The 144,179-nt window shown below is 40.3% G+C and overlaps 2 protein-coding genes across 5 annotated transcripts; one reads left to right on the top strand and one right to left on the bottom strand.

Annotated features, from left to right (window-relative positions):
- Positions 1 to 48,489: 48,489 nt before the first annotated feature.
- Positions 48,490 to 100,971, bottom strand: LOC311297504 (hydroperoxide isomerase ALOXE3-like). 2 transcript variants are annotated; one of them, XM_084419824.1, is made up of 16 exons: positions 100,865 to 100,971; positions 100,699 to 100,730; positions 100,425 to 100,575; positions 98,864 to 99,068; positions 78,935 to 79,016; positions 78,691 to 78,813; positions 77,538 to 77,641; positions 77,270 to 77,439; positions 77,014 to 77,157; positions 76,451 to 76,654; positions 66,368 to 66,454; positions 62,286 to 62,455; positions 55,384 to 55,505; positions 54,836 to 54,936; positions 49,076 to 49,246; positions 48,490 to 48,751 (listed from the first exon to the last, which is right to left on the bottom strand). In XM_084419824.1, exons 3-16 carry the CDS (start codon positions 100,566 to 100,568, stop codon positions 48,572 to 48,574), a joined length of 2,007 nt encoding a protein of 668 aa, XP_084275950.1. In that variant the 5' UTR covers positions 100,569 to 100,575; positions 100,699 to 100,730; positions 100,865 to 100,971; the 3' UTR covers positions 48,490 to 48,571. The 2 variants fall into 2 exon arrangements, with proteins under 2 accessions (XP_084275950.1, XP_084275949.1); XM_084419823.1 differs by having other exon boundaries at positions 100,699 to 100,757; positions 100,865 to 100,964.
- A 1,319-nt stretch (positions 100,972 to 102,290) lies between these two features.
- LOC311296507 (uncharacterized protein C14orf93-like) lies at positions 102,291 to 108,714 on the top strand. 3 transcript variants are annotated; one of them, XM_084418330.1, is made up of 5 exons: positions 102,291 to 103,207; positions 103,300 to 103,374; positions 105,756 to 105,873; positions 105,999 to 106,018; positions 108,313 to 108,714. In XM_084418330.1, the coding sequence occupies exons 1-5, from the start codon at positions 103,059 to 103,061 to the stop codon at positions 108,599 to 108,601; spliced, it is 651 nt and encodes a 216-aa protein (XP_084274456.1). In that variant the 5' UTR covers positions 102,291 to 103,058; the 3' UTR covers positions 108,602 to 108,714. The 3 variants fall into 3 exon arrangements, with proteins under 3 accessions (XP_084274456.1, XP_084274457.1, XP_084274458.1); XM_084418331.1 differs by lacking the exons at positions 102,291 to 103,207; positions 103,300 to 103,374 and adding exons at positions 103,402 to 103,607; positions 103,695 to 103,786; XM_084418332.1 differs by lacking the exons at positions 102,291 to 103,207; positions 103,300 to 103,374 and adding an exon at positions 103,637 to 103,786.
- Positions 108,715 to 144,179: the final 35,465 nt, after the last annotated feature.

Here is a 144,179-nt window from a genome sequence, read left to right as displayed (position 1 = left end):
GCTTTCCAACGTTTCAGAGAGAGCACCAATGACGAATGATGCGTGCATACTCAAGGAGCGCACACACCCAATAACGGCAGTCACAGCAGTAGTGCGAGATCCACACGAGGGACGGAACAGCTGGCTCGCACTTAACGAGAGGAAATGGCAATCACGCAATCAAGAGCTTACTCTCTAATGTCCACACCTAATGCCGGGAGCAGCCACAGTAACGTCATTGGGGCGCGCCAATGACGTCAACAAATGACGTTGACCTCAAGCACAAGTCTGTCGCACTTTATATCCCCATGGGGACAGCTAATTGGCTTACGATCCACCTATAATTATAAGGGAAAGTAAAGGGCTTTCCCACCACATAATGGAAATTTAACGTTAGTTGGAATTGCCCCCTTCTTCAGTAGCAAACGCTGAGCGAAACCTGCTTGATATTGTCCCAGGTTAGAAAAACTGTCAGAGCAAACTAAAAACTGTGAATTAAAATGGTGAGGTATCCTGTTGTAAACATCAACCATGTCTGTTGACAGTACTGTTCTGTGGGAAGGGAATGAAAAGTTCTCAAATCCGCAGCACAGCCTGGAACATTACATTTATATCCATGATCTGACATTTCCCCTATTGTCTTTGCTTGCTTCTTCACAATACCTGCAGAACTTGTGCTGATTCGGCTGTGCAGGTCCACGTTAACACTGCCTGGCCTAGAACATGGGCTGTAGAGATGCGCGGATGGGCTATTATTTCATCCGCAACCGCATCACAAAACTCATCATCCATCCGCCATCCATCCACACCAACGTTTTTGACCAATTTTCAAAACCGCACCCACCCGCCATCCGCTGATTGGTGTATACATATATTTTTCATTTGATTGGTTCAACCGCCCGCCACCCGCCCGAATTTAATTCAAATATAATTTTTCGTCATGTCATCCGCCCGATCCACCTCTAAATCCCGCATCTCTAATGGGCTGGTATATGACAATATTGGCGGTGTAAATATTAATGATCCCGACTGCAACGTCACAGTCGGTGTTATGTTGGGATTCGCTCGTTTTACATAGATTTACATATAGTATGAAGGAGGAAACAATGGAGTTTGAGGCTCACGGTATGTCAGTTCCATGTACAGAACTCTTATTATTCAACTATGCCAAGATAAATACAGTTCCCTTTCGTAAAGGGAACTCCCGCTGCATCGATACTCGATACTTTGGGGAATGCCCTCGGCATGACGCGTCTGAAGTCTGTAATGGAACTATTCCAATCTTGATTGGTGCTGTGTCTTTCGTCACTCGTGACGTTGCAAGTGACGGTGATCCGGAAGCTATAAAAGGACAACGGAACATAGCCGCGTCAGCTTTTTGTCTTCAGCAAGCGTTCTGTGTGACTGTATTGTCTTATTTGATGTTGTCTGTCTATCTCAATATATATGGCGAATATAGAGAAACGACTCAGGCGGTGTGCGTCCCCTTGCCCATGCTATTTGAGCGAGGATGACACGCACTCGTTCTGTGTTGTTTGTCTGGGAGTGGAGCATGCACGGGCAGTGCTCGAGGGCGCTGTCTGTGCAAACTGTTTTCAGCTATCTATGAAAAAGCTCCGCTCCCGTTTGAGCTTGTTCGATCAATTAGATCAGGCTCGCGTTCCCAGTGCATCAGGTCCCGCGTCTGTTGAGGCAGCGCGCCGCTTGTATGCATGGGATTCGCACGTGGGGCTGGCATATAATACTGAGACGGTTGCGACCCTTTCTCAGTGTTTATTAACCAGCTCCACTGGTCTCGCGCACGGTTCGGAAGCCCGCGCTGCGGCTTCTTCCGACCGTGTTAAAGACACAGCGTTTGATTTATCTGGCTCCGAGGAGTTCGATATTATCAACACTGAATCACGTGGATATGGGGATTCGCCACCCCATATTCCCGTTATTGAGGAGTTGCTGGAGGTTGTGACCAGGGCAGTGGTTAAATTAAATGTTGAATGGCCATATAATAAGCAGGAAGCGACTAAGAAAAATAAAATGGATGAGCGCTTCCTGCAGACCCAGTCACAATCTTTGTGTCAGAGCCTTCCCTTTTTCACTGATCTCCATACTGAGGTATCGAGATCGTGGAAAAATCCATGTTCATCTCAATTATTTTCCCCCCATGTATATATTTACTCATCCATTAGGGAATCTAATGAGAATGGTTATGAGGTGATGCCTCGGGTTGAGGAATATTTTGCGAAATATTTTCTCCCCGACATTGCGTCACCCCTGATAGCTCAGACACTTCCCTCCAAATCTCGTACATCGAATTTGTTAGGGTTAGGGTTAGGATATATGGCGGTGGGTCGAGCCGGTGCATGCCTACACACGATGGGGTTATTACAGGCATACCAGGCTGACCTCCTCAAAGAGGTGGATGATAACTGGGAGGTCTCACTCAACGGTATTACTGAATTTCGTAGAGTAGCTGACTTATCTCTCCGTATTATTAAAGAGACGGCCCGTGCTATTGGCCGTTCTATGGCAGCACTAGTCGTCTCAAAGAGACATTTATGGCTTAATCGCTTGGGGATCGGGGAAAAAGACAGGGCTTTCCTTCTCGATGCTCCCCTTTCACCTTCTGGCCTCTTTGGCGACGCGGCAAGAACCGTTGTCGAGAGGCTTCAGGAGGCAGAGCGACAATCAGCTATCCCCAGTTGTCAGTCCAGGTCTCATGGGGTTGCTGCCAGGGGGCAGCCTCATGGGACAGCCGCCAGTTCCTCATATTTTGAGAAGGTTTCCTCTCGTGCCCCCCCGTATAAGGCTTGGGGCCAGAAGAAACATTCTCGCATGAAGCCCTCTATATCGAAGACAGGTCTGAGGACTGTCTCTCGGGTTAAGTTGGCTTCAACTAAGAGGTCTTGTCGTAACACGCAGACCCTTATGGCCGTTCCCCCAGGAGAGCGAGTACAGGAGTCTCGCCCCCTTATACAGCCCTTAGGAAATCGATGTTTACTTCCCGCCGCCGATGGCGCTTCGGGACACATCGGCTTCCAGCGAACACAAATCGCAGTATCTGCGATACGTTGCGGCCCTGTCGAGTTCGCCGCCTCTCAGGAGGTCTGTAGAGAGCATATTTCGGTTAGTTCCTGCCAGTTAGCTGCTTCAGGTCACCGAAGCCATTTGGAAATTTATAGTCGAGGCCAGTCTCGAGGGACTGGTCCCCATAATGGCATATTTAGACACCCCGAGGGGTCTTCAAAATATAGCCTAGGGGGTCCTGCTTACAGTGGAGCTAATATACAAATATTATCTACTAAGGGTGGTTCACATGTCGGCCAGCCCCGAGCAGGGTCGGTTCTTGGAACAGGAAGTCTAGTCTCTCTTAACACAGGAAACCTCAAGGTGGGCTCTTCCTTGGTTACGGGAGCCCGGGTTCTACAGCCGGTACTTCATAGTTCCTGTGAGGGAAGGGGAGTTAGGCCTTGTTTCGGATCTTATGGTACTGGATCAACCTCCGAGGGGGTTCAGATTCAAGATTCCGACTGTCAGTCAGACCAGCTCCGAGGACTGGTCTGTCGTGATAGATCCACAAGCTCCTTAACTCCTCATTCCCTTCTAACCCCATCACAGGAAGTTTCCGAGATCCGCTTTTGGGGGAAAAGCACATCAGTTCTGGATTCTTCCATTCGGCCTAGTATTGTATCCCCACACCTCCTCGGAATGCATGGTCACTGTCCTAGCTCCATGGAGTCTTTAAGGCATCCTCATTCCCGTCCATTGACTACTAGAGCAGACGGTTCAAAACCGAGGTGTTGTTCTGAGTCTCGTGAGGTGCTCGGGAATATGGCTCAGAGTCTAGGAAAAATCACCAGTGCCTCTTCAGAGAAACCGATTCCTCGGGGCGGTGTAGGTTATAGTCACGATGCAGGCACAATTGTCTCCAGCTCGGACATTCACCTTCCTGACCATAGTCGTGAATATCAAGCTAGGCCAGGCCACCACTATATGACCTTATCAAAGAGCGGGCTCGCTGGCAGCAGTGTTCAACATACTATTCTTTGGCCTGCTGTACGTGGGGGCCCTGTAGTAGTGGCTCAGGACCAATGGGTTTTTCCCGAGAGGGAACCCACTCCGCTTGACCAGAGTTACGCGCACATGCCCTCGTTTTCTGATCATGGGGAGAAAGTTATGGTTTCTGCTCCTAGAACCTGTGTTGGAAACACAGGGTCTGAGGAAGCTTCAGACAGGCCATCAGGTTCTATTTTTGACAGACACTACGTCGGTGGTCTCTCTGATCAAAGAGGAGGCAGTCATCCTGTCGAGGCAGGGGCTGCAGCCTGGGGATTTCAAACTCCACCCCAAGTTGGCTTTAGCCGGGATGGAGGTCGGTGTGTCGGAGGTGGTCCTGTTTCCCCTTCATGCGGACGGCCACCTTCTGCGCCACCTCTCCCGTGCTCTTCCAGCTCTGCTGGGTCTGGATATCATGATACAGACATGGTTGAGGCCATGTCTGCGTATATTTTCCCCGATTGTTCTGCCCCCGAGGGTTCTAGAGTACAAGAGGGTTCGGCAGTACGGGATCAGCTTACTCTTAGTAGCCCCGTACTGACTGGCCCAAATATGGCTTCCAAACATCTGGGCCCTTCTGGCAGGCCTTCCGCGGTAAATCCGGATCAGGATGGTCCTCCCTCCTCAGTCCGAGGTCGTGATATTTCACCCTTGGCTGTAGCCCAAGAAGCTGCTGGATTGGCCCCTGAGGGGGACCAATTCATAAATTCTGGTCTCTCAACCGAGGTTGTTGAGACCATTCTAAACTCTAGAGCCCCCTCCACGAGGAAACTTTATGCATTTAAATGGAAAATTTTCATTTTATGGTGCAGAGAACGTCAGTTGGACCCAGTTAACTGCCCAGTGGCTTCAGTACTGGAGTTCCTCCAGAATCGTTTCTCTGACGGGCTCTCCCCGTCCACGCTTAGGGTCTATGTGGCGGCTATATCAGCCTTCCACACGCCTTTAAGGGTGGGCATGCTGGGGACACACCCACTCATAATTTGTTTCCTTCGTGGAGCCAGGAGGATGAGGCCTGCCATCCAGCCTAGGGTCCCCACGTGGGACCTGGCAGTGGTCCTCGAAGGGTTATCCCTGGCACCCTTCGAACCCCTTGATAAGGTGTCTGAGAAATTTTTATCCTTTAAGGTAGCCTTCCTGCTCGCTATTACTTCCCTGAAACGAGTTGGCGACCTGCAGGCGCTATCTGTGGCTCCCTCTTGCCTCGAGTTCTCCCCTGGCAGAGTGAGAGCCATTCTCCACCCTAGACCTGGCTACGTGCCTAAGGTGCCCACGAATGTGGCACGGTCTATAATTCTTCCGGCCTTTCATCCTCCACCGCATGTGTCGGCTGATCAAGCTAAATTACACTTGTTATGCCCGGTCCGAGCTCTTGAGGCCTATGTACATAGGACCTCGGGCTGGAGGAAGTCGGACCAGCTGTTTGTGTGTTTTGGGTTATCCAAGAAGGGCTCCCCGGTCTCCAAACAGACTATGAGCAAGTGGATAGTAGAGGCTATTTCTTCAGCTTACGAGGTGCGCAATCTGCCTTCACCTCTCCTGATAAAAGCTCACTCAACCAGAGGAGTGGCATCCTCTAGAGCCTTGCTAGCAGGGGTTTCTCTTCAAGAGGTCTGTGATGCCGCTGGCTGGGCCTCCCCACACACCTTCATCAAACATTACAGTCTGGATCTGCCCTCTACACCAGGTTCACAAGTTCTCATGTCTTGAGTGTGCCAGATTGCTTCACACCAGGGCAGGGTCTCTCAGTGTGGCGGCGTGGTTATTCGTTCCCCAAAGTATCGAGTATCGATGCAGCGGGAGTTCCCTTTACGAAAGGGAACGTCTCGGGTTACGTATGTAACCCTCGTTCCCTGAGTAGGGAACGAGACGCTGCATCCCTCGGCCACACTTTTCGCGCTCCTGAGAACGACTTGCTTCGACCCTTTAAAAGCTGACGTGGCTATGTTCCGTTGTCCTTTTATAGCTTCCGGATCACCGTCACATGCAACGTCACGAGTGACGAAAGACACAGCACCAATCAAGATTGGAATAGTTCCATTACAGACTTCAGACGCGTCATGCCGAGGGCATTCCCCAAAGTATCGAGTATCGACGCAGCGTCTCGTTCCCTACTCAGGGAACGAGGGTTACATACGTAACCCGAGACGTTTTCCATTCTGTGGCACCTTTAATATTGGTGAAAAGCTAATTCATGTTCAAGTATTGTGAACATTAGACTTTATCACAGTACGGTACACTTGAGGAACAATCAAACAGCATCTTAGCTTAACCCTCTGGGGACCAAAAACGCGCCCGCGCGTTTTGCTCGTTTATTTTTTTAGCAATGAAAAATAAACACAAAATGCTCTGTTAATTTTGATCTTTCATTTTCGTGTAATACATCAATCGATCCTGTTCAGTTTCTATTTTTTTTCTGTATACTCACAATAAAAATAAAGTGTTTTGCTTTTTGACAAATAAAGAAAAACTAACATGATGCTATTTCTGCCTTCTCTCTGTCAGTAAACTCCCATTTGAAACGTGTTCGAAAATGATCTATAACTCCGCGAAAATTCAGTCAAACAGGGAAACAGACCCACGGGCATAAAGCTTGAGATCGCAGCTTTTAAATGAAGTAATTTATATAAAAAACAAATATTATCAGCTTCTGTAATCTGTATAAAAAGAGAGCGACTCCAGTCGAGCTCATTACGAGATGATTCACAGTAATTTGACCACGCCCCGGAGAGCGCGCGCTATTCAAACGCAAATTCTGAGAACCATTTCAGTCTGTGAAACGCCCACATCAACTGTAAACAAAGAGGCATAATATAGCCTACCTTATGGAGAAAATTTTCCGTGCTGATATGAGGAGCAGATCCCGCTGAGGAGTGAGGTAGGCTAAGTTATCCTTTCTCAAGTGTTAATGTGGAATAACGTTATGGAATAACGTTAGTGTAGGCCTATGTAAACAAAAAGATGAATCGCGTTTCTATAATATGAATCGCGTTTCTGTGAGATGAATGAAGGGTACATATTTGTAAAGACTGTTTAGCCTAAATATGAATCGCGTTTCTGTGAGATGAATGAAGGGTACATATTTGTAAAGACTGTTTAGCCTAAATATGAATCGCGCGTCTGTGTGTGAAAGAATAAACTGCTTTGCTAGAGCCTACTGAGATGAGTAAAAATCGACTGAAATATGTTGAAATAAAATGTATTTGTATAAGCAACGTATTAAACTGCAAATTAACATTTATAGGCTATGCCCTAATATTTCATAAAAACAACGTTACAGTCAGGCGAAGTATGAAAGACAATATTTTGTTGACTAGATTTGGGTACAGTTTTTACTGTAGAATATACTGTCACATCAAATAAGCTTTTCTGCTCATATATATAAAATACTATTTTGTCAAAAATAAAGTCATAGACTAAGATGTTCCAATGTTGGCTATATTCAAACTAATGAATACATATGATAAAATGTAGGCCTATAATCTTTTTTTTTTTTTTTTTACAAAGAAAGAGTACTTTTTTTGCAGAAATATTGCTGAAATTGTCATTATTGTTGTAATTGTAACCTTTTTAATAAAATAGCAAAACATATTTACAAGATAGATGTAAGCAAAATCTTAAATGGTCAATATAAGTCTTCTTCTAAATATATAGGCTATTTTGTCCTTGCATTGTGGCTCAGTCAGTGTCACACCTGATTATGCAGAGTCATTATGCAGAGTGGGTGGGACTGGGTAATCTAAGGTGTAAACTACTCCTCCCCCTCGCATATTGGCTTTCCAAGCAAAACCTGTTTTACACCATTTAAATCAATGTATTTTTTTTTTGTGAACGATAAAGCAAGACTATTTTCACATAATTTTGAAGCTAGAACTCGAAGAGAAAACATCCATTAGTCAAAAGTCTTGTGGGCACATATTTTGTATGAGTTTTGTGGTCTTATTTCAGCAACTTTCATTTTTATTTTTTTAAATAACCACGCATAAACATTATTCTCTTAAAAATACAAACATCTACATACATGTTGCTCGCATATTATGGTAGGCCTGTTTGTGCTATATAGAGTGAATTTACACCTTTGCCATTAACATGTTTATAAATAACTGAAAAAAGCACAAATGTCAGAGCATGTCAGAACATCTCAAGGGCCCCAAAAACAGCTTGGTCCCCAGAGGGTTAATGGTAAATAATGACAGTAATGAACACTTTCATCCACTTGTTGATAGTGAACACAAAAGTGATGTGATGCATATATTTTAACATATGATGATTTAGAAGATTATAATAGCTAAAATAATAAACAATACAGTTTTCATGCATTCTTTAAAGTGTCAGTCATGAAGGATTTATCTTGAAGCACTTCTTCTGAGTCTCGTAATTGATTTGGTTTCTTCCATTAGAAAACATTTCCCTATTGAGTGGATGCGAGTGATTTTTTTTCCTCAATTTTCAAAAGCTTGTTAGTAAGAGACTCAGTATGATTGCACATTTCCTCATTTCCCATCAGCATTAATTCATTATGAATGATGCCACAAACCACCTCTAATATTACACAAATGTTTACTGTTTCCTACTGAAAGTATCTGCACAATATCTGTGACTATCTGTGAGTTGTTTATGCTTATGTGGACTTAAATCCTGACTAGCATGAATTTAGTCGTTGATTTTGAAACAGATTGAACCAGATCACTACAGGTGCACCTCAGTATAAAAGAGCGCCTGTAGTGACGTCATCCACTTCTTTGTCTTGTTACAGGCTCAGACCTGTTGCCATGTTCTTTCGTACTACTACTACACACCACCAGAGGCGCTATGGTACTCTAGTGGATGGTATATACCCAGGTGGGTAGTAGAGCTAGGCAGATTTGTTGGGCAGAGGAAGCATGGCTTGCCTGCTGTGTTACCACAAACCGCTTTGAGTCCTGATTGGGAAACTTTGGTTTTAAGCTCAAACAACGACTCTTTATTGCTACTACTAGTGATGGCCAAACGAGGCTTCCTGAACCACTGAGACCTCGCAGCCCATTGCTTCACCCAAAGGTTCATTACTCGAAGCTTCATTCAGCATTGCTCACTAGTGACACCTAGCTACTGTGCAAAGAAATAGCAGACAAATAAATTAATCCTGAGCCAATGACCTGAGCAGACATTTCGTCCCCTTGGAATTATAAGGTTCTATCTGACATTTTTGTCAAAATTGAGTTATTCACATATTCTTATTCTGTGACAACTTATTTACATTATGTGATGTTTTTTTTTAAGTTGTGTACATTTTGGGACTTTTTATTGAAAAAACAAAAAGGTTCTATCTACAAAGTCGAACTCTAACTTGGCTCTAAAAGGTTCTATCTGCGCGAGCCAATCAGCACTTCGAATACACAGAAGAGGACCAATCAGGATCAACTTTATTGTCGTGTTGCCGGCTTTTTCCTTGAAGACAGGAAAGATCGCAGACACACAGTAGCTGTGTCCCAATGTGAAGGCTGCATCCTCCGAAGGCCGTATTTGAAGGCCGATTGCGTCACAGCGGCGCGACGAAGGACGTCCCAATTCAAAGGCTGCATCCTTGGAAGGTCGCATTTGAAGGCCGATTGCGTCACCGCGGCGCGATGAAGGCTGTCCCAATTCAGTTCTGCATCCTCCGAAGGCCGTATTCGAAGGCCGGTTGCGTCATCGCGACGCGACGAAGGCTACCCTGATTCAAAAGCGACGCCAAATGCGCCCTTCGTTTCCCCGTGAAAGGAAGGATACATAAATGGACACTTAGCGGCCTATTCTACCCTATTCTACCCCATAAGTCATTGCGCGCCGTTGACGACAGCATTTATTTATTTATTTTTAAAGGCGGCCGAGACTAGAGATCGGTGGTGGACAGCAAATTCACATTTAAATGTAAGTATTATGTTTTCATTTACTCAAATAGCTAGCGAAACCAGAGTTAGTTTATTATAAACTTCATCTTAACTCCTTCGTCACCATTGCGTGGCTTCATTTTCAGGTAGTTTTAGGCAAAACTTGTGGTAATAACGTTATTAGTTTAACGACCTATTTGTAATATTTGCACTAGTCTATCTCATTTGTGTATTATAAGAAATATCACTCACCCTATAAAGCCCACAACAATAAGAAAAGCAGTAGATAAGGGAATGGGGTTTCACTTGTATGTGTTTTTGTAGTGCTGTCATGCAAGCTATGTGTTTTTAACCAAATTTGAGTATACAGAAATATTAAGTATATTTTGCATATATGTACATGTCTTGATGTGTCATATTTTGCAGTGTTAACAATGCACTTAAGATTGCACCCCTGTGTTAAATACCCTTTTCTGCTTTTTTAGAACAATTCAGGGAAAAATGGGTCTGGGGAATGTAACTCCCATACCTGTATATATTATTTTGTGCCTGTATGGGAGTTACATTCCCCAGACCCATTTTTATATATTTTATATATATATAAGAAAATTAATACACACGTCTTTGCTGAAATGTATTGTGCTGTTGTTGTTAACAAGCCATGGTTAATTTGCTCTGCCTTAGGATTGCATGTGTCCTGGGACAGGAGAGGGAGTGAGTGGGAAACCCACTGCTGAAACTTGGCCCTGGTCTGTCCTCATGGATGAGGTGTTGGGGCAGAGGCATTGCCTCTCAATCCCTGAGGACAGACCAGGGCCGAGTTCAGCAGTGTGTGACCAAGAAGAGGAGGAGCCAGGGGCAACACCAGCATCAGGGGCAGCACCAGCATCAGCACCAGCACCACGAAGAAGGCGAGACAGAGAGGACGAGTTTTTGGACTTGATTAGAGAAGACATGGGACTGCAGAGGCGAGGAGAGCACTGGAGAGGATAGAAAGGATGGACAGGCTGTTTTCTCTTCTTGAAAGAATTATTGAGAAATATATATATTCTTGTTTAACTTTTTTTCACCTACAGTATATTTTTTAAAAGGAAAAAAAAAATCTGTACATTTATTTATTTTTATGCAACTTTAAATGTGTAAATAAAAGAGAATTCATTGCTCTGGACATACTTTATTTTTGTAATGACAGTCATCATTTCTACATGAAACAAATTCTTCTATACCTTTTTTTCCCCCAACTATTTACAACATCTCAAAATCAACAAACATTTAAATTTACAGTACATAAAATAAGAAAAATGATGTAGACTTTTATTCAGCTGAGTTGGAGACACTGGTGTGCTGCTGGACCGGGATGGGCTCCACAATAGAGACCCTGGTAAGGCCTCCTGCTGGTGGGACATCATCTGGGATGCTCTCCAGAGTGTTTGACTGCATATTTTCACTATCCACTAAGTTGTCTACCAACAGGTTTGCAGAGCTGACTCATGGAATAAATATTGAGATACTTTATTACACTACTTTTAATAACCACTAATACCACATTGGGGAAAAACTACTATAGTCATATATTTTAAACCTTAGTTAAGCAATTTCTTTTATTTTTTTTATTTTTTTATTATCTTGCATACTCTAATGTGCTTAAGGCATCAAGAGTAAAAGTAAAGGTATTCTGGAGGAAAAAAACCTTGTCAGGGTTTTTATGATGGTTCTGCTTTTATATTACTGCATGTTGCATTTTACTTTTGAATATTTTCAAGGTTGATACATTTAAACTATATACTTTTGTGTAGTTTAATGTAAAACAATGCATCATATTGTAAAATAACAATTTTGTAGTGTTGCTGTCCTGTGTGGGAAAATCACTTAGAGTATTAACGAAGTATGTAGTTCCTTACATACCACCACTGGTTATTTTGAAAATTAAAGTAACAAAATGTAGGCCTATTGTCACAATATTAACAGACTGTTGCTAACTACAGCTCCGTCACATATCAAAGTGTGCATCTGAAGCGCTCGGACCGGTTTAGATTGCTCTTGTTGCCTAGCAACAGTGACTGACAGCTGTCGATGAAGAGCGGGAGTAACATTCGCACTGGACTTTTTATATTCAGCTGGGTTTTATATTCAAATGGGGTTAAAAACCTGTGTAAATATATTTACCATGGTCCATTTATGTGCATAATAAAAAGAATACACTAGCCTACAAAATCGCATCAAGGTAAGATATAAATGAACATTTGAATCTTCGGCTAAGCCGAAAGTATGACCTGAAACATCCTTAATACCATGTCCTCCAGTAAAATATAAAACATAAAAATGACAATAGCCAATTCTGGCTCCATAGCTGTTTACTCAATTATATCAAATGAATTATCAGGGTGGCAGCATACTCTCGCACCGTTGCTCGGCGCCTGGAGCGGTAATCGGGAACACCTGGCTGTGCAATTAGGAAATCCTACGGAGGCTACACGGTGCGTCCTTCGGAGGACGCATAGGCTGCATCCTTGAAGTCTTCAGTCCTTCGAAGGATGCAGCCTTCACATTGGGACACAGCTAATATCTGTGAGGATTATGGCATGCAACGCAAAGTTTTTAAGAAACCTCAAGATCGACAATTTTATTGAAGATCTTGTCAAGGACAGCAGCCCGAATTCCAGGCAAGTTCAGTCTTTTTTTTTTTTTTTTTTTTTAGGTCTTGCTGAGGAGATTGTTTTCATAGTTAGACACCACACTAGCCAGCAGCGCTAGCTTCATAGTTTCCTGATATTAAGAGGCAAGCACTAAGATCAAAATAGTGCGGTTACAGTAAGTTATGTGAAAATGTGAACATGTGAAAGATCGTTAAAGAAGTTACCTCAGTATTAAAATGATTTCAGAATGATTGTAGCCTGTAGCTACTCAATGGTATACCATGCTAAAAAAAGTTTTTTGTGTGTGTGTCTATTTTTGTAATGAACCTGACATACCCAGGAGTGGAAAAAGTAATGCTAAAAACAACAGCAGGAGAACGAGAAAGAGAGCACCAGGCAAAGAAAATATGAAAAAAGCATCATCAGAATGGGAGAGAAACTGAGGCAGAAGAGGGAAGGAGCAATGTTGTAAAGGAGCAATGTAAAATCAGACTTTTAGAGACAGAGGGAGAAACAAGCAGTCCCGTAATACCAAGACAGAGAACAACAGAGAGAGGAAAGGTAAGAATCAGTCAGTCAGAGTTGGTTAGTTTTGAGCTTCAGAGGTAGTGAGCTAATGATAAGAAACTTTTCTGAATTTATTGCATGCCTATTTTTTACATTGTGTATTTAAATATTATGTTTAAATATGTATTTTTTCAAATGTATTTTTTTTCTCCAGGCAGGTGACAAGGTAGATGCAGAAGGGCCTAGGGTCTTACCTGACAAACCAGTGGAGCCAGTGACCGCACCAGTGGAGCCATTTCAATTTCCACTGATTATTAAACTTTATGAATTAAAGTCTGTTTTCTTGCAGTTTTTAAAGTCTTAAAATGTCGTAATTTTTACAATATTAAGCCTTAAAAGGTCAAATAGTCAACAATTTAATTGATGGGGTCTTAATTACAACAATAAACGTTAGCATGTTATTTCAGCCATACTGATGTCTAGAGAGAAAGCCATTTTACCTGGCCCACTTTAGGTGGAATAAAGTCCTGCTCAGATGTATTACAGTAGCTGCTTTCTGTCTAAACAAAAGAAAGATTAAAGTAACAATTTCTGCAATAATGTGTTTAATTACCCACCAAATTGGTACAAAAAATTAACATCTGCACTGGACAAAATATTTAGACCTACCTTGCTTAATTTGAAATGTCCTAAATACATGGAAGTGCTAAAAATATGAAATAAATGTCATAGAAAGGATAAAATTTTACTTTCTAACACATGTTGAGACATTGTTATAACATTAATTTTATAATTAATGTTCAAATAATGTTTTGGCAGATAGAACCTTATAATTCTAACCGAAAAGTGTTTTTTTTTAGAATTAGAAGGTTCTATCTGCATTTGACCCATTCCAAAAATCCCCATTTACAAATTTGAGAGGATTTTGATATTGTATATTTAGAATACATTTAGGGTCCCTGTTATTTTCATGTTTGAAAGAAACTTGTTCCCCATATAAATTTTCCTATATGTAATGCAAAAACTTTGAAGCTCAATATCTCAAAACTGCTCAGAACGCAGATAGAACCGTATAATTCCAAGGGGACGATTTGTCCATTGCCTGGGTATAAAATAAAATATGTATCTTTCTCTGTCTGACTTTACTTGTGCAGAGACAACTGTCACACACACAGTTAATTAGTTATTCATAAATTGTTTGGATAGTGACAATATGAATAACCAATGTGAGACTGTGTGTTGAATGCAGTGCTTATGGAGGAGGGAGTGTAATAAACTGCAACAGAATAGCAGGGCTCTCAAGTTTTGAAGACAGGCAAGAGTGACATCCCCAAATATTTGATGGCACCAGGGCCACTTTTACTAAAACGTGTCACATTCACCGTCTGTCATCGTCCTGTCTTCACTACAGTTCCCAGAATCCTTCTTGTTTCCACACCTGAACTCACTCCCTCATTACCCACCTGTTCATCATCATCATCATCATCATCATTTGCATCACCTGTCTTGTGTTCATCTGTCTGTGTATTTAGTTCTCCCTGTTCTTCTTTCAGTTGTCGGTCAATGTTTGTGGTAATGTTTGTGTGAGCACTCTTTTGTCTGTGCACGCACACTGTTTCGTATATATTCTTCAGTTTAAATAAATATTGAGTATTTTGGATCTTTTGCCTGGAACTTCATCTTCTTCAACCTTGAGATGTTACAAAACGGTTATAAATTGTGAATGGAAAGAGATTTTTTTTTTTTTTTTTGCTAAACTTGGGATACATCTTCCTGAGCTCAATCTGAGATCACTTGAAAAAAATCGCAACAATTGGCCACTTGGTGGCACTATAAAATGGTTATAACTTGTGAGCGGAAAGAGATATTTGCGCAAAACTTGGGACACATGTTCATGAGCTCATTCTGAGGTCACGTGAAAAAAAAAATCGTGACAATTGGCCACTTGGTGGCGCTATAACAGTGAAAAAAATCATGAAAATAGCTATAAGCGCACCCAACCGTTAGTCTACTGAAAATTGGCACGCAGTGTCTTTGTCCAGGGTGCCATGATAGTCTATGAGAACATTGGTGTATCTAAAAAAACTCAGTATACGTCATTGGCACAATGCCTTGAAGGAGCCTTAGAAGTTTCAAGCCAATGTTTTTTCACAGGAGTGACCTCCTAAGACTCCTGAATCCTTGCCGAGTCCAACAATACCAAACATGCCAGGTTTCACCTTATGGTTTTTGTAAGTGTCATTTAGAGCTTTAAAAAATTGTGTTTATCTTCAAAGCCGTTAGTCCAATCAAGACAACAAAAAACAAAACAAAGGAAATTTAAAAACATAGGTAAATAGCTAAACAATAACGCCAAAATGTTAAAATTATGATAGGAACTGACAAAAAAATGAATTAAATCCAATCAATTTCACCCATAGATCATTTTGATGCTCTCACATGTTTGAAACAAACAATGATGGATTGTGATGAAATTTGTTTTGAATTGGGACTGGCGAATCCCCGTCCATACTGTCATTGACCATTCGCAAAGACCCGCCCACTTTACTTACTGTTGCTATGTCTGACAAGCGACGCCACTCTCACACCACACCAAGTTCTCACGCAGTGAAAAATACATTGCAGATCAGAGAGGAGACTGCGTGCTGACAGACAAGTACTTTTGATATGAAACAAATGGCGCTTTTCCACTACACAGTACCAGCTCGCCTCGGCTCGGCTCGGCTCGACTCGACTCGGCTTTGTTTGGTTTTCCACTGTGTAAAAGTTGTACCTGTACCTGCTTCCAGGTACTTTTTTTTGTACCACCTCCGGCGAGGTTCTAAGCGAGCTGATGCGATACTAAAATGTGACGTGAAAACACGGCAGACTGCTGATTGGTCAGAGAGAATCGTCACTATTCACGCGCCAGACGGAGTATCCTGAATAAAAAACAGCAAAAACATCCAAAAACAGCATACACTCGATTTCCTCCATTGTCCTGTGTGTGTGGCAGCGGAAGTATCTCGCGTAGAAGATTAAGTCACGGCAGTTTCCTGCGGCGTCGCTATGACGACCAGGTACTGTTGTGGAGGTACTATCTGCAATGGAAAACGGAGCTCGAGCCGAGTCGAGTCAAGTTGAGCTGGTACTGGTAATGGAAAAGTGCCAAAAGTCTCACCTTTCAAATGTAGTCATTTTTTAGAGACATTTAAACAATAAATACCGTTTTGTGACTCTTTAATATGTCTGACAGATCGCTGTAGACTCAAGGCTCAGTTAAAGCTGCTCGTGAACCGATCATCTCTTCCTTCTACTTAATTTATAGCATTAAAATAAACATGAATGAACATAAAAGGAATGTTGTTTTAAAGTGCTAAGACGTCAGTACACTTTGTTTTTCAAATTTAAATCCTCCAATGTTAATCTACTAACTCTCCTGACTGCTTTGTGGGACAAAATGGCGGATTATGATTAGTCAGATCGCCTGTCAATCAAACTCCCTGCAAAGGGTCAATTGAGAATGCCCGTGCGCACAATCCTGATCTAATCGACAACTTTGCAGTTGCACATAGGAAAGCCCGGAAAATCCCGCTATAATGTAAGAAAGCATCTTTTTTACATATTTGGACCTAGGCCTAACAATGTTATGGTGCGCTGTCACCAGTGTTTTTTTTTGTGTGTTTTTTTGGTGAGCGTAGGCTCCTCCTGATTTTGTTAGTCATCTCATCTCTTATATGCTGTGTATGATCATATCCTGCCCTATTCATGGTAGACTACTCGCGGACATTGCGTCATCAATGTCATCAATTACGTCATCAAGGGGCCCGCCTTGATAATCCTACTTAAGGGCCCGTTGTTGGCTCGTTACGCCACTGGATATAATTGGAGTCCAATATAATTGGAGTAAATCCACTCTTTCCGTGGAGGACGTTGAAGATATCTACCTATTCGGAACCATGATAACAGGTTTTCTGCTGTTTGGATTAGGCATTGCCCTGGTTTATCGAGGAATTAAGAAGACGGTGACAGCTGTCCAAAGCCCCACAAGGCTGCCCGTTATGATTGAAGCAGTGGGCAGAGCTGTTGGCACTCAGACTGTGACTATGAACCACAATATGGATAACATCATGGAGAAGCTCACAGCTTTGCAAAGGCAAATGGATCGTTTTGGAGACCCAAACGGACCAGGAGCTGTGTAAATTGGAATGCGGCTACTCATCCCAAGACCAAACAACCACAATCTTATCTGCTTTTGGACCCCCTCTATCAGCACTGGCCTTGGCCGAGGCCGCTGCTGGAACAACAACTCCCTCTGGAGAGAGCACTGCAAAGAGACGCTCTTGCGTTCCTTCCCCGACTCCACACTGACACCTGCTGTTTGTTGACTCTGTCTGGGACCTGATCAAGGTTGTCTCCATGGCAACTGCTGTGTTTCGCTATGACATCCTGCGGACTGAGGCACCTAGATTGGGATGCCAGGCGTAGCGACTCTTCAGGCCTACACATACACCTAAATTGCATTTCGTTGCCTTGTACCTGTACTTGTGTAATGACAATAAATTGAATCTAATCTAATCTAAATTGTCTAAACTCCTTTTCAAAATTACATATTTACAACAAATTTGACACATATATATATAGGCACACTTTGAGTACTACTAATAAAAGTGGTGGAGATCAGGCAAGACTGTAAGAAGACTCAGGCAAAAAGGTGCTATAACTGTAAAAACGCTTTAAAACCATATATTTCCTATGGTAAACTGCCTGTATTGGCTGTATATTGACTTTTTCATCTATGATGGCAGGTGTTAAATGCTTGCTAAATAAAACGTAATGTCTTTTGATGCTTGTGTGCTTAAAGGCCTTAAAGGCCTTAACTGCTTGAACCCCGATAAATGCTGCTTGCAGCTTTAATTATTAGTGTTTTTATTGTTAATATTAATAATTGCTCAGACTTGCAGAAGAAAATATTTGACACATGACAATGACAGTTTAACCAAATACAAAGCGTTTATTCAATTTCCATTTATTCAATTTTTGTGTGTGTGTATGTGAGTGAGAGAGAGAGAGAGAAAGGAGAAAGAGAGAGAGAGAGAGAGAGAGAGAGAGAGAGAGAGAGAGAGAGAGAGAGAGAGAGAGAGAGAGAGAGAGATTATGACTGGTGTTGTTTATTGTAAGTGTTTGTTGCCTTTTTGGACTCCTTTATCATTTGTGGTGTTGGCTCCCATTTGAAACAGTTCGGCTCAAGCCCAGCCATTTTCAGGGTCATGATTGAGGACAATGTCCTGTAAGCTCCAATCACCGGCCCAAAGATGGTGTCCAGTGTCTTGGTTCGAAGGGAATTCAGCGTGTATGTCTTTTCGGGCGCTTCTGGAAAAATCACTTTAATTTATTAAACAGTTGATTTCCAATTTTAACCCTCTGGGGTCTGAGCTGTTTTCTGGGCCCTGGAGGTGTTCTGACATGCTCTGACATTTGTGGTTTTTTCTGTTACTTGTGACATTTTCATGGCTAAAGTCTGATTACACTGTATTCAGCACAAACTCTGCTACAATAATATATCAACAGCATGTATGTAAAAGTTTGTAGTTTTGAGATAATGACATTTATGCGTGGTTTGTGAAAATACAAAAATAAATTCTCACTGAAATAAGGTCATAAAACCCATACTGATTATTTCTTCACAAGACTTTTGAAAATTGTATGACGTAGCCTAGAATATTTGCTCTAAAACTATGTGAAAATCACCCTGACTGCTCATTCAGAGAAGACAATATATTGATTTAAAAATTTTACGACGTGTTTTGTGTGAGAAAGCAATATGCGAAGGGGCGGATCATCTCATTAATATGTAAGCTTTCCACACCTGAGAAAGACAAAGACACTCCCTAATGGCCCTATTAGGAGCTTATCAGGGCCCACTGGCCTTACAATTCACTCCATGCTTTACACCGAACATACTCTGACATATAGGGATGCCCTCAATGCTGCCCGTTCAAACTATTACTCATTACTCATAACGTCCTCCATGACCAGGCCTAAAACCCTTTTCAGGACTGTGGACAAACTCCTCAAACCACCTGTCACTGCCTGTCCTAAGACCCCTGAGCAGTGTCAGGCTTTCTTACACTTCTTTGATGACAAAATTAGCCAAATTTACCACCGCTTCAACCACAATGCTATCTCTCTCTCTTCATCTCCCCCCTCTCTGGGTCCTAAGCTCTCCCATTTCACCGCTATTGACTCCCTCACTATCACTGACATTATTAATAAATCAAACTCTTCATCGTGTCAGCTTGACCCTGCCCCCACCCCTCTACTTAAAGCCTGCAACACATCCTTATCTGAACCCATTGCACTGATTGTAAATACCTGCCTGAACTCTGGTGTTGTGCCTGCTGCCCTCAAGACTGCTGCAGTCACACCCATTCTCAAAAAACCGGACTGCGACCCAACATCACTATCAAACTACCGTCCTATCTCCAACCTCCCCTTTCTGGCCAAGGTAATGGAAAGAGTGGTGGCTTCTCAACTTCACACTTTTCTTAATCACCATGACCTGTACGAGTCTTTTCAATCTTTTTTTATTTTTTTTTAATTTTTTAATTTATTTATTTATTCGGGACAGTGCACATTAATGGACAATCAAACATTTCTGTAGACTGTAAATGAGCCAGGTTATAGCATAAATGCTAATTTTCACCTGTAGTCCCGAGGCAGGAAAATAACATTATACAAGATAATACAACATAAAAGAATGACAGTACAATATCAAGCACAAAACACATTAGCACACAATCAGGCAGATTACGTTATATCAATACAATTATTTAAAATGAGTACATAATTGTGAAATTTTTATAAATTGTTTAAGATGCTTTTTGAATGTGCAGTAAGTGGGACATTCTCTAGTAATTGTTGGAATGCTATTCCAAAAATGACCCCCTTTGACAGATAAAACAGTTTGACCAAAGTTAGTTTTTCTATGTGGGATTTCTATGTCTCCTCTAAATGAAGCTCTGGTACAACGACCTCTGTCAGACCTTGGTTTGATAAATAGAGATAGTGAAGGTGGGGCTAATCCATGAAAAACTTTATAAATTAAACAGCTATATTTAAAATTAATAAAATTTTCAAAATTAAGCAAATTATATTTTTCTAAAATATTACACTGATGGTATGACAGAGGTTTTTGATCAAGTATTTTTATAGATTTTTTAAATAACTTTTCTATGGGTTTTAAATTTGTGTTTCCAGTAAGTGACCAGGTAGTGATGCAATAATCTATGTGCGAAAATATCATTGAATGTAAGAACATTTTAGCGGAATTAATTGTCTTTAACTGGTCTAATTTGTTTAAAATTATGTAGATTGAATTTAATTCTGTTCGCTGTAAGTTTGATGTGTTTTTTAAATGAAAGCGTTGAGTCCAGTGTTACCCCGAGGTACTTGAACTCCTCTACAATATCAAGTTCCACTTCCCCCAGGAACACATTGGACCGCTCTAGTTTTATGGGTTTTTTTGTAAAGAACATAGCAACAGTTTTCTTTTTGTTCAGTAGTAGGCAAGATTTAAGCAGCCATTGCTGTATATTCTCCAATGCTGATGTGAGAATATATGATGCTTCCTGTGTGCTTTTAGCAGATGTAAAAATGACCGCATCATCAGCATACATTTGAAAATGGACTTTTTCACAAATGTTTGGCAGGTCATTTATATAAACAGAGAACAATACTGGTCCCAAAATTGAACCTTGTGGGACCCCTGCTGAACATTCAAGGTGAGGTGACTTAGTGCTACCAACACTCACAGATTGTCTTCTGTTGGACAAGTAAGATTGAAACCAAACTAAAGCATCTTCTGCAAAGTTGAAGTGAGTCAGTTTAGACAGAAGGGCTCGATGATCTACAGTATCGAACGCCTTCTTTAAATCCAAAAAGACTGCACCAACACATGTGGTTTTATCAAGCAACGATTTCACTGTTTCTATAAAGACACAGTTTGCCGTCTCAGTGGAGTGATTTTTGCGAAACCCAAATTGCATGGGATGCAGAAGAGAAGGACCACGGCTGAGATGGTTATTCAGCAGCTTGGCGATCCACTTTTCTGCAACCTTAGATACGACAGGGAGGATGCTGATGGGGCGATAATTTGAAATATTTGTTTTGTCGCCTGATTTAAAAATTGGTGAGACTATAGCCACCTTCCATCCTGATGGAACAACTGCCATTTTAATTGATAGATTGATCAAATGTGTTATTGGGCACACTAGCGCATCCCTGTGTAATTTTAAAAAATGTGTGTCAAGGCCATATGCATCTTTGGCCTTTGAGGGTTTCATAGACTTAATAATGTTAGATACTTCCACATCAGTTATCTGCTCTAACCTAAAAACCGGCTGTCCAGGATCAATAGGCTTACGAGCTATCTCTGAGGAACTAAACATTTGTGTTATTTCATTGACCGAATTAATAAAGAAATTATTAAATTCAGTTGCTAATTCTTTTGGATTATTTATAAGCTTGCTGTTAACTTTTATTTCCAATCTATCATTATCTATTTTATTTTGCTTTCCAGTTAGTTTATTAATATTTTGCCATATTAGTTTACCATTGCCATTAGCACTTTTAATAACATCCATGAAGAAATTTGCCTTGGCTTTACGTAAGGTATGAGTTGTTTTATTTCTCATTGAAGTAAATCTTTGCCTATCAGTAGTAAGACCAGATTTTAAGAACACTTTAAGTAATATATCTCTTTCTTTAATAAGTATTTTGCATTGATTATTAAGCCAGGGTAAATAATTTCCCTTTTTTTTACCTTTTCCTCTTTTTATAAAAGGTTCCATAACATCCGCAATTTTAGCATTAAGCATCTGGGAATTGTTTTCAATATCATTATCAGAAAACAATTCAGACCAATTTACTTCATTTAGAAGAATATTAAGATTTTGATGCAGATGTTTTGGGATAAAATTAAAATGGTTATTACATTTAAATGAGTTAAATCGCTTTTTACTTAATTTTCGGGAGACAAATACAATATTATGGTCAGAAAGCCCGGTAATGAGGTTGTATGTTTTACCAATCCTCTCAGCATGATTTGTGAATAACAGATCTATTAGAGTTTCTGAGTGGCTTGTTATTCTGGTTGGTGTTTTTATCATTTGTGTTAAATTAAAATAGTCAGTAATTTGTTTAAGAGTTGTTCGTTCCCTCTTTACATTCCAGTTAATATTAAAATCACCCATTAAAATAATTTCCTTGGTTTTATCACAGTGATTGAGGACAAGTTTAAGTTGTTCATAAAAATAGTTTTTCGCTGTGGGCTTTCTATATATACACACTATAACAAAAGACATTGTTGCAGAAAGTGATATGTCAACACCTACACATTCCAATACAACTTCATTTGGCCATTCAATCATTGTGCATTTCAGAGTATTTCTAACATACATTATTACTCCCCCACCCCTCCCGTTTTTTCTGTCCTTTCTAAATACATTATACCCGGGCATATTTACAATAGCCTCAGGGGAAGAATGGGTTAACCACGTCTCTGAAAGTCCTAAAAAGTCAATATTGGAACTGCACAGCAAATGTTCCAGTTGTTCACGTTTTGGTTTCATACTGCGTATATTCAAGTGTCCGCCAAATAGTCCCTTTACTTTCGATAACGGATCCCAAACTACCTTTGCCTGATTTAATGTGCGAAAAATTTTATTAGTTCTGTGACGTTTGAAGACTGGATTCCTAATTTGTTTTGTTGGAGGAGTCTGTTGATTAACATTGCAAGAGTCAGCGACAGTTGTTTGTGTTAGCAAAGTCACATGCTCACCAGTGCACGCGCCCGCGTCCATCCTGCAGAGCTGCCTCTCCGGTGATTGCGCCGCCACTCGCACGATCCCCGCCGAGCCCACGGAGTTTCCCAGTCCAACAGAACACTCCACACACGGCAAAACAGCCCGTCCAAGGCCGCGCACCTCCCCACACACCGCACCACCAGCCAACGACACGCCCGCGCCAAACCAGGAAGAAGCACCGGCAGGGCCATGAGCGCCCAACAGCCCAAGGCATGGGAGCTCCACAGGCCTCAGCCCAGAAGTCGGGAACCCCACAGGGCCCACAGCCCCCAAAGGTGGGTCAAACAGGCGATTTGACAGTGACCAAGTGGTAGTACATTGATGGCCACTATGTGTTGGCTGTGTTATTTCTTCTGTAGTTTCAATGGTGTTGATCAGTGGCATTGGGCCTGGGTTAACTTCAATGTCTCCAGCCAGAAGTAGCACAATCACCAATTGAGTAGCACTCACGTTAATGTTGTTTGATTGAGATCTCGCACACGCCTTAGATGAAGTTTTAGGATGAACATTTTTGAGGAATTTGGAATATAGAAGATGATAGCTCTTGCCGTTTTGCGTGTACATGCAATTTTGGTTCTCTTGCAGACCGAGGTGCTTAACAGACACAATTAGAAGTGTAACAATATACAAAATTGTTATCCAATTCTGTAAAAAGCGTTCAGATGGCTGCATTAGATAGTCCGGAGATTTTAGAAAAGAGCGCACAGCTCCTGCCAAACTGTGCTTGCTCCTAGCCGCCATCTTTTTTTCAAAATGCTGCTCAGATCCTCAGACGTTGTCACCCGGAAGCTGATGCGCAGGGGAAGAGATCAGTGTGAATTCAAAAGGCCGGAGTTCAAGGCCGAATTCAATCTGGCTTCCGTTCATGTCACAGTACAGAGACTGCTCTTCTACGCATAGTTAATGACCTCCTCCTGTCTGCTGACTCTGGTTCACTTAACATTCTCATCCTCCTTGACCTTAGTGCTGCTTTCGATACCATCAACCACAATGTTCTAATTGCCCGTCTGTCTGCTATTGGTGTTTCTGGCACAGCACTCACTTGGTTTCAGTCTTACCTCTCCAACAGAAAGCAATTTGTAACATTGGGTTCACATCAGTCTTCCAAGTCCCCTGTCACTCGTGGTGTTCCCCAGGGTTCTGTACTTGGGCCCCTACTTTTTCTCATATACATCCTCCCTATTGGGCAGATCATACGCAGCCACGGTCTTAACTTCCACTGTTATGCAGATGACATCCAACTCTATCTTACCACTCCCTCTCCCTCTGACCCACCACCATGCTCCCTCACTGACTGCCTTTCTGACTTAAAATTATGGATGCAAAACAATTTTCTCAAACTCAACACAGATAAAACCGAAATTCTCCTGATCGGCCCTAAAAGCATCCTCTCCAAATCTCCCAGCTTCACTCTCAACATTGATGGTTCACCTGTTCACTCTACCCCTGTTGTTAAAAACCTTGGCATTCTGCTTGACTCCTCCCTTAGCTTTGATCCTCATATCAAATCACTCACTAAGACTGCCTTCTTTCACCTCCGCAACATTGCTCGCCTCCAACCCTTCCTCTCTGTTAGTGATGCTCAGATTTTGGTTAACTCCTTTATTATGTCCCGTCTAGACTACTGCAACTCACTTTTCCTTGGTCTCCCTGCTAAATCACTTCAAAGGCTACAATATATTCAAAACTCAGCAGCCAGGCTCCTCACCCATACCAGACGATCAGCACATATCACCCCTATTCTCCACCAACTCCACTGGCTACCGGTTCCGTCCCGGATCAAATACAAAGTATTACTACTCACCTTCAAAGCACTCCACAACCTTGCTCCCCCCTACATCCGTGACCTCCTGATCCCTTACACTCCTTCCCGCTCACTCAGATCCTCTGACCAAAATCTCTTGGCTATCCCCCGCTCCAGACTCTCCACCCTGGGTGGCAGGTCCTTCAGTGCCTTGGCCCCCAAACTCTGGAACCGCCTCCCACAACCTCTTCGAGACTGTACTTCTCTTTCCCTCTTTAAAGCACATCTCAAGACCTTTTTGTTTAACGATCACTTCTCCACACCTAACTCATAACTTCATATAGATAACTTGTCTTGTTGTATTTTTTGGTTGTTGTTGTTGTGTTTCCTTGCCTTCCTACTATGTAAAGCGACCTTGGGTTTGAGAAAGGCGCTATATAAAATAAACTTATTATTATTATTATTTATCATTCTGACCAACCTTGCACAAAGAATGAGGAGATTTAAAAAAGAATGGCTTTTAAAATTGTTTGGATTTATTTACAACATAATCCAAAGATACACAACAAAAAAGCACTTATTGATAACAATGATCCAAAGAAAGAGACCTTTGTGCCTGTTGAGGCAAAAACAAGTAAATAACAAAATAGCATCAGGCATAAGAGACATCAGGATTCAAATTGTCCTTAAAAGATATTTATTCTTGCAAGAATGTTCCCAGTCCATCCACAGTCCAGCTGCAGGTGGAGTGAGACTCAGAGCAGAGGTTGGCCAGCATTTTTATAGTGTTATCTCTTGTCACCCTTCACAGCACAAGGAACAAAAGGGACCCCCCTTGACCCCTCTTGACCCCTCCCCAGCACGGGAATCTCCTTACCTCTGAAATCTCACACACACACACCCTGCAGCTGTATCAATATCATAAAAGAAACTCAAAATACAGCCAAAGAACGCATGGCATTCGTTTGTTAAATCGTTGAAAATAAAATACAAAGAAAAGATGAATTTTTCCACAACATTTCCTCCTCTTTATCATTCTCTGATAAAACAACATAGAAAAAAATTCACTCTTGTTTTCTAATCAAACCATTATACTATTAAATCTTTAAGAATAGAATTAATTCAAGTCTTAATTCAAGAACAGTTATACCCTTCATGTATATCAATACTAAGCCCTAATTTGATTCAATCAAATAAAATCGCAAAACTTTTCTTCAACCATTAATTGGTCAACATTTTCTCCAGATATGTTGATCATCTCGTTGCCTCATGGACGTTCCATCTTCACCAATATGACACTTTGTGTGCCGTTGAAATGGTCTTTTTCCAACGTTGGCAGGAGAGGTATGTTCTAGCGCATATCCTTGATCTTCCACTTTATTCTTCGTTGTGGCGTATGAGGTTGATGTTGGTTGGTATAGTTTAGGTCAGATGCTCGGACCCAGGTCTAACATCCTTCAATCATTTTCAAATCCTTACAAGATTTTCCCTTAGATCACGATCGCACCCCCACTGGAATGAGTCATTTACTGTCTACTGTCACCTGCGAATGGAGGCCTTAAGTGATTTTGTTAGTGAGCGCGTGTCTTGTCGTCCCTTTGGTGTGACCTGTGAAATTTTCAACCTGAAACATATCACCGGATAATTTCTTGCTCATTGAATAGCACTCAGGGTCCTTGTCCCCTGAAAAAAACATTCAACCCACGTTGCTCATGTTAACAAAACGATACAGAATCAGTTCTGTTTGGTTCAATCCATCCTGACATCCTGCAAAATGAAAATTTTAAGTTAGGCATTACACAGGGTTAGGCACTGTTTCTTCACTTTGCTCATGCCATGCGCAAAAGTCTGCATCTTCTGTAAAGAAAAACAAATGTTGAGGTTATTGTCACATAGTTTTCTTTTGTCTGCTGTGCTGCCACATCTGCTCCGGCGTTTCCTGTCAAAACAATTCTTGTTATTAGCACACTTAAAATACAAACAATACACACAATTAAACCCAATGTCCTCCCAACATTTATCTTCCCACCTGTGCGATGGCTTTCAGCAAATGTGAACCCCTTAGTAAACCAGATCTAGCTGGTTAATACAAATAAAGTTCTTCAAATAAACCCCTCCTGGACTTTACTGTCCTCATATACCGATGAGGTCAAAGCTAGATAACCTCTCAGCCTGCTGTGAAGACAATGGGTTTAGCCCTCCCCCCCTGGATTTACTGTTTTTCCCACCTGTGAGGCCGAAATGTCTTTGTTTGTGGCCTGAATACAAATTATCCATACTAAAAGTTCAAGGACTCATCTGACCACTTGTTTTACTGTGCGTTCTCTTGTTCCCGCCATGAGCATATTCATCCTCCTCTTGATGCCCAACACCCATCTCGTGCATAAATCTAACATAATAAAATTCTCTTATTTTTATCAGACGCTTTTATCCAAAGCGACTTACATTTCAAGGTACACATTTACATTCTTATCAATTCTTGCTTTCCCTCGGAAATTGAACCCATGACTTTGGCGTTACAAGCGCTAACGCTCTACTGTTTGAGCTATAGAAAACTGCAATATTTGTTCATATTTATTTGGTAACATTTGTTTGGATAAAGTTTGCTAACCCAAACGTTGTCCTTCAGCCAAATTTCCCATCTTTCTCTGCCTCTGAAATAAAAATATTACTTAAAGCCACAATTTCATCTTCTTATCAAATTGTTTTAAGGCAATGGCCCCTAAACCCTATTGTTTGGTCTCTTAATCAGCTGTCATCTACGAACATTCTCCAGGTCATCAATTGGTCAGGTCAGGTCGTGTACACTTTGTCAACGTCACTACACTTCGTCAACGTCAGTCGAATAACAATCTTCCCCTTTTTACAATACATAACTGTTAAGGGCTCTCTGGATAATCTGATATTTACTTAGCCTACTGTACGTGTTTGTTGCTGTCAAATTTATAACTTTTTCTCAACACATGACTGACGGCTATCTACGACTTCACAATTCTAATTTATCAATACTTAAACCTGTCCAGAAAGTAATTCAAATCTACTGCACATCATGAATGACCAAAATAATAATTAATAGACAGAGCTCGATGATCAATCAACTTAAAGCTCATCCTGTTCTGTGTTGCCTTCTCATCAGATTGACTCACAATCCTCAGCTTTGTGAAATTTCAATTTCAAAATTTCAAATTTGTCATTCGCCTTAACCCATCTATAATGCTAAAACACTTTTTCCAGAGGTTAATGACAAATTTATACACACTATTCAGACAGAACAGTTGTCCTAAACTAACACATACTGTACAAAACATGAATTCACACTCACACTCTTCCCTGACTATGAACCGCTCATATTTCTTATTAATATTTTTTATCTAAAAGGATTCAAATTTTAAATGACATTTTAACCTTACATTTTCCTGTATCTTTTATCTAATGTTTTTATGGCCTCTTAACCAGTTTCAAAGCATGTCTGTTCATTATCCATCTGATTTTAGAAAAGTCAGCTGGATTGTTTTGGTTCATTATCTTATTTTGCTCCAGCTTTCTTTGGCTGACTGATAACAGAAGAACAGACAGAGTACCATCCCAAGCAGTCTCTTTCTCTCTCACTATAAGCAAATAATCTTTTCAACAGCCTCCTAGGACTGTAACTAAAATAATCATAGTCATATTCAATCGTTCTATGATCTTTTCTAAGGTTATCTTTAGTTTAAATACTCAATTTACCTAACCTTTGTTTTCCAGAAAATTCTCTTGAGTCATCTTTAGCCACCACCATGTCTTATAGTGGTCCTTTGTCATGTCTAAATGATCTACAGGAGTCAGAACTGACACATTAGTTCAGCATCAACACAAATCTCTGTGTTTTCCTTGCTCATCAGGCAACTAACATTACAACTTTTTTTTTTTTTTTTTTTTTTTTTTTTTTTTTTTTAAACTGTCTCCACAACAGATAACCACTAGTTCAATGGTCTCTGCTGGCTCCTGAATGCCCATTCAGATCAGCTCTTAACCTATAATTGTCTTTTCTTCAGGGTGTTGTCCCCTGGCATAGTTGCAGACACTTGTCAGAAAAACAAGCCATTCAATCAACGCGGTTTCTGGTGAGTGGTATATAGAGGAACTCACATTTTCTGGGTCAGACGGCCGTAACTTCTTACAGCTCATCTCGCCTCTCAATGGTTTGCTGATGCTGCTGGCCTCACAGTCACCGCTCAACTCTAATACCTTTCTCACATAAAAACACCTCCATCAGGAAATGCCCAGTGTTTTTGCGTGACCCTTCTGTCTTAGGTTGTCCTTTTGGCCTAAAAGATCGTACCCGTCGTTGAAGTAATCACTCGTACACACTGGTAACCGCTTTTTCCCATCACAGAATCTGTGACCGTTTTCTTCAACATAATCTGTTGTTTTCTGGAGCTTAGGAAAAGGCGCATTCAAGAGTCATCAGAGCCATTCGGACCTAATAGTGTTCACAGGGAGACAGGTTAATAACAACAGTATTTAATCACTTAAATTCATTAATCATCTTAAAGGTAGCAACCTGCTTAGATTATGGTCAGTGAATTTAGATCACAATCGTACATTCAGTGTACTGTTACTTCTGTAGCCGGAGCCATCAGCCCTGTTTTATGGTGGAGGCTAAAATCAGACAAAGAAGCGGTCCTAAAATAAACTAGTCAAAAATGTCACTTCTATCATTTAAGGTCTGCATTATTATTTTAAAGACTTCTTTAAAATCATTCAGTTTTACTTTTAAAACATTTACAAATTGTCCTCTAAATTTGTCAAATCTGAACTGCCTGTAGCATGATTTGTTTTAGCTCTTCCGCATCTATGAATCTGTTCAACTGAAACACTGTGCTTTACACAGCCTCAGACAACAGTTTTCAGCTGACATTGAATGAGAGAGAGACTCTTGAGGCATCAGGACTGGTACACTGCATTCTCATAAACCTTTAACTTCAGACTTTATCTGCCATCTTTTCTTTAACTGTAGCCCATCTTAAGGCATCTTTTCCATAAATTACATGTATTGTAATTTAGACATTACAAATATCCACTCCGAATGAGTCTCTGTTGCACTGAAACTGTGGCAGTTTCAGTTACAGCACATGCCAGATTTAGATAAGCAAACCTGTTTTGGCCAAATCACAATCTTATCTTTTAAAATCAACATTAACAAGCCTTTGTTTAATCAAATGCCTTTTACACATTTTACATTTAGCAACTGTTAATCCTGTAACACTGCTTCTGTTTATTTTATCTTAAAGAAATAATACTAATTAATCTAGTTCTTAATAACAATTTCATTTCAATTTTACTTCAATGTTTTCTCTAGGAGTTTATCAATCTGCTTCTATGATTCAACTTTTGAGGCTGCTCCCTGCTTGTGATACATTTTTTTTGATTATCATTATAAATTATTCATTAGATTTGTCTCTCCATATCATCTAAAACCTTATCAAAGCATTTCATTCAAAACACAATCATCCTTTTAGTGACCGGTACTTTTAAAATATTTTGCAACTCATTTAGTCTTATCTGTAATTTTATGTCAACCAGTACTTTTTATAGCTCTTTCCTTTCAAAAGGAATTCCTTACACTTAAATCTTTCAATCTTCTTACAACTTTCAAAAGTTCCAACTATCAACTTTATTTCTCCCTCATTTACTTTTACAGTCATACAGTGCGCATACAGTCACTGAATGACCCAGCTGACTGCAATAAAACACTCTCTGTTATTCTGCCTTTTATCTTTCTAACAGCTTCACCCTATTTTGCACTTCTGAAACATTGTGTTGTATTCAGGAAATGCAAACAGAGCCACTGATAAGTTCTCTGCATTCTCCCCCACTGTCCCAGCTGCAAATTCAATTACAATAGCCGAATCACAATCTTCATCATATTAACACTGATCTACTTTCTAACTCATATTAACACAGACTTTTCTTTACATTTGTGTTAGTTTGGCACTTTCTTTGTTTGGAGCCAGTCAAGTTACTATTTATCTTTCTAATTACAATCAAACTTTTACTAAACATCATCTGCAAATCTCTTCAGAGCGTGAGCAGAACTGCTTACAGCATTTGCTCTCTTTTGTATCAGGACTATTCAGTTACTCTTCATACAGTATAAAGAAATTTAGCATGTCATTAATTTCATTAACACTGGTTTGATAGCTTATTCAAATGATTAGTATGCAGATTCAACTTAATATTATCATTATTCAGTCCCACTTATCTCTACTGTTCCACAGAAACCACAAGATTCTCTAAATCTTCTCAGTCTCTAAATTACACAGACAGCTATCTTAGCCGCTTGCACCTTCAACTCTTGTTACAAAAGTATGGCAATCTATTCTTCAATACCCTTGTTTTCATAACATTAATACAATAAAGCATTCACATCGTCATTATTGGCAGAACATTAATTTTCATAAGCGACACGGAAAATCTAAATATTCTAAACGGGTTTCACAAAGTTTCTGATTAACTTTGGTCACACGTGTCTAGGGAAATTATCTCCAACCCATAATTTCCTTTATAAAACAATATATTTTCCTTAAATGGCTTAATATCAACAAAATATCCAATCTCTGGACATTTTCTAATTTGATATTATCATCAACAACACTGATTACAAAACAAGTATACATTTAACATTCAGAAGCTGGTTTGAACAAGCAAGCGCTGTTGCTGTACTCCCAGCATAGCTGGACCCTTTAGGTTCAAAAGACAATCGTTTTACTTAATGAAACATTCCTTATCCTTATAAACATATCAATCCCTGTTAATCATACTCAACGCCCCATTTCCATCTAAAACTCACCTTTCGTACCATTTCAACTTAATTTGACTTAATAGTTCCATGAACTCTATCGTTCCCTACATGTCAGTTCCTTCTGCATCTGCTCTTTTATCTTTTATCTGCTTCTTTCCCATCCAACAATTCACTGTCCGTTCACAGGTTTACACTCATGAACAAACTTCAACAACCCTTTCTGACTAGTAACGGATAAGTTAGCATTTCAGAAAACCCTGTAGGCTACCTTTGTACAATCTCATATGCTCATTATTCACAACACTGCTCAAATCATCAGTCATAACTTTGCTCAAAGTTTCATCAGCCACACATAAAGATTTCCAACCGTTTTTTTTTTTTTTTTTTTTTTTTTATTGCAGGTATAGCAGAAAGTAAATCAGCGTATGCATTCGTGTGTGCGTCCTTTACACACATGTTTAACACACACATAACAACCATTCTGTTTTCCCTCGTTCTTTTCTATTGATTCTTTTACGACATTGAGTCTTATCTTACTCAAGGTTCCCACCTCGGGGAAATACATTTACATTTACCACCATCATTATTTCTCCTTTGACAGAAAATTGGTGTATAAAAATGATCTACTTTACTGTTAGATGACCCCATTTTGGCTGAGTTCCTCTTTTCTGGATTTCACAATTCGACACGTGTCTTACAGAATCTGTCAAACGTCTTCGACAGACCCGATCTTTTACTCCGAGATCGGACGGACCTCTGCTTGTTTACGTTCCACTCAAAGTTTTCTCACGTGCGCTTATTCGCTCGCTCAATTCTTTTTACTTGATTAATTCAACCTGGTCTTGTAATTACGTTCCACTCAAAGTTCCCCCACGTGCGCTTATTCGCTTGACTCAATTCAATGTGGTAAAACTTCGAGTAGAGCACAATCACCCAGAAACTTCTTTTTTACTTGATTAATTCAACCTGGTCTTGTAACTACGTTCCACTCAAAGTTCCCCCACGTGCGCTTATTCGCTTGACTCAATTCAATGTGGTAAAACTTCGAGTAGAGCACAATCACCCAGAAACTTCTTAATCCTGTAACTTTCTCTAAGGTTTACATAAATTTCGAGTAGAACGTAATCATCTCAGCAGCTGTGATTTCTCTGAATCACCAGTGGATCCCCTGTCCACTAACGAGCTAAGTGAGGCAGAAACTGGTCTGCTTTGTCAGATCGATTTCTCCCCATAAAATTTGTGATTAACTCACCTTTCGCTCGTACCAAAAAGCAAAACTCAGCCAATATGGTTCACGTTCACTCACAATTATCAAAATAATTTAACTGTCTCTTACCCGAGATGCTTTTACTGCCTCCGAGTTCTTTCTGAATCCAGTGGGTTCCTCCTGGCCCTGATAGCAGTTTTGGCTCTTCTCTCTCAATTCGGCGAGGTAAGACTAAAGCCTTTTGTGCTTTAGGGTGATCAGTCCGTCAATACGCTTTCTCAGGGCCAGAAGAAACCTCATGGTTCGCACTTCTGACACCAACTTGTTGAGGCAAAAACAAGTAAATAACAAAATAGCATCAGGCATAAGAGACATCAGGATTCAAATTGTCCTTAAAAGATATTTATTCTTGCAAGAATGTTCCCAGTCCATCCACAGTCCAGCTGCAGGTGGAGTGAGACTCAGAGCAGAGGTTGGCCAGCATTTTTATAGTGTTATCTCTTGTCACCCTTCACAGCACAAGGAACAAAAGGGACCCCCCTTGACCCCTCTTGACCCCTCCCCAGCACGGGAATCTCCTTACCTCTGAAATCTCACACACACACACCCTGCAGCTGTATCAATATCATAAAAGAAACTCAAAATACAGCCAAAGAACGCATGGCATTCGTTTGTTAAATCGTTGAAAATAAAATACAAAGAAAAGATGAATTTTTCCACAACATGCCATTCCTAAAAACATTGTACATACCTTTCATTTCCAAGGTGTTTGATTTTCACTTTACCATGTTCATGTACAGAGACATGTACTGTGAATGTTGAAGTGAGCAGGACTCAGTGGCATCTGGGCCCTGAAAAAAAACAAAAAAGTGAACATACTGATATCAAGAGAAAGGCCGGCACAATTTTAGGAATACATTTTAGATTTTTCTGGTTAAAATTGCTTTTTAAAATTCACAGAATGCACACACACACTCACACAAATGTTTCCAACAATATATTATATAATGAACACCAGGTTTGTTGTGCCTTGTAGGTATAGGCTATGCGCAGTGCTGCAAAAAATAATAACAATATAGCAGCCTATATACATTTTCAAAAAGATTTCAGTAACAACTAAGCTAGAGAAAAATATATTGATTATCATGTTACTTCAAATGTTTCCATTCGTTATGATGATATGAAATGAGATAATAGTAAAAACATGAAGCCGTTTGGAGCGTTTTGCTTTTCCAAAATATGATGCATTCAAACGCGATCGCGATCAAAATATGATGCATTCAAACGCGATCGCGCTCAAATATCAAACATTATGGTTAGGCCTACCAAGGCTACCATATACATATCTACGTTTGAGCAGATATCCACAAACACAGTAACAGTAAACACGAATCTAAATATTATAATATTCACCATATATCTAGCAACAGTTCAACTGCAATGTGAAATTTATGCAACGATAACAAACTAATATGTAAGAATTTCTTACCTTATCTTTCTTGTCTTCAAATCGCGTTCTTCTTCTGGGGTAAAGCCAATGTAAGCTCACGTCTTTCAAACTCGACGAAAAGCAGAGACTGATGAAGTGTTTTGTTTTTGAGGTAATGAGCGCGTTCGCGTTCCATGTGGAGATTTGCATGTGAATCTCTTTTGCGCGAGTGGGCGTGTTCAAATTAAAAGTAATTAGGAAGCGTTTGAGAAGCTGGACATCTTGTTGGTTTTATACAAATTACTTAAACAGAGAATATTTGTTTTCAGTTTGAATCCGATCATTTAAAAGTACACACTTAAATGTTTATAAAGGTATATGGCTCATAAATGTGTGACAAGTATTCGCTGAGTTTTGTTTCAGTTTATAGACGTGCTCAAGAAAAAAAAGTTCACCGCGACAGAGAGGCAGAACGCACACCCTGTTTATTTTCTTTATTTTTCAAAAGCACAATGTTTTGATTTGATTGTAAGTGGACACATACAAAAGTAGAAATATCACAGATTCTTTTTTTATATTTCTTTTTTCTGTATGACCATAAATGACGGAGTAATTTAAATTTAAAGTGCTACAATGTAAAAAAAATCCAGCAAAACGCGGGGGCGCGTTTGCCGACCTCAGAGGGTTAATTCTGACTCCATGAATAATTTAATCTGACTCCAAATTTAAGTGACTCTGTTTTTTTAAAATTTTCTATTTTAACAGCTGATCCTCGGATTAGTTGTGATTTAATTTAGACCAAAGATTATTCTGGGCATCAATTTCAAATATTCGTTCATTACGGACCTAGTGTCACTTTGAGACGTCACGTTGCGAATGTGCGCTCACGATCACAAACTAGCCAGTCCTGAAATATTCAGAGGATGCAGTGCAATTATTTTACCCTACGCAGCCGCTCACTACAGACCCATAGGTGTAATTTTTTATAATAGTTGCAGAGTACAACATGTTAAGTCAGGGAATAGTCAGAAATCAGAAGGTCTTCCTAAGATGTGCCCCATGGTCCATTCAAAGTGCCTTCAGTTTGATCTATCCTGGACAAAGATTTGCGGAAACACCAGACTACTCTGTTAATCTACTGGAAAGAATGATTTCAGAAGAATGCAGAATAAATCAAGGTTAACATTTATTTTTGCCAGGCAGAATTAAGCATCAAATAAAAAGAATAAAAAAGAATACATAATACACAACTGATCAGCATATAATAGAGACATCATTCAAAATGCAATATCAAAAATAGTTTCAAAGAGTCAGCATACCTGGCAATAGAGACACACAGCAACAGTGTGGGAAGTTCTGTTTACAGATGCTTCCTTGAGTGGTTTGCCAATTCCCTTTAAATACCCAAGTGGAACAAAAGAACAATATAACATCTAGCACCCAACTATTTATTCAGCTTTTGCTGGACCCTTTCTCGTGCCCAAAGTGGTCACGCCTGAGTTTGGGGGATAAACACAAATGGTTATCTATTATCTTTATTGGGGCATCTTCCCACATCAGAAGAACAGGCATTGTTTTCTTTTTTCTGACTGCTCTGCTGCTGCGGGAATGAAACTTCTTTACCATTCGCACCAGAAGTATTTATTTTGACCTCTCATAAAACAACTGGAGACAGTAGGTGTGTGTGTGTGTGTTTTGCATGACTGTGACCTGGAGGGGAGAAGATAGTGTGAGGGGTCAGGAACTCAGCATGGGGGGAAGAGACGAGATTGAAGAAGTTGTGTTGTGCTCTCTGTCCCATAGATCTCTTCTTCAGATTAGTGAGTTTTATTGTTTTATTGCAGGTTAGAATTCTTGAATTCAGTCTTAGTAAAAGTCCATCCTTACAGTCCCGTCCAGAGACAAGCTGTTTCGTGCTGAGGTTTTGTTCAAACCAACCATCGAAAATACCCTCTCGGCATCAGCATTAGAATGTGGAAGGACTAAAACCAAGGCTGCGATCTTTGATAGCCTCCCAAATTGGTTCAAGCCAGTCACCTTTGAAAAAAGGAACCAGGGGCCTCTATTTCTCAAATGTTTTCCCTTCATCGTAATTACTAATGAGCAAGTCATGTTGTGTGCAAAATATTTCTTACCTTGTTCTTTGTTGTGGACATTCTTCCCCAAAACTCCTCAACATCGAAGACTGTTGGGTCCTGGGGCAAGGCAATGTCCATGAGTTGGTACTCCATAAACTCCTCACTTACTTGGTCTTGTTCCTTTGGGTCATGAAAAGTAAGGAGTTCCTAAAATCTTAAAAAGAGCACATGTGTACAAGACTGATTAGAATACAGTGAGAGACAGATTTATTTTGTGATCATGACCATTAAACTTAAAAATATATAATCAGTATGTGAAAACCCTTGCCTGTCTACAAAGTATAGGGCATCTTCAACCCCACACTCAGGTCTCAGCTGCACATCAATAAATCTTGCATGCTTCAGGAGAGCATCTTTCAACGGGAGTTTATCCATGGCATACTCCACAGCTCTGACCAAAAAGGCCAGTGCTGCCTGCTGGGATTGTTGAGCCTTCTGTGATGTGACCTCTCCAGCCTCAAGGAGCCTGTTGAGCGTAGCTCTGGTGGTGAAACCCACATTGAGTTTTTCTCCTATCAGTGAGACAGAAGACATAGAGAAAGCTAGTCAAATACAGGCATCTTATAGGATATCTCTGGGTTATACAAGTTTCAAGTTTATTGTCATATACACATAAATAACATTTATCAGTCATGAAATTTGTTGTGCTTAAAGTAATCTCAACTTTACAGATTTTTTTAAAAATAGAAAATAGATAAATAGAAGAGGTAAAATAAAAAAGGATTAATTTAAGTTGAAGGATTAATTCTAAAAAGTGACAAGGGTGCCATTTAGGAGAGTGAAGATGGTCGAGTATAGTTCAGCATCCTGATGGCTTGAGGATAGACGCTGTCTCTGAATCTACTAGTGCTGTTTCTGATGCTCTTATATCTTCTACCAAATGGCAGAGGGGTGAGTATATTGTGACTGGGATACCATACTTTTTAAAATTTTGTATCCATATTCCATCATCAGAAAGACCACTCAATCCATAGAAAAGGTGTATTTCACTAGCAAGGACCACGCCACAACTGCACGGAATTAGCTATTAGCTTTGTGGATGAATAAGGGTCGAAGGAAATGGGGAAAGATGTAAACGACGGATCTCCGTCTGGCTGATCAGGGAGTCTGACCCGGGAGACTCAGAGTGGGGGCTTCGTCTCGGTAGGCAGTAAGCTGAGTTACTTGAAGACCCCCCTGGATGCAGCCTGTGGAATTAAAATTGAGATGTTAGAGATTGGAGGAGAGAGGATTGGGGTCGGGGGGAAGTGGGATGAATGGATGAGTTGGAAGGGGTCGAGTTAGAGGTTGAGGGGGGGGGGGGGGGGGCTGGGGTCGGGGGGAAGAGGGATGGATGGATGAGTTGGAAGGGGAAGGGTGGGTGGGGTCGAGCGCTAGAGGTGAAAGGGTAGGGGTGGGTGGGGTTCGAAAAAACTGAGACGAACGGTGTGGTGAAGGTGGGTTCCGTGTATATATACAGACGGGGAGAGAGAGCTGATTAGTTGAGGCGTGGTCCTGCTCCCGAACTTCAATTAACTTGTTAACTACATTTCACTAGCAAGGACCACGCCACAACTGCACGGAATTAGCTATTAGCTTTGTGGATGAATAAGGGTCGAAGGAAATGGGGAAAGATGTAAACGACGGATCTCCGTCTGGCTGATCAGGGAGTCTGACCCGGGAGACTCAGAGTGGGGGCTTCGTCTCGGTAGGCAGTAAGCTGAGTTACTTGAAGACCCCCAAAGGTTTGGATGAGACGATGCGGGCTTGAGCTTGACGGAGATCGTTTAGATTATTGCGGATGTACAAGCGGTACGCTTCGGATGACCATCGACCTAAGACTCTGATTGTCTCGTCCGAGATGCCCATGCTGGCGGCCGTGGTGGCTGCTCCGATCCGGAATGAATGTATAGAGTAATGTTCGGGAGATATGCCGGAGGTCCTGAGAATACTTTGGAAGTGTTTGCTAAACCAGAATCTCGTGGCCATTTTCCTGTTTTCCGTGAGGAAGAGTGGTTCTTGAGGAGATGAATGGTTGGTGTATCTGGAAGAAACGTATTCCGAAAGTGGCTCATAAGGACTGAGGAAGGAGTGGAGGCGAAAGATGTATATTGGAAACGACTCTCCGAATTGGTCGGTCTTACTTCTCTTTAGGTTATATATCAGAGAATCTGGTGTATGAGCGGTGATGTCTGAGAGGCTGGGATGAATGGCTGGATTGAAGGCTGAAGTCGACGGGGCGAATTCGGAGCATCTCAGGAAGCCGAAGAATGCGAGAAGAAACATGCATTCTAATGTTTGGTCGATCGATGGGCTCAGGTAGCCGGAACGTAATGTGTGGATGCATTGGCTCAGGAGGTCAGAAGTTAAGGGTAAGCGTTTGATGTTGAGGACTGGTTCTTGTTTTCTTAGACCTCTGACAAGCATAGATACGTGGGAGTGAGAAATGGTTTGGCATTGGTCGCCGGTGGCGAGTTTGTAGATAAAGTTAATTCCGGATAGGTAAGTCTGAATGGAGGATGCCCTGATATTTTGGTAGGAATGGGCATGAGTGACGAAGTTACAGATGGACCAAACGTTCATTAGAGGAAATGAGAGTTGGTAAAAGGAGTGGTAAGCCTTAAAACAGTTCCAACCGGTCAAGTAAGCAGAGAGGGTACTCTGGGCGAGGCCGTTGAGAATAGCTTCTCGCGAAGCACGTGATAGTTCTTCCAGCTGTGAATTTAGTTGAAGATGGTGGCTGAAAACGGTGGAACTGGCGTGGGATGGATGTCTGATTCTGGAGCTAAGATTCTGAACTTCTGAAAAGAGAAACGAGACAATGAGTCGGCTATGCTATTGTGGTATCCAGGAACGTGTGCTGCTCGGATGATGAACTGACGTTGCGCCGATATAAGTGTCAGTCTGCGGACTAATTGCATGATCGCCAGGGAACTGGATCTGCCTTTATTTATGATTTCAACTACCGCTGAGTTGTCTGAGTGGATGAGTATGGAATGTCGGGACCATTCGTGCCCCCAAAGGAGGGCTGCTATAATGACGGGATACATCTCGTAAAGTGCGGATGAGGGAAAGTCTGGCTGCTGAATTAGATGGCTGAACTCTGGTGGCCACTCGGAAGCGAACCAGCGGCCGCTGTAGTAGCCCCCGAATCCTATGGAAGGCGCTGCATCTGTGTACAGCTGAATGTCTTCTGGCTGTGTGACATAGTCGTTATAAAAGAAGGATATGCCGTTCCATGAAGACAGGAATTTCTGCCAGAGCCGCATTTCCATTTTGCATGCTTCATCCAAGGTGACTTTGTCGTGTAGAGAGGGTATTGATGCTGCTTTTGATAGTAGGTTGGAAAGGAAAGATTTTCCCTGGGGAATTATTCTGATGGCGTAGTTAAGGTGGCCGAGGAGGGCTAGCAGCTGTTGCTTTGTGCACCTGTCTGCTAGAAGATAGTTCGATAGGAGCAATGAAATGCGTTGCGTTTTCTCAGGAGGTAGAGATGCTTGGAAGGAGATGGAGTCTAGGGTGATGCCTAGAAACTCGATGGAGGTGCAGGGCCCTAAGGTCTTTTCTTTTGAAAGGGGTACGCCTAGTTCGGAAAACACTTTAACGAGGGTGGAAAGTCCTGAGTGTGGAGGTGCGGATGTAGGTGTGATGATGAGGAAGTCGTCGAGGAGGTGCAGGACGTAGGGAAGCCTGTGGTTGTTGATGAGAATCCAACATAAAGCCTCCGAGAGGGAGTCAAATATCTTGGGGCTGCTTCTGCAGCCGAAAGTGAGGCGTACTGAAAAATAATAAGCTCCTTTCCAGAATATTCCGAAGAAACGCCAGTATTCTGGGTGAATGGGCAAGACTTTGAAAGCACTGGTGATGTCTGCTTTTGAAAGCCATGCTCCGTGGCCTGCCTTGCGGATGAGAGTGATGGCTTGGTCGATGGAAGCGTATTTCATGGAGAAGTCTGGAGCTGGAATGATGCTATTAATGCTGGGAATGTGTGAGCCGTGTGGGGAGGACAGGTCGATGATTAATCTCTTCTTCCCGGAATATTTCCTGGTGGCGATTCCAATAGGGCTGATGCGAAAAAGAGAGAAAGGAGGTTCTTTAAACGGGCCTATCATAAATCCCTCTTGAACTTCTTTAGCTATTAAGGTGTCAACAGTGTTTGGTTCGGAGAGGGCAGACTGGAGGTTATGGGAAAGATGAGAAGTGTCTGGGATTATTTCTATGCCTGGAAGAAAGCCGTTTTTAAATCCGTTGATAAGGAAATCTACAAACTCTCTGTCGGGGTGGTCTAGTAAGGCAGTAGCTAATGCTTCTACCTTGACTGGTGTGCCGAGATACTGTAATAGTCAGTCGGGTAGAGCAGTTGGGTTGTGGGGGCAAGAGGCTCTTGAGTGGGCGCCTCCACAAAAGGAGCAGGTGTGTAGGAATCTACAGTTGGAAAGAGAGCAGCCAAGATGATTGAAGTTGTTGCATACCATTCTGCCTCCTTGGTAGAGGATCGGTCGTCCTCTTTTGTCAATGCCTTTGGGAAGTGGAACGTTGGCTGTGGGCTGTATGTTTAGAGGTTTCGGAATTAGAGGAGGAGGTGGGGCTGCTGTGGATAATCTATTGAATACAGATGTTTTGCGTGAGGAGGGTTGAGATTGAGAGGGTGTGATAGTGCAAGCTGAGGCTGGATGTGATGGTGCTCCGCATAGTTCACAGGACATAGAAGTGCGTGCTGCGAAGATCCGACAATAGAGTTCTGCATCAAGAGTGCCCCAGTATGTCCCCTGATTGAACTGCTGTAACCGACCTGCTACTTGTGTGGCGAAAAGAACGTGGTAGTTGTAGAAGCCTGTTCCTCCAAAACGCACGGCCATGTCTAAAATGATTGATAGGTAATCGTCTAGCTCGGTTCTTCGATCGGGATAAACAGAGCAAATTATATCTCTGTAGATCGAGAAAGCTAAAGCAAATTCGGTGGGAGTGAGGTCCTTTGAACGAGAGTTTAAAGGATGGCTGAACTGCATTAGGCCTTGAATGGTTTGCAGCTCTCTGGGCTGGCTGATATTTATGAGGGATGGATGGAGGAGCTGGGCTAAATCTGTATAGTTACCTGATAATATCTGAAGACGTAAGGCTGAAGAGACTGGGGAGGGTCGGTGGATTGATGAAGCTGGACGAGGAGGCGGAGCAGCTGTGGCCAGGGTATATGGGCTAGTATTTATTGGCAGGATGTGAGGGTGTTGGGAAAGGGAGGGGTAGGGGTGGGGGAGGGAGGGGAAAAGGGGTAGATTAGTTGCGTAAAGGGAAGAAAGAGGAGGGGGTTGAAAAGGTCCACTGAGAGGTAGAAGTCCTGGGTTTGCTGCATGAGGGACTTGAATTGGGTGAATTTGTACGGAAGAATCAGAAATAACAGGGGCCGTGTGGCTGTTAATGCCAGAAGGAAGAGTAGAAGAATGGATGCTGGGATGGAGGGATGAATGTCCGTGAGGATTTGTAGCTGTTTGTGAGCTTAAGTAAGCAAAGAAAGATGTCATGAATTGGGATAAGTCTGAGGTAGAAGGTGCAGATGTTGGAGGTAGTATTGCTTGGTCTCCACTAGGTGGCGCGGACACTGCTGGCTGAGGCCGTTGTGGAGGCAGTGTGGTGACGTCATGAGTGACGATGGGAGGATCGCGTGTCAATGCCGGAAGCGTTGGAGGCTCGGAATTTAAATTTGAAGTGTGTGTAGATGCTGTGTAAAGCTGAAATAGTCTTGATTTATTGTCAGATCGGCTGAAGTGGATACCTTTGTCCTTAAGAGCACGCTGAAGGCGAGCCACAGTCCAATTCTTGATGTTATTCTCTGGTCTGGAAGACGTGGCGTGAGTGCGCTGAGAATTGCTACGGTTTGTTGAATGATGACGTGGTTGACGAGGAGAGCGATCGCGCCGGCTTTCGTGCCTGTGTTGATCGTTGATGGTAGTTCTCGTTTGCAGAGGAGAGTGATCCTGTCGAGTCGGGGTTGGAGAAATCTTCGACGATGAACTGTGACGTGAATGCCCGCGGGACTGAGGGATTTCTACGACAGAACGCAGCCGGTGTGAATTTTGGCTGCCTAGGGATTGTTGTGAAGACCTGGCGCTCTGTGACGGAGGAGAGTTTCTGAATAAATCGTCATCGGAGTCAGAGGGGTTGATCTGCAGCTCGGAATCCATGTCGAAAAAACTGAGACGAACGGTGTGGTGAAGGTGGGTTCCGTGTATATATACAGACGGGGAGAGAGAGCTGATTAGTTGAGGCGTGGTCCTGCTCCCGAACTTCAATTAACTTGTTAACTACATTTGTTGTGAATAAACATACAGGTTTATCTCCCTATGTGACTTCAAATCATTACCTGGCAGTTGGTGCAGTGGGTCCTTGTAGGGGATGTCATGGACTTCTCCTCCTCGTAGTGCTGCTGGTGTCATGAACCTCGAACAGAGTTTCTTGATGAATTTCGTCATCTGCAAAATGTAATGTCAAAAAAGATTCAAATGCATTATTAATGCAATTGCTACTCAGTTCAATGACTATGAGTAGATTTAAGTTTAGATAATTAAGTTATTTTTTCACTCTGTACAAGTAATTTATCAAGGGACACAACTGTAGTGCACAGAATCAAAAAAAATATGTCAGCTGTTTTGAAATTAGATAGCTTTAGATAGCTTAATTGTCTTTCTTGACAAAGTAACACAACCTATATTTCACAGGGGTGTTGCACTTAAGAAAGGAGTCATCAAAATAGCCAAAAATAGCCCAACCCTCCGATTTACCTCTTCATACAGCTGGAATATGGATGCCTTTTCTCTCTGGAGAAGGAGGTTCAGTGTAGAGAACACTGGGAATGTGGCCTGAAGGAACAGGAGGTAGACTTACGTCAGGGGATTGGAAAACGCCTCCACCAGCCTTCTGAACCCTGGTTGTTTCTCATCTGCAAATAGACAGGTAGTTAGAATTGGGTGTCTCACATAACCATCTTGAACTAGTGCCAATATAATGTGTGACTTACTTAAAGATTTGAAGTAGCTGGTGAGTGGGCCATACCGCTGCAGAATGCACATCTCCAAACTCAGCCACCTCACAGAAATGTACAGCAGCATTTCCATATAATCACTGCCATGGAGTTCACAAAATTCTGGTAAAATATGTAAGAAAAACAAACAAAGTTAACCCAATTTCTCCTCAGTTTGGGTGTATAACACTGGAGCTAATTGAATTACAAACCTTTCAAGTAACCTTTACGGTTGGTGCTGCCCTTAAACCAGTATCCAACGTCAACCACAAGGTCCTCAGTGTCAAATCCAGATATCTGCAGAACATGACATGAGCACAAACATATATTATGTCATTATACAGCAAATTATTTACTTCACCTTAGCTTAACAGATATTTAATGGAAAGCAAACATGTTGAAACTTACTTCCAAAAACCTCTTCCCAGCGTGTTTGGCAGTGTTATGGATTATATGGCAGGGGCATCCATGAATGTAAATGCTGGGATTTTCCTTCAGCATTTTTGCCGCAATTGAATTTTTGGCTCCAGTGTTAACTGGGGCATTGTCAACTGACAGGCCGACACAATTTTTCCATGGTATGTTATGCTCTATCAGGACATCGTTGATTTTTTTATATATGACATCAGCTGTGCCACAGCTTCTTCCACTTGTGGTGCACATGTCAAGAAATCTGTGCACAACTTTGGTGGTATCAAATACCCTTACAGTTAGGGGGTTGATGAATGGAAGATTGGAATGGAAGATTGGAAATGTGAAGAATGAACATTTATAAAAATGTTCCATGATCTCAGGTCCGCAGGCTTGCTTACCAGCTAGCAGAAAGATTTAACTGCAAATGCCCTGCCTCCTGGAAGAACAAGGAGATGGCAGGGAAGGACTGGCTGACATCCTTTTTCCAGCGTGTCCATCCGCCGCCCCCAAGCTACCAGCATGCAGCGCGCAACAAGCTTCAATGAGAGCAATGTGAACTCCTTCTTCAGCAATTCACAGAAGGTCCTGGACTGCCACAAATTCACGGCGAAGGATATTTGGAACGTGGACGAGACAGGTATATTCATGAAACCCATGTTAATAGATAGATAGATCCATAAATAAATAAATACTAGTCATAAACACATGCTTAAGTTAATTTAAAAGTTAATTTGTTTTTGCAGGCATTACCACTGTGCCGGTGCCGGACGGAGTGATAGCCGCCACGGGGGAGCGGCAGGTAGGAGCAATGACTTCTGGGGAGAGGGGGACATTGGTCACCATCGCCTTCGCGGGTAACGCGCATGTCCCCCCGTTCTTCATATTCCCAAGGAAAAAATACAAGGACCACTTCGTCAGGGATGGTCCGGCTGGCTCCATTGGATCTGCAAATGTATCCGGGGGGATGCAAGAGGCAGATTTTTTGCTTTTCCTCCAGCATTTTGCCATTCACACCCGTGTGTCCAAGGAGTCTATGCTGCTTCTGTTGCTGGACAACCACCTCTCCCACATTTCAGTAGCAGCAATAGACTTTTGCAGGGCACACGGGATTGTGATGTTGTCCTTCCCACCTCACTGTTCCCACCGCCTCCAGCCTCTGGATCGAAGTTTGTTTGGTCCACTCAAACACTACGTGAACACAGCTGCAGACCTGTGGATTAAAAACCATCCAGGCCTTCATATGACCATATATGAAGTCCCCTACCTGGTGGCAGCAACACTACCCCTGGCAGCAACAATAATTAACGTGGTGGCTGGGTTTTACTGCACCGGGATCTGGCCCCTGAATCCTGAGATCTTCGATAAGGATGCCTCGTCATTCATGACAGACCGTCCTGCTACCCCATCACACAGTGCAGACCAGGTGCCGGAACCCTCTGCGACTCCAGGTACATTAAATGGATGGATAAAAAAATAAATGCATGAATGAATGACAAGTTCTTTAAAAAAAATGTCATCCTTCCATTTGCAGACATTGATATCCTTGAAACTGTCCAAGAATTTAGCCCGGAGCCAGTCCGTCCCTTTCCTAAGGCTGGTCCTAGGAAGGAAAATAAGAGAGGAGGGAGAAGGAGGGATGTGAAAGTGTTTGACTTGTCTTCCTTTCCAGTCATGTGCAGTGAATTCCAAGTAGTTTAACTATCATTAGCCTACATTAAAACATGATACAAACACTTAGGCCTATATAAATCAAGATAATTATTTCCAATGTCCTATTTACTGTTCCAGGACAACTGCAATCCTTACAGACACCCCAGTCAAGGCGGCTTTCAGGAAGGAAGAGGAGCAGCGTCTTCTGAAGAAGTCCTCCAAAGCACAGAAGAAGCGACTTTTCTCCATCCCCACTGCCGCCGACGCCTCTGCTGCAGTCGCCCCTGCCTCCACCCCAGCAATAGTTGCTCCGGCTCTGAAGAAGCGCCGCTGTCAAAAGAGACTCTTCTCCATCCCTGACAACGCCGCCTTTGCTGCAGTCGATCCGGCCACCGTTTCTGCCACCGCAAACGCAGGTTCCCAGGAGGAGGAATGTGTGGTGTGTGGCAAGGCCTTTAATTCCTCCATGCCTGGGGAAGTGTGGGTGCAGTGCCTGTTCTGCCTCCACTGGTCCCATGAGGCCTAACCGATGGTGCAGAGCACTACATATGTGATAATTGTGACATGAATTAAACTTGTTATTTATATAGTTATTTATATATTTATATATATAATATACGGCCAAATATCGGCCAAAATAAATCAGCAGCATTTATCGGCCATCGGCCGACCCGGATTTCAAAAGATCGGCATTGGCATCGACCTGAAAAAACCCATATCGGTCGACCTCTAATATATATATATATATATATATATATATATATATTTGTTATTTAGCCTATAGACTACTGTTAATAAATTCATATAGGCTACTGTTCCATGTAATCTCTTTAATAATCATCAATAGTCCAATTTTCAATAAATTTAATTTTTCGTCTTCCGGCTGACCTCGTTTTCTTCATAATAACAGGCTATTCAACTAACAAACACTCAATATGACTCAAGGAAGAAATGTAAGAATATGAATTGTAAACGGATTTGTCTGTCTTCGTCAAAATAGCCTATTAGAAAGAGCATGCAAAATGCGCATAGGCTTATCGCCTATTGTTTATTGGGTGACAGAACAAAAATGGTTAATATGAACCTTTAAATTAAAATAAATGACAAAATATGTTTGTAACAATATGTACATAAGTTACTTGTTTTCTTTCTTTCTTTTTTTTTTTTTAAAGAAATGTGTGTTTAGTTTTATTTGTAGACTATATGAGTGTGAATAAAAATGCAATCCTGCATGGTAAGCTTTAGGCAAACACAAAATTGTAAGTCCAAACAAAATCACACAAAGCAAAAAAGTTTCTGCTGCACTTCTCTCTTGAGATTGAAATTATATCCATTATTATTATTGTTAATAATAGGATTATATTTTAACATAAATTTGGAAAAAATTTTGTAGTGGTGTTTTGATCAAAATATCATACAATGCTAAAATAATAACAAAGTAATAATTAGAAATAATAATAATTCAAAGATTATGTATTTCTTGAAGACATGACATTGATTCAACACAGATTTTGTAAAAAATAAATAAATAAACTTTTTCAACTGTTTAGCATTAAACGTTATATTAAAGGTTACATTGTGTCAACGTTAAAACAAAAACTGACATTATTTCAACCATATTTCAACTTTGAGGGTCAGTCATGTGCCAACTACGACTGAAAAGAAAAGTCTGTACTGTTGGCCTCAAAAGAAAACTGAACACAAAACACAATATGGTAAATTAATGAAACTGCACTTTATTCTGTATATGATGCAAATATGATTTCTGATTTTCAGATTTTTACCCTTCAAACCATGAATTTCCATTCTATCTTTCTTTACTTTGGCTATTTCATCATCTGAACTGATGTGCCCCTTTCTATAATCAAAACCCTAACCCTAACCCCAATATTCAAAATCTCTAGAATTACTTTGTCACTGACCGACTGACCAGAAAACTGTTGCTAGGGGTTTGATTTCTTCTACCCATCTCTAAAGCCATTATAATTCCATTATTTTGATAGATTTTGATAGACAGAATTTGATAGCTTCTGTAACCCGTTCTTCATATTGTGCAGTGGCCATTTTCTGGATATTTTGAACCATTTGTAAAGATTTTAAAATAACTATATGGAGATAAGCATTTTGCAGTAACTCACAAAATCAGACCACTAAAAGTTGACATTTTGAATATTTAAAGTCAATGATAAGGGTTGGAACTAATGTCAGCTGAACACCAACACTCCAGGACTGGATTTGAAAAGCCATGGCTACTGTACCCACATACACTATACTGCCACAAGTACTGGGACACCCCTCCAAATCATTGAATTCGGGTGTTTCAGTCACTTCCATGGCCACAGTTGTATAAAATCAAGCACAAGGCAGGCAGACGCTTCTACACACATTTGTGAAAGAATAGGAGCTTTCAGGAGCTCAGTGAATTCAAGCGTGGTACCAGGTTTCCACCAGTGTAATAAGTCCATTTGTGAAATTTCCTCACTACTGAATATTACACGGTCAACTGTTAGTGGTATTATAACAAAGATTATAATTGACAAATATACTGTGTATAATTGTTTTAATGATTGTACAGATATGTTATTTACAAGTGTATAGTTTATGATGTAATTTACAGATGCACAATTTATATTTACTACATAATTCATTATATTCACAATTATACTTGTATGTATCTCCCCATTCAGGGCCCATATAGAGATTACCTATGTGGGAACTACCTTGGGCCCATGTTGGCAGCCTATATGGGACTGATTTTGTTTGCCCATGTCTGACCCATACGGTTTATCAAATTGGGCCCCATATGTATTTCCCCATTCATAACCCATATAGAGATTACCTTTTTTAACCCATGCACTCATTTCCCATTAGTGACCCAACTAGGACCCACATGGGGAGCCCACCTGTTTTTGCCCATGTGGGACCTACTTAGCTGACCCAAGTGGGCCCCAGATAAGATGCCCATTTTGGGACCATGCCCACTTGGTACCCACGTAGCCCAAGCATAAACCATGTGGGGCCCACACATGTTGGGTGGTAAGTAAGAAAATTCAAGTTACATTTTCTCAAAACAAGCAAAATAATCTTTCACTTTTAGTTCTAGGCTAGTTAATTTATCTTCGAAGAAAAAATAATCAAAACAAGAATTATTGTTTTATTTTAAGATTTTTTGACTTTTTGACATTTTTTGCAGTGCACACATTAAGCAGTGTTATTTATCTTATTTTCTCTGAAAGGCAACATCCATGACACACTTTGAGTAATTTTTGCTTTGGTCTTTATTGTGATTGACAAAGCTATTAATACAAAGACAAATGTATTAAGAAGGACTACTGTATCCTTTCAAATGGCTACACTGTTGTCCACATTTTTGGGGTTCAGATAGGTGTAGGGAAGCTCCAACTTCTTGTTCCGCTCCTCGATGAGACCTGACAACTCCTTCAGATCCTTTTGAAAATCTTCAATGAGCTTGCAAGGGACCTCTTCATCATACAGCTTTTCTGGGAAATATCCCAGAGGGTACTACGGACAGGGTATCAAGATTGTAATCGTAAATAGCATGCTGATAAGAAACATGTTTATAACAATGTTTAACACACTGCGTATGACAGCATACTAATACTCTGTAAGAGCCCACTGCAACACTATGCTTACAGTTTGCTAAATCTCTTTTGTAATGTAACAGTCAGGTAATGCAAACTAGAGGAATGAAAGCAGTGTAAGTAAGCCATTGTCATCTAGACTAATATGATGGCATTCACAAGAATGCCATTCAGATTGTTAACTTTTTCACAACAAAATTGAATTGCAGTCTTTTAACATGTGCCCTAATGGTGTAAAACTCACTTGGTCTGCAGAGTCCTTGCTCAGGAGTCTCAGGACAGCCATCCCATTCACCGTCGTGCCCACATCAGGTAGGGTCTCTAGGATCGTGTCCTCAGTGGTCTGGCCTTTCTCCTTGGGAGGGGGCTTTCTGAGGGCAGTGGGGTAATTAGGCATCCATGCGCCAAAGTCAAACTGGGGGGAAAGAATTAGTGAAAAATGAGAGATATAAGCTAAGTATTCATAAAGAATAACAAGAGCACATAATTAACATTACTCAGGCCATGGAAAGTGGATATGGACAAGTTTTTTCTTGTCATTATGGGCTTTTTTTTTAGTCATGCCCCCCTTAAAGGAGCATTTCACCTGTGGGAACATTATCTTTATTGAAAGTGGGTCATATATGTAGTCGAAATGTAACGTAAATTTCGAATTTGGTGCCTTCTTGACCGAGGAAAGACAGAAAGTAACTTTAGGGCGCATTTGTATGGAAGACAACAACACCACACCACATTGCACAGCTCCACAAGCCACTCCCACTAATCCAGTTCACAACACAAACGTCTGTGTCCTCGTCTGATTCAGAGATTTCATCCAGGAGAAATTGGCATCATTGAAATTCTTTGCAGTAGACGGACTCCATCTCTGGAGCCGCAGCAGCCACCTTCTGTTCCTCCATCAGCCTCAGCTGCTCTTCGCTATATTGCGGCTCGTAAAGATAGCCACGAACAGCTGATTCGAGCATCAGACTTTCAAAATCCTCTTCTTCCATATCATACTGAGTACCTTCTGCCATTGTTGTAACTTCACATCTGGCTCCACAGCGCCTGTTAGTTTAGCTTTCAAACAAGATGGCGGATATTGCTTTTAATTTCTACATCCCACCCACTGATCTGTAATAGGTCTGTAGCGTAAGTGGGTCCCACCCCCTGGAAAAGTGAGGAACGAGTGTTTGTAGTCTCAACCCCTCTACGAAGATATGGGACTTCCTGCTTAGAATGACATTATAATACACTGAAATCCGTATTTCTCCCGTCTCAGAGGAAAATGAGGGAATAATGCATGACCATTCAAAAATATGACTGGGTTTCTAATGATACAAAGCTTAACCCTCTGAGGTCGGCAAATGCGCCGGCGCGTTTTGCTGGATTTTCTTCACATTGTAGAACTATAAACTTAAATTACTCCGTCATTTATGGTCATACAGAAAAAAGAAATATAAAAAAAGAATCTGTGATATTTCTACTTTTGTATGTGTCCACTTACAATCAAATCAAAACATTGTGTTTTTGTAAAATAAAGAAAATAAACAGGGTGTGCGTTCTACCTCTCGGTCGCGGTGAACTTTTTTTTCTTGAGCACGTCTATAAACTGAAACAAAACTCAGCGAATACTTGTCACACATTTATGAGCCATATACCTTTAGAATCATTTAAGTGTGTACTTTTAAATGATCGGATTCAAACTGAAAACAAATATCCTCTGTTTAAGTAATTTGTATTAAACCAACAAGATGTCCAGCTTCTCAAACGCTTCCTAATTATTTTTAATTTGACCACGCCCACTCGCGCAAAAGAGATTCACATGCAAATCTCCAAATGGAACGCGAACGCTCATTACCTCAAAAACAAAACACCAAAACACTTCACAAGTCTCTGCTTTTCGTCGAGTTTGAAAGACGTGCCGTGAGCTTACATTGGCTTTACCCCAGAAGAAGAAGAACGCGATTTGAAGACAAGAAAGATGTAAGATAAGAAATTCTTACATATTAGTTTGTTATTGTTGCATAAATTTCACATTGCAGTTGAACTGTTGCTAGATATATGGTGAATATTATAATATTTAGACCCGTGTTTACTGTTACTGTGTTTGTGGATATCTGCTCAAACATAGATATGTATATGGTAACCATAATGTTTTATATTTGAGCGCGATCGTGTTTGAATGTATCATATTTTGGATCGCGATCGCGTTTGAAAAGCACCAAATGGCTTCATGTTTTTACTATTATCTCATTTCATAACATCATAACGAATGGAAACATTTGAAGTAACATGATAATCAATATATTTTTCTCTAGCTTAGTTGTTACTGAAATATTTTGGAAGATTTATAGGCTGCTATGGTTATTGTTATTATTATTTTATGCAGCACTGCACATAGCCTATGCCTACAAGGCACAACAAACCTGGTGTTCATTATATTATATATTGTTGGAAACATTTATGTGTGTGTGTGTGTGTGTATTCTGTGAATTTTAAAAAGCAATTTTAACCAGAAAAATCTAAAATTTATTCCCAAAATCGTGCAGGCCTTTCTCTTGATATCAGTATGTTCAGTTTTTTTTTCTTTCAGGGCCCTGAGGACTTCTACATTCACATGAGTCTCTGTACATGAACATGGTAAAGTGAAAATCAAACACCTTGGAAATGAGAGGTATTGTTTTTAGGAATGGCACAAAGGTCTCTGTCTTTGGATCATTGTTTTCAACAAGTGCTTTTTTGTCATTTGTTGTGTATCTTTGGATTATGTTGTGTTGTAAATAAATACAAAAAATCTAAAAGCCATTCTTTTTTAAATCTCCTCATTCTTTGTGCAAGGTTGCTCAGAATGACAGGGCCTGATAGCTCCTAATAGGGCTGTTAGGGGAGGGTCTTTGTCTTTCTCAGGGGTGAAAAGCTTACATATTAATGAGCTCCCGCATAAAGCTTTTTCACACAAAACATGTCGTAATTTTTTTAAATCAATATATTGTCTTATCTGAATGAGCAGTCAGGGTGATTTTCACATAGTTTTAGAGCAAATATTCTAGGCTACGTCATACAATTTTCAAAAGTCTTGTGAAGAAATAATCAGTATGGGTTTCATGACCTTATTTCAGTGAGAATTTTTTTTTGTATTTTCACAAACCACGCATAAATGTTATTATCTCAAAACAACAAACTTTTACACACATGCTGCTGATATATTATTGTAGCAGAGTTTGTGCTGAATACAGTGTAATTAGACTTTAGCCATGAAAATGTCACAAGTAACAGAAGTAAGGGATAATCCACGGCTAGCCATGCATTAAAGGATTTTAATGCACGACGTAGAGGCGAAGAACCACCCGACGCGAAGCGGAGGGTGGTTGCCTCTACGAAGTGCATTAAAATTCTTTAATGCATGGCTAGCCGTGGATTATCCCGCTTATACCTTGGTTATTTGCCAAGTTAAAAATAAGTTAAAGCTGTAACTGATGTTTACAGTGTAATTTTTTAACAGACGTGTAAAAATGACGGTTATTTCTTAAGTTAAGGCTCGTCAGTTCTTGCACTCCGTCCTCTTTAAATAAAGTAGAGCCATCGGATTGCTTTTATTTGAATGAATTCACATTTATTTAAATTGATTATTAAAAGAGAGAGACAGAGAACTGAAGGAGAAGGAACAGAGAGAGAGAGAGAGAGATGCGTGCGCGAGTTAACCTGTGTGCGTCGATCTCTTCTTTAAAGTCTAGCAGCTACAGTCCCCTCATTGCTTAAACATAGGCTATAGCTAACTTAATGATTCTTTAATGGATTTATTACAATTATTTATGAATGACAGGCAACACTGATACAAATTAAACGATATTCAAAAATCATCCATTTAGCCTACTTAAACGTTTTCATATGCGTCTCTCACTCTGCTTGCAAGTGTATCTGTGTTACTATGGTTACCAATGTAGCGGATTAATTTCGAACTGTAATCAAACTGACTGGAACTACCTGTGCATTAAACGGTTTTACTGCACACCTTCCAGCCAATCAGAATCGAGTATTTAAACAGCCCATGGTATAAATAAGCACAAATGTCAGAGCATGTCAGAACACCTCCAGGGCCCAGAAAACAGCTCAGACCCCAGAGGGTTAATGCAAATGGGTGAAGTGTCCCTTTAAACACTTTAAAAAATCTGGTGACAAGTCAACAGTCTTAAGAATGATTCAGTGGAATTGGTGTTTGGTGTCGCTCTACAAAGGCAAAGCGCCAACCGCTATTCACACACTTGAAAGCCATTGTAACGGCTGTGTTCTGTTTTTCTGCTGATCTCCTTATAATAGTTCTTTACGATTGTTGCTTGTCAGATTGTATGAACATGATCCTCGCTGTAAGATCTCAGTTGATCAATCAATGACACGTTCGGTGATGTGAGCTGCATTACACACAGGATTGAAATGGTGGCTACAAAGAAATCATTCATTTTGGTCATGGCTTGTCTTGAAAAACAAAGACAATTTGACGGTCGTCGTAGGAGAAGTCACACTGCAGGGGTCTCATTTATAAAACTGTGCGTAGGAACCTTACTAAAAGTGTACGTGCGCCCGAAAGCCAAAAAAGGCGTACGCAAAAAAATATTGAGACTTATAAAACCGTTCGTACGCCAGAACCTGCGCAGAATTCACTTTGTAAATCCCAGTCAGCGGAAGATTGTGCGCATATGCGTCTCCTCCCCGAAATAACCATATATGGAGCTTACAACGCCTAGTTTTACTATGCAGATCCTCATCTGCATATCATTTGCATATGATTATTCATCCACGTGATAACGTTTAACGGTACAAGACACATTACCATTAATAAAAATCATGTAGTTGCCTATCCTTGCCTTGTTTTTGAATACATAAATCAAATAGTGTAAAATACATTTCAGAGAAAGTTTTTCTCACTCTTTCCCACTGGCCGAAATGTATTTTTAATTGAAGCAGATGGGCCTTGGGCATTATTTGCACGAAACTATTTTCTCAGACAATCTGGTATTATCATGATAAGCAGTTATCTCTGTGGTTAAAGCATTTAAAGCACAGCACGCCACAGGAAAAGTGTTCAAAAACACCGCATCCACAACAAATATTTCTATTGATTGAATTTGAATATAAAAAATGTTGTAACTTCTAAGTAATGATTTCATGTTTAAGTGTTTAACCTGAAATATTAAAGGCATATTTAATCTAAATGTTTATATCAGAAGTAAAACATAGTTTAAATAATTATTTTATTTATTTAAACTGGTATTTGCGTCAGTTCCACTAAACGGCCCAACGCGCTCGCTGACGCGGACATTTAAGAAGGGATGGATATTTGCTTCAAGTGACAGGCTTGGTGAGTGAAAGTATATTTGTATTATCTTTCTGTATATGTTTAATTTTCTTTCGATTTTCTGTCTAAAAGTGACCAAAAAGACACTTAACTCCAGCTCACCATCGGTGTCGCCAAACTGCTCCATCTCCAAAAAGTTCGTACGCATGGGTCAGAGTTTGCGTGCAGGTGCGCAAATTTTCCCGTCAAGTTTGTTTTTATAAATCACAACTTATGCGTCGGAAGTGTACGCCTCTTTCAGGGCCTGTTTTGTGCGTACGCAACGGTTATAAATGAGACCCAGGACTGAGATTCAAATCTTCTGACACTGCCAGAATTTCGTCAGAGGTAAAATGTGATTGCAACGGTCATTAATCCTCTGTCTGTGAACATGTCTAACGATCAAAGACTTCAGATTTTAGTCAAGGATCACAGGAATCTTTTAGGATTTGGTAAATTTGTATCAGACGGCCAAATTGTGGCCAAAATCACAGTGTGCACTTGGCTTAACACACAGATCACAAAACTATATACATGAATCAAAGCACATGAACACGTGACACTGAATGTACAGCTAGAGGCATGTGTGGAGCAATTCGCTGGATTTGAGAAAAAGTGTATGAGATTAGGATCACGGACAGCTTTAATGGCTCTGTGTGATTGGAAGTGAATTGACTTGTACTAACTGACCTGTCCATTGTTTACAGCGGCATGTTGGGCTGATGCAGTGAAGATCACCATGGTAACAAACTTGATAAGCTCTTTCAAAGTCTGAAAAGATGATGGTATTCCTGGGAAGAAGAATGAAAGGCTGTTTCTGTGGGGAACTCAGTTTAGGATGTTTATACATAAACACTCACACGCACACACACACACACACACACACACACACACACACACACACACACACACACTATCTGAAATGGAGAGTGGAGCCATAAACCAAACTACTTTTGACTATTGACCTGGTTAAATTATTTTCCATAAAACAGTGAATTACAGTGGGGGTTACAAAAGGAGTTTGTGCCTCAAAGCAAAAATGTTCTTATGCTGTGCAAATACTGAGCTGAACACAAAATAAAAAGAAAGGAAACCTTTGTTGGATTAAATGTCCTAATATGGCAACAATTCCGTTGGAAATGCATACTCATTGGTCGCGACACTTTATTTATTCCACCAGAAATCACACTTGCAGCATCTTCAACTGCAACAGCCTTGATAACGGACTGATAACAGACCTGAGGAATCTCTTTCCAGGAAGCCATTGGTGAATATCTCACTGATCCAACGGTGCAGCTCTGTGTCCTTCTGCACGTGTGCATCACTTTGATAGTAGTGTGACAAGAGAGCTGCAACAAACCTGTAAGCAACCACAGTCAGATGTTTGCCAGGTTTACATATTTACAGCTTTACTTTTTTTGTAGATTTGCTTTGCATTTATTCCTTAAAGTCCCTGTAAAGGCAATTCTAAAAAAAAATCTAAACACATTATAAATGTTAGAAATGTATTGATAAAACACATTACAAAGACTGTGAACTGTGAAGTACTGAATTGTGGAGTTAGACCGTTAAACGGTAACTAAATCCTAAAACAACTTTTTTTAGTTAATGATCTGTAAGACTGGGGCTTTATTTACGGAAGCCCTGAACCGCAAGGTGAGAAAAAAAAAAAAAGAAAACTTATCTCGTTATTTCGACTTAATAAGTCGTTATTTCGACATAATATCTCGTTATTTCGACATAATATCTCGTTATTTCGACTTAATAAGTCGTTATTTCGACATAATAAGTCGTTATTTCGACATAAATATCTCGTTATTACGACATAATAAGTCGTTATTTCGACATAATATCTCGTTATTTCGACATAATATCTCGTTATTACGACATAATAAGTCGTTATTTCGACATAATATCTCGTTATTTCGACATAATATCTCGTTATTACGACATAATAAGTCGTTATTTCGACATAATATCTCGTTATTTCGACATAATATCTCGTTATTTCGACATAAATATCTCGTTATTTCGACATAATATCTCGTTATTTCGACATAATAAGGGGACATTCTAATATGCATTAAGCTACATAATGAGTTTCTATGGGAGGAAAATGCTTAACGTCAAATTAAACGCTTTGCGTTCATATTCTGGACTTATCTGATTTTTGTAGTAGGCCTAGCCTATACTTTATTATGATTTTAGTATCATATTGATTAATAAATGCACGCACAATTATCCGTGAACTTGATAAATGTTGCAGATATGTTTTAGGCTACTATCCACAAACAAATTGCTTTCAATTATGTGTGCAAAATTCAGAAATCAACGAATGCAGTGCAACAACAACAATAATAGTTAAATTAATATTAGTATTATTAATAATAATAATAGTCGCAGTAGTGCTAGGCTAAGGCAGTGCAAGCCAAGTCAAGTAAAACAGAGTTTCTTTGCGTTCATAGTCTGGACTTATCTGATTTTTTTGTAGTATACTTTATTATGATTTTAGTATCATATTGATTAAGAAATGCACGCACAATTATCCTTGAACTTGATAAATGTTGCAGATATTTTAGGCTACCCATAAACAAATTGCTTTCAAATGTGCAAAATTCAGAATTCAACGAATGTGCAGCAATTTGTACAAATAGAGACATTTTTGTGTATAAAAGACATTTTTGTTTTATTTTGTAGTAGCCTAGTGATTATAATTTGCGCGTCCATTTATTGACGTCTGAGTCGATCTCATTTGAGTGTATTCGGCAATTTGCTTATAACGGGGAATTAAACGCGTATATTCTGAGCTCATCAGATTTTGTTGTACATATACTTTATTAGTATGATTATTTACTGTGTTTGGTCTGTTAGTAAATATGTTAAGGTTTGTATTCATTTCGATATGCCACTAGAGGGCAGAATAAGACCGGGAATTATTAAATGCATTGTAGTTATGTTGACCTACTGTTTTCATAACTGGATATTCTACTAATTTATACTTTTCTAAAACTTTGCATATTAATGGCAATTAACTTTGGCAATTATTACACTAATAATAATAAAAATGATAACAGCCGCAGTAGTGGTATAAGGCAGACAGTGCAAGTCAAGTAAAACAGTTTCTGATCTGGCCAATAATGACCAAGCATGAAGCAAAATAGGCTATCTGCGATTGAGTTGTGTAAAGTTAACAAATAAACCAAATCTAGATAAACTATAAAGCTGGCTGAAAGAGCAATACTGACAACAAAACTAGCACAAAACTATGTGTAATTGCCAAATGTTAAACAGTTTGAGAATTCATGAGTAAGCCTACGGTTTATAAACTGAGCGGACGGGATGGGTACTTTTCAATCAACATCTCTACTACATTCATAATCTGGACATCTGTTGGGTACACACTGCGCAGTGTAACGAAATATTGTCTCTGCTAGTGTCTCAAGGACACTTCTCTTCACTTCAAAATCTTTTGTTTATTTGTGATAATCTTAGCACTTTATTATTATTGTCTAACCTGTATTATGATATTTGACGAATTGCCTTGTTCCTTTTTTTGTAAGTTTTGGACAAAAGCGTCTTCTAAATATGTAGCCTAAAATGTAGGCCTATTTTATCCAAAACTGTAAAAGCGTTTATAAAAATAAAGCATTGATAAATCATATTATTAAATTATATTATGACAAACATATTACTCTATTACTAAGTGAACTCATTTATAGTTATAAACTCTAATAATAATAATTATTATTATTATTATTATTAAATTTTAGTCTACATATTTAGAAGACGCTTTTATCAAAAACGTACAAAAAATGAACAAAGCAATTCGTCAAATATCATAATACAGGTTAGACAATAATAATAAATTCCTAAGATTATAACAAATAACCACAAGATTTTGATGCCCATCATTCATATTAAATCGTCTATTCCAACATATTCCACCATTATTGTGGAGCGCACACTGCATGATAAGTCCAGAATTCCACTGTTGATAGGAAGATGCAAGTGATCTCGCCGGCATGGAGGCGCCGGCGAGATCACTTGCATCTTCCTATCAACAGTGGAATTCTGGACTTATCTGATTTTTATAGTAGGCCTAGGCATATTCTATATTACGATTTTAGTATCATATTGATTAATAAATGCACGCACAATTATCCGTGAACTTGATAAATGTTGCAGATATGTTTTAGGCTACTATCCACAAACAAATTGCTTTCAATTATGTGTGCAAAATTCAGAATTCAACGAATGTGCAGCAATTTGTACAAATAGAGACATTTTTGTGAATAAAATACATTTTTGTTTTATTTTGTATTTATACACACACACACGCACACACACACACACACACACACAGTAAAATACATTTAAAATTCAAAAGCATATGAATTATGTTGTTAAATAAGGTTAGATGTTAAAAACATGGTTAATTTAATATTCGGTTTAAAATTTCGACCACACACTGCATTCTTACAATAGCCGTTCTTACAATATCACTATGTGTAATTGCCAAATAAGTTATTTGCCATTAATATGCAACGTTTTAGAAAAGTATAAATTAGTAGAATATCCAGTTATGAAAACAGTAGGTCAACATAACTACAATGCATTTAATAATTCCCGGTCTTATTCTGCCCTCTAGTGGCATATCGAAATGAATACAAACCTTAACATATTTACTAACAGACCAAACACAGTAAATAATCATACTAATAAAGTATATGTACAACAAAATCTGATGAGCTCAGAATATACGCGTTTAATTCCACGTTATAAGCAAATTGCCGAATACACTCAAATGAGATCGACTCAGACGTCAATAAATGGACGCGCAAATTATAATCACTAGGCTACTACAAAATAAAACAAAAATGTCTTTTATACACAAAAATGTCTCTATTTGTACAAATTGCTGCACATTCGTTGAATTCTGAATTTTGCACATTTGAAAGCAATTTGTTTATGGGTAGCCTAAAATATCTGCAACATTTATCAAGTTCAAGGATAATTGTGCGTGCATTTCTTAATCAATATGATACTAAAATCATAATAAAGTATACTACAAAAAAATCAGATAAGTCCAGACTATGAACGCAAAGAAACTCTGTTTTACTTGACTTGGCTTGCACTGCCTTAGCCTAGCACTACTGCGACTATTATTATTATTATTATTAATAATACTAATATTAATTTAACTATTATTGTTGTTGTTGAACTGCATTCGTTGAATTCTGAATTTTGCACACATAATTGAAAGCAATTTGTTTGTGGATAGTAGCCTAAAACATATCTGCAACATTTATCAAGTTCACGGATAATTGTGCGTGCATTTATTAATCAATATGATACTAAAATCATAATAAAGTATAGGCTACTACAAAAATCAGATAAGTCCAGAATATGAACGCAAAGCGTTTAATTTGACGTTAAGCATTTTCCTCCCATAGAAACTCATTATAAGAACGTTAAATGTAGCTTAATGCATATTAGAATGTCCCCTTATTATGTCGAAATAACGAGATATTATGTCGAAATAACGAGATATTTTTGTCGAAATAACGAGATATTATGTCGAAATAACGAGATATTATGTCGAAATAACGACTTATTATGTCGTAATAACGAGATATTATGTCGAAATAACGAGATATTATGTCGAAATATCGACTTATTATGTCGTAATAACGAGATATTATGTCGAAATAACGAGATATTATGTCGAAATAACGACTTATTATGTCGTAATAACGAGATATTATGTCGAAATAACGAGATATTATGTCGAAATAACGACTTATTATGTCGTAATAACGAGATATTTATGTCGAAATAACGACTTATTATGTCGAAATAACGACTTATTAAGTCGAAATAACGAGATATTATGTCGAAATAACGAGATATTATGTCGAAATAACGACTTATTAAGTCGAAATAACGAGATAAGTTTTCTTTTTTTCTTTTTTTTCACCTTGCGGTTCAGGGCTTCCGTATTTATTAATGCTGTTCATTGATTCAAGTAATTTTTTTGACATTTGAGTTTAAAGTGTTTTAATTCTACAATATATGGTGTAAAAACATCTGAGTGCTGCCCTCTTCAGGTTGAACAGTGGCTACTGCAGTTGAATTTTCCTATTGGAAGTTGTGGTGGCCTGTGACTTCAGAGGGAACCAGTTAACCACGCCCTTGCCTACAGAGAGATGCGTCTCAGATGCACGCCCCCTCTCCGCTGGGCTCTGCCTACTTTTCCAGCATTTTTCAAATATTGCCAGTGGGTGGAGTCAGGCTCTGATCAGGGGTTTAGTTACCCTTTAAACAGTTTTTCACCGTTGCTGTGTTCAGGATTTTTTGGGCGGGGCTAAAACGGTGGCTCAATGACGCACTGGAGCCGCTGAGCCGCTGGCCCCGTCCCTGATGTCGATGATGCACTGGAGCCGCTGAGCTCCTGGCCCCGCCCCTACTGGCGATGACGCACTGGAGCCGCTGAGCTCCTGGCCCCGTCCCTGATGTCGATGATGCACTGGAGCCGCTGAGCTCCTGGCCCTGCCCCTACTGTCAATGACGCACTGGAGCCGCTGAGCTCCTGGCCCCGCCCCTACTGTCGGATGACGCACTGGAGCCGCTGAGCTCCTGGCCCCTCCCCTACTGTCAATGACGCACTGGAGCCGCTGAGCTCCTGGCCCCGTCCCTACTGTCGGATGACGCACTGGAGCCGCTGAGCTCCTGGCCCCGTCCCTGATGTCGATGATGCACTGGAGCCGCTGAGCTCCTGGCCCTGCCCCTACTGTCAATGACGCACTGGAGCCGCTGAGCTCCTGGCCCCGCCCCTACTGTCGGATGACGCACTGGAGCCGCTGAGCTCCTGGCCCCTCCCCTACTGTCAATGACGCACTGGAGCCGCTGAGCTCCTGGCCCCGTCCCTACTGTCGGATGACGCACTGGAGCCGCTGAGCTCCTGGCCCCTCCCCTACTGTCGATGACGCACTGAAGCCGCTGAGCTCCTGGCCCCTCCCCTACTGTCAATGACGCACTGGAGCCGCTGAGCTCCTGGCCCCGTCCCTACTGTCGGATGACGCACTGGAGCCGCTGAGCTCCTGGCCCCTCCCCTACTGTCGATGACGCACTGGAGCCGCTGAGCTCCTGGCCCCTCCCCTACTGTCGATGACGCACTGAAGCCGCTGAGCTCCTGGCCCCGTCCCTACTGGCGATGACGCACTGGAGCCACTGAGGCTGCCCCCTCCCCTATCAGTTCGCCGCTCAATCGCGAGTTACTGTCAGTATTATTTACTACAGCCTACAAACAGTTTGCTAGCTAGCTATGCCTTTGTCACGGAAATGCGTATTACCTGGATGCGATCACTTACGAAACAGATCGGTGTCCTTATTTAAATTCTGAACAATGATCATATCAACAAGAGGTGGATTAATTTTGTGAAGAGCCACCTTGATGGAGAGCTGAGGATCACCACCAACACACGCCTCTGTAGTGATCATTTTACACAGGATAGTTTTATAAACTTTCGTCGGAGAGACAACTGGGATTCACTGATAATCCGCTGTTACTGGTGAATGGGGCCGAACCAACTATCTCCCGCCTCTGCCTTCATCCTCCCGTCGCGCCGACAACTGGTGCCGTGATCGGCAGTGCGTGTCCGCGAGTCAACTTTCTCGCGAGTGGGCGTGGTTTCAGCGCAGCCAGTGGACACGCCCCCAGCGTTTGAGAGCAGAGACCACTGCTAATTTTTTCAAGATTTTGATAGCTTATTTTATTTACTTGGCTGTTTTTTTTTATCATTCAAATTTGGCTGGGTGGCTAGTAACACATTTTTCTGTGGTGTGACAAACTCAGAACACATACTTAATTTGACTTTACAGGGACTTTACAACACAGTACATGTACAGCCTGTGCTAACTGAATAAACCCATGAACCTGTATAATTGACACTATATTTGTTGAAATTTTAATCAGAAAGTGCACCAGGATGCATTAGTTCCACTGCATTAGCATCAGCCCTAAAACTGGATGTATTATGTAACACACAGAGAGAGACAGAGTGAAAGCAAGAGAGAGAGAGAGATAAAATCATAATGCCTTTAAATAAAACACTAGACTAAACTCCACTGGTAGTCATACTTGTTGATGATATTCCACAGTTTCATCCCGTCATCTCTGTAGTAGTAGTGGGGTACATTCTCCAGGCCTCTCTCAGAGATGTTATCAGGAAGACAGAGGGCGCTGTAGGTCAGGGAGGCAGTAGCGTGCTTCAGCAACTTTTCCAATGACTCTCCACCTACTCCTGCATACTAAGAGTAGTATCATTAACGGAGAGAAGACATGACATAAAGTTAGGTTAAAGGCTACTGTAAAAACTAACTTCTGTCACCACAAATCCCATAATAATTTCCCCAAAATTTTAATAAAAAATAAAAAATGTAGTAAAAGAGTAGATTGTTAAAGAAGTCAGTCATCACAGAAAACATTAAAGATCCATTTTGTATTTTTTTTTAACAATCTCACAAGATATGTTTGCAGGTACTGTAACTGATGTGTGGCTGAGGGAGACATTGAATGAAGTTCTTGATGAAGCATCGATAGAAATTGGAGAAACCGAGGAAGCACTGGAGTTCTTTGATGGTTGTGGACTAGTTTCGAACAGCATCTACCTTCCCCTGTTTAAGATGATATAGTTGCTCACCAATGGTTGAATCTCCTTGTGGTCAACCAAAGACCTTGCGGAAGTGCCTTGTGAAACTATCCAGGGATTGAGTTACAGGTCCTGCTTGAGTCCAGAGAGTTTCGGCCCACTGTAAATCTCGCCCCGACAGCAGGGATATAATAAAGGCAATCTTGGCTCGATCAGTGGCAAAACGCTGCGGTTGCATCTCTAGAGCCAGTGATCATTGTAAAAGGAATCCGCTGCAATTCTCCGCCGAGCCAGAGTAGGGCGCCAAGTTGGCCACGGGACTGGCAGAATGGCGGATGTTGTGGCTGTGGAAGCGCTGAGCGCGCGTTTGAGTCCGTCCACGATCTCCTGAAAAGGATCTGGAGAGCTCATGCTGCGTTAAAGTGGGTCTGGTCTTCTGTAATGGATTGACTCAGATAGATGGAATATAATCAAGAAAGGGTTTATTGCAGTCTAGCGAAATCAATGGAAATAGATGGGAGATGTCAATGGAGATAATCACTGAAGAGAATGGCTTGGAACTTTACTCTAACATGGACGATGCAGAGAAGATGCGGGGCTGGTGACTTCAGAGTGGGATGAGGAGCACACACCTTGCGAGGACCCACGAAGAGGAGGCAGGTAGGTAGAGCACAGGGAAGCACACACGGGGCGAGGAGTAGTGAGACTTGGAACGCAGAAACATAGAATATGCAGAGAATATACGGGTGTCACGATTTCAGCCTGTGTTCATGTCTTGTGTGAGGACTTTTGTGTTATTTCCTGTCTTGTGCCATGTTTTGTAGTTTTTCATGCTGATTAGTCTCCCGTGTTGTATTGTTAGTTCCCTTGGTTACCCTTGTATGTTCTCATGACAATCAACCACACCCCCTTGTTACCTTGTTAGCCTGTGTATAAATTGCCCTTGTGTTTCTCTTGTGGTTTGTCAGTCGTTGTTTGCTGTACCATGTTCCTGTCCTGAGTTTCTTTGTTTGCGCTGTATTACCTGTTTGTATTGTTATTAAAGTAGTGATTGCATGTGGATTCTCTCTCCGCTTCGTCCCTGCCTCTCTGTTACAACGGGTAATCAATCTTTACTCAAGTACGAGACCAGACAACTATGAGGCTCGAGGTGTGTGCTTAAGTATGTGCGTGGTCATGAACTTGAGAGGTATCAGGTGTGTGTGATACTCCGGGGATGATGCTATCTGTGATTGGCTGGTGACAGAGCCTGGGTTAGGCTTGTGTAAGGACAACACCTTCCCCCAGACAACCTCTCCTGGTTATCCGGTTTAGATTAGGAAGGACGCAGAAATGCACTGGCCAGCACATGTTTTTGCTGAGGCTGATCCACCCATGCCAACAGGTACACAATCCAATTGTTCCCCTATGTCTACCTCAATCCATTTCCTTATGATTGCTCAAAGAACCGGGTTGGCCCAGCCTTGTACAAAATTAAGTCTCCCTCCTCTGAGGGATAAGTTTTAATAAAAGGATTTTAGTCCTAATCCCCTGTAAGGGGTAGGTTTTAGTGCTTGTGCAGATACAGGGATAGTCTAATTGTATCCTAATTAAGTTACCCTCCTGTGAGGGCTAAGTATATTAAATGGGCAAAAAAACTTTTTCATATCATTTCTCAGCAAAGTTTTTGCTTTCAATATTTAAATCTCATATTCAACCCTTTTGGAAACCATGTGTCCAGTTTGTTGATCCAATACCACTCCCTCTTCAACCTATCTCTCTTCCCCCATCCTGGATCGTGTTCCAGCCCGCACACCTTGAGGTTCTGGAATCCATGCCTCTGGGAGTGAAGTACCAAGTGCTCCTTCCATTTTATCCCTCTCCTGACTGTTTTGAAGGAGTTACACCGCACTCACGATCACCAAGGTGCCAGACAAACAAAACTGAAGATCTCAAAAAATAAACTGTCTGCACACTTGAATCCTTTAAGCAAATTTAATCACCAAGCTTTCAGTCAAAAGACCATCCTCAGGGCATACAAACAATGAATGTAGCAATCAACTTAACTGTGTTCAAACACATCAGGACAATCAACAGTGATTGACTGTATACCTGTGCCCCCACATCCTGGTGAGTATGGAGTTCCCGGTCTCCCCCACGTATCTTCTCCCACACCAAGCGCATCTGATCAAGTAAATGCAGTTTCTGCGGTTCAAGGGAATAACCTGAGCAATTCTGTGTACCGTTCTGCATTCTGCTCTTTGGATGGAGCTGCTCTGTTAGCTGGACCCAACTTGCTGTGCACTAGGATGTCCTGTACGTTTCTTCCGCGTTTGTAGGCTGCCACCATCCTGTACCGTTTGCCCAGTGCCTCATCCTTCGAGAGCCTCTCAAAATTCTTCCTAAGTCCCGTCGCTAAGCCTTGGGCCGTCCTTTAAAACTTTACAATAAAGGAAAGGACCTTCTTATTTGAAGTCAGGACCCCCACTCCTCTCATGCTCCTCTCCCCTTTAATTGCCATCCTCAGAAAGTGCCGCGAATATCCCCTGCCCCTAAGGGCCTTCACCAGGATTTTGACTGCCTCAACTCTATCCGTTTCCCTCGTACAGATCCGCCAGAACCTTAAGAGTTAAGCCTTCACTATCCCCTTGAATACATGCGTGTCATGGTGGCTCCCTCGATGGAGTAGAGCGTGGGTGTCTGTAGGTTTGAAGAATACTTTAACATACAGCCTCCCTGTGTCCAAGAACTTTGGTCCCTTATAGACAGTCGTATCCAAAAAGTCGATGTTATCCAACTTCAGCTTTACCCTGATAGATGGGTGGTGTGAATTGAGGGTCTCTACAAACTCCAACCAACCCTCATCAGTGCCTTCCCAAACCCCCCACACATCGTCCAGGTACCTGTAGTATTGGGTTAGGGTTAGGGTGTCAGGGTTAGGGTTAAAAGGTATCTTTTCCATGTTAAAATAAGAACATTTTAATGTTCTTTTTCCATGAGTTTTTGTCCTAACCAGGCGCGACTGCGACACGCGAGACGATTCTATTTTATAATCGGTTTCTATTTTTCTGCGACGTTGCGCTGGAACAACAAACACAAAGTGTGGCAATGATAATCTCAGGTACAGTTTATGTTCTTTATTATTTATGTTAAAAGCGTGAAATGTGACTGAATATCATTTAGTGCTCCAGCTTTGTAGCTGTAAAAGCAACAATGGATAATTTAAACAAGAAACAAGAACGTTCAAACGGTGAACAAACAAGTGTATTCTTTGACAAAGATTGTTTTAGTAACTCAGTAGCCTATGTATTTCTAATAAAGTTTAAACGGTGTAATATTTGTGAATTTGATTATGTAGTTACTTATCCATTTTCTTGCGATTGCCTTCAAGATTACTCTTTGGTGCTGTGCACTTGCTGCGAGACTCCGCCCACATGCTGTTCTGATTGGCTGTTGGTTTTGATAGATTGACGCATCTCCCAGTCGCGTCACGTCTAGCGTGGACAGACAAATTATTTGTCCTGGAATCTTATTGCATCGCGTCTGGTTAGGACATGGTGTTAGTGCCTCAGCAACCATGACATATGCATACCATTGTAATTGCCCCATGCTTGGATATCAGCTGATTCCGGGCCATGATGTTGATCTGGAGCGTGTATCGGATATGAGGAAAGAGGAGCTAGAGAAGGAAAAGTAAGTAAGAGATTAGTATTCCCTGCCTTCAAATTCTTTGAAGATAAAATATATGAATGAAGAATGAATTTTAATTTCTTGTCTGTGAGTGTGTGTGTTATTGCACCTGCGTGTGTGTACCTGCACACCATTCCAGTTATTTTTACATGAATTACAGAATTATAAAAAAATTTAAGATAATTGTTACAGGGAGGTGAATGGGTTTGAGTAAGACATTAGTGACCTTCATGAACTTAATGTTCTGTGTAGTCTGTGTTCATAGGCTATAGATGAGTCAGCTCTGCTCTACAAAAGGCCTGGCACTCATTATTAACGGAATTGTGGTGTTGTAATAAAAGTGATGATTTTATTAATGTTTCACCGCTGGTTACTCCGACGACACTTATAACTATCTTGAACGTTGTAGCGAACCTCTACAAATTAAGTCAAAAGGAACAAATATTTAATTAATAATCATATTAAATAACACACACAAAAAAAAAGACACAATTTCATTATAGTCATTAGAATTTGTACGAACGGAAACTAAAAATGGTAACAAAAAGAGAAAAAGAGGTGTGGTTTTGGGTGACAGTGAACGAAAAGAAAAGAGGAAGTAGAGAAGTGGAAGGAGAGTCTGGTAGGGAAGTTGAATCCGCGTCTGGAAAAGTCTGAGGGAAAACGAGGCCGTTGTTGCAGCGTGTCGTGAAGTGCTCTGTGTTGGATTATTGTTCATGTCGACAAAGTCTGAACGTCTGCATTGTGGAATACTGGCGTATGGACGCGCATGCGATGATTGAGTGACTGACTGAGCTGGAACCTGGACGCTGCGGGTGAAAACCAACACCTAAAGGGTAAACTTGAGAAACTGCAGAATCGCAAGTTTTACCCTGTGAGTGTCAGTCCCTTCTGTGACACTTTCCCGACGTATGATCCTCGAAAGGAAAAAGGAAAGTTAATCTTCCCCGCGCTCTCAAAAGTTCCTAACTCTAAATACTTCTCTGTCTTCCTGCAAAACATCAAACGACTCCACTCTTTCATCAGAAATGATTATTGTCCCCTCTATCTGTTACTAAAAATATTATTTGATTTAATTTCGGTTTTATTATAAATTTACTTGTATTTTGAACTGTTTTGGGATTATTTTTGTTGTAGTTTTCTTTGGTCTAATTTTGAATTTAGCGCAACCGCGCTGGTATTTTAGTGGTAACGAACTGAACTTTTTTGTTGGTGAAAAATTATATGAATGGCCCAATGTGAACATTTAAAAGTTGAGTAACTCACCGTTACAACATGCCCCCATTCATTCATAATGATGAGATTGAGCGGGGATTAGTTCGTTATGGAGAGTTTGTTAGCGCAATTAAAATGGTTCCACTTCGCTGTACAAATGCAGCATTAAAACATGTTATGTCGTTTAGGAGGCAGGCGTTCATGTTTTTGAATGAGCCAGAATTGGATATTTCTTTCAGTGTATGGCACGAAGGAAAGGGTTAGACTAAATTGTTAGACTAAACAGTTTTTCAATTCAACAGTTGATGTAGCTTTTTTTACAAGAAACCCATACTAATACTAATAATGGAAATGAAAATGAATGGAGCATGTGGTGGGAAGGGAAGCTTACTTTAAGTCATGGGACAAACAACAGCGCAAAATATAAATATATCGAAACATATAAATGTTAGTTTTTTAGCTATAGATGAGGTTATATAAGGTAGACTTTTGTTAAAGCTACACTGTGTAATATTTAATGTTGATTTTTAGCAAAAAACAAGTTGTTATTTCAAAATTATACGTTCTCATTAATGTGTAATCACTTCAACCAACTAATTAAGTATTCTCGTAAGTGTATAATCTGCCATTTAGAATACATACGAGCGAGTCGCTCGAATGGCGGAAGCCATGTTGCGCATCCATCTTGAAAATACATTAGACAAAGAGGGACATACAGGCTTCGCCTTTTGTGTTTTTACACGCAGTGGCACCGTGATGAATGCGAGAGGGAGATTTGCTCGCGTTTGCCGGCAGATTTGAAATAATATGGCCACCGTAGGAGTTAAAACGTCTTCGCAATGGGAGGAGCTAGAAAGTAATATTCAGTTGGTAGTCATATACAATTTCACCGCTAGATGGGAGTAAATCCTACACAGTGTAGCTTTAACTAAGATTGAGGTCAGAGCCGCCTTAACCTAATGTTAGGCCCCGGGGCTGAGAGGTTTTGTAGGCCCCCCATCCCCTCGATTAATAGAGTCTCATTTTAAAAAAGTGTATGTAGGTAATCTACATCACATAATGCATTAGTTTCTTTCGAGACCTACAACAGTGAGTTTTTTTTTTATATTGTTTTTAATTTTAATATTGTTATTAACATTTCACTGAGCACATAAACACAAGACACTTTATTTAACAACCACACACAGCAACTAAATTTCAACTTTATGCAAATGAGAAGCGATTTTCGCAAACGACAACCAATAGGAAAGAAGCCTTTCAGTGGAGCTCAGCTCCCATCACCGTCTCGAGTGCAGGAGAGACAGAAGAGTTCGAGGGCGATTTCACTGTTTTATATGATTTGACAGTAACTAACCACAAACATGGATATAATAAAATGATGCACGGAAAATAAACTATCGACAGTCTCAGTGAGTTTATTCTGGATTTAGTGCGTAAATCATTTTGTTTACAAATTAGACGCTTTGCAGTTGTTATATAGCCTACATGTTAAAGATTTTATTTTGGATGTGTTCATTGTGATTATATTGGCTGGGTTTATAAAAGTTTATAAAATTGAAAGGATCATTGCTTGGTGCATTTGGAAACAAAGCTTGTCTATTTCTAAATGTAATCGCGTGCATCGCTGATGATTATACTGTCCGTGTGTTGAAAAAAACGTCGATTAAACACACTCGCAACAGACACACCACAAAGCGGAGACGTTAGTGGCACTGAGCGGACACGAACCGTAACGCCTCATTCGCGCCGCGGGACCTCTAGACGCGCATAAACGCGTCTTTGCATAGACTTAACATTGAAATCACTCGCGCCAGACGCTCTTTTCGCGTTTGGTGTGAACGCACCATAACAATAACATTAGAGCGACAGCACTACCAACGTCCACAAGCGACTAGCGACATACAGCGACAAAATCTGACAAGTTAAAACAATATGACCTTTTCAGCTCATCATAAACCTGAACATGGGAGGCCCCTGAACTTGGGAGGCCCCTGGGCTTCAGCCCAGGTAAGCCCGTGCATTAATGCGGGCTTGATTGAGGTTGAAGGAATGGTATTTGTGTTCATGAATGTTTATGCCCCAAATAATGGGTCTGAGAGGATGGATTCTTTTATGAAAATGAGAAGGTTAAGACAACTGATAGTAATGTGTGTATTGTTGTGGGAGGAGATTGGAATTGCACCACAGATTTTACAATTGACCAATGGCTAAGCCACGCCCCCTCCACTCACTCGGACAAACAGTCAACATTCGGTAACAGGCGCTATGGCAGCTGTCACAGTTGGAGACATTTCACAGGAGGCAATTGATGATTTTTGATTATATATCATCTCAAAGTCACCAAAAGGGCCTTAACTATGCAATGGAGGGTTATATTAATCATTTTATTTTGAGAAGGTAGATGAAATGCTTCAGCTCCGGACAAAGATTTAACGTTACAGGTCAGTGTGTAAACGTTATAGTTTGGTACTATTTCGCTTCAAACGCTCGCTTTATACGCGCGAATTTGACGCTCTATTCGCGTTTGGTGTGAACGCAGCATAATGAACAGGCTGCGATGTCAAGATTGCAATGCTGGAATGCGTGTGTGTGTGTCAGAGACAGAGAGGCGCGGGCGCGATCGCGATCGAACAGTGGAAACATAAAAACATACTCCATTTTGTTCATACAGGACATCATTAAAACTGCAAAGTGTTTAGCCTACTTATATTTGTGTAAAACACAACAATGTGCTTTTGTCAAACTGTACTCTTGTCAAACTGCAACGCAGCTAGAAGCTAGGCTAACGTTACTTTAGAGATGTTAAAGATAACGTTCAAATACGTTGTTGACTTACCTTAGAACAGATGTAGACATCCTTGTTTAATTTATCCACGTTTAGTTGGTGTTGTGGTCTAAGTTACCGCATAAATTAATCCAGAGCAGACACTTCTCGGTTGAGATGTGGTTTGGGAAAGGGTAAAAAATACACACCGTCGCCCAGCCTCTCAGGATACCTAGTGTTGGAGTTGAATGTACCCCATGCACACCGTTTGACCGTTTTAAACTTAAAATGACAAGAAAAAACAGATAAAAACGAATGAAAACTGACTAACTGCAATGCATTTTAATGGACGTGGAAGCAGAGAATGTCCGAGTGTATTGGGTTAGCTATGCGCACTGTGATTGGCTCATTGCGTTTGGGGGCGTGGCTTAGCCATAGGTCAATTGATAGAAATGGTGAAGAGCCACATACAGTAGTCAATCAAGTATTGAGGCATTAGGCAAGATGGCGGCACCAGGTGTGACAGGTGTAGCTGCAGCGCTCTTCACCTATGTGCTGCTCATGAGTATCTTTAGCTATACCAACACCGGTCAAATTTGGGATGACTACTATTTTAACGGTAATACAAAGCTACCCTCTGTGATTGATCTACTGACAAACCAAGCAAAAAAACATTTTGGATTTGGGAGACACGTCTTGGCCGCCACCTTCATTCAATTGCACCTTTCCAACCGAACAACAAAATGCTCTAAAACCAAAATAAAGCAACAACAAAGCAACGCGTTTCTAATAACCATGACCCTCTTGCTGTCCAGAGACATCCATCATTGCCCTGGTCGGCTCAACAATCAAGAACAAGACAGACCCCACACCACGTCCGCGCACAGCGCGAGCATCACTGGTAGCAGTCAGGTACACTCTTTATGTAATTTACACTAAACTAATGGGCAACAATCTTACCTAATTGATTTTGTCTCTCCGACGAGTGCCGTGGAGACACCAGTGCCTGACGTGGACGTGACGGCTGGCTGGATGGAGACTGGGCCTCTGCCACGAACGTCTTCGGGAGTCGGGATACCAGCGTGCTAAGCGCTCAAGATGCATCGGATCACCAGAAACTATCATTTTTGTCAAATACTGCAGGTGACAGCTCACAAATGAATGTATTGCTTTAACTATAAATGTGTCACCTCAGATGTCATTCATTTTAGCTGGTTTTTATAGACCACCTTCTGCAGATGCTAAATTTTATACATCATTTAAGGAGATTTTAAAACAATTAAATACTCTTGGTAAAGAAGTAATTGTACTAGGGGATTTCAATGTAAATTGGATTGATAAAAACAGTAGGAAAAGGTTAAAGGAAATAGTAGGTCTTTATAATTTTGAACAGCTAATAAAAGGACCGACAAGGATAACCAAAACATCTAAAACACAAATCGACCTGGTCTTTTCAAATAAATCTGACAGAATAATAAAATCTTTTAATTTTATCACAGGTATGTCAGATCATAATTTAGTTCTTATAGCAAGGAAATTAAACAAAAATAGATTTACATTTAGAACAAATAAGAAAGAGGTCTTTTATAAAATACCCAATAAAGATTTGGCACATTTTGACCAAGAGTTGGAGAAGGTAGACTGGAATATTTTGAACTCTAATGATGAAATAGGCTCATTTTGTGGGAGCTTTTTAGATCTAATAAATAACGTTAAGGTGAAATTTATTAAAAAGTGTGTTAACTTGAACAAAAAGGCACATTTACCCTGGTTGACAGTAGATATTTGGAAATTGATGAGGAGAAGAGATTTTCTGCTTAAAAAGGCTTTAAAATCGAATATTGAAAATGATATGCGTCTATTTAAGGATTATCGGAATAAAGTAGTGAAAGAACTAAGGACCTCGAAAGCAAATTTTTTTATTGATTTGATAACAAATGCTAAAGGAAACAATCACTTAGTCTGGAAGCACATTAATACTATTTCTCGGAAAAAAACGTCTCAAAAATGTTATGAAATTAAAGTAAACAATGCTTTAACGCAAGAAGAATCAAAGGTAGCTAGTGCTTTTAACAGTTTTTTTAAAGATTCTGTTAATGATTTGGTTGTTGTATTTGGTAACAGAACAAGGGAAATTAGATATGTAGATTCAACTAAACCAGTGTTTCACTTAAGTGAGGTCTCGGAGCAAGAAGTCCTTAAAATTTTACAAGGACTTAAAATTTCAAAGTCACAGGATGGTTATGGTTTGGATTCGTGTATGATTAGAAGGAATGCTGCTACCCTCTGTCGCCCTACTACTCAGCTAATCAATCGATCCATCAGAGAAGCGGTCTTCCCCGATTGTCTAAAAAAGGCAGTGGTTACACCTTTATATAAGGGAGGAGATAAAGCTGAGCTGGCCAACTATAGACCAGTGAGTATCCTACCTGTAATATCGAAGGTAGTCGAGAAAGCAGTGGCCATGCAACTGATGGATCATTTGAATTATGGAGAGCACCCCCTGAATCCACTTCAGTTCGGTTTCAGAAAACACCATTCGACTGAAACGGCACTGTGTTATTTTGTTGAACAACTCAAAGTCATGTTGGATAAAGGGGGGGTGGTGGGTGCCATATTTTTAGATCTGAAAAGAGCATTCGACACGGTAAACCATAACATCCTGTTATCTAAATTGTCCGCTCACAATATTTCTGACGAGACATTACAATGGTTTAAATCAGGGGTTCCCAAACTTTTTCATTCTGGGACCCACCTAGACAAGTATAATCAATCTCAAGACCCACTTGCACTGGTGCTACCAACTTTCTCAGTTGGTCGCACCAGCATGATTTGGTCGCACCTTTTTTTTTTTTCCTACATGCCATGGGATTAATCAATGCATGCTGATGGTCTTAATCTGCATACCCTAGTTTTGCACTGATGTAATAAGACTGACAGTGACACAAGACCTCATGTTAGCAAAATATTTTAAACTTTTAACTCTTAAAAAAAACTTAAAAAACATGAATGTTCTTTAATGTTTGATTATAATGTTACCGTCTTCACATAGGGATGGGAAAAGATAAGATTTTATCAATAATAATAATGCCACAGACGATTCTGATTATCAATCCGATTCTTTAACGATTCTCTTATCGATTCTTGATAGCACTGTGTGGAAAAATGTAGTCATATGCTTTTCAAAAAAAACAAGGAGTTTTATTTATTTTAAAGCTTATGCTTGAGTAAGCCAACTGTACTTTTTATGTAATTTATGTAATAAATAGAACCTTATTGTAAAGTGTTACTGATTATACACCGATTCAGACGTCTCCTGAGTTCACTGTTGGAAAGATCAGTTGTTTTATCCATTCATTAAAATGAATCGGTTCAAAGGAGTCATTAGTTCGCGAATTGGACGTGTCGTGCGCGTTGTGTGATTATCCCAGCAGTTAGGACATGGACATCCAAGATTTGTGTCAACACAGAAAACATTTCATCACTGGATAGTTTTATTCGTTTAATTAAAGTGTTGCTTTATGTCAGCTGAATGTCGGGGATGCTTTTCAGAGAAGATAAGGCAACAACTTATTTAGCACAATTCACCCAGCGGTAATTAAGGGAAAAAAATCTCTGAATGCTCCACATGAAACTTTGTCTTTCGACATTTTACCACCGTGTCGATTTATTTTGATTAATATGTGCGCGGGAGAGAGAGCACGACAGCGCTTAGTTTGGAGCATTGGAGACGGTGAAGACTTGTTTACTCGCCTGGCTCAGAAGAGAGAGAGAGAGAGAGACCGCGCACGCGACCGAGTCTCTCTCTGTTTGTTCTTTCAGTTAAACATGCACTGTGACTGTCACAAGCGCAGCAGTTCTACATTAGGCTACTCACCGATCAAATAAGACTTTGGCGGGACAAAAATTAACTTTGGCGGGCGCTAAAACTCACTTAAGAGTCGTTTGGTCATTAATCGGACTGGTTTTGTTTCACTCATCATAACGTAAATTTAGCTGCAGCTAAGTGCCTTTGTGCGACCCACCTTTTCTCACTGTGTGACCCACAAGTGGGTCGCGACCCACAGTTTGAAAACCACTGGTTTAAATCATATTTAGAGAATAGGAAGCACTGCACAAGAATTAAGAGTACTATGTCTTCTTATTTGGATTGCTCAGTTGGGGTGCCACAAGGCTCCATTTTGGGCCCTCTCTTGTTCAGTGTTTATATAAATGATCTTCCAGCTATTTGTCCTGAAGTTCACGTACAAATGTACGCCGATGACGCTGTGATATACGTCTATGCAAAATCAAGTCACGAAGCAGCAACTGTGCTCCAGGGAGCGATGGAAAAAATTTCAGATTGGATGGTGCAATCATGCTTGACACTAAATTATAGCAAAACTCTCTGCACATTTTTTTCAAAAAGGAATACTTCTCACTCTGCGCCGGAAATTATTGTAAAAGGAACAAGGATTCACGAAGCAGAGTCTGTGAAGTATTTAGGCGTAGTGTTGGACAGGACACTGTCATTCAAAAAGCATGTTTCAAAATTGATAAAAACTGTCAAATTTAATTTATCGCAGTTTAGATATATTCGCCCGCAAATGAGCACAGATGCAGCCAAGCTTTACATGCATGCGATGATATTGTCACATTTTACATATTGCATTACAAGTTGGTCTCTATCAACCAACTCTTCGTTACAGCCGCTCCAAAGCTTGTACAAACAGGCACTCAAAATTTTAGATAAAAAACCTGTTTCATACCACTACTGTAATATTGTGAAGAAATATAAATTGTTAACTTTTGAAAACTTCATTTTGTTTTCGAATGTCAGTTTAGTGTATAAAATTTTTCATGATTTGGCACCACAGTCACTGAGAATGTTTGTGAAATCGTTTGAAGAGGTAGGACTTAGAACAACGCGAGCCTCATCCAGAGGAGACTGTTATGTCAACTTTAGGTCCTCTACCTTTGGACAGAATTGCTTCTCTGTGAAAGCTGCAGGGATGTGGAACTCGTTGCCTTTAACTATGCGAGAGATTAGCACCTTGCATCAGTTTAAACTTAACCTGAAGAAGTGGTTGAAAGACGGTCAGATTTGTGATCATTAGCACAAAATTGGTTATTTATGGTATTGTTAAAAATGTAAGAAGGTAAATTTAAAAGGGAACTGTAAATAGTTGTAAATACTGCATGTATTGCAATTGCATGGTTGTTGAGATGATCCTTTTGTATGTGTTTTATCTGTATTTTGTATTGTGAATGGACTCATTCGTGGGAATGCGCATTGTCCACTGTATTAACCTGCTGTCACTTTGCCTCTGTCCAGGGACTACAGATGAAAATTAGCTTGTAGCTATTTCTGGTCTGTGCAACACATTTGTTGTGCAATGTCCCTGTCAAATAAACAAATAAATAAATAAAACAAACTCTAACTCCAAAGGAATATAAAGCTAATCCAAACAATAGCTCAATTATACCCAGAAGACAAACTTGTCAACACGGGAAATGGTCTACAAAAAAAACAGGAAGTGGAATGTTTTTCAGACTGTCAACCACTCCAAAATAATATGGGACTCCAAATTAAAATCAAAAGGATTATTTGGGGGGCACCTCAATATACGAAGCCTCATATCTAAATCTGATCAAATTCAGTATATTTTAACAGAATCGAATCTAGATTATCTTTGCTTGTCTGAAACCTGGCTCCAGGCTAATTCACCACCAGCTGCAATTATGGTAGCAGGCTGCCAAATCTATAGACGTGACAGAGTGAAATTTAAAGGAGGCGAGGAGATAAACTTGGCAAACTGTTTATGACGTAACATTTATGACGATGTGATGGTTCTGATTTTGTTTTTATATATATATATACGTCTGTGGGTTTATATAAGTTCTAATTTTATAATGTAATGTTTGAATACAGTATGAGTGTATGAGTTTTGAAATGCAAAAATTAAAGAATTTTGAACCTCGCCGTTCACACATGTCAGACCAACTCATGCGCGACAGATTCAATACCTTGTAGAGAGGGTGAGGAGAGGGAAGATTGCGCAGCGTGGCCACGGCGAACACCTCCGCCAGCAGGTGAGTCCTCAGCAGGTGAAAGTCCACCTCGTGAACGCCAAACTCTGCGCTTCGGACGAAGAGCTTGGCCAGTTTCCAGTCGGTCTTTGAATCCGTTGGGAGGAAGATGGGGTTGTCTTTGCTGGGCTTTTGCCTCAACTGTGTAGATTAAATTTGAGCATTCGTGAAAATGGTACAAATGGTTTCTGAGGTAATCTGGGCTATTATTTTTCTCTCTTTAAGAAAAGGCTCCTGTCATAATTACTCTATAAAGACGCTGACATCTTAAAAAAGGTTTATTTAATGTTTAATCATTCAGACATGTTTGCCCACTCTTCAGTTGTACATTTCACCTTTTCTTTGTTTCTTTGAAATAATTTGGTTATTTACCTCGTCTTTCAAGATTTATTTATCTGTATTTAATTTAATAACCCCCCCCCCCCCCTTCTTGAGCATTTCCCAGCCAAGGTTATATTCATAACCCGAGGATTTCTGCACTCCAGATGCCAGATACGCACCTGAATGGCGATGGGCAGCATCATGCCATGAGGGTTGCAGTACAGCAGGACCAGGGGAGCCGTGAGATACTGCTGCCTGCCACTGACAACATTCCCCACCAGCCCGTCCAACATCTTATAGTCAGACAAGAAGATGTTCCCTTTCTGGGTATGGGGGTAGATCACACCAAATAATGAAGAAACACAGGAAATTAGACAAAACCAAAGCAAACCAGACCCAGTCATTCCAAATCATTGCCAGTAGCAAGTAGCGTACCTTCATCTCCTGCTCCAAGCTGCTCCCTCTTAGGGTGTCTTTGACCATGTCATCTGTGATGGGGAAATTCTCGGGCAGAGTTGAGCAGCGCTGGATCATCATGGGATTGAGGCCATTCAGAAACTGGTAGCCAAAGAACTCGTCCTCATCCCAGTGCTCCTGACAGTATTCTGCAAAGCATGCTGTGTCAGAACTTATGCTACAGTACAGACAGTACTTTATTTGCAATATAGTCATTTTGAACAGTTCCTTCATTTAAGATGAGTACCAATGGTTTTCACTCTGTTTTCACAAAGGATTACTTCCATTTGGCTGATGCTTTCCCATGATTTTCTGCTGTCAGCTAATCCAGTTAGCTTCAGAGCAGCTAACCTGCACACAGAATACACAGATACACAGTGCAAACATTAGTAGTGTAACTAGCCTTGACATACTACCTATGGTCCATCCTAGCTTTAGTTGTGAGCATCTTTGTAGTTACTATTAGATATTATATTATTACTGTCTTCAAGAAGACAAAGCTATTTTGTGAATGCCATCCACTTCCATGCAAAATACACTGTATAGGCCTATGCATGGATCATGTTTTTAAATCACCACAGTTCATTTTTAACTAAAGCATACTTAAAATTAAATCTAGCTATAAATATTCAGCATTTCCACCAGTGCAATCTATAACTAAAAACACACCATATTTAGGCTAACCTACAAACAGAAGACATTGATACAGTCCATTGTCCTAACAATAATGGTTGAATGGTTAAGCTTGCTGTCGTGGGCTCACTACTTATGAACTCTCTAAATGCATCTCTGGAGTTCCCATTACATTGGCTAGCCTACTTTTAGCTGAGTATACATGGCGAATCCTTGAAGAATTATTGCAGTTAATTTCTGAATAAAGCATACTCCAAAGTAATCTGACATTGCCCCTACATTACCAATATAACTTATCTCTCCTGTGGTGCTTGGGTCCATGGACTCCTGATGCAACAGAAATGTGTAAATCGTAGGTGAGAAAAGGCAAACATGGTAAAAATCAGTTAATCCGATGAAAAACAGATGCCGTGGAGTGTGTGAAACTACACCAACACTCAGACACAGTTGCAGTGATATATTTTAAGCACGGGAATCTGTCTTCTCCCTCATTTTCATGTCGAGTGAAACTACACTGATGGGAACCTGCTGATGCTACTGATTAACTGCGATCTGGAAGAGGAAGCCTATATGGCAAAGATTAACCATGAATATGCCTACTGTCCATATTGATTGTAATTGAATAGAGTTGACGTCTGTTCAATTGTTTCCCTAAATTCTTATGGTTGTGATGTTCTAAAAGCCCAATATTGGGTCCAGCAGACCCGTGAACACTGAACACTGAGATGAACACTACAGGAGGGTTAAAAAATGGCTTGGTCACTTACTGCGTTCCTGCGGTGTATAAAAACTCGGTTTCCTTTGTGTAAGAGAATCGGACTTCAGCTGGCAGAGCGAAGGCAGTGTCGTAATCGATAACTTGAGGTGTACCCTCAGCGTACACGCGCCACCTGGGGGTAGAATATTCAGCTGTATTTTAACGGAAGGAATTTAATTTCACTGAATTTATTTTCATATAAGGCAGACACTTCGCTGTCAGACCCGACTTGTATTAGTGTGCTGGCCACAAACCTAAATAACTTTTGTTGCTCCTCTAGCTGCCTCATCCTTTGTCTTTGGGATATTGGGTTGGTGTCCTGGAACACAAGTGAAGCTGAAATGCAAATGCCAACATTAATTCACAATCTCAATTTATATTTGCAAAAGAAAACATTTAGAAAAATGTAGGCTATATTTTGAATATATCTTTTCTTGATCATAGAACAATGACTTGTCATCCATGTAATTTTGACATGACACTTTAATTTGAATACAAATGATGTGCTTTATTTTAAAAAGGCAGCATTAGCCTATAGCTAAGTCACAGTCTTCTGAGATACATTAAAAAGATGTCTTTGTAAAAAAACAAAAACAAAACAAGAATGACAACTACATATGCAGTACATCTGCAAGCCATCACCCAATGACCATCAGCAATGGCAGCCATGTAATCTCTAGTCCTGACCCTGTGCAGGCAGGGACGGATTATGGCGATGATGTGCCCTGGGCACGGATGTCTCAAAGGCCCCCTTCACCAATTTTTTGGACAACAGTGTTGCACCTGTATGGCGCCGCAATAGGGCAGGCAAGCCAGGCATTTTAAGGGGGCCCCCGAGGGCTGATCATTTAAACAATCAGAAATGTTAATATAAAGACGCAGCAACATCTCGTGAGCTTAGAATTATAAGGTTCCCAGATAGCAGACGGATGTGGGCCACTTCAGGCAATGATGCGGCACTTCAGGCCTACTTATGGCCCGGACCAAATGTGTCTGAGCCTGAAGTGGCCCACATGTAAAATGGCAAATATGGCCCAAATATTTTAAATTACATGTGGGCCTTTTTAGGCAAAGATGCGGCACTTATGGCAAAGTGTAATCTGAATGTGAGCCTAAAGTGGCCCATATGATAAATAATGAATATGGCCCAAATATCACAAACCAAATGTGGGCCACCTATGGCAAAAACGTGGCACAATCAACAATGACTAATCTGGATGTAAACCAAAAATGGCCCACATATGTTTCAGCAAATGTGGCCCAGTTTTCTTAAAACATATCTGGGCCAGTTTTGGCAAAGATATGGCACAGTGGCACTGTCTCATCTGGATGTGAGCCAAAAGTGGCCCACATATGTTTCAGCAAATGTGGCCCAGTTATCTTAAAACACATCTGGGCCAGTTTTGGCAAAGATATGGCTCAGTGGCACTGGCTCATCTGGATGTGAGCCAAAAGTGGCCCACATATAATGCTGCAATTGTGGCCCAGTTATCTTAAAACACATCTGGGCCAGTTTTGGCAATGATATGGCTCAGTGAGCACTGGCTCATTTGGGTGTGAGCCAAAAGTGGCCCACATATGTTTCAGCAAATGTGGCCCAGTTATCTTAAAACACATCTGGGCCAGTTTTGGCAAAGATATGGCTCAGTGGCACTGTCTCATCTGGATGTGAGCCAAAAGTGGCCCACATATAATGCTGCAAATGTGGCCCAGTTATCTTAAAACACATCTGGGCCAGTTTTGGCAAAGATATGGCTCAGTGAGCACTGGCTCATCTGGATGTGAGCCAAAAGTGGCCCACATATAATGCTGCAAATGTGGCCCAGTTATCTTAAAACACATCTGGGCCAGTTTTGGCAATGATATGGCTCAGTGAGCACTGGCTCATTTGGGTGTGAGCCAAAAGTGGCCCACATATGTTTCAGCAAATGTGGCCCAGTTATCTTAAAACACATCTAGGCCAATTTTGGCAAAGATATGGCTCAGTGGCACTGTCTCATCTGGATGTGAGCCAAAAGTGGCCCACATATAATGCTGCATATGTGGCCCAGTTATCTTAAAACACATCTGGGCCAGTTTTGGCAATGATATGGCTCAGTGAGCACTGGCTCATTTGGGTGTGAGCCAAAAGTGGCCCACATATGTTTCAGCAAATGTGGCCCAGTTATCTTAAAACACATCTGGGCCAGTTTTGGCAAAGATATGGCTCAGTGGCACTGTCTCATCTGGATGTGAGCCAAAAGTGGCCCACATATAATGCTGCAAATGTGGCCCATTTATCTTAAAACACATCTGGGCCAGTTTTGGCAAAGATACGGCTCAGTGAGCACTTGCTCATCTGGGTGTGAGCCAAAAGTGGCCCACATATGATGATCCAAATGTGGCCCAGTTATCTTAAAACACATCTGGGCCAGTTTTGGCAAAGATATGGCTCAGTGAGCTCTGGCTCATCTGGGTGTGAACCAAAAGTGGCCCACATATGATGATCCAAATGTGGCCCAGTTATCTTAAAACACATCTGGGCCAGTTTTGGCAATGATATGGCTCAATGAGCCCTGGCTCATCTGGGTGTGAACCAAAAGTGGCCCACATATGATGCTGCAAATGTGGCCCAGTTATCTTAAAACACATCTGGGCCAGTTTTGGCAAAGATATGGCTCAGTGGCACTGTCTCATCTGGATGTGAGCCAAAAGTGGCCCACATATAATGCTGCAAATGTGGCCCAGTTATCTTAAAACACATCTGGGCCAGTTTTGGCAATGATATGGCTCAGTGAGCACTGGCTCATTTGGGTGTGAGCCAAAAGTGGCCCACATATGTTTCAGCAAATGTGGCCCAGTTATCTTAAAACACATCTGGGCCAGTTTTGGCAAAGATATGGCTCAGTGGCACTGTCTCATCTGGATGTGAGCCAAAAGTGGCCCACATATAATGCTGCAAATGTGGCCCAGTTATCTTAAAACACATCTGGGCCAGTTTTGGCAAAGATACGGCTCAGTGAGCACTTGCTCATCTGGGTGTGAGCCAAAAGTGGCCCACATATGATGATCCAAATGTGGCCCAGTTATCTTAAAACACATCTGGGCCAGTTTTGGCAAAGATATGGCTCAGTGAGCTCTGGCTCATCTGGGTGTGAACCAAAAGTGGCCCACATATGATGATCCAAATGTGGCCCAGTTATCTTAAAACACATCTGGGCCAGTTTTGGCAAAGATATGGCTCAGTGAGCTCTGGCTCATCTGGGTGTGAACCAAAAGTGGCCCACATATGATGATCCAAATGTGGCCCAGTTATCTTAAAACACATCTGGGCCAGTTTTGGCAATGATATGGCTCAATGAGCCCTGGCTCATCTGGGTGTGAACCAAAAGTGGCCCACATATGATGCTGCAAATGTGGCCCAGTTATCTTAAATCACATCTGGGCCAGTTTTGGCAAAGATATGGCTCAGTGAGCACTGGCTCATTTGGGTGTGAGCCAAAAGTGGCCCACATATGTTTCAGCAAATGTGGCCCAGTTATCTTAAAACACATCTGGGCCAGTTTTGGCAAAGATATGGCTCAGTGGCACTGTCTCATCTGGGTTTGAGCCAAAAGTGGCCCACATATGTTTCAGCAAATGTGGCCCAGTTATCTTAAAACACATCTGGGCCAGTTTTGGCAATGATATGGCTCAATGAGCCCTGGCTCATCTGGGTGTGAACCAAAAGTGGCCCACATATGATGCTGCAAATGTGGCCCAGTTATCTTAAATCACATCTGGGCCAGTTTTGGCAAAGATATGGCTCAGTGAACACTTGCTCATCTGGGTGTGAGCCAAAAGTGGCCCACATGTGATGATCCAAATGTGGCCCAGTTATCTTAAAACACATCTGGGCCAGTTTTGGCAATGACATGGCTCAGTGAGCACTGGCTCATTTGGGTGTGAGCCAAAAGTGGCCCACATATGTTTCAGCAAATGTGGCCCAGTTATCTTAAAACACATCTGGGCCAGTTTTGTCAAAGATATGGCTCAGTGGCACTGTCTCATCTGGATGTGAGCCAAAAGTGGCCCACATATAATGCTGCAAATGTGGCCCAGTTATCTTAAAACACATCTGGGCCAGTTTTGGCAATGATATGGTTCAGTGAGCTCTGGCTCATCTGGGTGTAAACCAAAAGTGGCCCACATATGATGCTGCAAATGTGGCCCAGTTATCTTAAAACATATCTGGGCCAGTTTTGGCAAAGATATGGCTCAGTGAGCACTGGCTCATCTGGGTGTGAGCCAAAAGTGGCCCACATATGATGATCCAAATGTGGCCCAGTTATCTTAAAACACATCTGGGCCAGTTTTGGCAAAGATATGGCTCAGTGAGCACTTGCTCATCTGGGTGTGAGGCAAAAGTGGCCCACATATGATGATCCAAATGTGGCCCAGTTATCTTAAAACATATCTGGGCCAGTTTGGGCAAAGATGTGGTTCAGTGAGCACTGGCTCATTTGGATTTGAGCCAAAAGTGGCCCACATATGATGCTCCAAATGTGGCCCAGTTATCTTAAAACATATATGGGCCAGTTTGGGCAAAGATATGGCTCAGTAAGCACTGGCTCATCTGGATGTGAGCCTAAAGTGGCCCATATGATAAATAATGAATATGGCCCAAATATCACAAGCCAAATGTGGGCCACCTATGGCAAAAACGTGGCACAATCGACAATGACTGATCTGGATGTAAACCAAAAATGGCCCACATATGTTTCAGCAAATGTGGCCCAGTTTTCTTAAAACATATCTGGGCCAGATTTGGCAAAGATATGGCTCTGTGAGCACTGGCTCATCTGGGTGTGAGCCAAAAGTGGACCACATATGATGCTCCAAATGTGGCCCAGTTATCTTAAAACATATCTGGGCCAGTTTGGGCAAAGATATGGCTCAGTGAGCACTGGCTCATCTGGGTGTGAGCCAAAAGTGGCCCACATATAATGCTGCAAATGTGACCCATTTATCTTAAAACATATCTGGGCCAGTTTTGGCAAAGATATGGCTCAGTGAGCACTATCTCATCTCGATGTGAGGCAAAAGTGGCCCCCATTTGACATGGCAAATATTGCCCAAATAATTAATTACAATTTGGGAAATATATACGGCACAGTCAGCATTGCAGGGTGTAAGTCTAACTTGGCTCACATTCGACGTGGCAAATATTCTTTGTGTTTCCCAAAAATTAAAACCTACGTGGTAAGTCCATTTCTGGATTCGATGCCACACTTCTGAAAATGGCTAATTTAGCTTAAAAGGGACAAAGATTGAACCTGTAATGGCCTGAATATTTTTTAAACATTTTTTTAACAACATTTAACAATATTTTTTGGTATGGATGGAGTAGACACTTAGGCTGGATGTGAGGCTACATGTACTTACATCTATGACATATATGCTATTGCTAACATATGTTTTGTAGGTACAGTGTCTAGAAAAGTTCAAGTGTCTAGGTTCAAACTTATGAAGACTTTTTATGGTTTTGGGATGTGCAAGAAGATACTTTAGTTGATGTTTGTGCAAAGCTTGGGGCACAATGATTTTGCCAAGTACATGCTCCTGTATCAATATATTTTGTTGATCTTGGAACAACATTCCTGTCCATAAAAATAGTCCTAACCCTAACCCTAACCCTAACCCTAACCCTAAACCTACAATCAGAGGGAAATGATAATAACATTGATCTAAAAGCATGGTTGTAAGCCTAAACTTGACACAACTGCAAACTTCAAATCTAATTGGTCGAATGCTGTTCCAGGATCAACAAAGATGTTAAGCCAAGAAAATGTTGTATGTAGCCTACTCGGTGTAACCTTGCTTATCTTGCTAGCAGTGTCATCTAACTTCTAGAGCAGACCTGGACAAACTTCCACTGGGGCCTCAAGATGACTTAAAATTATGACAAAACTAAATCCACCAATGAGAAAAGATATTTCTCATTATTTGGCTATTTTTATAACAAATGTACAGGATTTGTTGTGGAGAATATAAGGGGACATTGAAGTCAAAAAGGTTGCGATTCACTGTTCCTAGGTGTGTCAAAGTGACCCCACAAAGGGTAATATTTTAAACTCCCTTAAAATATTTAAATATGTAAAATATTATATTATGTTAAATGTAGGCTATATGTATAATATTATATTATATTAAATGTTTATATATATATATATATATATATATATATATAAACAATATTTTATTCTAAATAAACCTTAAATTTTTCTTACATTTCTGGCTAAATATAATTGACATTTATACAACTGTCATCTTTAGGTTATAAACAATCTTTATTAAAGATTAAAAAATTATAATACTAATTGACACTATAATTGATGAAATACAATTAAATGAAGATGACAAATCAGCAGAACCTGCTATGAGAAAATATTATTTTGATATGTTTTCTTGAATACTTTTTCAAAGCCCTGCATTCATGACAAAATGTTCCCACTTTTTTGCTGATTAGAGATAAGATCCATTATGTTTAAATATAATATTTACTGCATTTGTAGTTGTCTGTGAAGAAAAAAAAAATCTAACTGACGATTTTCCAGTTCACGGCCCTTTAAATTTAAACGTTGCCGGAAAGCGCGAAAAAGGCGCTCAAAACCAAAACGTCAGAGGATTGTCAGGAGGACGGAGGACGGAGACCGGTACTGCAAAAAGTCAAGGTAAGACGTAATCCATAAATGTTTATTTTTGTTAGCGATTGCTTCGTTATATCAAGTTGGAGTCTGCATGTTGTGTTATATAGAGTCGATGGAATAATTTATATTCGAAGTTACATTATTTTGGCAGTTCAACTCTAAGCTAGATCTATTATGGTTGTCACGAATGAAACAAGTATCGATTGCTCGGCGCGCCATTAACGTTACATTTAGATTTGCTCATGTTATCACTCTCCCAACCTTTAGTCAGTTCTGCACGGTTAAAGTATTTTAAAACTCGTGTCTTATTTTGGCACAACAATGAAAAAAAATAATACTAATAATATAGTGTAATTTGACATTCATACATTGGACATAATACTGCACTAGTTGTATTACTTTGTGACAGCAATGTTTCATTAACCCTAGGAATAATGCACAAATAAATAAAAAAAACTACATGCTTTTTCTTACAATAAAAGCTTGATTACAAAGTAACAATAATAGATGTTTTGGGTTCAGGTAGACTATTTAAAAGTTGGGTCAGGTATTAGGCTATTCCTCTATGTATTTCACATTTTTATTATACCCTAGTAGTTATAAAATTAACATTAGTTGGCCTGCTTTATGTTTTGAGTCAGGATGTTTTCACCTTAATAACATGTGTCAATGTGATTTGCTACAGAAAACTGCGGGTGGGAATAAAATAGCCTACAGTTTAAAACACATCTAGTGGGTTTGCTGCCAAAAAGCCCCCTTTTGTTTTGTTTCATCTGACCATAGAATCTGGTCCCTTTTGAAGTTCCAGTCGTGTCCGACAACTGAATATGCTGGAGTTTAATTTTAGCGGAGCGAGGAGGATTTTTCTTGAAACCCTCCCAAACAACATGTGGAGATGTAGGTTTTTTTTTTTTTTTTTAGGCTTTCTGACCCCAAGACTCCAGTAATCTCTGCAATTCTCCATCTGTGATCCTTGGAGAGTCTTTGGCCACTCAAACTCTCCTCCTCACCGTCCATTAAGACAGTATAGACACACGTCCTCTTCCAGGCAGATTCGTAACATCATTAGTTGATTATAACTTCTTAATTATTGCCCTGATGGTCAAAATGGGGATTTTAAATTCTTTAGCTATTGTCTTACAGCCACTTTCTATTTTGTGATGTTCAACAATCTTTTGCTGAACATCAGAACTATATTCTTTGGTTTTACTCATTGTGATGGATGATTCAGGGAATTTGGCCTTTGTGTTTCCTCATATTTAAACTCCTGTGAAACAAGAAGTCATAGCTGGACAATTTCATGTTCCTAGTCACCCTGGTGTGCTAAAAAAAGATAAATATTAATGGGAATATACTTCTGAGATATTTTACTCGTAAACAAAATCTAGAGGTGTCAATAATTGTGGCCAATGTGTATTGGAGATAAACATTTATTTCATAATGTGATTTCCATTTTTTGACGCAGTCCGATCTTCCTAGCAGGCATCAAACTTGTTCCTTTTGGGCATCTGGAAGCAAAGAGTGTCCTTGGCCATGGCCAAAATGTTCTTTACATTGGCGCTGGCTAACTATGCATTAACTATGCGCTAATGCTTGTGTTACCTAATTGGGTCCTAAGATTTTAAAAGTTGTGTAGTCCATCCTTGCATTTACAATGTTATATTTTTTTAGGAACTGTCAGAAACAACAGACTGACAGCTGCGGCCACCGATCAAGAGATCGAATCATTTATTAAAAAATGGCTTCATCTTGCAAGTGACCGAGACAGAGGGAGAAGAGAAAGAGAAACGGAGGAGGGTCCAAGACACCAGTAAGTCAGTTACATTGCGTTTTTGCTAGATGTGTATACCATGGTCTGTCTGAATACTTTATTCTGATTGGCTGCAAGGTGTAGCCTAGCCATTTGTAACACTTTACAAGTTTAACTACTTTAGTTAACATGTGGCATGAACAATTCTTCTTCAGTATTTATTAGGGGTGGAACGGTACATGTATTCGTATTGAACCGAAACGGTACGGCGTCACAGTTCGGTGCATGAATATACACGGAGAATACACGGTATAAAAATAAATAAAACTTGCGTGCAAATTAATTAATGTAAAGCGGGACTACTGTTAAATACGCATGTTCTTTTGGGACACCTAATCTGTAGCTCCGCCTTAGCTCTGAAGCTCTGTGTCTATAATGAACAGGCTGCGATGTCAAGATTGCAATGCTGGAATATGTTGTGTGCGTGCGTGTGTGAGAGAGAGATCGAGGCGCGGGCGCGATCGAACAGTGGAAACATAAAAACATACTCCATCATTTTGTTCATACAGGACATCATTCAAACTGCAAAGTGTTTACTTATATTTGTGTACACTTGCAATAAAACACAACATTGTGCTTTTGTCAAACTGTTAACTCTTGTCAAACTGTAACCTACAACTGTCACCCAACCAAAATCTCTCTCTCTCTCTCTCTCTCTCTCTCTCTCTCTCACACACACACACACACACACACACACACACACACACACACACACACACACACACACACACACACACACACATTGTTTAAAAGCAAAAAATATTTATCCAACCCCATTTAAAAACAGTCTGTGGGTGCCATCTTTTGGACATTCATCATATTGCATTGGTTTTCATTTCTTGTCCTAAAAATAAACAGAGCACTAATTTGTTTGTTTTTTTAAGTTACACATTCTACATTGATTAAAAAGAAAATCAAATGTGTTTTTAATGGTAGTATTATTTTATACAGAAATAAATTATGTATAATTAACATGAGAATAAAGTTAGAAATTAAAATTTTAAGGAAAACAAATATATTGATCTGAAATGTAGCAAATTTATTTTAAATTCATTCAGGTACAATTACAAAACATATCTCAAGGTCTTTTTGTATTTTTATTAATTTAATTAATAAACTAATTATATAAAACTATTGTCAATGCACTACAAATAAACTGGTTCTATGCCTTTACTTTATTAATAAAACTTTTTAAAAAAATACAAGGCTTAAAGGAGAACTCCAGTCAATTTCTCAATCCCATTGAGCAAATTTTTTTGTAAATTTGGAGTGCTGTCAGTACAGAGAACAATGACAAAAATCGGTGTTGCCTACACCGTGTTATCCTCTTTAAAATTTGCACCCTGTTGGGGCAAATTTTAAACCTGCTTTTAGCCTCTTAACATCCTTGATGTGTCATTACAAGTGCACCAGCCATGTGAGTGATTTTATTCAGAGTGAACAAGGTGAATCTGACTGCAGTAGATGTGAAAGATATGAATAAAAGTGATGTTAATTCAGCCAGCGCTCATACCTGTATTTACTTCCTGTTTTCGGTCTAAGTCCACATTAGTCGATTGTCGAGTTCACGCGCGTGATCATAGGTAACTAAGAAACAGTGGAGAACTCGTCAATCGACTACTGTGGACTTCGACCGAAAACAGGAAGTAAATAAATGTGCGCTGGCTGAATTAACATCACTTTTATTCATATCTTTCACATCTACTGCTGTCAGATTCACCGTGTTCACTCTGAAAGAATCACACACAGTAGAGGCTAAAAGCAGGTTTAAAACTTGCCCCATTTTGGTCAACAGGGTGCAAGTTTTAAAAAGAGGATAACACGGTGTAGGCAACACCGATTTTTGTCGTTGTTCTCTGTACTGACAGCACTCCAAATTTACAAAAAAATGAGCTCAATGTTAAAATTGACCGGAGTTCTCCTTTAAAGGGATACTCCACCGTTTTTTCATATTAAACTATGTTATTCCCTTAACTAAGACGAGTTGATACATACCTCTCTCGTCTCAGTGCGTGCACTAAATCGCTCTGTCTTGTGGCGAAACTTTGGTAGCACTTAGCTTAGCCCAGTTCATTCAATATGGGCCAAGCAGAGAAGCTACCAAACACCTCCACGTTTTCCCTATTTAAATACAGTTACTCGCGTAGTGTAACTCGACCTAGGACGGTGACACAAAACAAAACGTTGTGCTTTTCTAAGCGTGTAAAATGGATAACTATATTGTATGGTGGAATACCATAGCAAGTGCTTGGAAGCACTTCGACTTGGCGCAGTAATATCTTCACTCGTGAAAAATCCTCTCACCGGCCCCCACTCCCTCTAGTGAAGATATTACTGCGCCAAGTCGAAGTGCTTCCAAGCACTTGCTATGGTATTCCGCCATACAATATAGTTGGGTGAATGACGGATAAGGATTTAAAATGTGAAGAAAATTAAAACTGGCAAAAAATTAAAATTGTAGGACTTTCTATACTTATTAGAGTGTTGTGTATGTAATGCAATGATATTTACACATTTCAAGAATGTAATCAACCATTTTTTTGGTGAATCAGATCTTTTTCCCCATGAAAATGTCATTCCTGGGTAACGAAATGAATTTTTAATTTAACTACATTTCTACCATTGTTGGCATATACAAATGTACTGATCTCTATATTTGGAGCTCAACAAACAATTAGTGCTCGGAAAACTACATTTTAATCACAATTAATATAATCAATTTGGGATTTCATATAGACATGGGCTCATTTTTGGCAGCTGCTAACTCAAAATTAAGAACCAAATAAAAAAAAAACCTGGAAAATGTTTAAAAATGTTTTCCAATAAAGTAAATAAGACTTGTTTTATCATTAACTCAACAAAAAACTGAATTGTGTAATCTAACACACAAATATGGGTTAAATTAATTGCCAGTGTCATTGTTAGCCGGAATGACATACTGTTAGCCGGAAGGACATTCTGCAATATTTTTCAGGATTACCATAAAAACCATCATCAGTATCCTTTTTCTTTCCAACACTCAAACTTGAAACAAAGTAAGAGACACTGACAAGTTTTTAATGATTTAAAATGATTTGTAAAATTTATAGTAAATCTGTAAAATTATAATGCTTAATAAACAATGGCCAAGGGTATAGTCCAACACATTATACAGCTAAAACATTTAGGGCCCTATTTTAACGATCTGAAACGCAAGTATCAAACGCGAAACGCAAGTAACTTTGTGGGCGGATCTAGCGGATCCTGACGCAAATCTAAAATGGGTTGGTCTGAAGTAGCTTCATTATTCATAGGTGTGGTTTGGGTATAACGTGAATTAAACCAATCAGAGCATCATCTCACATTCCCTTTAAGAGCAGGTGTGCTTGTTCCATGGCGGATTGCTATTATAACGCCGGATTTGCCAGACGCACTGCAGGAGCGGTTCACAGCTGAGGAGACCGACGTTCTCGTCAGGGCCGTAAAAGAGACATTGTATGGGGATGGAGAAACCCACCCAAATTAGCTTCGGTTAAACAGGCGTATAATAATTTGGGTAAATGTGTAAGCTAGATTTATGCCTATTTTTTCACATCTTCATGGACACCACAATGATTTCCCTCGTGTGGAATATTTTTCCTTGTAATAATGTATGGTTTGCAAAAATGGGAACTGCTGCTTCTGTGTAGATGAGAGAATCAAAGTGTATGCGCGTTGTGCTCACGCTACATTATGGCCAAGTATGCGCCCTTAAATAGCATCTGAATAACGTGCCACTGACTTTAGACAAGGTTTTTCCTGGTCAGTGCAGGAATTGTTTTCTGTAACTGCAAAATAGCACCAGGGAACGTTTGCACCGGAACACACCTCCTCTTTTCGCTGAACCGCCCCCGGGAGCGCAAGTTTATTCCCTAATTTACAGAAGTGCGTCTGTGGAGGGAAAAGTCCGCTGTGCGCAGGTGCAAAATAGGAATGATACATGTGTCGGTGTACAAAGTCAATTGCGCTGGGTGCAAGATAGGGCCCTTAGGCTTATTGCAAATAAGTCAAGTCAAGTCACCTTCATTTATATAGCGCTTTAAACAATTTAGATTGTTTCAAAGCAGCTTTACAGAGATAATAGGAAATTAAAGTAACAGAGATTGTTTTGGCTTTACAGCAGCTCTAGAATAAAGTTATTGTCCAGCTAAAGTTAGTTTTGATTGATTCACTTCCGTCGCAAAGATCATTAGTTATTAACTTAAGGGCCGCTAACACGACACCGTTCTAACAGAAAACCCTAAAGTTCTTTCTGCGCAAACTTGAAAAAAAAAACGCGAACCTGATGGCCTGCACATGCGTATTACGTGTTTAGATTATAGGAATGTTTATAGGAGTGTGAACCTATTTCGATTAATATTTCAAGTTTGCTTGTTACTGATACATTATCACTCCACTGAGTCATCACTATAATACCTTGCTCTCTTTTGTCCAAGATACTCAGCCCTAGTTTCTGCATCTGCGTTTATCCTGGCTCTGAACCGTCTCTGCCTCTCTTTATTAGACAGAGGCATCTGGCAGGACAGAATTGACCTTAAAACACCAGAAGCTATACTAAAGCTTTAATAAAATGTTGATAATTAAAAAATTTGATTACATTATTCATAATTTGACCATTAACATCACAAAATTTAATTCAATGATAAAGACCCATGTGACTCATTGAATCATATGAAATCAAGTTGAATGACAGCAAAAATATGGCAAAAAAACATACGATTATGTAAATAATGTTAATTTTAATAATATAACTATAATAACCATGCCTAAAAGTTTACAAATGTTAATTAAAAACTAGATTTTTATGCATATGTCATTCTGGATAACGGATGACATGTCCTGGCTAACAGAGGTTTTTTGTTATCCAAGAATGACATGTTGTTATCCAAGAATGACAAAACAAATATTTTTCTTTATAATCAGGCACTAACTTAACCACCTATGGAAAACTACAATTTAGCTATCATCGCTTAAGGTAATCTTTTAGATCAAATAGATAGTTTTTTAATATAAAAACATTATAAATGGTTTATCAGTGTTATCCAAAAGGACACATGATATTGCTACAAAGTGCACCAGTGACTGAAAAGGTCAAAATATCAACATTTTAAGAGACGCTTCCTGACCTTTGCACATGTTCTGGTGTTCCTTCAGGGTCTTCTTTTTGATACAATATTATGTCACATGACATACCAAAATGCATTATGGTGTAAAATGGTCATTGATGTCTGTTATCCAGGAATGACATTAGAGAAATCACAATTTGGGGACAAAAGTCTTTCTGTCATAAAAATTAAAATAAGCTTAATATTACCACTATATTTGTAGGTATCGTTGAAAACATCAATACAATTATGCCCAAGGAGATTTTAAATACTTTTATTTATATTTTTTACATTTTTGTCGTATTTTTGTATTCAGATTTTAAGCCGGGACAGTTACCCGGAATGACATTTTAGGACTTTTGAGCTCAATAGTTCCTTAAAGATTAATTATTTATAATAAATTCTCACATGAGTAATTAAAGAGGGGGAAGTTGAGTCACTTATGAAGTGCATTTAAAAATGTATACATTTTTAATATTATGAATATGCTTTGGACACCAGAATTGACACGCCACGTCATTGACCCAGTTATCCATTTTACACGCTTAGAAAAGCGCAACGTTTTGTTTTGTGTCACCGTCCTAGGTCGAGTTACACTACGCGAGTAACTGTATTTAAATAGGGAAAACGTGAAGGTGTTTGGTAGCTTGTCTGCTTGGCCCATATTGAATGAACTGGGCTAAGCTAAGTGCTACCAAAGTTTCGCCGCGAGACAGAGCGATTTAGTGCACACACTGAGACGAGAGAGGTATGTATCTTAGTTAAGGGAATAACATAGTTTAATATGAAAAAACGGTGGAGTATCCCTTTAAGACATTTATTTTCCTTTGGTGGTACAGCCTACAGACATGCACAAGAAAAAAAAAATGCCTTCTACATTTTTGTTTTGCTTTTCCCTCCATTGTACAGAACTCGTACCGAACCGTGATGTCCGAACCGAGGCATGAACCGAACCATGACTTCTGTGTACCGTTTCACCCCTAGTATTTATTAATCGTAATTAATGCTAATTGTGATGCTTACTAATGCATTACTAAAATCAAAAGTTCTATTTGTTAACATTAGTTAATGCACTGTGAACTAACATGATCAAACAATGATTGACTGTAACTTTAAGAAAGCTTAATAAATAATGTAGTTAATGTTAGTTAGTTAATACATTAACTAATGTTAACAAATAAGACCTTACAGTGTTACCAAACCGTTTAATGCACTGGTAGTTCCAGTCCATTTATTCACCATTCAGTATTAATGTGCTGCTTTGATTAAAGCACAGAGACAGCTGTTTTTAAAGTTTTTAAAACTTGCAGCTTCACTATTAGTAAATAGACGGTGTATAGACGCAGGTAATTCCTGAACGCATCTCTCACTACAGTGCCTGCTTTTTTTGTTTTGTATTTATTTATTTTATTTTTTTATTATATTTTGTTTAGGGCTTTTTTATTTAATTTGGCTTCTAAGTAGTTGTGTGTGTGTTTGTTTTGTACTTCAACACTATTGTATTATCAGCGTTCTGTTACTGATTCAACAGTTTTTTTTTTTTTTTCATTTGTGTATCCAATAAAGGCTTGCAAGATTGCCATGATGCAGATGGGCCCAGTCAAGGAGGTCAAATTCTATAATTTTGGATGGTTCCATTTGCCAAGGTTTTGTAGCGTGTTAACTTCTGTGTTGTCTGTTTGTTTTTTTGGATGACCAAGGCTACTGGAAACATGTTTTGTTTTTATTTAGTTTTTACTATGCTTTCTATGCATATATTTTGTGTTTGTTTATTGTTTGTTTTTTTTTTGGTTTGTTTTTTTGTGTAGATTGCTTTCCAGTTTTGAAAATGTAAACTTGCAGTGGGTTGTTCTTTGGCAATATTAATAAATGATGCAAATGTTTTCAGAAATGTGTTTGAATCATCTGTTGTAACTTATCTTAACATAAAGAGGGGCCATTTTTACATTTCTCTTTTCTGTATGTTGGATATTGTTGATGCAGAGTTCACTTAGTGTCAGTGATATTCAGTCACTGAGTTTCCCAAAGTTTAAATGGCACAGCATGCACACACAAAAACACACATTTAAGGCTTATTTAGTTCATTCTTGGCTAATATGTGGCTGAACAAATGGCCTGCTTGTGGCCCAGATCTGGTAAACAGGAGTGGACCACCCAAGTGCCATCATTTCAGGTATACATACAAGGTGTCGAATCTGGGCCCGAATTAAAATGAACTGTGGCTCCAAAGTTGCTGTGGCCCAGATCCGGCCCACACTTGACACTTTCATCTGGCCCACATACCGCGTGGAATGATGGCACTTGGGCGGTCCGCTCCTGTTTGCCGGATATGGGCCACAATTAAGCCATAGCAACGCCGCATATCAGCCGTAAACAAAACAAATGAAGCAGAACTGGCCCATATCTGGCCCAGACACCAAAGTTGCTGTGGCCCAGATCCGGCCCACACTTGACACTTTCATCTGGCCCACATACCGTGTGGAATGATGGCACTTGGGCGGTCCGCTCCTGTTTGCCAGATATGGGCCACAATTAAGCCATAGCAATGCCGCATGTCAGCCGTAAACAAAACAAATGAAGCAGAACTGGCCCATATCTGGCCCAGACACCAAAGTTGCTGTGGCCCAGATCCGGCCCACACTTGACACTTTCATCTGGCCCACATACCGCGTGGAATGATGGCACTTGGGCGGTCCGCTCCTGTTTGCCAGATATGGGCCACAATTAAGCCATAGCAATGCCGCATGTCAGCCGTAAACAAAACAAATGAAGCAGAACTGGCCCATATCTGGCCCAGACACCAAAGTTGCTGTGGCCCAGATCCGGCCCACACTTGAAACTTTCATCTGGCCCACATACCGCTTGGAATGATGGCACTTGGGCGGTCCGCTCCTGTTTGCCGGATATGGGCCACAATTAAGCCATAGCAATGCCGCATGTCAGCCGTAAACAAAACAAATGAAGCAGAACTGGCCCATATCTGGCCCAGACACCAAAGTTGCTGTGGCCCAGATCCGGCCCACACTTGACACTTTCATCTGGCCCACATACCGCATGGAATGATGGCACTTGGGCGGTCCGCTCCTGTTTGCCGGATATGGGCCACAATTAAGCCATAGCAATGCCGCATGTCAGCCGTAAACAAAACAAATGAAGCAGAACTGGCCCATATCTGGCCCAGACACCAAAGTTGCTGTGGCCCAGATCCGGCCCACACTTGACACTTTCATCTGGCCCACATACCGTGTGGAATGATGGCTCTTGGGCGGTCCGCTCCTGTTTGCCGGATATGGGCCACAGTCAAGTGTGGGCCTGATGTGGGCCAATTCGGCTTCATTTGTTTTGTTTACGGCTGACATGCGGCATTGTTATGGCTTAATTGTGGCCCACATCTGGCAAACAGGAGCGGACCGCCCAAGTGCCATCATTCCGCGCGGTATGTGGGCCAGATGAAAGTGTCAAGTGTGGGCCGGATCTGGGCCACAGCAACTTTGGTGTCTGGGCCAGATATGGGCCAGTTCTGCTTCATTTGTTTTGTTTACGGCTGACATGCGGCAGTGCTATGGCTTAATTGTGGCCCACATCTGGCAAACAGGAGCGGACCGCCCAAGTGCCATCATTCCACACGGTATGTGGGCCAGATGAAAGTGTCAAGTGTGGGCCGGATCTGGGCCACAGCAACTTTGGTGTCTGGGCCAGATATGGGCCAGTTCTGCTTCATTTGTTTTGTTTACGGCTGACATGCGGCATTGTTATGGCTTAATTGTGGCCCACATCTGGCAAACAGGAGCGGACCGCCCAAGTGCCATCATTCCGCGCGGTATGTGGGCCAGATGAAAGTGTCAAGTGTGGGCCAGATCTGGGCCACACCAATTTTGCTATCTGGGTTCTATCTCCACTTTTGGTCAAAATTGAGTTTTTGACATAATCTGATCCATTAGGTGTTTAATAATGCCTGTGTGGTTTTATTTTTGTAAAAAAAATATTCTGTTAGTAGTTCTTAATAATATAAAAAGGTTCCATCTCTCCATTGCCAGCTGGGATGTAAAAACTTTGATGCTCAATATCTCGGGAACTACCCTAAACGTTTAGAACCTTATAATTCTAAGCTCACGATCTCTGCATCCCCCTTAGTGGGGCCCCTCTCTCGTTACGCTCGTTATGCTTTTACCTTTTTCAAACTGGTGCAGCGCTTACTCGCGGTAGGTAGAAAATGCATGATTTGATTTGTTAAACATAAAAAGGACTTATCCGTCTGGCATGGCAGCTCGCTCTAACTTTAGGCTAGATAAATGCATATCCAAAGTGTTTGAGCGGAGTGTGCAGCGCGCACTGCATGGCAGGCGTCGGCGCGAACACTTGCATTTTCCTATCATCAGTGGAAACAACTTGAAATACTCAATCTTTTCTGGTCATATACAGAAAAGAATAATGCATCAGTCGCAAGTAGCTACTTTTATTTTTTGTAAAACTCACAATAACAAGAAAACGTTGTGTTTTTGTAAAATAAAATAAAACAAACAGGGCTTTCATGGTCTCCGTGGCGTGAACTGGAGCGCGTCTCAAAAAATGAACTGAAACACAGTGTATATAGCCTCACAGACATGATGAATATTTCTATAGGCCTATAAAGCTTGAAATGTCCACTTTTAAACGAAAAAATTCGAATCGAAAGCAAATACCGGCTGATAAGGCTGATATGATATGAAAGGTGGATTTCTCTCTAAAGGCGCATCCACTTTACAGCGAAGATATAGATATGCTTGCAGCCGACACTGATTTAGATATATATATATTTTTTTATTATTAAACAATAAAAATGCCTAGTGTTTTTTTTTTTTTTTTTTTCAGACATATTATTATTAGCCTGCTTTTGCCGGTGCTTTGCGGCAAGATTTATGCATGCGCTTGAGCGCGGAATAGGCCATATGCCTCCATGCACATTGCACTCAGTATTTAAGCAGAAATTAATATTAACGTGAGATTAGTCGACTAATTGCTTAAATAAATGACTACTAGTCGACTAGAAAAATTCTAGTCTTGAAACTTGGTTGTGGTTTTAAACTGTTTTTGTTTTGTTTTTGTTTTGGAGTAACCGTCTTCTATACGCGTGACTTTTATATTACGCAATGCTTTTCACTCGCCTCTAGATGTCCCTCTCAACAGCGCAGCAATACAGTAAAATTATTTATTTGATTTATTTACTAGTTAATACTTTGCAACTGCAAAAAAATAATCACATTATTCCTCAATATTTAAGACAATTTTACTGAAAATAAAATTACAATTAAAATAATTATTTGAAAAGAATAGACACAGTAAATTTGACAGGGCCCCCTGCTGGCCCAGTGCCCTGGGCAAGTGCCCAGTAGGCCCGTGCGTTAATCCGTGCCTGTGTGCAGGAGTAATACTTTATTAAGAGCATCTGACACTTTTGACATTATCTCTCCATCATATGAAGAAATAAATGTTTGCTTAAAGGAATTCTTCTACAATATACAAAAGTATGTGTATATGTGTGTGTGTGTAGCTTACATAGCTAGTGGACCTGTCACAAAGCATTAAAAATATGCAGGAAGTAACAATAAAAATGTATAAATGCTGTGCTGTACACATGAACTGGTTCATTAAAAAATATATAGGCAATAACTCTCTGTGGGATATCCCAAACAACCCAGACATCACCCACATGATTATAGTAAAACAGGGCTCTCAAGTGTCACGCATTGAGCGTGAGTCACTAATTTCGGTGTTTTGTCACACACCCCCGCCACACATTGTATTTCTAACGCGGAAAAACTATTTATAATATATTTAATAATATGTCTCTGGCCGCGCCGCTCTCACTGTGGAACCGGCAGGAGTCAAGCGCGTCTCCCCTGGAGTTATTAGTCCAGCCTGCCACTTATCAGCCAATCAAAAAAAGAAAGGGGCTACACAATAGCCAAACAGAAAATAGCACTATTGTATCTGGGTAAGATTTAACGCAACAACCAATGAAAAAAAAAAGCATATCCTGGAATTGTTCACGTGATTCTGCCCGAAAGTTTCGAGGAAATCACTCCCAGCATCACTTTGAGCACAGACAGAGTAAGTCATGATCTCCTGTTTTAATGTTACAACAAATTCACAACTTGTTTGACATAAACAGTGACAACTTGACTGCTGTTAGAGAATGTTTCCCAGATAATTAGCATCAGTTTTTCATGAGAGTCTTACAGCCTGTTCACTGACAACACCTGCTCAGAACAAGAAGTCATAGTCATATTTTCGTTATCACACGATGACTGACATATTGTCAGATTATAAACATCTCTCTCTCCAAATAGGCTTAACAATTTTATTAGCAGCACTAAATAAATTAAAGTGTATTGCATAATCGATGTTTTAAAACCTTGTTGTAAACATGTCAACTTGTTTTGCATATAGGTTGCAGCTGGGTGGGTTAAGCAAGCCCACTGCAAAAAGATTATAAAAAGTATTGATTGTGTGTGTGTGTGTGTGTGTGTGTGTGTGTGTGTGAGCTTTCAAGTACACCGGTAAATGTGAATTTTGGCCATGACTTGAAATGGGAGTGCCTACCTTTAGCAGGTCTTAAAACGAGCCTCTCGTTACAGTCGAGCCAGCAGTAGCACGGGAACAAAATCCTGTCACCTTCTGGAGTGTTGATCAAGATCTTATCACAGAACCACTGGTTGTAAAGAAGACCCATAAACGGCTTGGAGTAGAGCTTGACAGCTATGAGCTCTCCCAGGGACGCTTTACAGTTAATCTTAAACTCTCGCTCCTGCACAGACAGATGTACAATGGCGTGTTAGGGTCTTTGTAGGTAAATAAAATAATAATAATAATATGCAATTGGGGGAGGGAAAATTCAGCAAAGAAACTCTGAGATATTCTGAGATTATAAAATAACAAGTTTGCATTAAAAAAAAAAAAAATTGCACCAAAAAAAGAAGAATATTATATGATTATAAAGTGAAAGAATTGCAAGTAAAAAACTCTGAAAAATATTGTCACGGAACCACATTTCTTTATATTGCAAGGATGTAGCCTACCTCATCACACCACAGACGGCCCGTAAACTAAGATCCCACAGGCACATGTTAGTGAGGACGTGCAACTAGTGTGAAACACTGAAGTGTTCCTGGTTCCAGGTATGGAACCACATTGCTTCACTTTGCATTCGACCTGAACCTGATCCACAGCCCGCGTCACAAGCCTCATCCAGAGAGCACGCAGGGGCAGCGTTCTTTCTGAACCAATTTCCTGATAGCTGAGGCTGAGGCAAGCTGTGAATAGAAGAAACAGCCTACCTAATTAATCTATTGACACTGTTTTGCTTTGGATATGCATGATAACCCGCTATGAATTTAATGTAATAGCTAGTCTTTATTACTGGCCAAGCATGTTTGACAGCCATATGTTCCATAGTTGCACTTCCTCACTAACGTGTGCATGTGGGGAACATGTTTATGGTGGACTGGTGTGATGAGGCACAGCCTTGTGAAGTGATGTGGTACCCTCACACTATTTTTCCAAGTTTTTTGTGAGTTTTTTTCTCGCAAATTTGTGGCTTTATAATATTCTAGTTTCAGTTCCGAGTTTTTTCCTGGAATGTTACGACTATACATAATATTAGAACTAGTGCAACTAGTATGAAGCATATGGCTGTCAAACATGCCTGGCCAATAAAAGACTGTCTTTTAGGCCTAAATTAAATTGATAGCGATTATTATGAACATCCAAGGCAAAACAGTGTTAGATTGATTGGGCTATAGGCTGTTTCTTCCTTTCACAGCTTGCCTCAGCCACAGAGAGATTGGGTCAAAGCTGTTGGCCCTGGTGCTCTCTGGATGATGCCTCGTGACGCGGGCTGAGGAGCAGGTTCAGTCTGAGTGCAAAGTGAAGCAATGTGGTTATTTTTTCATGGATATTCTGAGTTTTTTTTTTACGTACAATGTCCCTAATACGCCGTCGTACATATGGGACGATAATTTTAAGGTAAATATATATATATTTTTTTTCATTACTTCATTCAACTTTTATTCTCACTCTTTCTAATGTCTTCCATTAAATGTAGTGTTGACTGATGGTTTTTAGTCAAAAACTCCCTAATGTTGGTTTAATTGGGTGCACTCACCGATCCTTGCCAAAACGCCTGAATGCGATTTAGGTTCTGTTCCTCGCTCTCAGCCTCAGTGCCACGCAGCTGGATGTAGATACGGCTAGTGGTGCCCGCCAAAAGCCCCTTTCCTGTGTACGCCGTTACTGTGTAGATCACCATGGCTGTTCTGCAAAGTAATGGACAATGATTTTTAAGAGAAAATCCAAACATGATGAGACCACCAAAGAACATCACCAAGTCCAGAGAGGGAGAGAGAGTGTGTAAGTGAAAGAGAGAGAGAGATTCTCACCTTTTTCTGTAAGAGAGCTCACAATGTTACTGCTGTAAGAATTGCAACAACTGTTGTAACTAGATTGATTGTAAAGAGAGAGCAGTCTATGTCATGGAAATTACCACAGAAATGAAATACATTTTAATTGAACACTCTTTAGCAAAGATCTTTAAAATTTTATTACCAGGTTTTTGCCAAAACAAGGACCTTGTTGCTTTCAAAATGACCTGAACAAGAAGAGGTCAAGAGCAGAAGTCTCCAAGCATTTTATAACTTTCTTGTAAAGTATTCATTTTCGTCACTGTCATGACACCCAATCTAAAAATGCATTCCTTCCTTTGTACAAATAAGGAAAGTCTTTAAACTTAAGTTTATGATTGGTTGCAATGTTTCATGATTCATTTAATCATGATTTCATTTAATCTTTGAATTTGCCTCCGGTCATGTCTTGCAATATCATTGCAAAATGATACTGAGCAACTTGGTTTGTCTTTGGCAGAGTCATCTTACAAGCACACATTCTGAGGGGGGAGGCATATTCATACCTACCTTAGTTTAGTTTAGTTTTTTATAAAGCACATTTCTACAGCCAATGACCATGGCTAGTCACTCATCTGTGTATGCTGTGCAGATGCACTGCGTTTAAAAAAAAATGGCTTCAATATTCTCAAGAAAAGGAGTTTTCCCATAGCCTTACGCAATACGAGAGACCTCTCGAAAGGCAACTAGTTTTCACCACAGCACTAACTTGATTTGCAAAAACACCCCAAAAAAACTTAACAACATCAGTTTTGCTCTCATTTAAGTGGAGAAAATTCATAGCCATCAAGCATTTTACATCATCGAGACACTTAACAGTGTTGGCACAGATCTTATCAAGTGGTTGTAATGGAACATACAGTGAGGAAAATAAGTATTTGAACACCCTGCTATTTTGCAAGTTCTCCCACTTGGAAATCATGGAGGGGTCTGAAATTGTCATCGTAGGTGCATGTCCACTGTGAGAGGCATAATCAATTTATTTGTATGATACAGCTGCAAATAAGTATTTGAACACCTGAGAAAATCAATGTTAATATTTGGTACAGTAGCCTTTGTTTGCAATTACAGAGGTCAAACGTTTCCTGTAGTTTTTCACCAAGTTTGCACACACCACTGCATGAAAAGTGGGATTTGTTATTTGATTGTCGTGGAAGTTCAGGTTTACGACTGCACACGGCAATTTGCAGGCAACACCGAAAAATGGCGTGAATTGTCGGAAATTGACGTGGACCTTGCTTGGCAGTTGTCCCCCCATGACCCCCCTCCCCCTAATTCTAGGGGAGGCTTTAACATGTAAATGAAAATGCTAAGAGCTATACAAATGCAAATCAGGGCAGGGGGAGTTTTACCCCAGGTGACATTTTTCTAAAAGGTATTTACTTCATTCTGAGAAAATCTCTGGTATAAATAGATCAGGCTCAGTATAGCCTAATTATAGACTCTTAAATTTTTAGCTTAAATTAATATATTTAATGAAAGTATGCTAGATTAGTTACTGTGTGTCATTAGCAATGGCCACGTTATGTAAAAAGATAAACAAAACAATTTATTTCAACAATTAATTTGAATCAGGCTTTGCCACAAAGGTAAAATGTGCATTCCATGCAAACAGCATCACAATCTCCTAGAGCTCAACCACTGTGCATAATACAACTGTTCACGAACAGAAGATTGTATTTGACTCATGCTGCTTACACATACGCAATGACAATTATGCCTACTGTACATTTAGAGTTACAACTACGATTAGAGTTGTTTGCATAAAATGCACCGTGAACATTCACATATTTGCCCTGTGATAGGCTACAATTTATCTCCATAAATACTATTTTCTCAATTCTGCGCATATATTTTTACTTACATCAATTGCCTGATCAATATCATCACATATTTTATATTTACATTTTTAACTGTAGGTACCACGAACAATTTAATATAGGTAAGTTTGTGTATATTTTACATGCAGTACAATACTGTATGTGCTGCTTATAAACACCAGGCAGATAATGATTTATGATCTTTACTCATCTCACTTGAACAAAATAAATGCAGTAATAGAAAGCATAGAAACGCACAGGTGAAATACACTGAAAATTATATGCATTTAAACATTTGGTTGGGTTGAAGTCATCCCTCCGGATCTCCTGCATCCACTCAGCCCGTACCGCAGCGGCAACGGGGAATGCATGAAAGCTGACTTCTTTATTGTAATAACGTGACGAAAACGGTACATAACGGCACACAACGATTAAGTGCTGAGGCTGTCACCCTCTGAAAGGCAAGTCACCTCTCTTGAATCCTAAAAACACTCATTGTGAAAAAATATCTCTGTGGTAATGGAACTCGGTCGCTGTTGTCTCTCGCTGTCAGATCACCGGAAGTGTTCACCGGAAGTAAGTAACGTTACTGGCCCACACACTCAAGTTCGAACGTCAACGGTCGTCGTGCACAGAGCGAATTGTAGGCGCTACGAATCGGAGCAAGGGTAAGATTTAAAGAATATGCTTTCATTCTCCTGTATAAGGAAATAGATCTGTTAATAGATACCGATCTTAACCATACATTTTGTTTTCACAGACTAACCTCACCTCATATTTGCTCGGAGCTATGTCTGCAAGTCCAGATTTACATGATGCTGATAATGACGACAGTGTAAGTAACTTTTTTATTATTGTGGCCAAGTAGCAGTAGTGTATACCTCGTTTCTATTTGGCATTAAAAATGTTTGTGGCCCCTTTAAGAAATCCCTTTCTTCTCGCGATACTATTTACTTGTGCTGGATGCGTGCGCGCGACCAGAGAAGCCATTTTTCATTGTTCAGGAGAGCTCCATGTGGTTGTTCGTGCATTGATCGGATTTACTGTGTTATACGATCTTCTTTCTTGGTAAATATTACTCCAATATCTTTAATATGCACAAATAAGTTGTGAAGCAGAGTTAAAAGAACATTTGATGTGTACATTTGTTTATAGATTTATTTGGAGCGCGTGTGGATGAACCTCGTGGTGATCGGTAAAGGATTGGGTAGCTTATGTAACTTAGGCTACGTTTCATGATTTATGGGGTAAAATACTGATGCCATGTTTATTTGATAAATCTGTTAATGAGTTTAATCTATATTCTGTGATTGTACAGTATAACTGTATGGTTTAATGCATATTTCTGGTTCTGCATGATTAGTATGTGAAACGTGGGTTGTGGCTGTGTTAATGTGCCTTTATTTCTCTTGTAAGTTACCTCAGCCACTGCCGTATTCCAGTTTGTGTTATCGTATTTAATTATAACATATTTTGGTTTGTAGAAATCGATTTAAATCTGGGCATTGATCCACTGGTTAAACTTGAGTGAGTTTTTGTGACATTTGATTATATGTCATCTTCAAATTTACTGTAAACTGTTTCTACAATTTCTTGTTTTTTTGTTTAACTAGTGAAATCTAATTTTCCCTTGTGAAATCTCTTCGAACAAGGCAAACTTTTTTCTTAATTAGACTTTTATCTGTGTAATTGTGCTCCCATTGACCACTGTCACTTGTTTTAAAGTCCCTGTAAAGGCAATTCTAAAAAAAAATTCTAAACACATTATAAATGTTTGAAATGTATTGCTAAAACATATTACAAAGACTGTGAACTGTGAAGTACTGAATTGTGGAGTTAGACCGTTAAACAGTTTTTCACCATTGCTGCGTTCCGGATTTTTTGGGCGGGGCTAAAACGGGGGCTCGATGACGCACTGGAGCCCCTGAGCTCCTGGACACGCCCCTACTTGATGACGCACTGAAGCCCCTGAGCTCCTGGACACGCCCCTACTTGATGACGCACTGAAGCCCCTGAGCTCCTGGACACGCCCCTACTTGATGACGCACTGGAACCCCTGAGCTCCTGGACACGCCCCTACTTGATGACGCACTGGAGCCCCTGAGCTCCTGGACACGCCCCTACTTGATGACGCACTGAAGCCCCTGAGCTCCTGGACACGCCCCTACTTGATGACGCACTGGAGCCCCTGAGCTCCTGGACACGCCCCTACTTGATGACGCACTGGAGCCCCTGAGCTCCTGGACACGCCCCTACTTGATGACGCACTGGAACCCCTGACGCTGCCCCTCCCCTAACAATATAGCACATTCACATCAGTTTTCCGATCGCGAGTCACTGTCAGTACTATTAGTTACTACAGCCTACAGTTTGCTAGCTAGCTATGCCTTCGTCACGGAAATGCGTACTACCTGGATGCGATCATGTACAAAACAGATCGGTGTCCTTATTTAAATTTCCGAAAAACGATCACAGAAGCGGTGGATTAATTTTGTGAAGAGCCACCTTGATGGAGAGCTGAGGATCACCGCCAAAACCCGCCTCTGTAGTGATCATTTTACACGGGATAGTTTTATAAAGTTTCATCGGAGACAACTGGGATTCACAGATAATCCGCTGTTACTGGTGAATGGGGCCGAACCGATTATCTCCCGCCTCGGCCTTCATCCTCCCGTCGCGCCGACAACTGGTGCCATCGTCGGCAGTGCGAGCCCACCAATGAGTGTAAGTTGCCTTGTGTGCTTATGTTATAATTATAGTAGGTAGTCCAGGCTCGAACATGTATGGCTTTGTAAAACCTAGGAGCATCCATTCCGGCTGTAGCGGTGACAGAGTTGAGTGTGGCGAGTGGGCGTGGTTTCAGCGCAGCCAGTGGACACGCCCCCAGCGTTTGAGAGCAGAGACTACTGCTCATTTTTTCAAGATTTTGATAGCTTATTTTATGTACTTGCCGGCTTTTTTTATCATTCAAATTTGGCTGGGTGGCTAATAACACATTTTTATGTGGTGTGACAAACTCAGAACACATACTTAATTTTGACTTTACAGGGACTTTAAACAGCAGTCAGAATAAAACCCCAATTTCAAAAAGCATAGTTTGTTTCCAGTGTGTATTTCTTCAATTTAACCCGGTTGCATTTTTTCTCTTTTATTGTTTAATTTTACTGTGTCTTATGTTGTTCTTATTAATATCACTCTCATTTAATTGTTTTCCAGAGCCTTTAAGACATATTACGAGACAGTGCGCAGGAGCTTCAGGTACAAACAACCAGATCTTGCATTGCAGGCCGAAGCTGTGGAGAATTCAGCTTGGAGTCGAGCGAGAAGAAAGACGGTAAGATTTATTAGATTAGATCCGTTTTTTGGTCAATGTGATTATTTTTCAGGTACATTAATAGATGTGTGTTGTCCATACGCAGTGCATTGCGCAGTACTGATTGTGTTTATTGGTTTTTACAGCTGCTAGAAGCGAGACAGAGGCTACGTTCACACTGCAGGGCTTAATGCTCAATTCCGATTTTTTTTAAAAATTCGTTTTTTTTGCAAGGCCGTTCACATTTCCAATTAAATGCGACCTTTTGTGATCTCCTGTGTGAACGTGAAATGACCCAGAAGTGACCCGCATGCGCAGAAGAGTACGGTCAACGACGTCACTTGTTGTTTGCGGAAGTACTGTAACTAAACTTGAACTAACTGTGATTCTCTCTCACACACACACACACATGAGCGCGCGCAGCGACCGTTACACAAGAGCCAGTCAGCAGCCGCTGACCTATCTAATATCAGATTCAGCACAAATAAGTTAACATAACGTATATACACTGCTCAAAAAAATTAAAGGAACACTTTGAAAACACATCAGATCTCAATGGGGAAAAATATCATGCTGGATATCTATACTAATATGGACTGGGTAATGTGTTATGAACGAAAGGATGCCACATCGTTTGATGGAAATGAAAATGATCAACCTACAGAGGATTGAATTCAAAGACACCCCGGAAATCTGAGTGAAAAAATGATGCAGCAGGCTTGTCCATTTTGCTGAAATTTCATTGCAGCAACTCAAAATGGTACTCAGTAGTTTGTATGGCCCCCACGTGCTTGTATGCATGCCTGACAACGTCGGGTCATACTCCTAATGAGACGACGGATGGTGTCCTGGGGTATTTCCTCCCAGATCTGGACCAGCGCATCACTGAGCTCCTGGACAGTCTGAGGTGCAACCAGGTGATGTCAGATGGACCGAAACACAATGTCCCAGAGGTGTTCTATTGGATGTAGGTCAGGTGAGCGTGGTGGCCCTTCAATGGTATCATTCCTTCATCCTCCAGGAACTGCCTGCATGCTCTCGCCACATGAGGCCGGGCATTGTTGTGCACCAGGAGGAACCCAGGACCCACTGCACCAGCATAGGGTCTGACAATGGATCCAAGGATTTCATCCCGATACCTAATGGCAGTCAGTGTGCCATTGTCTAGCCTGCAGAGGTCTGTGCGTCCCTCCATGGATATGCCTCCCCAGACCATCACTGACCCACCACCAAACCGGTCATGCTGAACGATGTTACAGGCAGCATAACATTCTCCACGGCTTCTCCAGACCCTTTCCTGTCTGTCACGTGCTCAGGGTGAACCTGCTCTCATTTGTGAAAACCACAGGGCACCAGTGGCGGACCTGCCAATTCTGGTGTTCAATGGGAAATGCCAATCGAGCTCCCTGGTGCTGGGCAGTGAGCACAGGGCCCACTAGAGGACGTCGGGCCCTCAGGCCACCCTCATGAAGTCTGTTTCTGATTGTTTGGTCAGAGACATTCACACCAGTGGCCTGCTGGAGGTCATTTTGTAGGGCTCTGGCAGTGCTCATCATGTTCCTCCTCGCACAAAGGAGCAGATACCGGTCCTGCTGATGGGTTAAGGACCTTCTACGGCCCTGTCCAGCTCTCCTAGAGTAGCTGTCTGTCTTCCTGGAATCTCCTCCATGCTCTTGAGACTGTGCTGGGAGACACAGCAAACCTTCTGGCAATGGCACGTATTGATGAGCCATCCTGAAGGAGCTGGACTGCCTGCTCAACCTCTGTAGGGTCCAGGTATCGCCTCATGCTACCAGTAGTGACACTGACCCTAGCCAAATGCAAAACTGGTAAAAAACAGTCCGAAAAGATGAGTAGGGAAAAAAATGTCAGTGGCCTCCATCTGTAAAACCATCCCTGTTTTGGGGGTTGTCTCACTGTTGCCCATCTAGTGCACCTGCTGTTAATGTCATTAACACTGAAACTGATTACCAACCCCCTCTGTTACTTAACTGACCAGATCAATATCCCAGGAGTTTAACTGACTTGATGCTATTCTCTGATTAAAAAGTGTTCCCTTTATTTTTTTGAGCAGTGTATAATGGCCGTGGGCTTTTTTTATTTATTTTTATTATTAACGGGCTCGTCGAGGTCGACCCGTTCGGCAGATTTACCTCAGCTCGACGAATATGCAGTCCGTTTTCAAACCGACGACTACTTCAATGCAGAATTATGACGTTTTTCGCGTATCAATGACGTGCAGGTCGGATATATGCGACCTGGCCGTTCAGACTGAAGTCGCATTTCAAAAGATCGGATATGTATCGGATTTGGGACCACATACCCAAGTGGCCTGGGTCGCATTTGAAAAGATCGGATCTGTGTCGTTCAGACTGTCATGAAAAGATCAGATACAGGTCGCATAGGGGCAAAAAAATCGGAATTGGGTCGTTTCAGCCTGCAGTGTGAACGTAGCCAGAGTGTGCTAGCTGAGGATGAGGTGGGCCTTCGGAAGTGCGCTACCATAGACCTGATGTCTGATGAGGAAGACGGCATCGTCGGCGGGGTGTCTGGATGGATTGTGCGACCTCCGTCCTTTCACAGCCAGGAGCTCACCGAGCTCTGTGCCACGCTGCAGTCGAGATTAGAGGCGATTCCAAACTACAGGGCAACGCACCACAGACGTCTGCAAAATGGACCGAATTCAGACAGAATGCCGCTAGTTACCTACAGCTCCGAAGCGGAAAACAGACACTTCACGGTGCTGTAGGATTTTGGGCTTCTCGTGAGCTTCCCATTTGTTGTGTGGGCAAATCTCATATGCTTTTTACATGTATGATATAGTTGTGTGTTTGTGTTAATAAAGCTCTTTCTTTGAATAAACAGCATGTCCCTGGCAAATTTTCCTTTCCTCAATAAATTCATGTCCTTGATGGTAATAATAGTGTAGTCCATAGGATAACAATGACATGAATATACAACATAATATCATATATTACACAAATAATTGTATATTTATATATAATTAGTAATTTTATATTTATATATAATTATTATCATTTTGGGGTGGGGTTTAAATTTATAATGACCCAGGGTGACCAATAGTAACAGATCTGCCAACCAATCACGAGTGATTTTTCTTGTTTAAATGTAGTGGTTTCAACCAATACTGAGTGAGGAAATTCAAGCCATTCTCTGGCAAGGCGCAGGCGCTGCTATTCATATGCTAATTAGAGCCATTATCACCTCCGCGAGCTCTGCACATACGTCATGGTTCGTTTCCGTCAATTTGTGGCACAGACGAACGCGACGTTCACAGGCTGTAAATTGTCATTATCTGCCGAAAATTATGGAGATTTCCGGTCGTTTACGGGGACGAAAATCCCACTTTTCATGCAGTGCACTGCAGGAGGGATTTTGGCCCACTCCTCCACACAGATCTTCTCTAGATCAGTCAGGTTTCTGGGCTGTCGCTGAGAAACACGGAGTTTGAGCTCCCTCCAAAGATTCTCTATTGGGTTTAGGTCTGGAGACTGGCTAGGCCACGCCAGAACCTTGATATGCTTCTTACAGAGCCACTCCTTGGTTATCCTGGCTGTGTGCTTCGGGTCATTGTCATGTTGGAAGACCCAGCCTCGACCCATCTTCAATGCTCTAACTGAGGGAAGGAGGTTGTTCCCCAAAATCTCGCAATACATGGCCCCGGTCGTCCTCTCCTTAATACAGTGCAGTCGCCCTGTCCCATGTGCAGAAAAACACCCCCAAAGCATGATGCTACCACCCCCATGCTTCACAGTAGGGATGGTGTTCTTGGGATGGTACTCATCATTCTTCTTCCTCCAAACACGTTTAGTGGAATTATGACCAAAAAGTTCTATTTTGGTCTCATCTGACCACATGACTTTCTCCCATGACTCCTCTGGATCATCCAAATGGTCATTGGCAAACTTAAGACGGGCCTTGACATGTGCTGGTTTAAGCAGGGGAACCTTCCGTGCCATGCATGATTTCAAACCATGACGTCTTAGTGTATTACCAACAGTAACCTTGGAAACGGTGGTCCCAGCTCTTTTCAGGTTATTGACCAGCTCCTCCCGTGTAGTTCTGGGCTGATTTCTCACCTTTCTTAGGATCATTGAGACCCCACGAGGTGAGATCTTGCATGGAGCCCCAGTCCGAGGGAGATTGACAGTCATGTTTAGCTTCTTCCATTTTCTAATGATTGCTCCAACAGTGGACCTTTTTTCACCAAGCTGCTTGGCAATTTCCCCGTAGCCCTTTCCAGCCCTGTGGAGGTGTACAATTTTGTCTCTAGTGTCTTTGGACAGCTCTTTGGTCTTGGCCATGTTAGTAGTTGGATTCTTACTGATTGTATGGGGTGGACAGGTGTCTTTATGCAGCTAACGACCTCAAACAGGTGCATCTAATTTAGGATAATAAATGGAGTGGAGGTGGACATTTTAAAGGCAGACTAACAGGTCTTTGAGGGTCAGAATTCTAGCTGATAGACAGGTGTTCAAATACTTATTTGCAGCTGTATCATACAAATAAATAGTTAAAAAATTATATATTGTGATTTCTGGATTTTTTTTTTTTAGATTATGTCTCTCACAGTGGACATGCACCTACGATGACAATTTCAGACCCCTCCATGATTTCCAAGTGGGAGAACTTGCAAAATAGCAGGGTGTTCAAATACTTATTTTCCTCACTGTACATCAGTGTCATCAGCATAACAGTGGTATGTGATCTCATATTTCCTAAACATAGACCCCAAAGGTAACATATACAGGGAAAATAAAAAAGGACTCAATGTGGACCCTTGTGGGAGCCCACATGATAGAGGAACTGCAGGTGATGAATGATTACCAATTGTAACTGACAGATCTTTCTTTCTTCTAGATCTGCTGTACAGCAGATACTAACTTTGTTGCATTAGTTTCCTGTTATCTCTGGAAAGCTGCTTTGAAACAATCTGTATTGTAAAATGCACTATACAAATAAAGGTGACTTGACTTGACTATGCTATCACAAGTCATGACCAGTTTGTGAGCCAGAGGGCTAAACAACTAGACTGAGGAATGGCTACAGCAATAGCTGGTACTAGCCAACTGTCCTGCAAAGCATTGAATTAACACACCGTTAAAATGGGCAGGACACCACTGATCTTTGGCATTTTGCCGTTTATTAAGCACTCATAACATTTAGGACTGACACAGATGGCAAGGAAAGCAGACATCTTATAGGCGGACACAACATGCAACACAACATTTCTACACCAAGCCACTAACATCTGCATATCTATGTTTGCGTAACTACTTTTTCTAATAACTGTACAGGTTGGGTTAGGCAGTTGAAAAAAAGAGGAAGTCTTATCTGACCACAGCTCAACTTTTGAACACTTTTGAACAAAGGTCACTGCACTGTGTGTGACCAGCAATTCACTCACTGAGTTTTACTTTTTTCACATTTATAATGACATGAATAGTTTTCAGTTTTCAATAAACAAAATGCAAATTGCATACAAAAGAATGTTTGACCATCTACATACACTACCGTTCAAAAGTTTGGGGTCAGTAAGAATTTTTATTTTATTTTTGGGGGAAAGAAATAAAAATATAGTTGCGAGCTACCTAAAGGCACCGGGGTGGTGGTGCCGCCGGCTTTGGCCCTTCATCGCTGCTCGCAGCTATATTTATATACACTCACCTAAAGGATTTCTAGGAACACCTGTTCAATTTCTCATTAATGCAAGTATCGGTAACACTTTAGAATACTGTTCCTTCATTAATGAATAATTACACAGGAACAAACGAGTAACGCATTATTAACATTCTAGTAACTACTATTAACTAACAAGAAACTCTGATTAACAAATTAGTAAGTAATAGCGCTCAGATGAATGTAGTAGTTCATTATTAGCTAATCAATAACTACTATTTTTTTCATACCTCCCAGAGAACTACTATCTACAGCACATGTGTCAAACTCAAGGCCCGCCACATTATTTTATATGGCCCGCGAGAGCATATGGGTGTCTTAAAATTAGGGATGCAACTAAATTTAAGCTGCCGAAAATTTTCGGCCGAAAATAACATTTTCGTTTTTTGGCCGAAAGATAGTAAAAAGCCGCCGCGCCCCTCCGTGTTCGGCAATGGTTTGACTCTGGCTCAGCGTGTTTTATGACTTTGCGTGCGAGTCCGCTTCCGAAGATGCATAACTTCTAAGCGCGTTCCGCTGTGTGTGCGCTGTGCTCTCCGCTCCGTGTTTTTTTATAATTGGTCAAAAAATAAATCTGTTAAGTCTGATTCTGCTGCATAGAACTGATTGAAGAATAATATATTGATATTTTATATTATTTTAATATAGGTACCAGTATTATCCTTTTCACCATTTGTATCACTCCGCTTGTCTGTGTTTGCGCCACTTGCATCATTAAGCCAGTAGGTGGCGACAAGTGACTGTCTTTATGAGTGAACAATTGAACTTTAAACTGATTAGTGCCAAAAACATTGATTAACTCAGGAAAGAAACAAGTTGCTGAAACCAATCTTTAATGCTAATATAAATTGCTCATTTGCCTCTGGACACAAAAAGTTTGCACTGGTTTTTGATTGAAATGTAACATCTATGCAAAATAATCCTTGAAAGATTTCTCATTTAAGGCCATTCCTGTTTGGAATATGTGATTGTGTATTGTCAACAATAAGCAGAAACATTCTGCATTTCCATTTTGTAGTGTGGATCATTCATTGCAACATTTATCCTCATTCTCATTTGTAAGATCTGTTATCTTAAATAATTTATGCTACTGGCCATTGACATGCTTTTAGAGCTATTGTTATCCACATTTTTTGGCCTTTAAACACCTTAAAATGCACATATATGTAGGTCCAAGAAATCCAAATTTTACCGGGGGAGATAAATTTGATAAATATTATCAAATTTTATTATGTCCCCGAACCCCCCTAACTACCTCACATTTGAATACGCATGACTGTGTGGTAATGTGTGCTGGTGTGGCTACAGTGCCAGGGCTGAATGTTTTTGCCAGTTTGCCCCTGCATATATACAATACACATTATTCTCTGTATATCAAATCATTATTACCCAGCCCCTGATGTTTCGGGATCATCCCCTGATGTTTTTAAAACCTAGAAACACCCCTGCAAATGCATATACAATATTTGTAACTTAAATAAGTAATAATGAAATAAAGAGACAATATATTAACATTTTAAAAGTCTTACAGTTACAACCGGCCCTTTGAGGGCAGCCATAATGCTGAAGTGGCCCTCAGTGAAAATGAGTTTGACACCCCTGATCTACAGGTTCATAATTAACATGAATAATGCATAATTTATAATAAAAGGTTATGGTAACCCACTAGTAATGACTCAAGTATTACTACATCATTCTAAAGGAACTACTAATTATTTGGATCAGTATTCTAAAGTGAAAAACATGATAACTACCTAATATTGACTGAAGTCATTGTAAGCTTTTGAGATTTTTGTAAGATTTTGAATAGTAATTCCTTCCAATGGATTTGGTGACACTTTAGTCATTACTAGTGTGTTCCCATGATCTTCACTTTAGAATACTGATCCAAATAACTAGTAGTTCCTTTAGAAAGATTTAGTAACACTTGATTCATTACTGTCCAAAACCTTACAAAAGCCATAAAACTTACAATGACTTTAGTCAATATTAGGTATTTATCATGTTTTTCACTTTAGAATACTGATCCAAATTATTAGTAGTTCCTTTAGAAGGATGTAGTAACACTTGATTAATTACTAATGAGTTAGCATTACCTTATTATATATTATGCATTATTAATATTAATTATGAACCTGTATATAGTAGTTCTTAGTAGTCTTCAGTGAGGTATGAAAAATAGTAGTTATTGATTAGCTAATAGTGAACTACCACATTCGACTGAACACTTTGACTTACTAATTCGTTAATCAGAGTTTCTTGTTAGTTAATAGTAGTTACTACAATGTTAATAGTGCATTACTCATTTGTTCCTGTGTAGTTATTCATTAATGAAGGAACAGTATTCTAAAGTGTTACCCAATTATCTAATCAACCAATCACATGGCAGTTGCTTCAATGCATTTAGGGGTGTGGTCCTGGTCAAGACAATCTCCTGAACTCCAAACTGAATGTCAGAATGGGAAAGAAAGGTGATTTAAGCAATTTTGAGCGTGGCATGGTTGTTGGTGCCAGACGGGCCGGTCTGAGTATTTCACAATCTGCTCAGTTACTGGGATTTTCACGCACAACCATTTCTAGGGTTTACAAAGAATGGTGTGAAAAGGGAAAAACATCCAGTATGCGGCAGTCCTGTGGGCGAAAATGCCTTGTTGATGCTAGAGGTCAGAGGAGAATGGGCCGACTGATTCAAGCTGATAGAAGAGCAACTTTGACTGAAATAACCACTCGTTACAACCGAGGTATGCAGCAAAGCATTTGTGAAGCCACAACACGCACAACCTTCAGGCGGATGGGCTACAACAGCAGAAGACCCCACCGGGTACCACTCATCTCCACTACAAATAGGAAAAAGAGGCTACAATTTGCACGAGCTCACCAAAATTGGACAGTTGAAGACTGGAAAAATGTTGCCTGGTCTGATGAGTCTCGATTTCTGTTGAGACATTCAGATGGTAGAGTCAGAATTTGGCGTAAACAGAATGAGAACATGATCCATCATGCCTTGTTACCACTGTGCAGGCTGGTGGTGGTGGTGTAATGGTGTGGGGGATGTTTTCTTGGCACACTTTAGGCCCCTTAGTGCCAATTGGGCATCGTTTAAATGCCACGGCCTACCTGAGCATTGTTTCTGACCATGTCCATCCCTTTATGACCACCATGTACCCATCCTCTGATGGCTACTTCCAGCAGGATAATGCACCATGTCACAAAGCTCGAATCATTTCAAATTGGTTTCTTGAACATGACAATGAGTTCACTGTACTAAAATGGCCCCCACAGTCACCAGATCTCAACCCAATAGAGCATCTTTGGGATGTGGTGGAACGGGAGCTTCGTGCCCTGGATGTGCATCCCACAAATCTCCATCAACTGCAAGATGCTATCCTATCAATATGGGCCAACATTTCTAAAGAATGCTTTCAGCACCTTGTTGAATCAATGCCACGTAGAATTAAGGCAGTTCTGAAGGCGAAAGGGGGTCAAACACAGAATTAGTATGGTGTTCCTAATAATCCTTTAGGTGAGTGTATATTCACATAGAAACAGTCATTTTAAATTGTCATAATATTTCACAATATTACTGTTTTTTTTTTTTTGTTTTTTTATCAAATAAATGCAGCCTTGGTGAGCAGAAGAGACTTCTTTTAAAAACATAAAAAACATGTTACTGACCCCAAACTTTTGAACGGTAGTGTACATACACTGTGTTCCAAAGGTCTACTTAGGTAAATGGAAACCCTGCCTAAAGACGTTGCTCAACATTATCAAGCAAGTCACAGTTTGTGCAATACGGGGAGGAAAAATGATCATTCTGAAGATGTAAAAGCATGAAATGGTGAAATTTTATGCAAAAGTAACACAAAACTATTAATTGTTTGAAAACTGAATAGAGATTATTGAACTCATAAGATTTGTGGATAATTTACAGCACAGGAGAACTCTGTCAGATAAAGGCTTATTCAGGAAAGTTTCTGTCAAAAAAAATTGTATTACAGTTTTTTACGATTGCTATGACAGATTTTTCAATACTTTTAACAATTTTCCAAAACTCTTAACACAGTTAGCACTACATATGTCTGTGTAAGCTATACTATTAACACATTTCTTGTTGCTTTAACACAAAATGCATACAATTAACACCAATTTAAAATGCTTGAACTTCTTTTACACACAAGCTCAAACAAGACCAAAACAATGGATTTTTACTGCCAAATTTACCAATGCTTTAACACTGTATGTCAGGACAGATAACACCATGTTCTAAACCTAACCTTACAGGCTAAAGTCAAGGTAAACAGCTGCTTATATTGTGAATTGAAACACAAATATATCCCCTGTATTTTATTCTGTTGTTACTGAGAAACAGCTGATTGAAGTTATGCAAATATGGGACAATGTGGCATTCCACCATTCCCGTGCAGTCACAGCCTGGTTTGATCACATCAGAGGATGATGTCCATTTCCCTTGCCCCTTACTTCCCTTTCCTCAACCCCATTGAGGAGTTTTCTCAGCCTGGAGATGAAAGGTTTTTGACCATCGTCCACAGGACCAAATGTCCCTCCTGTATGCAGAAGATGCTGCATACCAAGACATCACAGCTGAACACTACCAGGATAAGGCAAGCCAAAAGATTCTTCCCAAGATGCCTTGCCAGGGAAGATATCAGGTGTGATGTGGATGAGAACATGTGGACAAATGCAGAAGACCGGGCAGATTAGAAGATGGCTTTTTCTGTTTGTATATTTTGTATTTTCACATACAGTAATACTGTAAATGGCAGCTATATTGCATATTTTTGTTATCTAGCAGAAATGTCCTGTTGCAAATAAAGCCGTTACTGCAGCAATTCTGTCTCTTTTCATAACCCATACATTCTATAAAGCTACTCTAAGAAGGGGCATTTATTTTGTTGTATTGAATTTCTGCTGCAAAAAAACAACAACAAAATGCATGCATTTACATTACAAACAAAAATGTAGAGAGGCTTCAAAAGAAACTGCAGTGCAAAACACAATCTATGATCAATACAATATACTGTCTATTGTAGGCTATAAGGGCATACCTGACACATAAAATAATTCAGTTTCTGTAATTCCATCTGATGTTAGTGTTTTTATGACATTGTGCTATGATTGACTAAATGTTCCTGTTGGAAGAGAACATGGGTTAATGTTTTGGTAGACATAGTGTATTGTGTTAGTGTATTATTGTATTTGGAAAATTAGTGTTGGAGTTTAGTTTACAATGTGTGATTTTGAGCATGAAATTAACTGTTTTGCCAATTGTGTGTTGTAGGTGTGTTGGTGCGTTAAAAGTTTAGGAAATTTGTTAAAAGTATTGAAATAATTGTCATAGCGATTGTAAAAAACTGTAATAGACAGCTATAAAAAAGCCACTGTTGAGCAACAAACAGGTATATGAAGCTGCTGGTGTCTCTGGAGTGTCTCTTGTCCACACGGACACGGGTATTTTTATAACCGTGACTTTTTTCGACAGTAATCGATTGTCGAGTTCACGCGCATAGGTTTAGTACCTAATCACGCGCGTGAACTCGACAATCGACTACTGTGGACTTCGACCGAAAACAGGATGTAAATACAGGTATGTGCGCTGGCTGAATAAACATCATTTTTATTCATATCTTTCACATCTACTGCAGTCAGATTCACCCGCGTTCACTCCGAAGGAATCACTCACATGACCTGTGCACTTGTAATGACACATCAAGGATGTTAAGAGGCTAAAAGCAGGTTTAAAACTTGCCCCATTGAAGTCAACAGGGTGCAAATTTTAAAAAGAGGATAACACGTGTAGGCAACACCGATTTTTGTCGTTGTTCTCTGTACTGACAGCACTCCAAATGTAGAAAAAAACGAATCACTTAATAAATAAATAAATTGCATGTGTCTCACATAAACAATTTGATCACAGGAATAAATGACACTTTAAAATACACTCACCTAAAGGATTATTAGGAACACCTGTTCAATTTCTCATTAACGCAATTATCTAATCAACCAATCACATGGCAGTTGCTTCAATGCATTTAGGGGTGTGGTCCTGGTCAAGACAATCTCCTGAACTCCAAACTGAATGTCAGAATGGGAAAGAAAGGTGATTTAAGCAATTTTGAGCGTGGCATGGTTGTTGGTGCCAGACGGGCCGGTCTAAGTATTTCACAATCTGCTCAGTTACTGGGATTTTCACGCACAACCATTTCTAGGGTTTACAAAGAATGGTGTGAAAAGGGAAAAACATCCAGTATGCGGCAGTCCTGTGGGCGAAAATGCCTTGTTGATGCTAGAGGTCAGAGGAGAATGGGCCGACTGATTCAAGCTGATAGAAGAGCAACTTTGACTGAAATAACCACTCGTTACAACCGAGGTATGCAGCAAAGCATTTGTGAAGCCACAACACGCACAACCTTCAGGCGGATGGGCTACAACAGCAGAAGACCCCACCGGGTACCACTCATCTCCATTACAAATAGGAAAAAGAGGCTACAATTTGCACAAGCTCACCAAAATTGGACAGTTGAAGACTGGAAAAATGTTGCCTGGTCTGATGAGTCTCGATTTCTGTTGAGACATTCAGATGGTAGAGTCAGAATTTGGCGTAAACAGAATGAGAACATGATCCATCATGCCTTGTTACCACTGTGCAGGCTGGTGGTGGTGGTGTAATGGTGTGGGGGATGTTTTCTTGGCACACTTTAGGCCCCTTAGTGCCAATTGGGCATCGTTTAAATGCCACAGCCTACCTGAGCATTGTTTCTGACCATGTCCATCCCTTTATGACCACCATGTACCCATCCTCTGATGGCTACTTCCAGCAGGATAATGCACCATGTCACAAAGCTCGAATCATTTCAAATTGGTTTCTTGAACATGACAATGAGTTCACTGTACTAAAATGGCCCCCACAGTCACTAGATCTCAACCCAATAGAGCATCTTTGGGATGTGGTGGAACGGGAGCTTCGTGCCCTGGATGTGCATCCCACAAATCTCCATCAACTGCAAGATGCTATCCTATCAATATGGGCCAACATTTCTAAAGAATGCTTTCAGCACCCTGTTGAATCAATGCCACGTAGAATTAAGGCAGTTCTGAAGGCGAAAGGGGGTCAAACACAGTATTACTATGGTGTTCCTAATAATCCTTTAGGTGAGTGTATATTAAAATAGAAAACAGACATTTTAAATTGTCATAATATTTCACAATATTACTGTTTTTTTATTGTTTTTTATCAAATAAATGCAGCCTTGGTGAGCAGAAGAGACTTCTTTTTGAAAACATAAAAAAATATTACTGACCCCAAACTTTTGAACGGTAGTGTACATACACTGTGTTCCAAAGGTCTACTTAGGTAAATGGAAACCCTGCCTAAAGACGTTGCTCAACATTATCAAGCAAGTCACAGTTTGTGCAATACGGGGAGGAAGAAAGATCTTTCTGAAGATGTAAAAGCATGAAATGGTGCAATATTATGCAAAAGTAGGACAAAACTATTAATTGTGTGAAAACATTTCACACAACTTTTCTGTAGAAAAGTAGAGATTATTGAACTCATAAGATTTGTGGATAATTTACAGCACAGGAGAACTCTGTCAGATAAAGGCTTATTAAGGAAAGCTTCTGTCAAAATTTTTTTTTTTATTAATATTATGGGATGAATATAGTATCAAAATGATTAACACGTGCAAGCACACTTATCAATGAACTTGATACATGTTACAGAAATGTTTTATCCATGCCTTTCACCTTGCGTGTGCAAAATTCAAAATTGAATGAATGTGAAGCAATTTGTACAAATAGAGACATTTTTGTGAATACAAATGTTTTCCTTTGTATTAGTGTATCATAATTTGCGCATGCAACAAAGAAGATGTGCATGTGTGGATCAGGTGACACGCGTGCATTCATTGACGTCTTTTCTGAGTCGATCTCATTTGATTCATTTGGATTTTGACACTTTCTTTTCGCGGTTTTTAAGCATTTCACAACCCACACACAGACAACTACAAATGAATAGGCCTGGTGCTAATTATTAATGTGTGCACAACTATCCATCTATTTGACAAATTCACAAATGTGCGTCGCTACATTTAAACTAATACAATACAACTTGTGTGTGAAAAATCCAAAATCACATGAATGTGCAGCATTTTGTACAAATAGAGACATAGTTGTTAATACAAAACCTCGATTTTGTATTAATGTAGGCCAGAATTTGTGCATGCAGCAAGTAAGATGTGTATTTGTGGATCAGGTGACACGCGTGCATTCATTGACTCGTTTCTGAGTCGATCCTATTTGATTCATTTGGATTTTGAGACTTTCATTTCGCAGGTTTCGCCTTGCAAGATCCACACACAGCTGTCTGTGAAAACCTGCTACCACTAGATGGCAGTATTCTGCTAAAACAGACAACGGCAGCGTAATCAAGCGTTCTTCCCCATTTAAGACGCTTAATGAGAGTGATATTGAAGCACCAAATTTAGTACACAATATAGGCCTACCTTATTAATAAAGCATACTTTATAGAGGCAAACAGATTACATCAGATTATGAACAACACCCATAGAAAACCATTATAAAACGCTTAACGTGCAATCGCGCGTTGCATGTTCAATAAGGTGTATTGGCTACTGAGTTTAAATATCACCGTCTTACTGCATTGACGTTAAGCTTTTTCTTCATAATATGCTCTATGGGAGGAAAACTATATAGCCTACAGACAAGAGCCTATATGAACGTGACGCGCGGCGTTTCAAGTTAATACATTAATACAAGTTAATACAACAAAGCAATTCGTCAAATATCAGTCATAATACAGGTTAGAAAATAATAATAAAGTGCTAAGATTATCACAAATAAACAAAAGATTTTGATGCACGTCATTCATATTAAATCATATATTCCACCCATACCCGCTGCTACAATTGAGTATCACTTTAAGCATGCAGACGCAGTTAAGACAATTTGATGTATTCCACTTATTACACAATAAAACAATATACAATAAGATTCATTAACAACGTGTGCTTCTAAAATGAGAGTGAGCCAGAAATCCGTGAGTACAGATTACAAACCCGTGGGCACGGATTGCGAAAGCGTGGGCACGGTTTATGAATTTGTGGGTACAGATTGCAAAAACTGAAGGCACGGTTTACAAATCTGAGAGCGCGGATTAGAAACTTGTGGGTACGGTTTATTAATCCGTGGGCACGATTTGTTAAACCGAGGGAACAGTTTGAGAATTCGTGAGTACGGTTTATAAACTGAGCGGACGGATTGCAAAACCGTCGCCACGGATTTTTTATTTATTTTTTTTTTCACAGGTGACTTCCCGGGCTCCGTAAGTTTGGAAGTTCCTGGTGAACTGGACATTTTCGTCACGCCACCATGCCAGAGGCTTCAGAGCTGACGGCGGGTTCCAGAAAAGTGACGTAGGCCTACTTCTTCAGTATGCCGATATGCAAATTATATGCAAACTACGCTCTACTTACCCCTCCCCTCAGACCCCTCCCCTCTCCACGCCAAAACAGTGACAGAAAGTTGAAACTGAAAATCAGTGACACTGAAAAAAATCTGACATTGTAAAAAAAATCTGTCACTGAAAAAGAGTGACCTGAAGAACAAATCTGAAGATCGTCATTGAAAAATACAAATAAATCCCAATAAAATAAAAGAATAAGATTGTAAGATTTTAATTATTTTCTTTTTTCAGTGCCAATACTTGTTTCAATGCCAATACAACTGTTTTCAATACAAATGTTTCAATGCCAATGTTTCCTTTTTCAGTTCTGCTTTTGTTTTCAATGGCCATTTTAAATTTTTATGCCAAATTTTAAAGTCACCGTTCTGGCTCCATAGGGCTGAACATCATGGTAAAGAATACTTATCCCTTGCCGCTAATGTCTTCAGCCTTCAAGCGGTTGCAGGGAGCGTCTCTCATCACCAAACTGGACTTACGCAACACTTATCATTTGGTCCACATAAGAAGGGGGGATAAGTGGAAAACGACTTTGATGTTCCAAGAACATCAAACCTGACGCGTTGTCTCGTATTTTTGATCGCTTCGAACGCCCGTCTACTCCCGAGTGCATTCTACCTGAGAGACTCATTGTCTCTACACTCACATGGGAGGTCGAGTCGAAGGTCTGCACGGCCTTAGAAGGGGTAACGCCTCCGCCTGATTGCCCACCGGGTCGGTTATTCGTGCCAGAGGGAGTCCGGTCCGACATTATTCGTTGAGGTCATGGTTCCAATGTGGCGTGTCATGCAGGAGTTAGTCGTACCAAATTTTTGGTTAAACAATTATTCTGGTGGCCCTCTATGGCTCGTGATATTCGGGATTTTGTTTTAAACAGCTGGTTGAGTCCATTCATATCATACCTGATGACAATGGGAGGCTTCTTCTCTATCCCGATAGCCTGACCATGGCCGAGCTCGTGAAAACCATGCACTCTTTAAAGATGGAACTACAGCACGCCAGATCTAACAATCTGAGGATGTTGTAACGAAAGTGGCGGTGCTGATGAGAAACGACATAAAAAACCAAGACACCAAGCAAGTGTGGCCACCAGATGTAGAACGAGATGAAGGCATCATTCCTGAATCCGTGACCCGTGACTCATGCACACACTTCTGACTGGAGGCAGTGAGCGCAGAAGTCCCCATGAAAGAGTCTAGAGCACATGTGTCAAACTCAAGGCCCGCGGGCCTAATCCGGCCCGCAACATTATTTTATATGGCCCGCGAGAGCATATGGGTGTCTTAAAATTAGGGATGCAACGAAATTTAAGCTGCCGAAAATTATCGGCCGAAAATAACATTTTCGTTTTTTGGCCGAAAGATACTAAATAGCCGCCGCGCCCCTCCGTGTTCGGCAATGGTTTGACTCTGGCTCAGCGTGTTTTATGACTTTGCGTGCGAGTCCGCTTCCGAAGATGCATAACTTCTAAGCGCGTTCCGCTGTGTGTGCGCTGTGCTCTCCGCTCCATGTTAACAGCGCGTTCTGCTCAATGTTCCGCAAGCAACCTCCGTGTGTGTGTGTGTGTGTGTGTGTGTGTTGCGAGCTCTGCTCACCTCACGCTCACCGGAAAGGCAAAGTCCGCAAAAAAAAAAAAAACGTGCCGACATGAAATTTCTCTGGACTTGTTTCTTTTTGCAATAGCACTACTGTGCTGTAACGTGGTGTGTATAGCCGTGCTGGGCAACACTGGTAAAATTACACGAATCACGATCCTCTCGTTCACTGGTCCTCTCCCTGCTCTGCTCATGCTCTGATAAAAATAGCTTTGTAGGACTATACTTTATTTTGACAATTGGTCAAAAAATAAATCTGTTAAATCTGATTCTGCTGCATAGAACTGATTGAAGAATAATATATTGATATTTTATATTATTTTAATATAATAATATATTTATTTAAATATATTAATATATTACATAATATTTAATATAATATGTACCAGTATTATCCTTTTCACCATTTGTATCACTCCGCTTGTCTGTGTTTGCGCCACTTGCATCATTAAGCCAGTAGGTGGCGACAAGTGACTGTCTTTATGAGTGAACAATCACAAAAAGATTGCACTGGTTTTTGATTGAAATGTAACATATATGCAAAATAATCCTTGAAAGATTTCTCATTTAAGGCCATTCCTGTTTGGAATATGTGATTGTGTATTGTCAACAATAAGCAGAAACATTCTGCATTTCCATTTTGTAGTGTGGATCATTCATTGCAACATTTATCCTCATTCTCATTTTTAAGAATCTGTTATCTTGACAAATAATTTATGCTACTGCCCACTGACATGCTTTTAGAGCTATTGTTATCCTAATTTTTTGGCCTTTAAACACCTTAAAATGCACATATATGTAGGTCAGAGAAATCCAAATTTTATCGGGGGAGCAAGTCCCCGAACCCCCCTAACTACCTCACATTTGAATACGCATGACTGTGTGGTAATGTGTGCTGGTGTGGCTACAGTGCCAAGGCTGGATGTTTTTGCCAGTTTGCCCCTGCTTATATACAATATACATTATTATCTGTATCAAATCATTATTACCCAGCCCCTGATGTTTCGGGCTCATCCCCTGATGTTTTTAAAACCTAGAAACACCCCTGCAAATGCATATACAATATTTGTAACTTAAATAAGTAATAATCAAATAAAGAGACAATATATTAACATTTTAAAAGTCTTACAGTTACAACCGGCCCTTTGAGGGCAGCCATAATGCTGAAGTGGCCCTCAGTGAAAATGAGTTTGACAACCCTGGTCTAGAGACTTGGTACCTCCTTTGGCAGTGACCTAGTCTTTTCTGTCACTTGTGCCCGGATCAAACCACCAAAGCACCTTCTTAGTACCCTGGTAATCCAGAGTTCTCGCTAGAGCATAAGTTGAATTTGCTCAGCGAGTTACTTTGGTGTCGCGTAATGATGCTCATTAAATATGCCCCTCTATCCGAGCTGCACCAATCACATCGGGTTATCTGATATAGGCGGGCCAGAGGCGAGATGACGACAGCGCTGTGACGTCGAAGTCATTAGTAAACATTGCAAGATGGCTATGGATGAACACCATTTGTTTGAAACGGCTTTGGGCGCTACAATGAAAGATTTAGACTTTTTCTCTAAGAGAGGAACAGAAGACGCCGCTCGAATCGTTCCTTTGCAAGAAGGGCGTTTTTGCTGTTTTGACGACCGGATACGGTAAGAGTCATTTTTACCACTGACAGGGGTCAGATCACAGAAATTTCCATGATTGTTTCACAATAGCAATCTTTCGTCTGGGACAGCCGGAAATCATGCAGTGTGTCCCGGGCTTAAGGCAGAGGTCTCCATCCCTGTTCCTGGAGAGCTAACGTCCTGAAGATTTCAGCTCCAATCTCAATCAAATCCACCTAAATCAGTTAATCAAGGTGTTCAGGGTTGCTTGATAATTACTGTGGGAGGAGGGTTGGAGAACCCTGATCTAAGGTCTAAAGGATTATCCTGCATACCTTCGATTTCAATTTCTTCAAGTGTTTTCCCCTGAAGATTTGCAAGGGTGCCTTTCTCCAGTGCAAGTAAGAGTTTTGATCTCTTGGTTAACTGTGTTGTGGCCTCTGGAAGTCGATAGTACTCTCAGTGCACATGAATATCATGGCCCAGAAAGTCTGCAACTTGGTCGAGCTCGTGATTTTTTAAGTTTAACACCTGAGACAGAGTTGCAACATGCTTTCGCAGTTGTGTTGATTTGAGGAATTCAGTTTTTTTTTGCTCCACACTCATTGGCGTAAACCCTCAGACAATCTTGTCCTCGATAAGGAGTCAAACAACTTGGTCTCCCAAAGAGGAATGTATTTTCTTCAGGAACTCCAAACTCTTTTCTTCGGCTAACAGGGTGTGTTAAGGCATCAACCATGTCTGGCGATAGCAAAACTGCAACTTTTTGACCCCCTTTACCCCTAATATCAACCCGACTAAAATGTGCACAGAGTTTTTTTTCCGAATTTTGTTAGGCCAGCAGCAACATCCGCATGGAGGGGAGCTGTGTCCCTTTCAAGGAAGGGTTTTAGATTAATCTTAGCAGCCTCTCCTCCACGTCTTCGGTTGAAAATAATTACTTTTGCCAATGTTGCTCTGGAAAGTTCCCCATAGGCTTGTGCTGATTGGGTGTTTTTCAAGTTCTCAGATGCTGAATCTGCAACCTTTTCAAGATGCTGGTGAAGACACTGAACATCCTCTGCGAATGGGATGGTGGATGGTTTGTTGAAGTGTGCCTCACTTAAAATAATCAGTGCTGTGTGGGAAATAAGTTCAGCCCACTTTGTACTGTACAGTTTTTGGAATGTCTGTGTTGACCATGTCAGTGTCTTCTGCCATCAAAGCCCTGCAATGTACAAGCCATAATAGGAAATTATTAGTAAATGTTCATTTTTGGGTTAATCAATTCATTTAGAGAGAATTTGATAAAATACACTTACCGGATTTAAAGGGTCAGGTTTGGGCTTCACATACTTATCATAGCAACTTTAAAGGGATAGTTCACTTTGAAATAAAATTTTGATATGTTTTAGCTTACCTCAAGGGCATCCAAGATGTAGGTGTCTTTTTTTCCGCAGTAGTTTCAATTTTGATATTTTTAGGTCAAACCGTTCTTGTCTGTCAGTCATATAATGCATGTCGATGGTCACTGTCTCAAAACACAAGCACAGAGTCCAAATTAAAACAATTCCCCAAGTACACATTGATGGCCTAAGACACGAAACGAGCGGTTTGTGTGAGAAAACGAACAGTATTTATATCGTTGTTATCTCTTGAACACAGCACATGTCCAAATGATCTGACGGCGCGGGCGGGTATAGATATATAAATAGATGTCGCCTTGGCTACTGCAGTTCATTGGAACGAAACCGTAGCCAAGCGACATCTAGTGTATACATCTATAAAAAGATCCAAGATGGCGGCGCGAGTACATCGCGAGGCTCGCGGTCTCTCCAGATTCTGTAATTTAGCAGTATTTTTCTTGCTCATTTCGGGTCTGTTCGTCCAGAACAGTTGTGCCTTAACATCGTACACCCAAGGTGAGCTTTTGGATATTGGTTTGCGAATTTCCGACAGTTTTATGGACAACCTTCGACTCCTTCCTGAGATCGCCAGATCACCCGAGGCTATGCACTCTGCCCGGCCGGGCGGAAGTGCTCGCAGGCGCCGGCGAGATCGTAAACAAAGGCGGGGGAAGCGCGGAGGACTAAGAGCTAAGCTAAAGCTAACACCACACCGGCTCTCTTTACCCAGCATTTTCCTTGCCAATGTACGGTCGCTGTTGAACAAAATGGAGGAGATTCGACTCAACATCACATACAGCAAGAGACTTTTGAACTGTAATGTTCTAATTTTCACGGAAACATGGTTAAACAGCGGAATACCGGACAACGCTATTGAGCTAGCGGGACGCCATACATTCCGGGCGGATAGAACATTAGATGGCTCCGGTAAGACCAGAGGTGGTGGATTGTGCATTTACATTAACAAAGCTTGGTGCACAAACTCTGCTATTGTTGGGAGACATTGTTCAGCTAACCTTGAGTTTCTCATGGTTAAATGTAGACCGTTTTATCTACCGCGGGAGTTCACTTCCACTATTATAACTGCAGCCTATATTCCCCCGGATGCTGATGCCAAGTTTGCTATGAAAGAACTTCACGCAGCCATCAGTAAACAACAGACCGTTCACCCGGAAGCTGCGTTTATTGTTGCGGGTGATTTTAATCATTCAAACTTAAAGTCAGTGCTACCGAAATTTCACCAGCATGTTTCCTGTCACACCAGAGGAAACAAAACCTTAGACCATGTTTACACAAACATGGCTGAAGCTTACGTCGCGACACCCCTCCCCCACTTGGGACAGTCAGATCACCTTTCTTTGTTCCTCACCCCCAAATATGCACCTCTGATCAATCGCGTGAAGCCATCAGTGAAGACCATCAAGGTGTGGCCTGCGGGGGCAGATTTCTCACTCCAGGAAAGGTTTCTACACACAGACTGGAGTATGTTTGCTTCTCAAGCCACCAGTGGCTCTCACACGGACATTGACTGCTACACCTCCTCTGTACTGGATTATATTAATACCACCATTGACAGTGTTACAACCCAGAAGCAGATCACCACATACCCAAATCAGAAGCCATGGATGAACAGGGAAGTGCGACTCCTATTGAAGACACGCAATACTGCCTTCAGATCAGGAGATGCACAAGCCTATAGCACATCCAGAGCAAATCTGAAAAGGGGCATCAAAGAGGCCAAGCACTGCTACAAGCTTAAGATAGAGGGACACTTTTCCAACGCTGACCCTCGGCGCATGTGGCAGGGCATTCAGGCCATCAGTGACTACAAACCCTCTCACTCCACCCCCGCAGCCACTGATGTCAACTTCCTGAACGAGCTAAATGACTTTTATGCTCGCTTTGAAAGAGACAACAGAGAAACTGCCACCAAGCTCAAATCCTCAGCTGACCACCCACCGATCACACTCTCCTCCACAGATGTCTGCAATGCACTGAGCAGGATCAGCGCGCACAAGGCTGCTGGACCAGACAACATCCCTGGACGCGTACTCAGGGCATGTGCGGAGCAGCTCGCTGGGGTTTTTACAGACATTTTCAACCTGTCTCTTGCCCAAGCAGCTGTACCAACATGCTTTAAATGCACTTCCATTGTGCCAGTGCCAAAACACTCCAGCCCGAAGTGCCTTAATGACTACCGCCCTGTAGCACTCACACCCATCGTAATGAAGTGCTTTGAGCGGCTGGTCCTGGCACACCTAAAAGACTCTCTACCATCCACATTGGACTCACACCAGTTTGCCTACCGTAGCAATAGGAGCACAGAGGATGCAGTCTCCATGGCACTGCACTCTGTGCTCACACATCTGGACAATAAGAACACTTATGCACGCATGCTGTTTGTTGACTTCAGCTCAGCATTCAACACTGTCATCCCAACTAAGTTAATAGCCAAACTTGGAGACCTGGGCTTCAACACCTCCATGTGCAACTGGATTTTGGACTTCTTGACCAACAGACCCCAGAATGTTCGATCAGGCTCCAACTGCTCCACATCCATCACACTCAACACTGGTGTACCACAGGGCTGTGTGCTAAGCCCGTTCCTCTACTCCCTCTTCACCTCCGACTGCAAGCCTGTGTACGGATCTAATTCCATCGTCAAGTTTGCGGACGACACTACGGTGATTGGTCTCATCAGCAACAACGATGAGACTGCCTATAGGGAGGAGATCAAGCACCTGGCCACATGGTGCACCGAAAATAACCAGCTCCTCAACACCACCAAAACGAAGGAGCTCATCGTGGACTTCAGGAAAGTGTCAAGAGGCACACACGACACCATCCACATCAATGGAATGGCTGTTGAGCGTGTCTCCAGTTTCAAGTTCCTGGGGATCCACATCTCGGCGGACATGACCTGGACAACCAACACCTCCAGCCTGGTCAAGAAGGCTCACCAGCGCCTTTTCTTCCTGAGGACACTGAGGAAGAATCAGCTTTCCTCCACTATCCTGGTGAACTTCTATCGCTGTGCAATAGAAAGCATCCTGACCAACTGTGCTACAGTGTGGTATGGGAGCTGTTCTGTTGCAGAGCGCAAGGCACTGCAGCGGGTGGTGAAAACCGCCCAGCGCATCACTGGGACTCCACTACCTGCCATCGAGCACATCCAGAGGAAACGCTGTCTGCATCGAGCTCGCAGCATCCTTAAGGACTCCTCTCACCCAGCCCACAGACTGTTTTCTCTCCTGCCCTCCGGCAGGCGTTTCAGGTGCCTCCGGACCAGGACCAGCAGACTAAAGAACAGTTTTTTCCCCAGAGCTGTCTCTTTATTAAACTCTAACCCTCATTGATCCCACCCCCCTCATATACTGATTGACTCTCCTCTCCCTCCTCACACCTGCCTCCATTTTGTTATTTGCAATACTATAATGTTCATTTGCACTGCTGACTGTTATTACAGTAACAACTGTTTACATATGCATCTTGCACTACTACCTTGACTGGAATATGCTCAATTTGCACTGCCGACTGTTTATTACAGTACCGACTGTTTATATATACATTGCAATATCGTACCTTAACTGTAATATGCAATTACTTTCCACTGCACTTTCACTCGGATAGCTTCTGTCCAAACTTTATTTGCACTACTTTAAATCCATTGTTATACTGCTCATTAGCCTAACTTATACATATATCTATTTGTTAAATTCTGTTTATAGTAATAGCCATCTGTATATTATGCTCACATTCTGTTTATAGTAACAGCCATCTGTATATATATTCATAGTACATATCTATCTGTAAAATTCTGTTTATAGTAACAGCCATCTGTATATTATATTCAGTACATATCTATCTGTAAACATTCTGTTTATAGTAATAGCCATCTGTATATTATTATATTCAGTACATATCTAGCTGTAAACTCTGTTCACAGTAATAGTTATCTGTATATTATATTCATAGGACAATCTATCTGTAAATTTTTGTTTATAATAGTATTCAACTCTATATTTATTCAGTACATATCCATGTTCTGCACTTATGGAACCACTGTATATCCTGCACTTGCTGCTATTGCACTTCTGGTTAGACCTAAACTGCATTTCGTTGCCTTGTACCTGTACTTGTGTAATGACAATAAAGTTGAATCTAATCTAATCTAATCTAATCTATACCCGCCCGCGGGCCGGTATAGATGTATACACTAGATGTCGCCTTCGCAACTGCAGTTCATTGGAACGAAACCGTAGCCAAGGCGACATCTATGTATATATCTATACCCGCCCGCGCCGTCAGATCATTTGGACATGTGCTGTGTTCAAGAGATAACAATGATATAAATACTGTTCGTTTTCTCACACAAACCGCTCGTTTCGTGTCTTAGGCCATCAATGTGTACTTATGATGGGGAATTGTTTAATTTGGACGATGGGGAATTGTTTTAATTTGGACTCAGTGCTTGTGTTTTGAGACAGTGACCATAGACCTGCATTATATGACTGACAGACAAGAACGGTTTGACCTAAAAATATCAAAATTGAAACTACTGCGGAAACAAAGACACCTACATCTTGGATGCCCTTGAGGTAAGCTAAAACATATCAAAAATTTATTTCAAAGTGAACTATCCCTTTAATGCCAAAAGCAGGAGCAAACTAGACAGAGGATAAAATAAACATATGGTCGTTTGATGTGATTCACTTGATACTTTTCTTTAATATCATTTAAAGAATTAAGAAAAGCTGTTGCAGACATGATGGAAAAATGGACAGAATGTGAAAAAAGAAAAGAGGAAAAAAACGATAGTTGTAAAGAAAGTGATAGATCCATAGCGGCAGAGTGTGTTACTGATGATATGACAGATAGATGGATAGAAGACAAAAGCTAGAGGTAATGATGGAGAAAGTATGTGCGATAAAGACGGGAGAGAAAATGTTAAATTAGCAGTCTTAGAGATAGTGTAAATTAAATTATGATGGATGGACAGAAATAATCTATACTGTCAATCTTTCCTTTTATTTATTTTAGAGAAATAAATTAGAGAATGTTACTAGAAAACCAGGATGGATGGAGTGATTCAGATATATTGAGGGTAAAATAAAGTGGTCCAGGAAAAGGAAAAAGATCATTCGAAATGTGATAAATGGCATAAAAGTAGATAATCAGTGTGAATGAAAGTAACAATAAGAAATAAGGGTAACACTTTATAATAACTGCACGCTATTAATCATTAGTTAAGCATTAGTAAACAGTTAATTCTTCATTTATAAAGCATTAATAAACATTAATAAGCAGTTTGTAAATACAGCTATAAATGCTTTATTCTTGATTTATTAGAACATCTATAATGTGTTTAATAATTGTATTTTCATACTTTATTAATGATCAATTTATCATTTCTAAATGAAGTATTTCATTATTTACAAACCAGTTATTTAGGAGTTGTCAGTGGTTCATAAGATCACTTAGAAAGTGTAAGTAAATGATTAACAAACTATTTAAATGTACATTTATACATCTTATTATTCAGACATATAGTGATGGTTACTTTGTGTGTTAATAAATGCTTTATTAACATGTATTTCTACTGTAGTTCATGGTTAATTCAGATAGTTATAAAGCATGTAGTAGTGGTCAGTTAACTATTTTTGTGAGCTAATCTAAAGTGAGGACTAGTTATGCCTTATAAAGCATTTATAAAGGAGATTTAAAGGCTCAGTTATCTTCTAAACAGAAAAAAAGGAAACAAACACAACACAGTGATGCAGAACATAGAAATATTTATTTCACAATGCAACAAATAAAACTGTACATTTGACATGAAATGAAAAATAAATCTCTTCAATGTTATAGAAAAAAAAATTCCTGTACATCTCCAGAAAACATAACTGTGCAGTAAAATTAAACTAGGACTCTGCAGTCTGATATAAAAATAAATTTCTGTAGTGTAAACAACAATTTACCAGTGCTAAAATACAACTTTTTTTTAATAAAACAACAATAATAATAATATATAAAAATATTTCACAGTATAACTACCTCAGTACTAACTTTAAAACATTCGAGAACAACAATGCAGATCGTGAACAACTTTAATCTGATTGAGTGTGAAACCTTCCCCAGATCCTAGGTCAGTTCATTTTTGTTTAAGGGGCAGCAGCTTACCGGAAGCCTTAAAGGCTTTGATAGTATCTTCTATAGCTTGATCCTCCTGAATTGCAGCGGCACATTGTGTGGCAAACTCACTAAGTTTAACCTGACTGCTGAGATTTTTAACGAGTTCTTTAAATTTGCTAGGTGCAGCGATGTACAGCTCTGCGATTGGAGCATTGACCACCACTGTGTTCCGGTCCACCCCAACATGCTTGAAAGCAGCTGACATTGTCCCTCCTCTACTGAAGTGCCGAAGAATTTTTTTGTATCGTGCCACCACCTGCTGTGGTGTTTGAGCTGTAATTCAGAGAACATAGAATTAGTGTCAGTATTTGGTTTTATTCTTATCGCACACACTTTGACACACACACACACACACACACACACACACACACACACACTTTGACACACACACACACACACACACACACACACCTTTGACTAACCCATATATTGTTTTAATCTACAGTATGACACATTCTACAAACTTCGGTATAGAAACACAGCAGACCACCTCAGTAACACCCAGACAATCAGTTCATTCCAATGTTAAATTAAAACCTCTGAATTCAGAGTTGTTTATTATACAGTCGTGTGCAAATATATATTTTTTCATTTGATTTAATATTTTGCAATGAGGATCTGATTTATTGGTTTGTTTTTTTGCACAGTACTTTAGCTAACCAAAGAATATTTCTCTTGAGGGTAGTTGCTGTAACTTCTTCCAGAGTAAAGTAACTGGTAGCTTATGAACTTATGATTTAATGCAATAAATGCAACTTATTAAGTCACACTCTCATTTTTTTTTAAGTCTTTTACATGGACTTAACAAAACATTCAAAAAAAGTGTTGAAGCTGATGTAGATGGTCTACCAGGTTATTCCTCTGAATCTCCAATGCAATTATTATGTTACACACACAATATGACAAGCAGTGGCAAACTAAAAACCCAGTGAGTGGAAAGAGTGAAAATAGCATTCTAACCTCTTTGACGTGTCTTTGTTTCCATTTTCTTTGACTTCTTCCCATACTTTTTCCCTTTCCCCTTCTTTTTCATCCTCTTCTTCTTCTTATCCCCCTCTGATGAGGATGTAGAGGAGGAGTCAGACATAGTGTCAGAGGAAGAGTCAACTGAGATGTCACTCGAGGATTTTGAAGACAAGGGACTCGTCTGACTGGCACCTTTGTCCCCTTTTTTAAGAGCTGTTAAAATGCATACAAATACATAAGGCTCACAGCTTGCATCACATGGTACACAAGAACACAAAGCTTAACTCACATAATAAAACTCAACTGTACTATAATTTGAATACCTGTTGTGTGTTGTAAGACTTACCTGATGCCAGTTGTTCTTTTAGATAGTCTCTCTCGTTGGTCAGCTCATCAATCTTCTCTTTTTGCCACTCTACTCTCAGCTTACACATCTCCAACTCATGAGATTTTCTGTTGTCTGCCAGATGTGCAGTGGGGGCCATGGAGACACCTAATTGAAAGTAACTGTGCATTATTGAATGAATTGAGAATGTTAAATTTACTTTCTTGTTGTCTAACGAACTCTCATCCCGCCCGCCGCTGTGCATTACACAATGAGAGTCAAACATGTCATTGCAAAAGCCACCTATTGCCAGACAGTTGTCAGTTCCTTTGTTACCAAAAATTAAAAAAGTACATTTTAAAGCAATTAATGACATTTATCCATGTAATGAATTTCTAAGAGTAAGGTTTAATTTGGATAGTAATGTATGTACATTCTGTCAAAAAAAAATAATAATAATTGAATCTCTGGAACATCTTTTTTACAATTGTTAAGTCCTTTTGGGACAGTGGTTTAAGACAAAAAAAAAAAAAAAAAAAACCTGCCTTTGACTATCACAGTGTTAAATTTGGTGTCTTTATGGACAACAAAAATATTGAATTTATGTGTAATAATATGTTGAATGTAGCCAAGTGTTACCTACACAAATGTAGATTTGTTAAAGTTTTGGTTTGTTTTCATAATGTTTTGCGGCATTTAAAAATGATTTTAAAATTGTATTTCAATCCTTAAAACAAGTAAAAAGGAGGAGTACTTTGAAACTCTAAATTAATTGCAATATATATGGATTAACCCCCCTCCCCCTGAAGTGTAATTTATTTAGTTATAATTTGCTTTTCATATTTTTGTCATTTTTATTTTATTTATTTATTATTAGGCATGTTATTTATTTATTTTATTTTATTGTGTTGTTTACAATATGCTGCTTGTCTTCGTGTTATGGTGTTTTACAACGATATTATGTTAATGCCTGTTTGTTATTTGAAATTATAAAAAAATTAATAAAAACCTAGTGAGTGCAGTGTAGTCAGTGCGGCGCGCCCCCGGTGTCGGACCTCTAACCATAGCCTCTAACTAGTAGAGACTAGCTTGATAGCCATCATCAATAATGTGTGCCAGTAAACAGAGTAACCAACTCACCAGTAGTGCCACTGACGGACGTCTCATCCAATGCATCCATCTCCACGCTGGCATTCCTTTTGGACCGGGTCCGCACGCCTTTTCGACTTTTGTCGGAGGTCTCCATGTCATAAACACACGGCTGCACTATTCTTTTGTCCCCTGTTGATGACGTTTGAAAGCGCGAGTTTTCCTTTGTCCCATGTTGATTACGTATGAAAGCGAGATGGATTTATCCCGCCCTTCAGATCATAAACTAGCTGTCACCATAAAATCACCACTAAAGCAATTGCTTAATTTAAAAAATGAGCAGATTAACCCGGCTAAAGAAGCTTATTAATGAGCCCAGCTCTATAATGAAAACCCTAAAACTGATTAAGTTGCTTCAGAAAAGGAAACTGCTAAAAACGAAAATGAAATGCAGAAAATGTCATCAGGAGATGAAAATGAAGAAAAGGACAAACAGCAGAGATCAATATGCTTGGTAAGAAAAAAAAAATATATATATATATATAAAAAAAAAAATATATATATATAATTAAATAGGCTAAATATAAAACCATTTGCAACTTGCTGAGTGTGATAATGCTGGTGGGCACTGAAACATGCAATTGCATTAATACCCTTTCTAAAAACAGTATTTTATGTGTTTTTTTTCCAATAGGATTTGTGGACAAGCAGCACATAAGGGAAGGGTAAAACAAATTTCTGTCAGGCACAAATCAATCTTCAGTGGATCAAAGGTCTCCTTCAGTAAGTGGATGCAATTCATGTACAGGTAAGCAAGTAAAAAACAACAATGTGCAATTTTTTAAATAATGCAGACAATTATATTACATAAAGGCGTTCATAAACATTACATGTTCTATTTGCCTTTAAAGGTTTTCTCAGGGTCTACGGTTACGGCAGATAGACATGATGGATGACAGTATTGCAGGCAGTTCAGCAACTCTTAGTAAAATGGCTAAGAAAATAAGGGATGTCTGTGTGTCAGCAGTTGAAAGGATGAGAAGGCGTACAGGCCAGCAGATTGGTGGAAGAAGGGAGTTTGTTGTGATCGACGAAAGCCATTTTCGGCACAAAAGAAAGGTATGTTGTAACAATATCGACTTTAAATAAATGTAAAATATACTTACCAAAGTTAATGTTATTATATGTATCTGTATATGTCTGTGTTTGTTGTGTTTTTTCTCCATTAGTATGGTAGAGGAAGAATGGCTGGTGGGTGGAAAAGAAAGAAGTGGGTCTTTGGGATGTTAGGTGTGAGGCATCAGCAGCAGCAAAGATCTGGAAAACCTATTCTACGTCTTATGGAGAGAAGATCTCGAAGTCATCTAGTCCCCTTGATTGTGCATCACGTGAGGTCTGGGTCATCAATTATTAGTGATGAGTGGCGTGCCTATCGCATACTCCCTGCACTAGGGTACAGCCATCACACTCTCAACCACAGCAGGTGGTATGTAGATCCCCACACTGGTGCCCATACCCAGCATATCGAGAGAGCCTGGAGATCCTACAAGGAGCAGATGTGGAGGCTTAGGGGAAATCGGACTGAGAGTTTGCTTACGGACCACCTTGCAGTGATTGAGTGGAATGAATGGTTGGCAAAGAAACACTATGATGGTGCATTTGGCAGATTGATTCATGACATTTCTAGAAAGTACAAGTAGTCATAGTCAGTCACTGTAACCAGTGTAAGAGCACTGAGATGGAATTTATCAAATGTTTGGCACTTCTTTGTGACTCACTGTTTGAAATGAATTTTCACTCAGCCATGAAACTGAAACAAGAAAACCTTCTTACTACACCAAAATATTTTGCTTATTTTCTTCATTTTGTTGCTTTTTGTTAGTTTTGTTGCTTATTTTGTTGACATATATTCATTTTGTTGCTTATTTTTTTATTTATATTTACTTTCTTGCTTATTTTGTTGTTGTTTTTTTAATTTTTTGTTTTTTATTCATTATATTGCAGAAGTTTATTTTTCATTTCATGTCAAGTGTACAGTTGTAGTTTTATTTGTTGCATCGATTCGTGAAATAAATATTTCTATGTTCTGTATCACTGTGTTGTGTTTGTTTCCTTTTTTCTGTTTAGAAGATAACTGAGCCTTTAAATCTCCTTTATAAATGCTTTATAAGGCATAACTAGTCCTCACTTTAGATTAGCTCACAAAAATAGTTAACTGACCACTACTACATGCTTTATAACTATCTGAATTAACCATGAACTACAGTAGAAATACATGTTAATAAAGCATTTATTAACACACAAAGTAACCATCACTATATGTCTGAATAATAAGATGTATAAATGTACATTTAAATAGTTTGTTAATCATTTACTTACACTTTCTAAGTGATCTTATGAACCACTGACAACTCCTAAATAACTGGTTTGTAAATAATGAAATACTTCATTTAGAAATGATAAATTGATCATTAATAAAGTATGAAAATACAATTATTAAACACATTATAGATGTTCTAATAAATCAAGAATAAAGCATTTATAGCTGTATTTACAAACTGCTTATTAATGTTTATTAATGCTTTATAAATGAAGAATTAACTGTTTACTAATGCTTAACTAATGATTAATAGCGTGCAGTTATTATAAAGTGTTACCGAAATAAGAATGATGAGAGAATAAGAAATACTACTTAACAGATGAATTATAGAGCATAAAACAAAACTTAAGGCAGACATTGAGAAAGTGTGAGACAGGCAGAGAAATGGAAATATTAAAAAAAGAAAGGAAGAAAGAAAATATATTACTTATAAGAACAAAATACTTACCCGTACAGGCGTACACCTTACACCAATCCACTAAAAAGCAGAAAAGGGTCCACTACAGCTGTTACATTAATCCAAGCTTGATACTGCCGAGGAGATTACGTCGTGTTTGCAATTCTGTTGGAAAAGAAAAGAATATTGAGCCTAGTTCCTTGTTATAAAAATCTGCTGAGACTTCTCTAAATACCATGGCACATATTGGCTGAGTGCTCATAGAAATGATTACATGTCTAGCTATTGTGAACATGACCATTTCAAACAGCGGTGTTAAACTAGTGTGGACCTCAGCTCTGTTGGGCGGAGGCTCTCCAGGAGCAGGGTTCCCTTACCTTAGGCAAACCCACACATTAAAGATCACCTTCTCTGATCCATCATCTGCCTCACAGCTGACAAAACCCTTGGTCTGTTGTTCTATCTCAGATATCACCTATGAAATATTTTGAAACATTTGTAAACACAGATAAGCAGAACATCATGTGTACTGCTTTATGAGAAATATGAGAAAATGTAAATAAAACATTTCTTATAACTAACCATTTACTCTAAAAGCCTTATTGGATTAGTTGAATTATTGGACTTTTTCTGACAGCGCTCATAAACTTTTTAAGTCGATAGCGCCTAGGCTGATCTAGTTCCTCTAAAGTGGCTTTCTTCATAGCGATTAGAGACGACTCAATAAAAAGCCATAAATCAGAAAAGAACATTTCAATCTGTGGCTTTCTCTGATTTTTTGTAGCATTTAAAAAGTCATTAAGTTGTTCCACAGTATAATAACGAGACTTTGCACATTTCCCAACAGTACTTTCCTGTGAATTACTTTCAGACAATTCATTAGCAATCGAATCTGAACAATCACTGTCCAAATCACTATCAACGTGCGATTTTGAAATATCATTGTCAGAGACATTAGTACTCGATGCCTGCGTCTCATTCGAACCATCACTCACTTTAGGCCCATCTTGTTCTCTGGATTGCTCTAACTCAACAATAGCCTCCACACTCCACCTCCGTCGTTTTTAACGTTAGGCTAATAAAAATAACATTCTGATTAATTTTGGGTGGGTCGCGGGTGGATAGATAAATCATTATTAACGAAAATATTGACTACATTCTCTAAAATATGAGCATGTTCCATTCCAGTTTAAGTTTCAAGGGAGTAAAGCCTGTTTATGCCATTAAGAAAATGAAATTCTGTCAAATAAATTTTGTTTTAAAGAAATGTTCATTTAAAAGAATTGACTGAGAATTGACTGCTGATAGTTGTTGTTTTGTTCACCAACAAAACAACAACTATCAGCAGTCAATTCTCAGCTCCACACACACAGGAACCCAGACCGACCCCTTCCACAGCCAATACCCCTCTGTCCTCCTTTTCGCCGCTAACAGAGGAAGAAGTATCTACACTTCTCCTCTCCAGTCACCCTACCACCTGCCCTCTAGACCCCATCCCCTCACACCTTCTACAAGCCATCTCTCCCACACTTCTACCAGCGCTCACACACATCATCAACTCATCCCTCCATACTGGCACCTTCCCTACAGCATTCAAGCAGGCTCGGGTCACTCCACTGCTTAAAAAACCAACGCTAAACACATCTTTTGTAGAGAATTACAGACCCATCTCTCTCCTACCATTCATTGCAAAAACACTTGAAAGAGCTGTTTTCAACCAAGTAACATCCTTCTTGTCTCTAAACAACCAGCTGGATGTCAACCAATCTGGCTTCAAGAAAGGGCATTCAACTGAGACTGCATTACTGTCGGTCACAGAAGCCCTACGGATTGCAAAAGCTGCTTCCAAATCTTCACTCCTCATTCTCCTTGATCTGTCTGCTGCCTTCGACACCGTGAACCATCAGATCCTTATGTCCAGCCTCTCATCACTGGGCATCACAGGAACTTCACTCGACTGGTTTGAATCCTATCTCACAGGTAGGTCCTTCAAAGTCGCATGGAGAGGCGAGGTATCCAGAGCACATCAACTGACCACAGGGGTTCCCCAGGGTTCAGTTCTCGGTCCCCTCCTCTTCTCCATCTACACTACATCACTGGGACACATCATACAGGCACATGGTTTCTCCTACCACTGCTATGCTGATGACACACAACTCTTCCTCTCATTTCGACCAGATGATCCCACAGTAGCTGCACGAGTCTCGAGCTGTCTGGCAGACATCTCCACATGGATGAAGGAACATCACCTGCAGCTCAACCTGGCAAAGACTGAGCTGCTCGTCCTCCCTGCCAATCCGTCTATACAACACGACTTCACCATCCAGCTTGATTCATCATCAATCACACCATCAAGGTCGGTCAGAAATCTGGGAGTAACGTTTGATGACCAGCTGACCTTCACAGATCACATTTCAAAGACAGCTCGATCATGCAGGTTTGCGCTGCACAACATCAGGAAGATCAGGCCTTTCCTAACTGAGCACGCAACACAACTCCTCGTCCAGGCCCTGGTCATTTCTAGGCTTGACTACTGCAATGCTCTTCTGGCCGGACTTCCAGCATGTGCTACCAAACCTCTTCAGATGATCCAGAATGCTGCAGCTCGTCTTGTCTTCAACGAGCCCAAGAGGGCCCACGTCACCCCTCTGTTAATCTCTCTGCACTGGCTACCTCTCGCTGCTCGCATCAAGTTCAAGGCATTGACGCTTGCTTACAGATCTATCACAGGCTCAGCTCCCTCCTACCTTCACTCACTCCTACGAGCCTACATCCCCACCAGACGCCTACGATCAATCAACAAGCGACGTCTCGTGGTTCCATCACAGAAAGCCACAAGATCACTTTCCAGATCATTCTCATTCACAGTTCCATGCTGGTGGAACACTCTCCCCACCCTCATCCGGAATGCTGAATCCCTGACAACATTCAAAAAACAGCTGAAAACCCATCTCTTCCATGAGCACCTAAACTCATAAAAAAAAAAAAAAAAAAAAAAAAAAAAAAAAAAACCTTTCCCTTAAAATCCCACTTATCATGCTTATGCTACTCTGAATAATGCCTGAACTTCGTATTCTGAACACTTCTTGCGTTGTTGTTGTCTTTTGCCTCTTCATGACGACTCGCTTAATTTAGTCCTGATTTGTAAGTCGCTTTGGATAAAAGCGTCTGCTAAATGACTAAATGTAAATGTAAATGTAAAAGCAGCGCTCATTCATCATTGTATTAGATGCGTGCATCAACCGTCACTGAGTCCGCTGTTGAAGGTGATGATCATCCATTTATCCTCACGCGTAACAACACATAAGAATAATAGTAGGCTACTTTGACCATCGGATACTTAAATCAGAGAAAATGATTGGGTGCATGATTTGGTTTTGGCTGCGGATTCGGGTGAAGTTGGAGCTCATCCGCGCATCTCTAATTATCCAGTGTTTTGCTTTCCGCACTATTTTCAAAGGTCAGCAAAACATTGCTCTTGTAAGGTGTAGAAAAAATTACTCCACTGTGTTGAGCCTTCGTCCTCATTAATAAGCACCATTAATAAGTCATGTGATCTCGGTTGGTGGTGTCCACCTGAGTTGACGTCACTTTTTTAATGACGTACGACTCGCATTTACTGGGGAATATCCGATTTGTCTGCTTACATGGCACACGCAAATGCACGTATCCGATTCATATCCGATTTATTACCACATATGAGTGAGGCCTGAATCTGATCTGAGAAAATCAGAATCCATGTGCTTTTTTCCTGCTTGCACGTTCACCGGTCATATCCGATCTGTGCCACATGAGAGGAAAACATCGGAATTGGGTCACTTGAACCATGCAGTGTAAATGGGGCCTAAGAAACAGTCTGACTAACTAAAGTCACTGAAGAAAGACCATTGCATAAAATAAGCTCACATCTATCTTTATCAAGACAGTCAAAATCGCATTGATTTGTGGGAAAAATAAGACGCTGAACAACTTAAACAAAATGGCCGACAGTACGCGCTCGTCACAGTCTTCCTTTGCGGAAAATATTTGTATATTAGAGGAATACAATGCTGCTAAATCGACTTTAATGTACACATTTAACGATTACAACGGCAATAGCAAAAAACACAAAGCTTGGACCACAATAACGGAAAGAGTTAACAGTGTCAACCCATCTGTCTCACGATCCGTCAAATATGTTCAAAAACGGTTTAAAAATATGGTTCAAGTAAATTTTTAAGCGAAAAAAACCCAGCAACGGGGGAGGACAATCTCCTAAATTGAAAAGGACAACGGAAATGATCATTGAAATATAGAGGGAGAGCGGAGTACCCTCAGCGGGGGAAGATACACAGTCTCATACTGCTGTCACATCAACTCCGCTTGGACAGTCTCGTGAGTAATAATGTTTTGATGGTGATTGTTTTTGCTTCATTTTAAACACTGTCGGCTACTGCTGTTTTAGATTGAGTAACACTTATTATCTTCTAGTTGGCTGCGAGGTGACACTAACATTGGTCTCTCAAAATGACGAAGCACCTGTTACAAGCCAGGATGACCAAACAACACAAAGTGAAGGTAAAGCTATGCTTTCAATCTTTCAGCTTAGTCAGCCCTCTACTATTCCTTACAACAATGTTTTAAGTTTAAAACAGATTAACAGTGTTTAAGTAAGCAATAACGTACAAGCGCCTGTGCTGTATTGTGAGTCACTGCTGAAGGCACGACGCGAAGCGGACTTATTCAAGATACAGCACTAGCATCGAGTACTTTATTGCTTTTATAAAACGGTTACGACAAAAACAAATATTAGAAAATACAATAAGTGGACACAGGTTAGGGGAAATCACTTGTAATACCATGTAGTCCTGTGCAATCACTAGTTGCTGCAGGACAGTGTTTTCAGATTATGTATAATCTAAGACTACTTTTGTCAATAAAGACCATTTAGCCTGTTCAATGTTTCACTCATTTTTTTGTGTTCACATAGCCTGTCACACACACACACACACAAATATACCCAGAAGTGAGCAAAACCTGACAAAATCTACAAAAACAAACGTTTGGTGATGTCCTCATTTTTAAAACTGGTATAAAAATAAAGTTTTGTATTAAAATTGTATTAAGCTTTCTGTGATGGGTAGGTTTAGAGAGTGGGTTATATAGTTAATATAAAATGTTCAACTATCTGTATATAAAAAAACTAGAAGTCTATGCAGTGTCCCCGTTTACATAGCTAAGTAATTGTTTTGTGTGTGTTTTTGTCTAAAATGAAAAATGAATGAACTACAAAAGGGTGAAGTAGCATGTAGTGTATTTTAGCAGAAAAAAAATGTACAACAAAAAATACTTTCTAATTTTGCTAATGTTGTTCTTGTTCTTTTTTTAATTTATTTTTAAAGATGACGATTTGGACAGCACCCAAATGGCACCTGTGGGTAGTGGCTCAGACACCGAGACACAGAAAGACACTCCAAGCAAGATAACCATGAACAATATACTTGAAAAACAATATAAAATATTAACACTGGAAGAGACTAAACTAAAATTAGAAATACAAAAACTAGAATCAAGCTAAAGTTACAAAAATTTAAAGTTACAGCTACAAAAACTTGGACATGAACTATAGATCTCATCGACCATTGTCTAATAACTAATCAAACAATTTATCGCAAAAAAAGTTTTTGAAGAGAGTATTTTCGCAAAATGTTATGCCTACACCACTGTTTGAACGATTGACATAATGAGCATTTGACAGAAATAGCGGCCATCTTGAAAAAACGGCCGCCATGTTGAATTTTTGGGTGGCCAACGCCTTTTTCCCAAAAAGTGATCCTTAGAGAGTATCTGTGCCAAATTTCATGCTTTTATACCAATTTGAACGATTCTCTTGAAATATGCCATTAATCTGCTGCACTACTCGCATGAGGAGGTTTTTCAGGCAACTCGAAAAAGGAATATTTCGCAAATCTGCAATGGAAACAGTCTTTGTGCATTTACAGTCACCTGACGTAGAAGGCTCGGTGTGTTTGGACAGAATATGAGACAGTTCTTGAGAAGAAAGAATGACAGAAATACTGGATTCTAAACCTCATGCCACAATCAAGAGCTTGAAGCAGAAGTGAGTGAGAAAAACCCAGAAACACCTCATATGTGCCGCTCACAGTTTAAGGGTCTTTCCTTGCCATTAATGCTTGGATAGCACGCCTACGTAATAATAATGTCTAGTGCGGTATGTGGCTGTGATATATATAAACTTACCAACGTCCGTTGCCATGATTTTTGGAATGACTTCTCGCGAGAGGAAAAAATGATGTTTTAGTCGCATAATGAAGTTTTATGTAACAAAGTTCGGGAGGAGCATGTTCAGGTAATCATCCAATCAGCACAAGAAGAAGCCAGTATAAATAAAGCCTTCCCTTACCTCCTGTCTCATGACAAATTTCTCAGCATCCCGCCACCACCCCATCACCTCACATTCAGATGGGTCTGCTCATAGATACCTATGATCTATACATTCATAGGGGGGAGTACTCTGGGGTCGGGCCGAATTCCGAGCTCGGAGCCCTCCCCCCGGACAGCAAGCCAAATACGCATTATATTATTACATCAGATTTCATTAACATGTGAACTCGTGAAACATCGGTTAATGGAAACGATCATGGCATTTCGCAGTTAGTTTTTTGACGATATTTAGAAAAAAATCACAAAAGTTTTGCGCAAATCTTTAATGGAAACGTGCCTAATGAAATCTTCGTTTCAGGACTGCAAAACACCTTTCAGTAACATTTCTTGTTTTGGCATTGGCTGTGTTGTACCGAGCTTGAGGCACACTGACTGGATTTAAGAAAGGTGTGAGTAGCCAGGGTTTTAGTGGATAACCAGAGTCACCCAAGAGCACACCCTACAATTCTCCTCTCTGATCATCATGAATTTGGGAATTCACTAAAATTCTAGAGTCATGGGTTGATCCTGGCCAACGAGCAACACAGTTGATCACTCTTAGTTTGGCATCACAAATAGCCTGCATGTTAATACTGTGGTAGCCTTTCCTATTAACAAACAATGGCTCATGAGTTGAAGGTGCTTGAATCCTAATGTTCTTGTTCTTGTTTATTTATTTATATAGCACTGTTAAAACACCACCGAGGTTGAACCAAAGTGCTTTACATGCAGGTTCTATAAAAGGATAAAAATAAGGACACACATAGACCAATAAATAGACAACA

The sequence above is a fragment of the Rutilus rutilus genome (assembly GCF_951802725.1).
Source record: "Rutilus rutilus genome assembly, chromosome: 9".
Classification (NCBI taxonomy): Eukaryota; Metazoa; Chordata; class Actinopteri; order Cypriniformes; family Leuciscidae; genus Rutilus; species Rutilus rutilus.
The sequence above is the reverse complement of the archived record's forward strand: the minus strand, read 5'-3'. Positions and strand labels throughout refer to the sequence as shown.

Bases quoted from the DNA above. Each gene is read 5' to 3' on its own strand.
- LOC311296507 (XM_084418330.1), top strand. From the start codon at position 103,059: ATGGAACTCGGTCGCTGTTGTCTCTCGCTGTCAGATCACCGGAAGTGT. The intron at 105,874-105,998 runs GTAAGATTTATT...TGGTTTTTACAG, and splicing joins GTCGAGCGAGAAGAAAGACG to CTGCTAGAAGCGAGACAGAG. The intron at 106,019-108,312 runs GCTACGTTCACA...ACGTAGCCAGAG, and splicing joins CTGCTAGAAGCGAGACAGAG to TGTGCTAGCTGAGGATGAGG.
- LOC311297504 (XM_084419824.1), bottom strand. From the start codon at position 100,568: ATGGTGATCTACACAGTAACGGCGTACACAGGAAAGGGGCTTTTGGCG. The intron at 79,017-98,863 runs GTAGGCACTCCC...TTTGCATTTCAG, and splicing joins CGTTTTAAGACCTGCTAAAG to CTTCACTTGTGTTCCAGGAC. The intron at 55,506-62,285 runs GTATGACTACCA...GGTTGCTTACAG, and splicing joins CTGTGGAATATCATCAACAA to GTTTGTTGCAGCTCTCTTGT.